This window comes from Dasypus novemcinctus, chromosome 22 (genome assembly GCF_030445035.2).
Source record: "Dasypus novemcinctus isolate mDasNov1 chromosome 22, mDasNov1.1.hap2, whole genome shotgun sequence".
Lineage (NCBI taxonomy): Eukaryota > Metazoa > Chordata > Mammalia > Cingulata > Dasypodidae > Dasypus > Dasypus novemcinctus.
The window spans coordinates 46,338,716-46,482,894 of NC_080694.1; the positions used below are offsets into that span (position 1 = coordinate 46,338,716).

A 144,179-nucleotide genomic window follows, 5' to 3' on the forward strand; every position below is an offset into this window, starting at 1 on the left:
TCTGCACTTATAATTAGGTTCCAGGCACCATTTCCTATAATGCCACTTGCTATGTTGTTTCATAGGTGAGATATCATAAAAATGATTAGTCATCACACATCTATGACTAAATTTCAGCCACCTCATGATGACCTGTCTGGGACATGCACAACAAGTTGTCTCCTTAATTACAAGGCCCAGAAGGGACCCAGGGCAGCAGATTTGTCAGGATGTCACCACCTCCAGCCCTGGTTACCTCCTCTCCTTGACTCACCACCTCCTAACACTGGGCTGGCTCAGGACAAGGATTCTGCTCTCTCTCACTGTCGACACCATTTTGTCCTTCTTTTTACTGCTGCTCTTTCCAGGTAAGAATACAGGTAGTAGTCAGGGATGAAGATGACTGCATGGCTCCAGGAGAATGACATCCAGGACCCCTTTGACGGTACCCTCCTATTTTTTTTTAAGTTTCAGATTTACAGAAAAATGACACCAAAAATATAAGGAATTCCCATATATTCCTCTACCAACACTCACACAGTTTCCCCTATTCTTAACATCTTACATTAGTGTGGTACATTTGTAACAGTTGATGAACCAATATTGAAGCCTTGCCTCTGACCAAAGTCTATAGTTTACATTATGGTTTCCACTTTGGGCTGTAGAGTTTTATAGGCTTTGGCAAAGGTATACCATCACGTGCCCATCATTGCAGTATCATGCAGATCAACTTCACTGCTCTAAAAATGCCCCGTGCTCCACCTTTTGGCCCTCCCCCTCCCTTCAGAACCCATCCTTCGGGAGGTTTGACTGACCCTACCTACAACTTGCTGCAGGAAGGAGTTCACATGGCAGGTCCAAATGGCTATCCTTGAAAAGGCCTGTGGGCGAGGTTGGCCCTCGGCTGGTGTCTGGAAACTTGAATTTTGGGAGGGTCCCCCTTACCTGATAAGAGTGGTTGTTTGTATAAACAGTATGGTTTATGTTGCCCATCTGCTTTCTTTCTGGGAGTCTGGAATTCTGGTAGGGGCCAGGCGGAGGCTGCCTATGGGACCAGCCTCGGATAAAGACCCTGAGCACCAAGTCTCCGTGGTAGATAGCATTTCACACATGTCACAACTCACTACTGAGGGGAGTCAGTGTGTCCTGAGTGACTCCAACGGGAGGGGACCCATGGAAGCTTGTACCTGTTTCCCCCCCCGGACTTTGCCCCATGCACCTTTTCCCTTTGCTGATTGTATTTGGCTTCCTTTCACGTAATAAATCATAGCCGTGAGTCCAGATCCTGCGAGTGCTCCCAGGGAATTACTGAACTTGAAGGTAGTCTTGGGAATCTCTGACACACAGAGAAATGAAAACTCATTGGCGGCGGACTTGGCCCAGTGGTTAGGGCGTCCGTCTACCACATGGGAGGTCCGCGGTTCAAACCCAGGGCCTCCTTGACCCATATGGAGCTGGCCCATGCGCAGTGCTGATGCGCGCAAGGAGTGCCCTGCCACGCAGGAGTGTCCCCTGCGCAAGGAGTGCGCCCCGTAAGGAGAGCCGCCCAAGCGCAAAAGAAAGTGCAGTCTGCCCAAGAATGGTGCCGCACACATGGAGAGCCGACACAACAAGATGATGCAACAAGAAAAGAAACACAGATTCCTGTGCCGCTGACAACAACAGAAGCAGACAAAGAAGACGCAGCAAACAGACACAGAAAACAGACAACCGGGGTTGGGGGGTGGAAAGGGGAGAGAAATAAATAAATAAATAAATCTTAAAAAAAAAAAAGAACACTCATCAACTATATTCTAACATCCATCATCGATAAACAATTTAAAATCCAGCTTTCCTCTAGAATGCAAGCTTCTGGAGATCAGGGGCTATTCATCACTGCTCATCACTCTCACATTAGCACCTGGTATAGTGCCTATCACATAAATAGTGATTAATTACTTTTCTGAAAAATCGATTGACACAAAGGATGGGAGGAGCTTGTTCTTAGCAGGTGAAGTGTGGGAAAGTGAGTGCTATGGGTTTAAGCCACATTTGATTCCGTTTTAGATCATGTAGATAAGCATTCCAGATTGTGGGAAAATATGTTAGGCTAAATATCTTATCACACATACCCACAGACCCAACCCATACCCAAATATTATGCAACACAATTTTACTCATTTATGTTTCCCCCTTAAATTTCGGAGACTTGTATATAATGAAGATACTTAAAATTTTATTTTCACTCCTTGGAAACAGGCAAATGCTGTCTCTGAATTACAGTGTGCAACTTTTAAATTTTGTCTGTATAACTTTACATATTTATCTCTGTAAACAGACGCCTTTATTCTTGCATGAATATGTCTAGATGGTTTCTTTCAGCCAGCTTTGTAGTTAAAAAAAAATTAAACTACCAAAACAATGATCTTGTATGAATATAATTTTATGGCTGTTGTAAACCTAGGTATTCCTTGTAGGAAGTTTCCCTTGGAAGAAATGGCACTACATAATTCTATTAAGTATATATCTACCTAAGTACAGTACCAATACTTTCTCTCTAGGAAATTGGTGAATCCATTTATAGAAGATGGGAAAAGATTCCCACCAATGCCCTAACAATAACCAGATCAAAGTAAATTGCAATCTGCAACAATACTTAGGGGCACCTGTTCAATAAGAGGAAGGGTGGAAATGAAAGCATATTTAATTTTGTCCACTAATGAAGAAAAGTTTACTGAAGTTATGGATTTAATCAACGAAAGCAATCAACAATATATATTTAGTGATTATGACAAGAAAATTATCATCATCATCATCTTGAAGTAATTACTGATACAGGTTTTGTTTATTTTATTAAACTTACATCACCCACCTCAGACTCCAGTGGAACTTGGGCATTCTGAATTCACTCCCTTAGGAAACTTTGCTACAGTAGCAATACAAAGAAAAATAAGAGTCAATCTTAGCTTTTGAGTTTCAAAACAGATTTTATATTTTTAATTAAAGAAATGTTCAAACATACAAAAATGGAGAAAATAGTATAATGAACCCCCATTTACTCATCTCCCCAGCTTCAACAATTATCAACAAATATTGTTTCATTCAGCTTCTCCACCTCCCTTGCCATGGAATTGTTTTGAAACAAATCCCAGATGTCTTATTTCATCCATAACTACTTCACTATTCTCTAAAAGGACTCTTAAAAAAACATAGACTATTATCATACCTTAAAATTAACAATAATTTTTCACTATAACCAAATACCCAATTAGTGTTCAAGTTTCCTCAATTACCTTGTAATGTTTCTAAAAAGTTTGTTCAAGTTCGGATACAAGCAAGGACCATATTTGATTGCTGTATCACTTAAGTCACTTTTAATTCTAAATTTTCTTCCTTGGGGATATTGCAGTTAGCAATAAAAAGAAAGATAAGAGTCAAGTCTCAGTTTTTGCGTTTCAAAACAGCCTTTTAAAGCCCCCATCAGGAATAGATGGTAGTTGAGAGAAAGAGTTGAGTCTTAAACTTTTGAATATCCTATTTTATTTTTAAGAATTCAGAGTATAAGAGTCATACCATAAACAGTAATTGGGAACGAATATTTGAACTTCCTTTTTTTCCTGCTTCAGAGGAACTGGACATGCCGGGGCGCCGGGAGAGGGGTCAGATGTGGGTTGCAGGGGTATTGAACTGGGTTGTGAATGCCTCGGAGAACCCAGACCACCCGGCCAAGCCCCCTGCCCGCCTCTGCCTCGACCGCCCGCGGAGGGGGTGCGCTGAAAGCGAACCCCTAAACACGTTTGGGGCTCAGAGGGCAGGAAGGACCCCTGGGGGCGCTTTCCAGGTGGGCCTGGCTGGGTTCTCCTCCCGCCAGTCGGCTGCGGCAGGAAAGGAGTGAAGGCAGAGCGGTTTCCTGTAGAGCGGCCTGGGGAGGCCGGCCAGACACCAGCGGGGCCGCGGCACGCTTTCACCCCGTGCTCCGTCTTCGCTCTCTAATAGTTGGTTTTTGCTTTGCCGTTCCTGACATCCCGCCATTTCACTCTCACAACTGCGCGGCGAGATTCCCCGGTCCTCGGAGGCGCAGGTCTCGCGCGCGCTCAGGCCTGTGGGCGGTGGGACTGGGAGCCACATCCGGGCCTTTTCCCGCCATCCTCTCCGCGGCGGAAGACGCCGCCGCTGCCTCGTGTGGCTCTCGCAGGCCGTTGAGTCGCGGGGCGCGCGGGCCGGCGGGCGAGCACCGAAGGAAACCCTCCCCCTGAGCCTCCGAGGGGGTGGGCTCGCCTGGCTCGTGCTCCTGGGTGCTGGGATTCCCATTTTTCCCGTGACATATGGCGCATGACCTTATTAACTGTGCACCACGCTGGGGCAGAGTCAAGCCTCATACTAAAGATTGGTAAGGTTTAATTCCTTCCTTTTTAAGGTAAAAATTTATTCAAGTCCTGTACTACTTTCCAACTTCCGGGACGCTACTTTATAGAATTGCCTTTCTCACCCCAGTCGAGGACTTTCTAACTTCAAAGAAGGGTACGTTTTAGAGGGTAGGAAAGAGACGCGGCTAAAAGAATTGTCACGATTAAAAATAACAAAGTGCCTTTCCACTGGGGTGGAATTTTTGTCATTGATTTGAGGGAGTTATGTCAAAGATGCACCAACGAAGAGCCTCAGCCAGTGGCAGGATGAGCGAGAAGGACCCCAAATCAAAGTAATCCCAAAGTACTGACCTTCCGTACCACCTGGCGCAGCTAAACAAGATTGGGTTGACATGCGTTTGTATGTTTGTATACCACTATTAATAACTGAATTGCACTTTTTTTTTTTGCACTCGTTTTTTGATGAAGCATTTATTACATGAACAAACTTTGAAACTTCAAATCTAAAATCAACATAAAGACAATATCCTTTTTTTTTTTTTTTTGGTATTATTTGGCTATTAACTTTGTGTTGTACGGTTCCATGGGTTTGTGTGTATGTGTATGGCAACTTATGTAGTTCAGTGGAAGTGGGAAAAGAGAGATGATAAAATGTGGAAATAGTCACTGATACCTTTTACCCAGGTCATTTGGTGGGTACAAAAATGTACTTTATTGGGTTATCACAGCCATTGTTGGTTATTTAAAATTCCAGATTTATTGTGTAGTTAACTAATGTATTTCCAAAATACCAACTTTCATTTTTTTGGAAAGTTCTTTAACTCTGAAAGCATTGTTTCATACTTGTGAAAATGTCTCGCTTATTTGCAATACGAGATAATGCTCAATCGCAAATTATTCAGTATAGCAAATGCCACTCTTGATTGGTGTCTTAGTCACTAAATAAAATTTTCTATTGGGAGAAGTTCACCTTCAGATGTATTCTGAATCCTTGTTTAAACTGTGAATTTCTTTCCTGTTTTTTCAGTGTATTTGTAATTGATGGTAAAAATAGAGTTAACTTTCAGGTGTTAAAAATTTTTCATGCTTAGAATTTTGGTTGCATCATATTTTGTTTGCAGTTGCCTTTTTTCATATGGCATTGCATGTCTTCCTGATATGCCTTTGGTCAGTGGTCTCTTACTCCACCTGACTGGACCCCTCCTAGCTATGCCCCATGCAGCCCCCTGCAGTGCGTTCACTGTTTCAGCTCTGTTTCACTCTTGGCTACAATGTAGGGTAGAAGGTTGATAGTGGTTAGTGTATCTGTGGCGTGCATGCCAGGGAAAAGTCAAAGAAAACCTTATAATTCTAAGTTCCTATTTTCCCAACCCTAGAGGAAATAAGTTAACCTTGACACATAGAGGAAGGGAAAATACTACAGTGGCAGTAATAATTTTCATGGTGCTGGTGGTAAGAAACTGACAGGGAAGCCAAATACAAATTATTATAACTTAGTCTTATTTTTCCTTGTAGCTAGTGGATCTGGTTTATGTATTGAAAATTCAGTGAAGCTTATTGATAGTCTCACTTTGTAGGAATGTTACAAAAACCAGCAATAAAACAGACATAAGGGGATTCCCATATGCCCTGCTCCCCACACCTCTCACATTTCCCCACATTAACAATGTCCTTCATTGGTTTGGTACATTCATTGCAATCGATGAACACATTTTGGAGCACTGCCACACAGCATGGATTAAAATTTACATTGTAGTTTACAATCTCTCCTACCCAATTCTGTAAATTATGGCAAGATAAAACATTTATGTAACCTAAGTATCTTTAAAAAAAAATAGATGTAATATGGTGACATTTTCAGGAATTGACCTGAGTGATATTGCAGTGGCAGATATAGGCCATGATATATCTTGTCAAAATTTACAAAAATCTGTGGGAGAGTTTAAACTATAATGTAAACTATAATCCACACTTAGTGGCATTGCCCCAAGATGTAGTCATCAGTTGTGACAAATGTACCATACTAATGAAGGATGCTGTTAAGGTGGGAAAGGGAAGGGTAGGGAGCAGGGCATATGGGAATTCCCTACATTTTTAATGTATCATTTATGTAACCTAAGTATCTTTAATAAAAAAAAGGACATAATGGTTGTAGAACCTGAGCAATACAAAAACAAGTCATCTACAGATAGTCTTGTTATGCTATAGACATTCAGGAGAACCAGTGATGTATCGTGCTATGGCGGTAATTCAGAAAGAGTATTTCCAGAGATACCTAATCTAGAGATTTATTTCCCAATAATAGATGAATATAAGAACTGACAAGGATGTCCCATATAATTTTATTGCATTACTAGAACATAAGTTTAAATGCTAAAACTATAACACAAAGCTTCAAAATCAATAATATGCTTTCAAATTAAGGAAATCCAGACTGAATGACTACTCATATCTAAAAGTCCCATATAGTGGCAAATTAATATTCCCATTATCTCTGTTTTTACATGACAGTAAGATAGGAAATAGAGGATGCTCAAATCCCACACAATTATAAATGTTTTAGCAAATAAAGTCAGGAGTTAGAATTATGAAATAACAATTTTTAAAAAATTATTTTTCGTATAGGCATCTGAATATAAAGGTACTCCTTTTATTTTAAGTGCATGGCTGTATAACAAAAGTACCACTGAGCAAATCTGATATTTGATTATGTCTAGTTTTTTGGTGATAAAAAAAAGAGGACAGCAGCTTTTCTTTTTCTGTCATTACCACTACCCTTATCATTATGAATACTCTTCTTACATATTCTTTTTGCTTTTTTCATATTTATCATTCAATGTTATGGTAAATAAAAACACAAACTTTTTTTTTTTTTTTTAGGTACTGGGTACTGGGGATTGAACCCAGGATCTAGTATGTGGGAAGCTGGAACTCAATCACTGAGCCACATTGGCCTCTCTGAGTTGGATTTTTTCATTGTTGTTTTTTTTCCAGGAGGTACAGGAAATTGAACCTGGGAGGCTGGCACCCAACCACTTGAGCCACATCTGCTCTCCACAAACACTTTTATTTATTTTGTTTCTCTCCTCTTACCCCCCCTTGTCTGCTTTCTGTGTCACTCCTGGGCAAGCTGTGCTTTTTTCACATGGGGCAGTTCTCTTTGCAGGGTGCACTTCTTGTACATGGGGCACCCCTACGTGGTGTGGCACAGGACTCCTTGCGTGTGACAGCCCTGCTTGTGGGCCAGCTCACCACACGGGTCAAGATCCCTGGGTATCGAACCCTAGACCCTCCATATGGTAGGTGGACACTCTTTCAGTTGAGCCTCGTCCGCTTCCCTCCACGCAACAGTTCCTTAAAGAAAAAATTTTAAGCACAAGTGTTGATTCATTATTATTGTATTGTTGTCTAAAGAGGTGGAGAATTTTATTTACTGGGAAATTCTCACAAGGGGTAAGAATGATATTGATAGAAGAAAAGCTTTTTAACCACATGAAAATTAGGATCTCACAGCTTTATTGAGTGATTCATTAATTGGGTGGCCTCCCATCCAGAAAGCAGAAGGGAGTTCCTTCAAGGGAATGTTTGAAGAGCTTAGATGGGGCAAGTGGGGAAGAAAGTGAGGAAATGTTCTGAATGCTTGAAGGTAGCTTTCCCATTTACTTAGGGGCTCTTATGAAGGGGGAGCAGATCTGTACTGGTTAATATGGCATATGTGCCCATTATAATAGGCTATCCCTATTGGACCAAGACCAGCTAATCACTAAGTGTTGTTGAATTTGCTGCTTTGTTCAGACTGCTTTCCCCTCTTGGAGAGTCCTGTCTGTGGTCAATTTTTATCTTTAAAAAAGTCCATGCCGTGGCTGGGAAAGGGGGCTGCTCCTGGCAACTCCCAAGGCAGGGGGCAGTTTTATTTTGATTTTACATTATTTGCCAAGGAACTTGCTAGGGAGTAAGGCTTGACCAGAAGGAAAAGAGATTCCAGGCGTGGAGAGAATGAAGAAGGAGAAGGGCTCTTTATTTTTTAAAAATTTTTAAAGATTTATTTTTTTTCTCTCCACCCCCTTGTTGTTTTTCACTTGCTGTGTCTATTTGTCATCTTTGTTTCTTTAGGAGGCACTGGGAGCTGAACCTGGGACCTCTGATGTGGAAGGGATGTACCTAATTGCTTGAGCCACCTCTGCTCCCTGCTTTTTGGTGTCTCTCATTATGATTTTCCTCCCTGTGTCTCTTATTGTGTCATCTTGTTGCATCAGCTCACTGTGCCTGCACATCGAGTCAGATTGCTGTCTTCTTTAGGAGGTATTGGGAACCTCTGCTCCCTGCTTTCTTGTATTTCTTGTTGTGTCAGCTTGCCTTGCCTGCCTGTCATGCCAGCTTGCTGTCTTCCTTAAGAGGCACCAGGATCTGAACCAGTGACATCCTGTGTGGTAGGCGGGAACCCAGTTGCCTCTGCCACATCCACTTCCTGAGAAGGGATCTTTAAAGGAAAGGTATCTGGCAGGTTTGCAAAGGAGAATGGAGGGTGGAAGGCAGCAGAGCAACTGTGGAATTTCAGGGAAATGGAAAGAAGAGGAAATGGGGCCTCTTTATTGATCTTGGAACTATAAAAGTAACATCTGGAATTATTTTAAATTACTTTTGGTTGTTGGGCTTTTGGCTTTGGATTTCTAACCCTCCTAAAACTGGATTATATGGGCTTCCAGGATATGATACCATTACAGTTGTAATCAGCAGTGGTATGATTATAGCAAATTGTATTTTTTAATTAACTGATTTGCTATAGTCAATTTCTTTTAAGAAAACTTGTACTATAGACAACATTCATGTTTTCCATATTTATCACTCAATCTTATGATAAATGAAATACACTTTTAAGTAACTATATTGCTCACTTAACTTTTTATTTTTATTTTTATTAATTTTTAAAGGTTTATTTATTTATTTAATTTCCCCCCCTCCCCTGGTTGTCTGTTCTTGGTGTCCATTTGCTGCGTCTTGTTTCTTTGTCTGCGTCTGTTGTCGTCAGCGGTACGGGAAGTGTGGGCGGCACCATTCCTGGGCAGGCTGCACTTTCTTTTCACGCTGGGCGGCATTCCTCACGGGCGCACTCCTTGCGTGTGGGGCTCCCCCACGCGGGGGACACCCTTGCGTGGCACGGCACTCCTTGCGCGCATCAGCACTGCGCATGGCCAGCTCCACACGGGTCAAGGAGGCCTGGGGTTTGAACCGCGGACCTCCCGTATGGTAGACGGACGCCCTAACCACTGGGCCAAAGTCCGTTTCCCAACTTTTTTTTTTTTTAAACAAAGGTGTTACTTCTTTGTTACCAGGTTGTGGAAGGAGGTGAGGAATTTTATTCACCAGGAAATTCTCATTTAAAGCTAGAATGAAACCAGATTGGTTATTTTGTGCCTTTAACTGACAATATTGTGCTTTTTAAATTAAGGAGCCTTCTTTAATTAACATAGTGATTTTGTTTTCTGCATTGAATTGGAAATGATCATTTCTCTGGATAGAGATGAGTTTTTCCTTTTTTTATCTGTATTCAAAACTTGTTCTTTTATAGTTATTGCTGCTATTTCTATTCTTGGTAACAGAGCTGCATTCCTTTAGTGGCTTGGTAATATCATTAGAAAAAGAATAGATTATGCTTTGCTTATGATTTTCTCCCTTTAATCAGCATACGTTTATAATAGGCTTCAGAGATATTTGTGCACTTTTTATTTCAGATGTATAATTTAAAGAACGATGTGGAATCTGAAATAATCACTGTGCTTTGGTAAAACAATCCATGTGGACATAAAGTAGTCACACAACTCTGTTTAATGTTGATGAATCTGGAAAACACATTTACTTTCAAATTTGTCTTGGTAAATGACATTTTGTTGTTCATCAGTGTAGATGTACATGAAATAGCAGCTGTCAGCATCAGGCATTAGCTCTGTATTAAAGAGGCATCTCTTCTAATGGACTTCAGAAATATCTGGAAACTATGGGAGGAAAAAGGAAGGAAGGTCCGATGATCGTCCGACTGCCTTGGACAACGCTGGTGGGAAAAGAGGGAGCTGTCCTGGAGATTCCCTCCTGGTCTTTTCCCGAGAAAGCAATAACACTGTCACAGTTCCCTGTGAAATTGGAAAAGACAGCCATACTTCAAAACTTTTTTTCTGTGCTCTCGAAGATGGTAACTGATGATATGCATAATATAAATTTATAAAAGTAAACTTTCACTTTAGCATCAGGGTTGAAAATGCAAGTTGTAGAGGCAGACTGCCTGAGTCTGAGGCTTGGTTCTATCACTTAGTAGTCCTGTGACTCTTGGCAAGTTAGTCATTCCTTCTGTGCATCAGTTTTCCCCATCTGCAAAATGGGGATAATAACAGCACTTACCTTGTGGTTCTGAGAACTAAGCGAAATTGTACAGGGAAGGCATGCAGAGCACACAGTAAGCATTCAATAAGTGCTATTACCATCATTGTTGTCAGTCATTGAAGTAAGGGGTTCCTTTATTATGTTTAATGTATTTTATTATGTGATATAATGGAAGAGATCACTGGACATGGAGCCAGAATAAATGGGTTTGGGTCCCAATTTTACTGTTAATCCTCTGTGATGCCTTTAGCAAGTAGCTTAACCTTTCTGGGCCTGAGTTTCCTCATCTATGAAATGGTATGAGATGATGTATAAATACTCTTTCAATGCAAATATTATTTGTCTCTTTTTATGGCTTCTGCTAAAACTTTCTATTACCTTTTTAAAAAAAACTACCCTAGTAGTGAACTCCTATTCTGGTAGTAGCTACACACACACACACCGTATTGTGAGATTTGCATCACATATCTCTGGCTGAGGTGGAACCATTGAAATTGTAGGATCTCTGTCAGGTCACAATGCAGAAAATGACTAGTATCATCTAGCTTACAATGCCCCACACACAACCAAACAAACCCAACATCTTACAGATAAGACCTTTGGCTATGAGTTCATAACATTTCAATTAAGACCATGGCCATTTTGATGTGGATTCACTTTGATACTGTCTTAAAATTAACACAATTAATTTTGAAAGCTAACATGAAAGATTTTTTTAAAAATTGCCATTATAGTTTGGGTAGCCCTGAAAGTTGAAACTCATTGAATTGAAGACTTGGGGGGTGGAACTAGGGAGGTGGGGATCGCAGGAAATAAGAGTGAAGGCACAGAGAGAGGTAGAGCAGGAAAGAGGGAATGCCAGCCTATGGGTGACTTAGGCAGGTGCTGGGGGCTCCATTCCACCAGGACCACTGAGTGGTGGGCCTGTGGCCCCCTAGATTGGTCTCTCTGCCAGAGGAGATCCTGCGCATTAGCCACCTGCAGCTCTGGTTCTCCCTGGTTGAGAGCCATCCCCAGAATGTATACTGCGGTCACCCCTCGGGCTGAAGTGTGGTTTGCTGGCCTGGCGGGGGAGCGGCCGCGGTAGGCCTAATTCTGCTGCCCCCATAATAGGGTGGTTGGTCGGGCCCACCGCCACCCCTGAAGGAAGCTCGGCATGGGCGCAGAGTGCCCTCGGGTCTCCCCTTCTCGGCAGCCATGCTTCCGTGGCCGCCCCTCCTCCCGGATGGCGCCACACGATGCCTGTGGGGCGGCACCCTTCTTCTTCTTTCTCCCTGCGCAGGCGCAGGGTGGAAAATTCCAATCTGCCCTTTTCCCCTCCCCTGACAGCAGCAACAGCCAGGCATGGGCGGAAAAATCCAGTCTGCCCTTTTCCCTCCCCCCGACAGCAGCAACAGCCAGGCATGGGCGGGAAACTCAAGTCTGCCCTCCACCCCAGCAACAGCAGCCACCAATCCCTAAACCCTGCCCCTTCCCCCAGCAACAGTGACAGCCAATCCCTAACCACCACCCCTCCCCCGCCCAGTACCGCCCAATTAACTTTTCTCCGGCAACCAATCAGAACAGGGCGTGGCTTCGACCAATCAGCCTTCCCCAGCCCCTATAAAACTGTTGCCTCTCCCTCAATAAAGTGGACTTATGTGTTTACCTTGTCTCCGCGGTAGTTCTTCTGCCGTGCGCCTTCCAGTCCTGAGAGCCCCCGACAAGGGCCTGGCCTCCCTTGTCCCCAGTTCGTCGCCTGCTTCTCTGGGCGACCCCCTCGTCGCCGGCTTCGCCGGGCGACCCCGTCAGCCGAACCGCGCAACCCCTGTGAGACCAACCCCTCGTCTGCTGCCGGACCGACCCCTCATCCCAAGTGGGACCGATCCCTCGTCCCAAGTGGGACCGACCCCTCGTCCCAAGCGGGACCGACCCCTCGTCCAGAGCTGGACCGACCCCTCGTCCGCAGCCAGACCCCACCTCTACCGACCGAGCAAGCCGCCGCAGTATACTGCCCTGTGCATCCAGCCAGTGCTTTTGTGAGGGCCAAGCGGAAATTCAGAGAAGGATTTGAGGCACAATGTGGAGGCTGGAGGTGAGACCTGAGTGGGCGCTGGGCCTGGCAGTCTGAACTAGCAAGAAATGTCTTCTACAGCTGTGGCCAAAGGCATAGGCGAGCCCAGGCGATGTGATGCAGGGCACTGAGAGAGGCTGCCACAATTTCCGTGAGATACCTTGCCCTGTTTGTGACCCACAGCTTTTCCTTGAGCCTCTCTCCATCATTGTGGCATGAGTGTGGGTGCTTGGGATGGCAGTGGGTGGGTGCTTGGGTGGAAGGTCAGCCATACCAGCATGTCTGTGGTAAAAACTAGTAAGAAGAAATCCCGTGTACAATTTTCATGCAGTTATTGATGTAGGGTTTGTGTAAGGCTCAGAGATGGGTTCAGGATCGGGCGGGGGGGTGGGTAAGTGCAGGGATGTTGGTTTCCACTATTACTAGACATTACAAACAGTGTCTTTTACTTTTGATGCAGTGCTTTGACTCGGTTGACAAATGGCTGGCTCAATTGGGCTTTCCTTCCATCCTCTGTGTCAAAATGGCCTGTTCTGAACAAGACTGTAAAATACATCGCTTCTTAAGCTAAAATAATTGAAATGTAAGCAAGTTTGGGATAATGTACTATTTATGCTAATGTTTATACTACAGACATACTAGGGGAGGCATATTTGGGTTATATATCATTCTTGCCACAACTATGAAAGGGGTAATCAATATTTTGATGCAAACACTTTGACAATGATGATTCATTGCAGCCTAAAAGGCCACTCATTTCTCAACTTTTAAAAATTACCAAATGACATGTGTAACAGATACTGTTACCTCTCCTGGCCTCTTCCCCACCCTTGATCCTCATCTGTTCCTTCATCCCTTCTAACTGGCCTAAGGATATGAGGATTCCAATTACTTGCAATCAATTCTCCAACAGCACCACTGGGTAGAGGAAGCCACGTAACAGTGGTTAAAGAAATGGGGCACATGATATATAGTGAATTAGAAAAATGCCTCACCATGTAGAAGTTAATTGGACTCACAGAAAATAGGCTCATTTTAACCATTTATTGTGCTTTCATGGACTCAACTGTGATCAGGGGAAAACAACACCCATTTAATTATAGTGCTATGATAGGTGTAAAGTAAAGCTGTACATTCCTGCTTTGCTACAGAAATTCTGCAAGAAGTAAAAATTACTGAAGAGCTACTCATGAGGAAGGGATGTGGGCAGTTAAAGTTGCTGGGTTTTGCTTTGATGAAATGCTTCTCGGAAGAAGTCCAATTCTCACCAGGGTGTACCCAGGCGCTGGGATAGGGAGGGAAGAGATGTAGGTGGGCTCAGGCGCCAGTCTGGAGCACCTGCTTGGGAGAGGGGCTTTGACCCGGACAGTGGTGAAAGCTGATGACATGCAAAATAACCAATTTTATAGCTGGATGAAACCTCAATTTACTCAATTGGATTGACATTATCTGAAGGGAGCGAAACACTTAATTACTAGCCTTCAGTTCTCTCCTAGTTAGGGGAAAAGGGGCCGAAGTTCCATCAGTGGTAAGTTATCAGTTATATAAAAATAACTCTGCTCTATGTGCATTCGATTGACCTTGAGGGTCCTGATTCCCAAGAATCCTGGCTAGGGGAGAAGCAGCACCACTGAGTGGACACTGATTAGAATCTACACACCTCCTGGAGAGCTCCTTGAAATCCTTCCTGTTTATGTGAGCGTGTGTGCATACATAAGTGTGTCTGAGCATGTGCATGTGCGTGATCGTGTGAGCATGTGTGTGCTGGCGTGTATGTATGAATGGATGGATGTGTGTGTGGGCATGTGTGTGTTGGGATTTGGGACCACTGGTCACTGCCTCCCTTCATGGCACCACCTGGCCCCCTAGCACTCAGGTCTCTGCCAACCTCCCTGTCCCCTCTGTGGCTTCCGTTGTCCAGTACCCCATGACCCGACCCTGGAGCCTTGCTCCTTAACTCCATGTGACCCAGTCCTGCTGCTGTCAGGGCCCCAGCCACTCAACTCCCATGCTCACTGTTGCCATTAATTTCATTTTAGGGATCTGCTGCTGGGAACCCTTCTAGTCCAACCCAGCTCCGGCCTTGCTTATCCATAAGAAGGCAGTGTTGTACTGTGTGTTTCCGTAACTCTGGGCTGCCTCAACTCATCTCCTCCTCCTGTATCCTTTCTTTTCTGCATGCTTAGGAAGCTGCTCCCCTCCCTCATCCTTGATCTTTTCCTTTCTTTTTGGAGTTTGATACAACTCAACTGTATCTTTTCAAACACTTCTGTTCCACAAAATAACATGAATAGTCTTCTTGACACAATAGTTATGTTTCTGCTTTATGAATTTTATTTTAATGATTGGTATAAATATTTCCCTTATTGTAACTTCAAATTTCGCTGCTTAAAACATGAAGTGATTTTTTCCCCCTGTAGAGCAATTCTTTTTGGCATTTATAAATCCCCCTTTGGTTACTTTTCTCTCCCTTCTACCCCCTATCATTATGGAGAATATGCTCAGCTTTTTGAAACAAAACTTAGTGGTTTTATAATTCTGCTAGTTCTTTTCTCTTCTAAATTGTTCTTTGAATTTTCTCCAAAATGCTAACATTTATATCCAATTAAAAGGTGTCAAAAACATGGCCACATTTCTTTCCCTAGCTTGGAGCTAACCTAACTTGCTTCATAATTGAACAATTTTCTTTAGCTTTGCCAGTTGAGCTGTAAAGGAGACAAAGAGTCAAATTTCAAACTCCAGGAAAGAAATTTTATAAGGAATATAGTGCATTTTAAAATTGAACTGCACAGTCCCACATACAACACAGTAGTTCTCAAGCTTTAAAATCAGCTGTGAGAGCTTATTAAAATGGTAGAAGTCTAGGTCCTCTTAATGCTAGATTAGAATCTTCAGGGAATAGGGCCTAGGCAAGCCTGAGAACCATGGCTACAGAATATAAATAACTGAAGATAAAGGGCCTGTTGCTATCAAGTGATAATCTTGAGATTAAGTTTGTAGCAAACTGAATTATTTTATTCATTTCAGTAAGGTAAAAAAGAAGGGGACTAAAAATTAGTGCTGATCTCAAGCCCCTGTATTTGTTTTTCCCCCTGCAAAAGAATGAAAGTGGACCCCTACCTCACACTGTATACAAACAGTAACTCAAAATGGATCAATGACTTAAACATAATAGCTAAAGTCTTAAAACTCTTAGAAGAAAATATAGTCATAAGTCTTCATAAGCGTGGATTTGGCAATGGATTCTTAGACATGACACCAAAAGCATGAGCAACAACAGAAAAAATAGATGAATTGGACTTCATCAAAATTAAAAACTTTTGTACATCAAATGAAAAGACAACCCATAGAATGGGAGAAATAGTCACAAATCATTTATCTCATAAGAGTTTAATATCCAGAATATATTAAGAACACTTACAACTCAACAACACAAACAACCCAATTACAAAATGGACACAGGTCTTGAATAGATACTTCTCCAAAGAATACACACACACACACACACACACACACACACAAATGGCCAATAAACACAAGATGCTCAACATCCTTAGTCATTAGGGAAATGCAAATCAAAACCACAATGTGATACCACTTTATACCCACTAGGATGTCTATTATTTAAAAAATGGAAACCCACAAGTGTTGGTGAGGACTTGGTTAATTGGAACACTTATGCATTCCTGGCAGGAATGTAAATGGTACAGCCACTGTGGAAAGAACACAGTTCAACAGTTTCTCAAAATGTTAAATGTCGTATTATCATATGACCCAGCAATTGCACTCCTACCCCAAAGAATTAAAAATGGACTCAAACAGATACTTGTTTACTGGTGTTCATAGCAGCGTTATTCATAATAGCCCAGTGTTCATCAAGAGATGAATGGATAAAATGTGGTCTATCCACACAATGGAATATCATTCATCTATAAAAAGGAATGAAGTTCTGATGCATGCTACAGCATGGATGAACTTCAAGACATCATGTTAAGTGCAATAAGCCAGATACAAAAGGACAAATAAACTCAACTAGGCAAATCCATATAGACAGAAAGTAGATTAGAGTTTACTAGGGGATGGGGAGAAGAGAATGGGTGGTTATTTAATTGGTATAGAATTTCTTTTTGAGTTGATGGAATAATTCTGGAAATAGATACTGGTGATGGCTGTACAACATTGTGAATGTAATTAGTGCTACTTAATTATACACTTAAAATGATTAAGTGGCACATTTTATCATTTACCACATTAAATTTTTTTAAAAAAGTGAATGAATGACCGCCCAATTCTCATCACTTCCAGGATACACAGTTCATCCTGTATGATTGCACCTACTACATTTCATAATTACTTGTTTGTCTGTATTTTCCAAGAGTGCAGGGACCATGTCTAGCATGTTCACCATTGTATTGCTAGTGCTTAGCATTGCACCTGATGTAGATGAAGTGATGAATAAGTATCTTTTTTCGGCGGATGAATGAAGTAGGTTACTGGTGATATAAAAAAGAGGTTCATGATAGATAGTGGGATTCCAGGGAGGGATGGAGGGCCTGTTTTGAGAGAGAAAAGCCTAGCTTTCTTGCCCCAAATTGGGGCAACCCAAAGCACCATGCCAGCTCCAGAGTTCCTGAAGGATGCACAGAGGCCTCTGTTGTAATAGCATTGTCAGCTACCTAATCCTGCCTTCCTCATTTCCTAAGAGTGTAGCTCCTGAGAGCACTCCCAAATAAACCTATGTCTCTGTCTCAGTCTGTTTCCAGAGAGCCTTTCTATGACCCCAAAAACACAGGACACGGTGATTATCTCCTTCATTTGTGTATCCTGCAAATTCTGATCTCTGCTTAGGCAATATTCAAATTAAGTGTGGTCAAACAACTTATTCTCTGAAGGTCAAAATCATTTATAAAGAAAGACATGATCATATTACTAGCTTGAGGGGTAACATTTGTACAATCCTTAGTAGTTCAAAACAAAACACATGGTGCAAAGAATATTGGATGAAGTTTCAACTGCCATGACTCGTTTTATAAACCCATTTTCTGTTTTGTTTTCTTTTTTTAGGTTTGCTTTGGAATCACTCCATTGCCAAAAATATGTGGCACTTATTTTAACTTTAGAGTTTCCTTTCCAACAAACTGGCCTACTTTGTTGACCCTTTAACTAACTGTAGACCTGCTCACCAAATGAAAATACTTTTAATTAAACATGTGCATTTCTGTTGGTATGTTTTTAGGTCTTGGGTTTTGAATCTCAGGTACGTTGGCATCTCTTTCAAGCCAAGAATTAAGTCTTGTAAATGGCACTGTAAATGGCAGAATGGCACAAGGTACTAATTAAGTGGTTTAATTAATGCAAAACCAACATTTCTGCCCCACCCTGTGAAAGTATGGGAAGAATGTAGTATTCAATAAGAATGAAAAAAAATTAAAATTATCACATTCCCAGCATCTAGTGTTTGAGTAGCCATGGAAGATTTGTTTGGGTAGTTGTATTAGTCGGCCAAAGGGGTGCTGATGCAAAGTACCAGAAATTGGTTGATTTTTATAAAGGGTATTTATTTGGAGTAGAAGATTACAGATACCAGGCCATAAAGCATAAATTACTTCCCTCACCAAAGTCTGTTTTCACATGTTGGAGCAGGATGGTGGCCAATGTCTGTGAGGGTTCAGGCTTCCTGGGTTCCTCTCTTCCAGGGTCTTGCTTCTCTCTGGGTTCAGGGTTCCCCTCTTCCCAGGGTTTGCTTCTTCCTGGGCTCTGTGTTCCTCTCTTCCTGGGACTTGCTTCTCTTTCCTCTGTGTGCTTATTTCCTGGGGCTACAGCTTAAAGGTTCAGCATCAAACTCCAACATCAAAACCCCCTAACTCTGTCCTTTGTTGTGCCTTTTATCTGTGAGTCCCCACCTCTAATGACGTGGCCCAATCAAAGCCCTAATCATAACTTAATAACACCCAGGTACAGACCAGATTACAAACATAATCCATTATCTATTTTTGGAATTCATAACCATATCAAACTGCTACAGTAGTCATGGAAGATTCTATTGCTCTAGCACCTGACTCCCTCCCACTACTTCTTTCCCTCCAGGTAATTATTTGGTTCTTAGAGGGCTTTCAGCTATTCTGTGATAAGGCATTAGCTAATAATAGCTGCTCCTATATGCACCATGCCAGGAATTTGTTTAGCCCCGCAGTCATTTAAATCATGAATTCAAAATGGAATGATAAGTCTGTGCTATATCAGACTTCAGCCAAATTTTACTACTAAAGGAAAAACTTGTGAAAACTCAGAAATGACTAGTGTGAAAGTCCTCTGAATCACACGATCAAAACCAGCTCCTGGTAGTAAAGCTACCCTGAAAGTACAGTGTGTCTTCTTCATTGAATTGTTATTGGATTAATTCACCTATTCATTCATCAGTTTTGCCAAGCCCTGTGTTAGGGACTGCATCTGGTACTGTGACCATACATCAATCAGACAAAGTGTCCTCCCTTTAGGACAGGATTTGCCAAACTTTCTGTAAGGGCCAGAGAGAAAATACTTTAGGTTTCGGGACCATACGTTCTCTGTTCCAACTATTGAACTCTGCCGTCGTAGTGTGAAAGCAGCCACAGACAATGTGTAAGTAATGAGTGTGGCTGTGTTCCAATAAAACATTATTCAAGCATGCTGAAATTTGAATTTCATATATTTGCTCCAGTCATGAAATATTTTGAAAATTTTCTCCATATTCTTGCTTAAATAAAGCCATTTCCTCTCCGTTTAGGGAAAACCAGGGAGCTTATTCTATTGCATGCAGGGAACCCTCACTGGGCTTGGCAACAAGGCGCAGCAGGAGTCAGGACAACAAGAGGCCTGGGTACAATCTAGTTCTACACTCCGTGTAGCGCAGGATGCTCATTATATCTCATCACGTAACCTCTATTTCATGTATCGAGTGGTGGTGGTTGTGGGGGGCGGCCCAGTACTTACTGAAGCTCTCTCTCTTGGTGTTTTATGAACTTGATGATTAGAATGTTTTTTGTTTTTTCACTGAGCTAAAATTTTACTTCCTGCTTTCCCTCTGCTTCTCTATGGCGCAATCCAAGGTTGTTTACATTCTCTTTTATATGAGAAACTTTCCAGTATTTGAAGACATCATTTGTGTAGAAGCTTAGTGCCTCTCTTCATCTTAAAAACTCCTGGGCTCCTCACCTGTTCCATTTCTGGAACATCTGCTATATGCTAATCACTGTTAGGCACCTGAAGACATCATTTCCTTTAACTCTCAGAACCACATGGAAAGTACTGTTAACTCATGGAACTGTACAAGATAGTAAAACCTCATGTAAAACAAGAATATGGGTGATATTGCATATATCAGACAGTTTTTACAAAATATAAATACAAATATACTAGAGAGAAAGAAAAAGAATGGTAGCAATGTACACAAGGTGAGGCATAGAGAGATTGAGAATGATGAGTTTTGTTTGTTTTTTGTTATTATTATTATTGGAATAAGGAGGTGCTCTGGAAGTGACTGGGGTGATGAATGCACAAGCATGTGATTACACTGAAAAAAAAAAAGTATTGTTACTGCCAGTTCATTGATTAGACTAGAATTTAAACATTCCCATGTGCTCACAATAGTTCACTGAAAAATCCACACATGATAGAGTGTAAACATGCAAGTGTTCTATTTTTCTCCAGTCCTTGTCTCCAGACTGCATTATGCTGACTTTCTCTTCCTTGGTGGCAGATTGCTTAAGTGATTCGTGGACAATCCTGTTATTTCTGGGCAGGTTCCACACCTAGGGGTAGGTACCCTTTAGGAATGCTCTGGGCTGAAACCAACAGATCTAACCAACAGCTTAAGCAATACAGACTCTAATGACCTCATGTGTGTTTTTTTTTTTAAGATTTATTCATTTATTTCTCCCCCCCACCCCCCGCCCCATGGTTGTCTGTTCTCCGTGTCTATTTGCTGCATTCTTTGTCCATTTCTGTTGTTGTCAGCGGCAAGGGAATCTGTGTTGCGTCATCTTGTTGCATCAGCTCTCCGTGTGTGCAGCGCTATTCCTGGGCAGGCTGCACTTTCTTTAGCGCTGGGCCACTCTCCTTACAGGGTGCACTCCTTGCGCGTGGGGCTCCCCTACGCGGTAGGGCCCTCCTTGCAGGGCACTCCTTGCGCGCATCAGCACTGGGCATGGGCCAGCTGCACACAGGTCGAGGAGGACCGGGGTTTGAACCGCGGACCTCCCATGTGGTAGACAGATGCCCTAACCACTGGGCCAAGTCCGCCGCCCTCATGTGTGTCTTGAGGTAGGGCATTACATGGTCTACTCTATCTCTTTCACTCTCTTAACATCCTGCGGGATACCTCTTCTCTCTCCCTCTTCTGGTTCTTATTGCCTTGGGAGTGAAGGGTTTGGGATGAGGGAGAGGGAAAAAGACAAGTGTCTCTTATTCAATGACTCATGGGTGTGGTTCCCCATTTGTTGATTGTCTCTGTTTTTCTGACTTTGAGGTCACCGCATGGTACAATCTAAACACTGGCTCTCTTGGGCTGCACATGTGGGGTGTTTCGGAGAGCTAGGGAGCCTCTCCACTGAGCAATTCTCTGATATTGGAGAATGGGCTCCAGCCTGATCTTCTGCATCCCTTTTTAGCTCCTACCACTACTTGATACTCCAGAGCTTCTTGCCACTTGGATTCTTTTGACTGCAGCCAGAAAATGGCTCAAGCCTGGCTTCTTTCCAGGGAATCTGTTGAACTATGAGAGTACTTCTGTGTTTGCTGTGCCAACTGGCGGAAGACAGGATGGTCCACTGCTGCTTCCTCTCTCCCCTTTGCCTTCTTGCTCCAGTCATTATTGCTATTATTTTAATATAAGGCTATTCGATTGGAGTTTTATTGAGAGTATTCAAGATTTGGAAATGGAGCATATCTCAGTGATAGGGAGATGGTTAACGAAAATGTGATTCAACTTTACAGGGAAATACTGTGTAGTCATTAAAGGTAAGGTGTTTTATTTTTTTAGGAGGCATACCAGGGATTGAACCCAGGACTGTGAATGTGGGACAAAGGTACTCAACCTCTGAGCTACATCCACTCCCCAACGAGAACTGTTTTTCTCATGTTTGTTTTGTTTTTAGGGGTACTGGGGATCGGACCCATGACCTTGTAAATGGGAAGCATGCGCTCAACCACTGAGCTATATCCATTCCAAGGTCATATTTTTCAGCCATTACAAATTCACAATATAAAAATAACAGGAAACATGATTAACAGTTTACAATATAATCCCAATTTTACTTAATATATATACGCACACATACACACATATGCACTAAAAAACCTAGAAGGAACACAACACAATGGTAATGAGAGAATCCTTTGAGTGACAAGATTATGGTGACTAATTTTCTTTATTAGAGTTTTCCCCCAATTTTTTGTAAACACAATATACTGCTTTTAGAAACAGGAAAAAAGATTTTAACCCTGTCTGAGTTTTCAGCAATTTTACCTTGAGTCTGGTAATTTTATGCCTTTAGGAATAAGGGCCATGATATAAGGAAGTGACTTTTCCATTGGAGATCAGTCATGGGCTTCTGGATGAACCGTAAAAATAAAAAATGATGAGGATGAAACTGTTATAAATTTAAAAAATTTAAAAACGATGAGGATGAGTAAAGAAATGTCTATCCAAGCATTTGACTAATTGCTATTGGGAGGGATCTACAGTTAGGATAAGTACCACTCTATGTTATTTATAATTGTGGCATATAATACTGATTAAGGCAACTCTATAGTAAATTAAAATGAATATAGTTCTCTTCCCATAGTCTGGCTCCAGTTACTCTCAATGAATCCTTTGGCATTTCTGGAAAAGTTTTGAGATTAAAAAATCCCTTCTGGTATTGCTGTTGATTCCAATGATTTTTTAATTTTTTTGGGGGGAGGTATTGGAGATTGAGCCTGGGACCTCATACATGGAAAGCATGCACTCAACCACTGAGCTACAGCTACTCCTCCAATGATTTTTTTAAATCAGCAAGTTCACTCCTCAAGCAGTTGTTGAATCCAGGAATGAGATGCTAATGGACTTTCTTGCAGACATGCTCAAACTCAGTGAGTGATTCCTTGGAGATTCTTCCACTTTGCATGGGGGTGATGAGGAAGAGGGAAGCTTCCTTTCCATTAAACTGCTCTCTCCAGTACTCCAGAGTGTCTCTCCCTCTCTCTTCTTGGAAAGGAGTTTTGGGTGGCCGCTGATGGTATCAGGGCCAGTTCTGAATTTCTTTTAACAGATCAGAGAGATATCTTAATTGTTAGCAGCTGCATTCAGAAAGTGGGGCTGTTTAACATCTTTGTCTTTCCCTTTGGGCCTGTCAATGAAGGATCACTAAGAAAAGACCTAAACACCCTGCTATACTTTTTATGTACTATACTACATAAACTCTTGATTACTCTTTTCTCCTCACATTATATATGTGTATTTTTTCTTTATTAGAGAAGTGGATTTACAGAACAATCGTGTATAAAATACAGTATTCCCATATATCATCCTGCTGCCAACACCTTGTACTGGTGTGGAACATTTGTTACAATCTCACATCATATTTTATTGGAGGCACTCTTCAAATATGTTGCTTCCCAGAGCAAGTGTCCCCCTAATGAGCTTTTATGACTGTCTAAAGCAGAGACTCTTCATTGAAGCTATATGAGGAACAAAGAAAATGGTAGGTTAGATAAAATATTTGAAGGGTCCAGTACAGTGCCTGGTTTATAGCTGGCAGTCTACAAATATTAATCATTGACTCTTTTGTACTTTCAAGTCGGGAGGATTTATTAGTAATTCATACCTGCTGAATTCCTTTCATCAATTGACAGAGGTTTGGAATTACTCTTCTCGATAATATTAGTAACAGTTCACTTTGGGGCACATATTTTGGGGAATACATTTGGCTGCAGGTGACATAATACCAACAAACGTACCTCAAGCAATAACGTACCTCAAGCAATAAGGCGTTTCATTGTGTCACTTGCCAAGAACTTTGGGAGTAGGCATTTCAAGGTTTCGGCAGCAGCTCAACAGTATCTTCAACAGCACAGGTTCCTGCTGTCTTTCTGATCTGCCACTGAAAGCATATTGTTTTCTTGTGCTAAGCTGTGGTGTCTCATGGTTGCCAGATAATATGGCAGCTCTAGATATTGTGGCTACATTTGAAGGAAGGACATAAGTAAAAGGCCAGGGGTGGGGGGTGGGGTGGGCAGGGTGGTGAAGGCAGCTTTTTTATTAGTGGTCCATTACCAAGGAGATAAAATATATTTCCTGTAATCCCTGTTCCTCCAAGATTTCTCTTACAAAATCTTTGGCCAGCACTGGATTATATAGCTTCCCTAATTGCAAGGGAAACTGGGAAAACAAATATTCGATGTTCTCATGCTTTCTAGTTTGATGAAGGTAAGGGACAAATGGGCTGGAAGGATTCTGAACTACAGAACCCACAAAAACATCTGTTGGGCAGAGAACAAAAATAATTTTACCTTTTTACTTTTCTGATTACATGTTTTGATTCAATTAAATTGCTGGAGAAATAAGGGTTTCTTAATTTTTAAAAAAGATTTATTTATATTTATTTCCCTCCCCCTCATTATTTTACACTCACTGTCTGCTCTCTGCATCCATTTTGCTGTGTGCTGTTCTGTATCTGCTTGTCTTCTCTTTAGGCAGCACCAGGAAACAATCCTGAGACCTTCTGGAGTGGGAGACAGGTGCTTAATCTCTAGTGTCACCTCAGCTCCCTGGTCTGCTGTCTCTTATTGTCTTTCCTCTGTGTCTCTTTTTGTTGCGTCATCTTGCTGTGCCAGCTCTCTGCATGGGCCAGCACTCCTGCATGAGCCAGCAGTCCGCACAGGCCAGCTCTCTGCTCAGGCCAGCTCACCATGTGGGCTAGCTTGCCTTCAAAGGGTTGCTTTTCAACTGTGGCTTAAGGTTTAATTTTGAGGAGTGAAATGTTTACTTGTATGGTATTTTCCACACATGCCACAAGCAAATCTTATATATTTTACCTTGATAAAAACAAAAAAATTGACCACAATGTGTCATTTGTTTACTTCCTGGTTCCTAAATATATACATAAAAGTCAACTTCCAGGCATGGTTAGATTAGATTTTTTTTTTTTTTTTGAGGTATCAGGGGCCAGGGTTTGAACCCATGATCTCATAAGCAGGAAGCTGGTGCACAACCCCTGAGCCAGATCAGCTTCCCGGAGTTGTTTTTATAGTTTGTCCTCCTTGTTGATTGTTTTTGTTTCTTCAGGAGGCACTGGGAACCCAACCTGGGACTTCCCATATTCAAGGTGGGCACTTAACCACTCGAGCCATATCTGCTCCCTAGATTAGATTTAAATGAGACAATGAGACAATCTAGAGATCCCATGTGCCTTTGTGTCTGGTCTCTCCATTCTCCTAAGTGCTGCCCATATCTGAACAATTCCTTGAGGTAAGAGAGGGTGCTGAGTTCAGGCTTCTTCCAGGAACGACAGAGTGCACTTTGGGGTAGACACACTCGCTGGGCCTGCATATTTTGGAAGAAGAGCTTCCCTGTTCATATATATATAGGGGGAATGGGCAAGTAACCTATTTTGAGCCCTTGCTACAAGGTAGTACAATAGTAATTTATTCCACCAAGAGGGAAAAAAAGCAGAGGCCCAGTGTGGCTAGGAAGAGTTCACTGTCTTGGTGAACACACCCATTTCCAAGGAGGCTTTAGAATGCAACACCTTGGCTTCTGCTTCCTGACAAAAGAGTGACCTCAGACAGGCTCCTGGTTGCTCCCCCGGCCCCAGCCCAACCCTGGAGCTGTCAGAGAAATTAAAGGAGAGCCTGTGAGTGTGAAAAAGGACCATGAGGAAGGGAGCCAAAGGGAGGTGGTGGGCTGATCGGGGAAGCCATGGGAGGGAGCAGGGGAGAGATTGAGCACAGCCTGCTCTATTGTCTTCCTGCTCTATTGCCCCCTTGTGGGACACACAGCAGTGTCTGTCCTGGGCTGTAGACATGGGGCAGGGGTACACTCAGGGAGGCAGTTCAGCCCACCGCAGTGGGGAGAGGTTAGCAACAGGCTAGCGACAGTTCCCAACAGGTGCAGGCTGAGCACTCCCTCCTCTCTTTTGTCCCTGCCACACCCTGAGTCAAAGGTGATGACTGTAAGGGGAAAAGTTACTTACCTTGGAGAGCAATGCCTGGGACAGAAGGCTAAATAGCTTACCTGAGGGGCAGGATCACACTTGGAGGGGTCAGCAAGTGTGTGTGTGTGTGTGGAGGGGCGAGGGTCCACAAGGGACACATTTCCAGCCCATGTGGGGAAGGCCCCTCACCCACCCCCACCGTGCCTGGCCATGAACCACCAGGGGAAATGAGCTCCCCGAAACCTTAGGAGCACACCCCAATGAACTAGGGACCACGTGCTTCGCAAGCTGTCCTTGTAGCACAGATCACCGGTGCCAGCCAAAGGAGCTATCATTTTCCAGGCTTTCTTGCAGTTGGGTTGAGCCGTGTCACTAGTACAAGCTGAGTGGCTGTGAGTGGAAGTGAGTTCTCCATGTTTTTTCCCTCTACTATGTTCGTGCCCTACAGTAAAGAACCCTAAGATGGTGGCATTGCCATGTGAAGTAGCCCAGGTCACAGGAAGGAAAGCAAGAAAGCGGCCTGGCTGTGAATGGGAAATAAAGCTGTTGTGCTAGCCACTGAGATTTCCCAGGCTATTCTTGCTGCAGTGTATCCTATTCTACACTATTATAGTACTATATAGGAACCAGAAATAATTAAATACTGTCGATCAAAAATTTAAAATACGCACAATAAAGACATTCAAAGAGATAAGAGGATATTTGTAATATGACACAGGGACAGGAAGTTATAAAGAGGAGTATACTGGAGATATTTAAAAAACAAAACTATAATGGTTAAAACATGAAACTCAAGAGATGGGATACATACTAGAAAGTATATAGTTGGACAAGAAATTGGTGAACTGCAATGTCAGATCAGGGAACATTCCCAAGAGGCAAATTACAGTGAGGATAGGAAATGAAAGGGGAAAATAAAGATTAAAATAAAATAAAATAAAACAAGTGAGGGGGCAATACAAATAATTGATGATAATGAACCAAGAATCGAGGACCATAAGCAACTCACTTCTGCATCTGAGTGGAAAAAAAGAGAAAAGAATAAGAGATCTGGTTTCTGTCCTGGTTCTGGTGCTACCTTGCCATGTAATGAAGCTAAATTTCACGTTCAACATACAGTTGTTTTACAGATGAAGAAACTGAAAAGGAGAGAAACTGAATAACTGACAAAAAGAAGATTCAGGAAGAGGCTGAATTGTGACTGTAACTGAGCTCACCTGATTCTGAGATTGTTGATCCTTCCTCCAACAATCACTTGTTGCTCCCGTATGATGCCACATTAAGCAATAAAAATATATCTCCTTTTGTGGGAATTCTACTTTTCATAAGTTATTTAATTTCTCAGTTAGCCTAATGAAGCAGTCTAATTTTATAAAGATTGAGTGAAGAGGTTAGTGACCTGCTGTAGTTATGCCAGGAAGTTAGTGGCAGAGGTAGAATTAGAACTTAATTTAAAAAAAAAAATGAAAGTAAGAGTTAAGTAAGGAAAACTTGTGAATAAATGCATAAGCTGGACTGTAATAAAGAATGTTGCTATCTTTACTATCCCATCAACAGCAGTGATTGCATTATTTTTCATTATAAATGTATTAAATGGTTAATAAGAAAATTGGAACATATGAAAATGTATAAAGAAGAAAAATAAGCACAAATGCCACCATCTGAGCATTACTCTTGGCTTTGGTGAATTTCTATTTTCTTTTCCATTGAGAGATTTTATTAAACACATTTGAATATATAATTTTATATCTTGCCATTTACCCTTAACATCGAAATACATGCATTTCATGTTATTTCACAATCTTTGTAGCACAAATTAAAGGGCTGCTTTATGTTTTACTAAGAATGGCAGTTTATTTAACTGTTCCTCTGTTCACCATTTGGGTTGTTTCCAATGCTTTGCTATTGCAATTGTGTTATAACAAACATCATCAATAAAGGATTTCTGTATATAAAAATTACTGGGCTAAAGAATATGAACTTTTCTAATGCCTGTGACATAGAATAATTCTCTAAAAGGATCAATTCAGTTTACATAAAAGCTATCATTAAAATTTTAAAATTTTTATTTAAATTTCACCTATTATATTTGTATTTAAAATAGAATAAAACGAGCATTTTAAAAATTAGATATAATATGTGATCATGTTAAACATTTTACATTATGCAGAGATGTATATGTTTCAAAGTGAAATTACCCCATAATGTTATTTCCCAGAGTAATTACTGCTTATAGTTTGTTATATTCTTCCAGATTTCTTGATATGTATATACTGACTGTTCTGCCCCTCACAAAAGTTATGTTCAGATCCCAGCCCCTGGTCCTGTGGGTGCGGACCCATTGGAAATAGGACATTTATTTATTTATCAATTGATTGATTGATTGATTGATTGAGGTACTGACCCAGGGATTGAACCGAGCACCTTGTATGTGGGAAGTGAGCACTCAACCACTAAGTGACATTGGCTCCCCTGAGTTAGTTTTTTCATTTGTCTCCTTGTTTGCTTTTGTTTTTTAGGAGGCACTGGAGTTCGAAGTCAGAACCTTCCATGTGGGAAGCAGGCACTCAACTGCTTGAGCCACATCTGCTCCCTTAGGATCTCTTGAAGATGATACTTCAGTTAAGGTGTGCCAAAACTGAATGAGGGTGGGCCTTAATCCAATATGGCCAAAGTCCTTATAAGCAAAGGAAATTAGATACGAAAGAAGAATCCATGGGGAACAACCAGAAGCTGGAGGTCAACAAAACCCAGAAGAGAAAGGAGAAGATGTCACCAGTGCATTGCCATTTGATGGAAAAGGCAAGGAACCACAAAGATTGCCAGTCAACCAGGAGATACAGACCCCCAGAGGAAGCAAACCTTGTAGCTTCTGAAATCCTGAGCCAATAAATTCCTGTTGTTAAGCCATCCCATTGTATGGTATATAGTTTTTGCAGGTGGGAAACTAAAACACTGGCATTTTTGCTGTTACTGTTAGTTTTAAAAAACATGTTCTGGTTTGAGTCTTTTGTGGTCCCTGAAAATTATGTTCTTAAGCTAATCCACCATTCCTGTGCTTGTAAACCTATTTTATGTGGGACCTTTTGGTTAGATTCAGTTAAGGGATCTTTTGATTACATTACTTTAGGGCCTTTGATTGGACTACTTCAGTGAGGCATGACTCAAGGTATGCCTTGGCTCTGTTATGGAAGTCTTATATAAATGGAGAACTGAAAGCAGAAACAGAGAAAGAGAGATGTCATTTTACTCTGCCATGTGAGCGAGGACTCCAGGAATTGCCAACAGCATCAGAAAGACAGAGAAATCCCTGAAAGCTGAGAGAGAGGCCAGAGGCTGGATTCAGCAGAGCAGTCTGAAGCTGAAGAGATGTATCCAGGGAATGATGAACCATATGCCTAATAGCCCACAGCTGAGCTTGAAGAAAATGTGAGCTTGGAGGAGAAAGCAGAGACTGGCCACCATTTTGCCTTGCCACATGGCAGAAGTCTGGGATCTGCCAGCAGCAGACCTTTGGTGAGACAGGATCTCTGATGATTTGGACATTTTCACAGCCTTGGAACTGTAAGATTTTACTCTCATAAATTCCTGTTATAAAAGCCAACTCATTTCTGTATTTTTGTATTGGCAGCCTTTGGCAAACTAAAACAACATGTGTAGTGTTTTGCATTTTGCTCCTTTTATTTTTGGGTATATATGTATATATGTATTTTTCATGGTAAACTTTATTACAGGTCCTAGGGAGAGAGGGTTGCCAGGATAGACAGAAAGTGTGATTAGTTGGGTGGCTCAACCAGCCAGTGTGGACACACAAGCAGAACAAGAGGTAACTGTGAGCCTGTGCCCTTTTGTGGTCCCAGATTGAAGGTTAGTAGAATTCCAGTGGGAGGCAAGGATCGGTTGGTTTAAAGCAAACATGCACCCAAAGGTAAAGGGACTGTGAGTAACGAGGTTGGTGGGGATGGTTAGCTTATCATTTAGGACTAGCTGTTAAGGTGTTTTGGGTTTTGGGTGAGGTGTGTGGATGATGTGGGTGGTGGCCTCATATATAGGTTTGAACTCTTGGGTAGTTTGTGACCAGGGCTGAAAAGACCTTCATTTACTGGACCTCAGTGTCAGTGTTGGAGTAAGTGGCTTAGCTGAAATGAGATAGAAGCCAAGGCAGCGCACAAAAGTTTTGGTAATTATGACACCTAGAAACGTACAACTTACCTAAACTGATTCAAGAAGAAAAGGAAGGAAAATGGATGTGGCTCAAGTAGGTGGAATCTCGTTTACCATATCGGAGGTCCAGGGTTTGATGCGTTGGGCTTCCTGGTGAAGGCAAGCTGGCTTGTGCCCCGAGCTTTCCCACACAGAGTGCCCGACCACATGGGAGTGCTGCCTTGCGCAGGAATGCTGCCCTGTGCAGGAATGTTAACAGATGCAGAGAGCTGGCGCAACAAGAGACAAAGAGGAGAGACAATAAGAAGACATAGCAGAACAGGGAGCTGAGGTGGCACAAGAGAATGATCGCCTCTCTGCTACTCTGGAAGGTCCCAGGATGGGTTCCTGGAGTTGCCTAATGAGAATACAAGCAGACACAGAAAGAAAACACAGTGAATGGACAGAGAGAGCAGACAACAGGGGGGTTGGGGAGAGAAATAAATATTAAAAAAAAAAAAAAGAAATGGAAGCTTTCAACAGACTTACAGAGAGTAAAGAGATTGAATCAGTACTCAAAAGCCTCCCAATAGAAGACCAGACAGTTTAATGGAGAGCTCTACAAAACAAAAAAGTAACACTGATCCTTCTCAAATGCTTCCAAAATATTTAATAGGAAGGAACTTTTCCTGACTCATTCTATGAGGTTAGAATTATTCTGATACCAACGCCAGATAAAGAAATCACAAGAAAACCACAAACCAATTCCCCTTACAAATGTAGATGGGCAAAATCTTTCATGAAAAGCTAGGAAATAGAACCCACCTGCATATTAAAAGGATTACAAACCAAGATCAAGTGTGATTTATCCCAGGACTGCAAGGGTGCTTCAACATAAGAATACCAATCAATGCAATAAACCACATTAAAAGACTGAAAAAAAAAATAAGGCATTTTACAAAATCCTAACACCCTTTCTTGATGCAAATATTCTGAAAAATAGTAATAGAAAGTACCTTCCACAGGAGTATAAAACGCATATACAAAAAACCCCACAGCTAACAATGATCAATGGTGAACAACCTGAGGTCAGGAACATGATAAAGATGCCCAGTTTCACCACTACTATTCAGAATTGTACTGGAAGTTCTAACTAGAGCAAGGAGGCAAGGAAAATATAAGGCATCCAAACTGGAAAGAAAGAAGTAAATCTAACCTTACTCACAGAGGGCATAATATAATCCTTCATACTGAAAATCCCAAAGAATCCCCCCCAAAAAACTATAACTAATAAACTCAGCAAAGTTGCAAGGTACAAGAAAGACATGCAAAAATCAGTTGTTCTGGCAAGGAAGATCCAAAAAAATTAAAAAAAATCAATTCCATTTACAATATTATCTAAAAGAAAAAAAAAAGGCTTAAGAATAAATTTAACCACAGAGGTGATGGGCTTGTACACTGAAAATTACAAAATAATGCTAAGAAACTGAAGAACACCTAAATAAATGGCAAGATATCCAAGACAATAATAAAACGTTTTGATACTCATGCCAAGGAAAAGGGGAGAAAGGCTGGTGCAGAGTAAACATGAGTTAAAAGTGACTTTGGAAACACAGATCCACAAAGCTCAGAAAATCTCACCCTGCCCAAACTTAATAACTGAAATGTGAAGATGAAGACAAAATCGTTGAAAAGAGTCAGAGAAAAATGACACATTTTATGAAGGAGAATAACAACGTGAAGGCCTCGGATTTCCCCTCAGAAAACAGAGGTCAGAGGAGAGTGAAGCAGCATCTTTCAAGTGCTGAAAGAAAAGAACCCTCAACCAAGAATACTATAGGCAGCAAAAGTTTCTTAAGGTTTGAATGCAAAATAAAGGAGAGGACTGGAAGACAAGAGAAGTTGTCACCTGACAACCTGCACTAGAAAGATGTCGAAGGAACTCATCAGCTGAATGGAAATGATCTAAGAGGGAAGCTCTCAACTTCAGGAATAAAGGACAGGGAGCAAAAATGGTTGAGTATCAAGGGAAATGTGATAACTTGTTTTTCAACTGTTAAATTGTTTAATACATGAATAAACTTTGCAAAACAATAGAATTTTTGGAAAAGTCAGACCCTCGGCTGGGCGGTGGGCACACGACCTGTGGAGGGAAGGCAGACGACCCTGTAACGAGGGGCATTAAATGATCCACATGGCTCTAAGGCGTCCGCGTTTCACTTGAATTGGTAAAATATTGACGCTATTAGAAAAGGAAATGGTTACTATAGTCTTGTTCTCAGAAGGCCAAAGTAAAATTCCAAATTCAAGATAAATCATATAGCCCCACTACTCCTCTATCTAGGAGGTACGAACAAAGCGGCTGGAAACATCCACCCACGGTTCCCGTGGGGAGGTGAGGGTCGCCCCCCTCGGTCGCCCGCCCGGGGGCGGCACTGCCGGGTCACGTGGCCCGCCTCTCCCAGCCTGCCTGGGCCGCCATCTTGCCGCTCCCCGGACTGCAGGGCTCGGGGGGCACCCGCGCTTCTGTTCCGAGCAGCTCTCCTCCCCCAGTGTCCCGGGGAAAGGGGCAGGTGTACTCAGTGGCCTGACTCCAAAGCTGCCACCTCGCGCGGGAACTGCGCAGCTGGAGCTCCGCGCCTCAGCAGCAACCGCGCTGCAGGCTGGCGGGCCCGGGCCTGTGCACTCCTCCGACCGCTGCGGGTCTGGCCAGGAGGAAGAGGGGCCGCTGCTCTAGCAATAAGCTCACTCCCTCATCCAAATACCTTCAACTTTCAGCGGGATATTCGGAAGCAGCAGAGGACCAGAGCCTTTGTTCACGCATCTCCTCAAGCTTCCTGGCGGCGCGCTCATTTCCCGCCCTTCCTCGGCGCATGCGCGTTTCCTCCTTGGGTAGATTTTAACTTCCTGTCCCCTTGGCACATGTAGATCAATCTCGTTCTTTTTAACAGCTGTATGGTATGAATGTAACACAATTTCTTTTTATTACTATTTTTTAAATTTTAAAAATTTTTTCTTTTTTTCCCATAATTTCTTTCTCTCATCTCCTTTGGTGGACATTTGGGTTAGTGCCAAGTTTTTATCACAATGTTGCAACAAAAGTTCTTGTATATACATGGCTGATTTTTAAGGAGCACTTTCGCTATAAAGTTCGACTTTGAAAATTCTCATTGCCAAGATCGTTTTCTCTCTGTGTTGAAACATACAACATTTAAACACCGTTTAAAATTTTAAATTTGAATCGAGTCATTTCCATTAAAAGCAGGTTAAAATCACAACAACCTTTTCTTTCTTATATGGGAATGGATCCTCTTGCTCCAGATGGGACATTAAGCTCCTTAAATTGAAATTCATAGCAAGGGGGCTCCGACGGCTCTTAACAGATGGAAGAACAATTTCATTTGAGGTCATGTAATTCAGCGATTATCATGGAATCCTTCAGATAGCGCCAGGTGGAAGGTGGACAGAGGAAGACACAGCAAAGGCAGGCGAAGGTGCTGGGAAGCTGTGGTTTCATTATAGTTGCTTCTTTGTGTGTATTTAATTGCTTGTATCAGTAAGATCAGAAGCTGAGGGCGAAGCACTATCGCATCGTCTGCTCTAAAGACTAACCTTTAGGTGGGGGATGGGTCTTGGAAATCAAACATTTGGATGTTACACCAGTTCATTGTATGGTATATTGTAGCAGGTAAGAAACACTACAACACTGACATTTTTTTTTTACTGTTATTGTTAGTTTTAAAAAACGTGTAGCATTTTCTCTTTTCATTTACGGGTATATTTTCTTGCTCCTGATGGGATATTAAGCTCCTTAAATTGAAATCCTTTCTTTTTCAACTCTTTTCTTGTTACGTGACCTTCGGAGGGTCGTTCTGTCTCTCTGAAGATCTCATTTTCACATATTTACCAGCCTCTGCCTGTAGGAGGAGGGTATGATACTAACATTCATTCAGTGGCTATTTATTGGGCGCTAGGTGCCAAGAATTCTTTCAAATGCCAGAGATGTAGCTGTAAACAGATTACATGAGAATCTTTTTTTTTCCCCTCAAAGGTGACATTGCCTTCCTCATCTGGAAGTAATCACTTGATCTACTTGAATTTAGTGAGCACATCTCACCCAAGTTCAGTTCAGTCTTCACGCATTATATCTTCTTGTACCATGGCTTACACCATGGAAAATTTACTGGCCGAATCAAATGCCTCTCATCTGAATTTACCCATTCAACAAGGTTCTGTTTCTCCTGCCCTTTATTACACCTCATTGCTGAAATAAGCACCCATCTTTTCCACACACACTGAAAACCATCTCCTTCCCTCCTTCCCTCCCTGCCTCGCTGCCTCCTTCCTTTCTTTCCTCCCCCCTCCCTCCTTCTACCTGTAACAGTGCCTAGAAAAAACCCCTAGAAACTAATTGGCACATAGAAGATGCAAATATATTTTTGTTGACTGGACTAAATATTTATTAATTGTCTCAATTTAAGGCACTGGGATAGCCAAGGATAAATAAAACATTATTTCTCCTTTTAAAGTTTTCACATCTAGTTAAGAGAAAAGCATATGAACGAATAGTGTGATACATGCTTTAAGAATTATGTGCACCGGGCATTCCACCTGCTTCTCCCCCTACAAAGTTGCCATTTCCCATTTCCCTGTTCTAGTCACCCACCCAGAACCTTTTTAAAAAAATAATAATAATTTTATTTCTTTCTCTCCCCTTCCCCTCCCCCAGTTGTCTGCTCTCTGTGTTCATTTGCTATGTATTCTTCTGTGTCCACTTGCATTCTTGTCAGGCGACACCGGGAATCTGTGTCTCTTTTTGTTATGTCATCTGGCTGCAACAGCTCTTGGTGTGTGTGGTTCCACTCCTGGGCGGGCTGCACTTTTTCTGCATGGGGAGGATCTCCTTGCGGGGTGCACTCCTTGCGCGTGGGGAACCCCTATGGGGGCGTGGCATGGCACTCCTTGTGCAAGGCAGCACTGCCTGTGGGTCAGCTCATCACACAGGTCAGGAGGCCCTGGGTTTGAACCCTGGACCCTCCATATGGTAGGTGGACGCTCTATCAGTTGAGTCACATCTACTTCCCAAGAACCTTTTAAATTTTCCTAAAATGGACAGACGTGATAAGTCAAAACTTCTTTTGTGTGTGTTTGTGAATTAGAGGCTATATTTTAGAGGCTATATATTAGAGGCTTGTCAAGGTTAAATTTGGAGGCAGCACTGATAAATGTTTTATACTTATTGGCAAAGTTGGTATATGTATTTCAGGATACAATTGTGCTTTTCTCATTAAAGCACATTTCCCCCTTTCAGTATGCAGAAGTTTCAAGCTGTGGAAATAAAGCACTGTTTCTAAATAATAAGGAAGATGATAAATCCATAGTGCTTGTGACAGATCAACCTTTTATGCTATAATAGGTTCCAATGAGTTTATTATTTTTTTTAACCCCCCCCCCCTTGCTTTTTGCTTGCTGTCTGCTCTCTGTGTCCATTCGCTGTATACGTTCTTCTGCGTTTTTACTTGTCTCCCTTTTTTTGTTGCGTCACCTTGCTGAGTCGACTCTCCCTGGGGTTTGCAGGCCAGGTGGCTCTCTGCAGCATGCAGGCGAGCCTGCCTTCACAAGGAGGCCCCAGGACACGAACCCAGGGCTCCCATATGGTAGACGGGAGTCCAACTGATTGAGCCACAGCCACTTCCCCATTGAGTTTAATTTTATTGAACAAAGGCAGTTTTTCTTATTAAAGAATGCCTTAAGCTAATTTCATCTGTTTTTTTTTTAACTTGCTCCCAGTTAGAAGCTGTGATAGGTTGTAAATATCAAAATCAATTTGTTTGTCAAACCAATAGCATAGTCCATGAATCATTATTCTCAGTCAGATTTGATGATACCCTAAATCTTCCCTCTTCTATGTATGCATATTGGGAAAAACAGTGAATAAACTAAAAGCATCATTGGAACTTTTCATAGAATCACATTTAAATGTGCAGTAAGGGATATGTGAATTTTGCACTTCCCTTTAGGTCATTTTTAATGTTCTACCCGTAGATGGCAGCAAGTGACCACTCAGCTAAGCAGCCAAGCCATCAAGTCAGTGCCTGCCAGGTCAATCTGCAGTAGAGCCAAGGTTAGGACAAGAAGACTGAAGACAAGAGATCACGTCTCTGGAGAAAGCTTCATTCAGTCATTTTTGGTGTGGCTCTTCAACTCGGGAGAACTGTGCTCTGTTTTGATTATACGTCTGAGGCTTAAGAGAAGAACTCCGACGCATCGATGGAATGGCCAAGGCCGCGCAGGGAGGGCACTAGCTTGGGTGTCCTCGGAATGCCTGGTGGCTTCTGCCTCAATTCCTTCCCCTCTGAGCTCCAGGAAATGGAAGTCCCCAAGATCGAATCACAGTGAATCCTAGAGGAGGAAAAAATGAGAAGTGAAGACCAAAATGAGAAATAGATACAGAAGACGCACACAGCGAGTGGATACAGACAGCAAAAACAGCAGGGCCCGGGAGGGGAGGAGGGCGCAGAGAGCAGTGGAATTAAACCAGTCGATCCATCCATCCATCCATCCATCCATCCATCCATCCATCCATCCATCCATCGATCTTTAAAAAATTAATCCTTGCGCCATCCCTGCCTTGAAGCCTGCTGAGCATGACTCACCCCACAGCATTAGAGAGTCAACCTGAAGATGACTTTAAATAAAGTAATTTAAGGCGGCATAAGCTGGTTAATAGGAATATGTATTTTGCCTTTTATTATGTGTTTATTATTTGTCTAGCTCCATGCCAAATAGTCAGTTATATCATCTCATCTATGCCTCACAAGAACTCTGTAAATTATATATTATGAATTCCATTTTACCAATGAGGAAGTGGATGTGAAATAACTTGTTCAAGGTCACAAATCTGGTTTACACTGAATGACTTGAGACATGGTGAGACTTTGGCTTTCTCAGCCATTAGGTACAGATTACTGCCCTCTGTATGATGAAAGATATAACCATTTCAAGCCCTTGAAGACTTGCAATGGGAGGGCCTACACACACGCAAAAGACGTCAAGGCAGCAGTGTGAGAAAACCCAGATTAAAATAATTGGGGCCTTTCGAGGACAGTGGAATAAGAGTTACTATAGGGTCTTTGGGTTGAAATGGAAGTTAAGTAAGGGCCTACTTGAATTCAAGCTGTAATACCCTACTCTTTATTAGGAGCACGGTGAGAGTCCTTGCCTTGCGATGGCCAGGTTGGAGTGAACTGGATACTTATAGTTTCATGGAAATCTAGGATCTGGATCTGCTCTCAGAGTGTGTCTGGTGGTATAAGGTCTCCCGAAGTATCTGTAATAGATATTTTTATAAGAATCCATAGCTTGCAAAGGGCCAATGAGCACATGAAAACATGCTTCACTGGGATGGCTCGACCAAAAAAAAGTCAGGTAGTAGCAAGTTGGTGAGGACGATAAGAAATTTAAATTCTCACACGGTGTAGCATGTGACAGTTTGAATTGGGTGGACCCCAAAAAGTCCTGTTTTAAATTCCTGTGCAGGTAAACCTCTCGTACATGGGCCTTTGATTAGATTCAGTTAAAGGACCTTCCTTTTGGTTATATATCTCCAGTAGGGCATGACCCTGGTCCTAATCCTCTTACTGGAGTCCTTTATAAACAAGAATAAAAAGCCACAGAGGCAGAAAAAAGCTGCAGAGATAGAGAGGAAACCAGAAGCTGGGAGAGAAGTCCCCAGAGCTGAGAAGGCCACTTTAGCCAGAAGCAGAAAGCAACAAGGCCAGGAAGAAAGGGGAGAGACACTTGGGTACTACCATTGGCCTGATCGCCCACAGCTGCAGCGGTGAGAAAGCATCTCTGCTGATGTCTTGATCTGGACATTTTCACAGCCTCAGAACTGTAAGCTTTTAACCTAATAAATCCCATTGTAAAAGCCAACTCATTTCTGGTATACTGCATGGGGAGCATTTAGCAAACTGAAACAAGTAAAATGAAGAAGCCACTTTGGAAAACAGTCTGGCAGTTCCTGAGATGATTAAACACAGAGTCATCATTTGATCTAGCAATTCCACTCCTGGGGATATACCCAAGAGAAATCAAAACAAGTGTCTACACAAAAACTTGAACTGAACTTGAATGTTTATAGCTGCATTATTCATAATCGTTAAAAGGTAGAAACAAGTCACATGTTCATCAAATGATGGGTGGGTATATTCATACAATGGAGTAATACATGTAATAAAGAGTAATGAAGTATGGAACAATCTATTCTGCTCTAGAAAGGAATGAAGTTCTGATACATGCTAGTACACGGATAAACCTTGAAGATATCATGCTGAGTAAAATATGCCAGAAACAAAATGACAAATATTGCATGATCTCACTTATATGAAATACCTAGACTAAGTAAGTTTGTAGAGACAGAGTGTAGATTACACATCACCAGGGCCTGGGGAGGTGGGGGAAATAGAGAATTATTGCTTAATGGGTACAGAGTTTCCATTTGAAGAAATGACAAATATTGGGTAAGGGAAGTTGGTGGTTATATCACAATATTATGATTGCAATTAATACCACTGAATTGTACATTTGAATTTGGTTAAAATCAGAAATTTTTAGTTATGTACGAATAAGAAGTTGAAGAAATGAAGTACTGATACATGCTACACCATGGATGACCCTTGAAAACAGCATGCTAAGTAAAAGAAGTCAGTCACAAAAGATCATGTATTATATGATTGCATTTATATGAAATGCTTAGAATAGGCAAATCTGTAGAGATAGACAGTAGATTAGTGATTGTCTAGGGCTAGTGGGGTGAAAGCATAGGTGGGTGTGTTTAAATAGTACAGGATTTCATTTTTGGGTGATGAAAATATTCTAAAATTGATTGGGGTGATGGTCGCACAACTCCGTAAATATACTAAAAACCATTGAATTGTACACTTTAAATGGATGAATTGCATGGTATGTGAATTATATCTCAGTAAAGCTGTTTATTGAAACAATAACCCATAGGCTGCTACAGCTACTCATTTAGAACACATTTGTCAGATACTGTTTAAGCATGCTAGATAGGTTAAGCCTTTTAATCTTCACAACCATGAGATAGGCACATTAATCCTTCCTGTTTTACAGAGAGGGATATCGAGACACAGAGTGATACAGGTGCTTTCCCAAAGGTTGCCTGGTTGTGAGAGGCTGTTTTCGAAGCTCTTGGGTAGAACCAAGATGACTCCAGAATCTCTACTCTTCATCACAGACCATACTCCTTGTTCGAGGTGGGGTCTTTGTGTGTGAGCGCCCAGTTAAAATCTCCCTGATTTTATAGATGGGAAATAAGGGAGAGTTTTTGGGTGGAGCTAGCGCCCAAGCCAGGTCTGATGCTTTTTGTCTGGGACCCTGTCTTTTGCATCCCATAATCTGGATGCTAAAAGTTTAGCAAGGACAAACTCAGAGTCATCACTGGACACAGGAGAGTTTTTTCTAAAAACTTATTATTAATTTTGAATCTGGAAAGAGAGATAGGTCAAAATGCATAGATTGGGGGGGATGTTTAAAAAGAAGAAACGGAGGAGCATGTGATAAAATTGGTTAGGGATTTGGGAGTTTATGAGATGTAAAATGAAATAATATGCGAGTGTGCCCATGAAATAGTGCCTATTTCATTCTTCATTATGTATTATCAGAAGATTTCAAGGGAACTGAATTTATAGAGGGATCTTGCCTCAAGTTAGAGTGGTTCTTTTTTTTCATATGAGAAACTATTTGGTATTCCATATTCCACTTCTTTTTCAGGGCTAAATCTAGTGAGGAAGTAGGTGGATAGCTGGCAATGGAGAAAGATGGGGAAATAGAAACAAACCTTTACATTCTATCAAAATGACTTAAAGTCACAGAGTATCAAAGAGAGCCTTCTGAATTAGCATATCATCAAATCTCCCATTGTCAGTTCTCCTTGTAGCTATCTTTCATGCATCACTCTGTTCTTTACCTACATCAGCCTTCTGCGACAGACCTCTGGCAGCCTCCTGGCTCCTCCTCTGGCTTTACAATATTGGCAGTTAGTTTGCCCCAGGGTCTTGCGAGTTTTCTTTGAGCCTGAGCTATCTTTCTGTGCCCCGCTCTTGAGCCATCCCGGGATGGCCTGATTGATCGCTCTGTTGCTTCCTACTGCCATCCCTTGAACAGCTCAAAATGGAGCACAGCTTCAAAGAACACTGATATTTTGGAAACTTACCTTTGATTTGTAACCTCGAAGGTTTCCCTGGGAGGAACTGATGTATCTCTGTGCAATGTTAGATTGCAACAAATTCAAATGACAGTGCAATGAAGGTGTGAATGCAAGACATGGGGGAGGAGCAAATCCATGCCGAGGTAGATACAGTAAATTTGAGGTGAGAAAGAACAACAACAAAAAAATGTGTAAAGATACAAAGAAGCATTCTGCAAAACAGTGATAAAAGATAAATGACAACCATAGACAGGCTGGCAGGAAGTGATAAAGGCTGGGTGAGTCGGTTTAAATGAAAACTCATGGTGATGGACAGATTGAGAGGCAGTTCCCTAAAGTCAGAATAAGCCTCCAGGTCCAATGATTGTACATAGGCCACTAATTAATTTAGCAATCAACATGAAAAGAATGAATAGTGGTTGCCTTTCTGCATAATTTAGGTAAATGTAAGAGGAATGTTTTCAGTTAACAGGGTATAAATGTATCCAGGACAACAAAACAAGCTACCACTTAATCAGATGGACAATTTGGTCTTTTAGATTCAGCCCTTTCTCATTACCCCTTTCAATGATAACAAGAATGGGTTTTTATCTTTATTTGACTGGGTTTGGATTAATCTACATGAAAAGTCCTTCCTTCACTCTTGTCGGTACTGATTTCTTGCCTGTATAGCACTGTGGCAGGCACAGTGAGTTGCCTGTCCAGCAACCATTTCCTCTTCTCTGTACTCTCAGAAGTTGGGTGTCTGCGGTATGGAAGGCCAGTCATTTTGCGATTAAAAGAGGGCTACTGCCAACATATTGGGCTAGCAGAGAAGAGAGCTAGAGCCCAGACTTTGCTGACATTATGAGATGTTGGAATTGCCTATCTCTCGACTTCTAGATTGGTGAATAAATACCTATTATTTGAACTGCTCAGCTATTTCCTTCCTTGAGGTTGAAAGCATCCTACCTGATACAAGGACTTTAATAATTTAACATTTTGCCACCACAAACGTGAGAAGAGCCAATACATTCATCTGGGATGAATGCAGTGAATTTGTCCCAGCGTCCCCTGAGGCTGAACTATCTTCCAGTTCCCTGGCATTTTAATCATTTTAATCATCTGATTTTGTGCGCACACGTTGCAGTTTTACAAATAAAGTCCCTGAAGAGAAAGCAAAACCAAATTAAAGTTTGCTTAAACAAATGGATCCTTTCGGAATAAAAGCTGATGAAACAAATATGTCTCTAGCGCTAGGGTGTTGAGGGCTGTTAAGCAGGGCAAAAGTCCAAGAAAGGAAAAAAAAATAAACCTCCAACAAAAGAAGCACACAGGAATACTCAGAGATCCAGGGATCAAGCTCAGATCGCAACCCCAAAGCTTTGCTCTTGTACCAGTAAGAGTGCCTCAGGGCAATGGGACAAGGTAGTTCCCAGGCCAAATTTTATAAACTGGCACCTCTTCCAAAATGGCCAAAACTTTCAGACAAACATCCACCACCTCCCACATAAAGCAGAAAGACAAAACGAACCTTCAATGTGCGCGCTCATTTGACAGGTGAACAAAAACGCAGGCCTGAGCCTTAGGCAAGTTGCGCTACAGGTGGGAGCTCTAGGTGGGATGGAATCTGTCACTAACGAATTCCACAGACTAAGTGCCAAAGGAGGGCGTGGCGCCATGCTAGAGGCCACGTGGGATTGAAGGAGAAGACGCAAAACTTTGTGGTGTACGAGTTTGTATTCTAGACCTCTGCAAATAGCACTCGAGTACCACGCGTAAGGTAGTAGGTCCCATGAAACAGGAGCAAGGGCACGTGCAGCGTGGGATCCTAAGGGAGAGGGATTGCATCCCACCCAAAGGTTGAGAGCTGGCTTCATGGAAGTGTTGGCATTGGAAGTAGCCTTGAAGGGTGCATAGTATTCGAATCTGGGGGGAGTGAGGGGAAAGGGTTCCCCAAGTGGACTAAACATACTGCTACCAAAGCAGATGGCATTATAGTTTAGCAGGGGCACCAAGATGGTGTAGTGGACATTACCATGTGGAAAATAAGGTAATGCCAGATCGCTGAGCTTGGTGAGGGTGTCAGTGTATAGGAGTGATGGGATGTTTCCAAGCAGGGCATGACATGTTCGAAGCTGTGCATTAAGAGGAGCCAACTAGCACCCATGAGGTTCAGGATAATATAGGCTGTGCATAAATTCAAACTTACTTGCCTAGAAAGCCAATTGAGAAGTATAAACTCGATAGCCTTTGAATATTCAGGGAGGATGCAAGCCAAATGTGTCAAGCCCACCTGGAAATTGGGGGGTTCTGCTACATACCTGGAATGTAGGGGACATGTGTTAACTCAAACCAACCTGGAATGTAGGGGACATGTGTTAACTCAAGCTTACCTGGAGGAAATAACCTATCTAATACTCAGATAAAACACTTGAAGAAACGAACAAAAAGTCCTTTTGCATACAAGCACCATTTGACTTCCCACTCTTATTTCCTCTGTATAAAAGGGACCCAAAAATTCTATTCAGGGCTCGGTTTTTATTAGGACAGGAGTCCACCGAGTCCGGCCGGTCGAAATAAACCATCTTCCCTCTCAGAGTTCTCGTGTGCTGGCCTTCCACACCGCGTACACCCAACTTCTCTGCTACTACAAGGTGGCGAGAGACTAAAGACCACATGACCTGTTAAGAAGCCGAGATGAAATTTTGGATAAAATATAGTCAAGTCCTTGCTAGGACTATGGACATGAAGGTGAGTAGAAGGGTGGATTGGGAAACTACAGATAGAACTGACAGAATGTGGCGAAAGCCTGGAAAGGGAGAGGAAGGGTCATCCGGGCTTTCATTTTAGAGTGGGAGTTTCTGAAAGGACAGAGTACCCCCCCACCCAGCCTGAAGGGTTTGTTTTCATTAAGCTCACACTGTTCTGCTGAGTGTTCTTGCGGTTAAAAGACGCTACCTGAAGGCCCTGGTGATTCTCAGCGCTCCATCCCAGCAGGCGGCTCTGGATGGTTCCTCGCTGCCTTTCCCCAACAAGCTGGCCCTGGTGAGGCTGACAATGGTCCCCGCTCTTGGTGACACTGGATATCCATCCCTGGGAACCTGGACGGGACCCAGCAGGCCTCTTAACTTCAAATGCCCTTCATTATTAATCACATTCAGCTTTAATATTTGCTCAGCCCTTTCAGATGTCGAAGAGCGCGAGAAGGAGTGTGTGGCATGTACTTAGTGTGTATGTGAGTGTGTGCGGCCGCTTAGAGATCAAGTCCCAGCTCCTCAGCTCCAAGGACAAGGCTCCCTGAGGCTGGCACAGGAGTAGCAGCCGTAATTATTGAGAGTTCCCAGGGGAGTCAAAACCTGGAGGGAGCACCGGCAGGTTCTGCAAGGTCCAGTTCATCAGTAAGGTACACTTTCAGGGCTAACTTTAAAAAAAAATTTTTTTTATCCCCCCCTTTGCAGCTTTTTGCTTGTTGTCTGTTCTCTGTCTCCATTCGCTATGTATTCTTCCGTGTCTGTATTTATTTTTATTTATTTCTACCCCCCTCGCCCTTGCAACTTGCTTGCTGCTTGCTCTCTGTGTCCGTTTGCTGTGTGCTCTTCTGTATTTTTGCTTGTCTCCCTTTTTGTTGCATCACCTTGCTGAGTCGGCTCTCCACAGGCTTGTGGGCCATGTGGCCCTCTGTGGTGCCTGGGCTGGAGGCTCTCTGCAGTGCGTGGGTGAGCCTGCCCTCACAAGGAGACCCCGGGATGTGAACCCAGGGCCTCCCATATGGTAGACGGGAGCCCAACTGATGGAGCCACAGCTGCTTCCCTCCAGGGCTAACTTTTAAAATTGTGGGCTTCCATCTTTCTAAAGAAGTTGGTCTTTTACTTAAACAGGTACATATCTGTGGCCTTTCTGCCCCATCTTGTTTTCTGCCCTGAGCTTGTAAGTACTCCTAGATACCTAGAAGGCAAGTCCATTGCCAAATTTTCTCCATTCTTCCTCCCAAATGCTTCTTCACTCTTTTCATCTCCACAGCTACCTCCACAGTTCAGCCCACCTCTCATCTGGCTAACAAACTATTACTATGGGGTTCCCTGCTTCTTTTCTTGCTCTCCATAAACCTCTCTTCGTAAAGTAGTGATCTTTATGAAATTGCTAATTGGGGGAGAAAAGCTCATGGTAAGGATGCATTTAAGAAACTTCAGTTTGGGAAGCGGATTTGGCTCACCTGATTGAGCATCTGCCTACCACATGGGAAGTCCAGAGTTCAAATCCAGGGCCTCCTGACCCATGTGGTGAGCTGGCCCATGTACAGTGCTGATGGGCACAAGGAGTGCCGTGCCACGCAGGGGTGTCTCTGCATAGGGGAGCCCCCTATGCAAGGATTGCACCCTGTATGGAGAGCCACCCAGCGTGAAAAAAGTGCAGCCTGCCCAGGAGTGGGGCCGCACACACAGAGAGCTGATGCAGCAAGATGACGTAACAAAAAGAAACACAGATTGTAGGTGCCACTGACAAGAATGCAAGCAGACACAGAAGAACACACAGCGAATGGACACAGAGAGTAGATAACGGGGGTGGGGTGGGAGGGGAGGGGAGAGAAATAAATAAAAAATAAATCTTTAAAAAAAAGAGAAAAGAAATTTCGGGTTCTTCAAACTCTCCCTTCCTTTTGGGATACACTGGTGGGAGAGTGTGAGGTGAAGTGTACTGATCAGAGGGTTTGGTTTTATGACTAGCATGGAGGCAGAAATATTGAGAATGACTGTTCCAGTGCCAGGTTTTGGAACTCAGCGTCAAGTCCCTCTTGTGCTCTGTGTGCCTTGATCTTGTGCTCAGTTCTGATAAACATCCTCCTCTTTCCCTGGCCCTGCCGCACAGATCCTTACTTCCTTTGCTGACTGCTTACCAGCTCTACCATTATTAGCTGTCGCCTGTTATCATGTTGACTAGCTATCTTATTCTACCTGCACCTGCATCTGTTGAAATTCTCTCTGCCCTCCTGGCCTAGGGTTGTCTATTGAGCAAATAAAATACAAGATGCCCAGATAAATTTGAATTTCAGATAGAGAATGAATAATATTTTTAGTATCCGTATGCCCCCAATATTGCTTGTCCTGTGTTTTATCTGGCCACCCTCCCTAACCCCCTTTGCCTCTAGTCCAGCCCAACCCAGGTTGCTGAGCTTGTTCCATAACCTAATCGAGGTGCACCTGGCTGCAAGTAACGAGGCCATGCCTGGCATTTCCTGTGATCTGCAAAGCAAGGCCCACTGTCTAGTTGCTGGAAACGGGGCCGGGCGTCTTCCCTTGACACGTGGCGTACCTCGTCTGTGAAGAACCTGCCTGGTTGCAACGCCCTTGGCTTGCCTTTGATGGGGGTGCATTCCTCACTGTTACCAATCCAAAGGTCCAGTCGCAAAGAGGGCATTTCAAGTAGTTTTATTAGTACGATGTGTGCAAATAGTTTCCCTTTGATACCTCTTAGAACCTCTTACTCAAAAGTATTATGGTGTCAGAGCCACGCTGAGCCTTTGATCAATGAGCTTTGCTGGACAATCTTATTCAAATGCATGAAATCCCTTACTGGAGAGAAGAAAAGCTCCCAATACCCTCATTTTATAGATGAGGAAACCAGAAACAAATCATTTGTGTGTAGCTGTGGCTGAGATCAATAAGGAAATGAACTATGAACTTAAGACAGCTAACACTGGGACTAGTTCAGATTCTGACACATTTTTGCAGCTGAGCTAAGTGGCATGTGGGGGAAACCCCGATGTGGAGGATCCCATAAAGAGATGCGAGCCTCTGATATAACGACAGAAGAAAGGAAGGCAACTAGCTTTCCACTAACTCTCTGGATGCATTTTTGAAGACAGCCCAAAGCTAATGTATTAAAAACAAAATTTATTCTACCTGATCATAGGACATCAAAAAATTTACCTTAAAATGAGCTGATCATATCAAACAAATTATGCTTTTGGCTGAAGACATTATATTGGATTATCTCCATAGGATACCTTGGCAGAGAACTGTGATATATTTGTTTAACACTCTGTTTTTATGCCATTTTCCCCACTGGCAAATAATATGTTCACTTTTTAAATGGGCTGCACAATAGACACAAGGGAATAATAAATGATGAATAAGACAGCACTTCTCAAACTCATTGACTTTTGGCTGTGTTCTCCAGGATTCTGGGAGGACATATTTTTCTAATTAACAGCATCCTTTCTCTCTTTGACACTGGTTTGCCAGATAGCTTGATGGTTTAATGTATCACCACCATCAATTATTGGCAATATGTATTTTTGTACAATTCTGGGTTTAATAGCAAGGACATTTAAAAATTTGTCTTCTCTTCATGGAATTGTGGAGGGAAGTTAGTCTCCACAGGGTCTATTGGCAATTGTGGTACTGCTTGGCATTGAGGAAGCTGGATGTCCTTTTCTTCTTTTAGTGCTTGATTCATTAGGGGAGATCATAGTTTTTACCAACCTATACGTCATACACAGAGCTTAATTCAAATTAGGTGCAATTCTTGTAATTTGGTTATATCTGTTACTTTGCAAAAGGATTCCTTATGATGAAGGAATTGAGGATAAGTGGGTACCACTAGCAGCTTTTGAAAGAAATATTATTTCATCTCCCCTCTCAGGCAAGAGGTTGTTTTGTCTGAGGAAACAACATAGCTGCTTTGAGCAAGGATGCCCGTGTTGCTTAAGAGCCGTCTATAAAGGAGTGCTTTTCTCTACTTGCAGAGATATGATAGTCAATATTTGCCCTTTTGAGCTGATTTGCCCAGTGCCTAAGGGGGGCAGTGGGAGGAGAGGAATAGGAGCTCTCAATTTTTAGCTTGTGTAGACTCAACTCTGTGTTTTTCTTTCTCAAGCCTTCTGAACGTTGAGGTTGGGTTTTCCATTCAAAAATTTAAAATATGCACAAAGAAAACTAATTTTAAGACAGAGACAACAAAATTCATTTTTTCACGTTTTGAATGGGTTGATATCACCTCATTAAGCACTTTCGGTATATGTCTAAAAGGCAGGGGTCAGAGGAGTTGTTGCTTAATGATGCTATAATGAGAAACATTGAAGCTTGCCTTTTTTCCCCTCTGTCTTTTCCAAACTTCATGGCTTACTGGGATAAAACATATTTGAATTCAAGCTCTCAAATAATTTAAAGCTATTTCTTAGGCTAGAGGCCTTTTCTTTTAGTTTTTGATTAATAAGTAAAAGTCTGGGAAACGGACTTTTGGCCCAGTGGTTAGGGCGTCCGTCTACCACATGGGAGGTCCGCGGTTCAAACCCCGGGCCTCCTTGACCCGTGTGGAGCTGGCCCATGCGCAGTGCTGATGCGCGCAAGGAGTGCCCTGCCACGCAGCGGTGTCCCCCGCGTAGGGGAGCCCAATGCGCAAGGAGTGCTCCCCGTAAGGAGAGCTGCCCAGCGCGAAAGAAAGTGCAGCCTGCCCAGGAGTGGCGCCGCCCACACTTCCCGTGCCGCTGACAACAGAAGCGGACAAAGAAACAAGACGTAGCAAATAGACACAGAGAACAGACAACCAGGGAGGGAAGGGAAATAAATAAATAAATAAATCTTTTAAAAAAATAAATAAATAAAAGAAGTAAAAGTCAATGAATATCCCTTTCACTTTTTTGATGCTATAGTGAATAGTGGTTAAGAGTCTAATAATTCTGCTACTCAATAGCTAATGTGACCTTGGACAGAGTGTGCAATAAATATTAGCTATTATGATTAGTATCATTTATAGTTGAGAAAAAATAGGGGTTTAAATGGATCACAAAATAACAATGATAATGATAATAAATGACAAATTCAAAATCGCAGTGCTGATGCGCGCAAGGAGTGCCGTGCCACGCAAGGGTGACCCCCGCGTAGGGGAGCCCCACGCGCAAGGAGTGCGCCCGTGAGGAAAGCCGCCCAACGTGAAAAGAAAGAGCAGCCTGCCCAGGAATGGCGCCGCCCACACTTCCCGTGCCGCTGACGACAACAGAAGCGGACAAAGAAACAAGACGCAGCAAATAGACACCAAGAACAGACAACCAGGGGAGGGGGGGAAATTAAATAAATAAATAAATCTTTAAAAAAAAAAACAAAAAAAAACTATACAACAGGAAGATTTTTATACAAAGACTTCCATAGGGTTTTCTGATTTACTTTACATATTAAGGATTTGTCTGGAATAAAGAGAATATAAGCTGCTTAAAGATATTTGATGCATTTTGTTAAGCCTGGAAATTTTAATATTTATCAAAATAGAATTATTATGAATTCAAATCTAGTCATTGAAATTTTTGACTTATTTTGCTAACTTAAAATGGATCAAGATATCTTTGTAGTTTTGATAATAATTTCATAACCAGTTTGGGGTGAAGAGGTTTAAATTTTGGTAACTCAGGCTGTTATAATCAGCCCATTTAAAGTATGATTAAAATTTCATTATATATAGACTAACCTGAACCAAAGGTTAATTGAGTAAGTGACAGTGCTGATCAAGTATAATAATGAAAGTAATAATGGCTAACAGTTATTATAAAACTATAAATAACAGTTACTTATTCAGCATTGTATATGATCGGACACTGTAATTAGAGTTTTACATGCGTTCATTTATTTCATCCTCACAACTCAATGAGATAAGTACCATTACTATCCCCTTTTGCAGACAAGGAGATTGAGAAACAGATGTATTCAATTTCTTGTTCAGGTCATGTAGCTGATAAATGGCAAAGCTGGAATTTAAACCCAGATAATCTGACTTCAGAATCTGGTTAAAATCTTTCTCAAATATACATGAGCTAATGTTTGTATATAATATTTTCTGTAATAATGTTTTAGTTTGCTAAAGGCTGCCAATGCAGTATACCAGAAATGAGTTGGCTTTTATAATGGGAATTTATTAGGCTGAAAGCTTACACTCCTGAGACTGTGAAAATATCCAGATCAAATCATCATCAGAGAGGCTGTCTCACCAAGGGCTGACTGCCGGCGCGCCTGGGCTCCTGCCACGTGGCAAGGCAGAATGGCAGCTGGTCTCTGCTTTCTCCTCCAGGCCACTTAGTCTCTGAGCTCAGCCGTGGGCAAGCAGGCATATGGCTTGTCTGTCCCTTCTCTTCCAGGCCTTGTCTCTTCAGCTTCAGGCTAAAGTGGCTTCTTCCCAGCCTGTGTTCTGTTGATTCCTAGCTTCCGGGTTCTTCTCTGTCTCTGCCACTTCTTTCTCTGTGTCTCTGTTTTCAGTCCTCCATTTATAAAGGACTCCAGTAAGAGGATTAGGACCCACCTTGGGTCCTACAATCTAATTAACGGCCCTTAACTGAAAAGTGATCTAATCAAAAGGTCCCTGAACTGAACCTAACCAAAAGGTCCCACATGTAATAGGCTCACATGCACAGGAATGGGTTAGCTTAAGAACATAGTTTTCTGGAGTCCACAAAAGACTCAAACCAGCACAAATAAGTAGAAATTATTTAACATAAATTGCCATATTATGACAGGGGCCATATTATGCATAGTTTATGAATTAGGAAGCATTGATGAGGTAATTCTTGATGAGATGGATTTCTTCATGATATTTTCTCATAAACACTAATTGTAAAATAGCTCTGTCCAATATACTACATATATAATCTAAAATTCTTTGATAACTATGTTAAAAAAGTGAAAAGAGGGAGCGGATGTAGCTCAGGTGGTTGAGTGCCTGCTTCCCATGCACAAAGTTTTGGTTTCAGTCCCCAGTATCTGTTAAAAATTTTTTTTACAAGTGAAAAGAAAAGGATGCAATAATATAATGATTATTTTACATAATAAAATAACATTAATTTTAATTATAAAATTATTTTACATATCAAAGGTACAAATAAATGTAGTAACAAGTAACCATTTATTTAAACAAATATATCAGAATATTATCATTTCAATATATACTCAATATACCAATTATTAATGAGATATTATACATTTTTTTTTTATTCCAAGTCTTCATAACCCAGTGTGTATTGTACACTTACTGAACATATTAGTTAGCATTAGTCCCATTTCAAATGCTCAATAGTTACAGCGGCTATTGGCTTCCAAACTGTAGAGTGCAGCTTTAGACCTTTTTAGGAAAGTAAATTCTTCATCTTAAAGAAGTATGTAGCTTATTTAAATAATAGAGAGAAAATAATAAAGGTGGATCACAAATCCATACACCAATTTCTCAGCTCTAGTACCTCCATTCCCAATTTAACTCATGGGACTAAAAGCTGACACTTAACCAGTTCAAATGATACCTCCTAGCAAGTAAGATGGCAAATTTTAGAATGTCTGGTTTCCTCACAATCTTTCCCAAAGAAGCTCAACTTCTTTGGGAAAAGAGAATGTCTAGAAGACAACCTCACAGAATAAGGCAGAACCAAGTCATTAAGCCATTCCCCAAGTGTGGACACGATGTGGCTTGTCCAAGTCTTTAACATCTGAGGTGAGGGACGGCCAGATCGTTGGTCCTTCTGCTCTGTATTCGGTTTTCAACCAGGCAGGAATGTGCAGGTCAATTAACATTTATTAAGGCTCTTTGTTTTTGATTCTTCTTTGAAAAATTACTAATAAATTCTCATTGTACAAAAACTCAAACAATACAAAATTATATATAGTAACAAGTAATAATCCCTTCAATTCTTACTCTAGTGTCAGAGATAACCAGTTAGCAATTAATTAGGTATGCATACTTCCAGACCTTTATCTGTTTATGTCTGTGTCTACACTGATATCTTATTTATTTATTTATTTTTAAAGATTTATTTATTTATTTAATCCCCCCCTCCCCTGGTTGTCTGTTCTTGGTGTCTATTTGCTGCGTCTTGTTTCTTTGTCCGCTTCTGTTGTCGTCAGCGGCACAGGAAGTGTGGGCGGCGCCATTCCTGGGCAGGCTGCTCTTTCTTTTCACGCTGGGCAGCTTTCTTCATGGGCGCACTCCTTGCGCGTGGGGTTCTCACGCGGGGGACACCCTTGCGTGGCAGGGCACTCCTTGCGCGCATCAGCGCTGCGCATGGCCAGCTCCACACGGGTCAAGGAGGCCCGGGGTTTGAACCGCGGACCTCCCATATGGTAGATGGATGCCCTAACCACTGGGCCAAAGTCCGTTTCCCTACACTGATATCTTATTTATCTATCTAGAAGTTTTTTGTACAGAAACGGGATAATGCCACACACATCATTCTGCATGCCCTTTTTCATTTAACAAGAAATCAACACCTTTCTATGCATATATGTATTTTTCCTTTATTCCCGCCCCCCCTGCCCCCCTTCGCGGCTTGCTTGTTGTCTGCTCTCTGTGTCCATTTGCTGCGTGCTCTTCTGTGTTTTTCACTTGTCTCCCCTTTTTTCCATCACCTTGCTGAGTCTGCTCTCCATGCGCCTGTGGGCCTGGTGGCACTCCAGCCTGCCTTCACCAGGAGGCCCTGGGATCTGACCCCAGGGCCTCCCATATGGCAGATGGGAGCCCAACTGATTGAGCCACAGCCGCTTCCCTATTATCTGTATTTTATTCTTTTTAATGGCTGCAAAGTATTCCACTGTATGAATTTATTTAACCACATCACTCTTGAGGGACAGGTAAGTTGTTTCAAACGCCCATCCTCTGACATCTCTCATTGCACACCTGTTTATTTTGGTATGACAGATTTCTAAAATTGAAATGGGTGGGTAAAAAGTATCTGCATTTTACATTTAAATTTTGACGGATACCGACAAACTGCTTAAGGGGTTGTCAGAAAGATCTTGTCTTTTGACTCCATGTGGAACTCCAATGTTCTCTTGACAGGAAATCGGCCACCCTTTCGGAGGCACAAACAGTCTTTAATCTCCTTCATAAAATGGATCTCATATTTTCATTGGTTAATATGACTTCTCAGGTAGATAGCAAACCCCAGAAACCATCAGCCACCCCAGGCTACCGTTCCTTCAGGGATTATAAATGCCAAGAAAGAATGCCATACTCCCTGGGGTCTAATCGCAGACCCTGTGGATTCCGGATCCAGTAGCCGATCTTTCAGGAAAACGCAGTGAGCGAGGATGACTCACTCACCCGTGGTAGCTGCCCTCCGGCTCGGGGCTTCAGAAGCACCAGCACCGAGGCTGGCACTTTTCCTTCCTTGTCCAAAGATCCCCTTAGGGGAGGGTGCCTCGCCCGGGCCGGGGTTGGCCCGGCCCTTCCCTTCTCCCGAGGGCCCGGCCTGCGGTGCCCGGCCGGCCCTTGGCACAGGGCCGCCCCGCGCTGGCTCCGGGCAGGCGCTCTGCTGGCAGCGCCAGCAGCCCAGCGCGGGCAGCAGCCGAGACTCACAAGCCGGCAGCCGAAAGTTGCGTTCCGGCCCGCGAGGCTGTCTCCTCGGCGTTCGCCCTCAGACAGCGAGCCCCTTCCCCCGCTCTCCTCCCGGCGCCCACAGCCAGACAGCGACACGATTCGGGTGGCGCGAGGCCAGACCCGGGGTGGAGACAGAGCTCGGGCAGGGGGCGGGGGGCGGGGGTCCGCGTTCCCCCGGGCGGCTCTGCGAAGGCTGCGGCCGCGGCCACGCGAGCGCCGGGTACCAGTTGCTCCTCACGTTGTCACTTTGCCTTGCTCCTTCTTCTCCCGCCGGCGAAGCTCCACGCGGAGGGTGCGGCGACAGAGAAGAAACGCGCGGCGGCCGGGCCTGGGCTGCCCCGGGTGGGATGGAAATGGGCACGGGCCCAGGGCTGGCTTCTCTCTTCACCCTGCCCGTCTGGCCGGGGCCAGATTTGGTGAGCAGGTCGGAGGGGGCTGTGCTGGGGCGGCCTCGTTGGAGGGTCCTTGTCCCCCGGCTGCACCCAGATGGCTGGGTAGAAGGGCGGCGGCGGCCCGGCGGGGTGCGGGACCCTCCGTGCTGCGATAGGGGTCCCCGCCCGGCCCGGGCCCGCCGGTTGCCATGGTGACGCAGGGTCGGCGGCTCGGCGCGGTGGAAACAAAGCCGCGCGCCCGCCCCGCACCCGAGCTCCTCCTCCGCGGGCGCCTCGCGCCCCTCCCAGGCGCCGCCGCCGCCGCCCCAGCGGCTCCCCGCCCCGCGCCCGCAGCCACCGCCGCCGCCGCCGCCGCCGCCGGGGCCAGGTGAGCGAGCGCGCCCGCCGCGGGGTCGGGCGGGGCGGGCACGGGGCGCTCCGGGCTGGGTCCGCGCGCCGGGGAGGCGGGCGCGGGGGGCCCGGGCTGCAGCCGAGTTCCCTGGGGAGCGCGTCGCGGTCGGGAAGCGGCCGCCCCGCCCGCGCGCCCCCCGAGACCCGCAAGCTCCCCAAGACCCGCGCGCGCCGCCGGGCCCGCTGCGCTCCGCGAGACCCGTGCGCGCTCCGCAACGCGTCCGGCTGCCCGAGACCCCCGCGCTCCCCGAGACCGCTGCCGCGCTCCCCGACACTTGCGCCCCGAGAGCCGCGCGCTCCCCGAGACCCGCTCGGGGTGGGCGGCCAGGCGGGAAACTTCGGGGCGCAGCGGCCCCCGCGCGCTCGCGGGCTGCCTCCTTCGGGTCTGACGGCGGATTCCGCGTCCTGGCACCAACTTGAGGGTCCCCGCGAGAGGGCTTCTCCCAGCCCCGCTTCTCCGAGCTTGTTAGAGGGGATTTTTCCGGGAGGCGGCGGGTGGTACCCCCTGCACGGTCGCTCCTTCCATCGCTCTCTCTTTCTTTTGGAGTGTCCACGAGGCTTTCAGGCAGCAAGGTATGCGAATATTTACCTTTCAACCTCCATTCCCCCCTACCCCCGCCAAAATGGGATGGAAAGGGCTGGGAGGGTAGTAAGGGGAACACACAAGCAATTTCAAAAAAAAAAAAAAAAAAAAAAAAAAATCCCTGCAAAGTAAGCGCATCTTACGTCCTGACTGCAGCGTTTTGAGGTGGCTTCTGAAGTTAGTCTGGATTCGGAACCGAACGCTCTTTAATTTTGGTTCATGGCGTTGCACCAGCTGTTCAGGCGCCCAGGGTTTCCACCCAGCAATTCCCCAAGTTTATGGCGGGACCCACACTTTGTAGATTAGGTTCTTGATGCCCGTGTCATGCTATGGTTTCTGGAAGGGGTTGTGTCCTTGCTTTAAGGAACTGGAAAACACCTTGTGTTTTGACTCGTAACGAAGCAAGGCAAGGCACCGTTGAGAGCAGGGAGCTGGGCGATGTTCGCACCGCTCGTGAGTGGGTGAGCAGGAGCTCCGTGAGGTTGCTCTCGGGGCGTGTAGGTTGTGGACAGGCCATGGCTCGAGTGGTGAGGAGTTCCCTTCCTTCCCAGTATTCCCGGGCCTTGCATTCATTTCGTGTTATTTAATTTGTTGCAGACACAAAGAATGAATAAAAAACGTGACTGTTGAGATTCGTATTTTAGATGCTTAAAAGTCATCTTGTATGTAACCTAATGCAAAAGGCAGAAAACAGTATTAGAAATAGAGCCGATCAATTCAGAAGGAAACAATATAATTATTATTACGATTTGTTTTAATTGTGGCGAGATGTCACACTGAAAATGGGAAAATGATTAAATTGTATACCTAACTTAGTAAAGTAATTTATAAGATGGACTAGGTCAACTTGGAGAACATTATATGGAATGCAAGGAGTTATGCTTTTGCAGGAAATGAAAATAAACCAGTGGCACGAGTCATTTTGAATTACAGTTCAGTTGATGAGAATTATGGGTGTTAATGCTACTTGAGGTCCTAGGCATAAAGTGATTTCTAATATTTCTCTTTCCTCTTTGGGGATTTCAACACCATTAGCCTACTGATTACTTATTTCTAAGTCTGATCGTGTTTGTTTGCAATTTGAAGTAATGCTACTTCATTAAAAGACTGTATTGGAAACTAAAGGATTTAAGTTGCACTAACAATATGCTTCCACAATTTTTTTTTTACCGGAATAATCAGTTATTTTACCTGAAAGAACAAGTCACAGATGCTCGGCTAAACACTCTCTCATGTCTGTGAATTTGGTGTAGATGTTTTGGAAAGATAACCAGGAGCAAAGATGAGTATTTTCTCATTTAAGCATGAAAGGCAATCAGAATATATGTGTTGGGCATATTTTACAGACACAGACTGTAGTTATATAGTTTGTAGTTTGTACAAAAAACAAACAACTTCTTGAATTCTTTCTAAGGTACCTAGAGTGCAGTTTTTATTCAGATCTTTGCTAGCAAATATAATATTCAAGTAAAGGACCCTGCACCTGCTTTTCTGCCAGAGGAGACTCCCGCAGTGAGTTCTGGCCTAAACATTTATGTCATGGCCCTTAGTTTGTGTCCCAAAGAATGGAGGTAGCCAGTGTTCATTCAGCACAATAAGGACTCCTGTTTTGACTTTGCTCTTGTGTCCCCTGGGACACAAGATTCAAGGTAGTTTGGCATCTTCAAAGCTATATCACTTTCTGCCAGGAAAAAAAAAATAAAGCCACTAGGCATCAGAGAGAAACAGTCTTTTATTGCTTGCACTGCTTTGTTGTGGTTTATTGACACATGCTCTGGAGCGGGGAACCAAGCCTGTGTCAGTGCGGTGAAAAACAGTCTCTTGGCATGTTTGTCTCTGTAACCAGCGTTCCGAGGTATGTACCCAACCAGGTGATGAAAGAAAAAAGACTGCGGTAGACGCACTGTCTCCTTAGAAAATGCAAATGCAAATGTGCTTCTGTTCCTGTCTTAGATTGGCCACCTGGCGGACATGGGGACAGCACTGCGTGTCCTAGTCCCAGCCGTGTGAGTCCTTTTCCTGCATTTCAGCACCTAAAAGTCTGAGTTTTAGGAAGTGAAAATGGCCCTAATTATTGGTATTAGTTGTAAAACATGGTCTGATAATGATACCCACAGCCATTGTTCTACCTAAAGAGTTCTGTAATTTAATTTACCCAGCATACCCAAAACTGTGTAAAAGGAGCCCTAAAATGCCCTGGCTGCAGTCAGGATTGTCTTTGGGTCACTGAGGGTCAGTTCCTGGTGCCCGGCACTGCTAGCAGGAGGCCGCTGACGCCTTTGTTGGCTGTTTCTGGGTCAGCATTCTCTTGCAAATTTAGTTGCCCTACGATAACGTGATTACCACTCGGGAATTTAGCATCCAGTACCATGTGTCGTAGCATTTGCAAGAGCATTTGTGAGGGTCGATGGTTTTTAAAATGATGTCCTCATTACCGAAATGCTTAGGTTTGGATTTGTGGCTGGGAGGATAATGTGGCCCTGAGACCTCAAGGAATAAGACAATAAATATGAGGGATTAATTGACCTGCTGTGCACAATGGGTATTGATCAGAGCTGCTGTGCTGAGAAAAGGCACGTGAGACCCGTGACCACCGCTGGCGGTGACTGGAAGTGGTGTTTAGTGACCGGATCACTTACTAGTGAGTTATGGAGGCTTAAAACTTTGGGGGCCATACGTTTCATTTTCGATGCCCTCAATAGAAATGACGCTATCTTAAACCACCTAGTAAACCACAAAGTGCTTGGGGGAAATGTATACATTTATACTGTCTGGCATGTGGTTGGAGTAATACAAACCTAGTTCAATGTTAATAATTGATTGCCTTATGTGTCAGTCTATTGCAGTACGACAGCATAGTTTTGGAAATCAGTCAACAAATGGCTACCAAGTGTTTACTTCCACATTGCTTGATGAAGGTCATTTGCACTTTTATGATTGAGGAATTGTGTTTTCTAAGGGTTATGATTCTTTTATTATAGCTTATTATGTTTGATGCCCAAATAGTCTCCTTTGGCCTAGTTTTCAGCCTTCCTTTTCTTAGGGGAAAAGTTACCAGTTAATTCCTTAATGATTTTTAAAGGATTTTTTTTTTCTTAAATCTCCCCAGAGCTTTTGAAAAAGTGTAATTTGGTTAATTGGTAATTCAACCTGGAAAAATACTAGAAGCTTAGGCAGTTGGTAGTGGTGTGTGTTTTAAAAAGACGTAACATGTTATCATTTTATATTTTAGGTTTTGGGCTTTTGCAGAGGTTGTATGGCAGATAGGAAAATGTGGGCTCCTGCTTCTTTACCTTGTCAGTTAACGGGAAAGCCGGAGGACCGGGAACAGGAGGCAGAGGCTTTCCAGGAGTTAAAAGGTGTTAAAAAGGGAGATTAGTGCATCCTAAGAGCCCCCAGAAGACGGAAGCACTAACGGGCCCTTTAGCGACTTGCAGCTCAGACTCTGGGAGCCATCAGGCAAGGCTGTCTACCGAGTAACCGTGTCCAGAGGCCACGCCTGCACGGCGGAGGCTGGCCCCGGTGGCTTCCCCCCACCGTCCTCCAGACTCGAGCAACGCCCTTGAACTGTGGCTTACATGCACCTGCACGTTGTAAACCGTGAATTAGGGCACAGGAATGAAGGTCTTCTGAATGGGCATCTTATGGCATCTAAATGGACAGATGATTTAGGGAATCAAGGCAGCAGTGGAACTATAAAGCCACGGTTCTCCGGCGGCGTGTTTGATGGACATTGTCAGCCACCTTCCCTCTCCTGTATCCATGACCATCCAAGGGGCACGTGGCGTTTTACATAATCTGATTACTCCGTCAGGTGTCAGGTGTAGTTATACTGAGAACAGATGTTTCCTCTGGCTCTTACGTTGTAAATGTGTGTTAGAAGGTTGCTGGGTCTCCCATGATGGTGATGGTTTTGATGATATTATCTCATAATCTGTAACAAATGTCCCACCGTGGTGTGGTGTGTTGGTGAAGGGGTGTTGTATGGGAAATCTACACATGTGTATGATTGTTTTGCAAGTTCACAACCTCTGTGACAAAAAATATATTAAAAAAAAACAGTGTAGGTTGGGGGAAAAAGACACCATAAAAGGACTGTAGTTGGTAGTAAGATTTTGACGATGCTCTTGTGTAGTTTGTAACGAGTGTTTCAGAACAATGCAAAGTGTTGGTGGAGAGGCAATGTATGAGACCCCTGTGTGATGTGAGGTATGTTTATTTTGTAACTTCACAATCTTTACTATACACCTATTGTTTATGCTTGTTCAGGTAAGAATGATATACTTCAATAAAAAATACATTAAAAAAAAAAAGGTTGCTGCGTGGTCTTGCCTGGTATGTTCTCCTGTCAAATATTGGTTCCTCAGACCCTGTTTAGTCTAACTGCAGTCATTTGAGTTCCATCTTTTTTCTGTCAATCAATCAGTCAATCAATCAATCAATCAATCAATCAATCAAACACTTAGTGCTTCCCATGAGCCAGGCTCTGTTCTAAGTGCTTCCCAAATAGCAACTCAGTCATCCTCACAGGGGAACTAGCATTATCTCCATTTTATGAATGAGGAAACTGATGTGATATCTCTCTGTTAGATTAATCTAAATGCATGCAAAATACGCCAGAAACCTGCCTTCTTTATGTCCAAGAGTGCAGCAAGCTTTACTTTTCTACTCACAGATACATGCAAATTGGAGAAATAATGGCGCTAATTATGCTTGGGCTTTGTTCCCCCTCACTTTTTCCTTTCTTATTGATAAAAAGAAATGAAACCTAAAGTCATAAAATAAGAGGCATTTATTTCTTCATCGCATGTTGTGATGTGTACCAATATTCTCTTTGGTACATGGAAACTAGAACAGATTTACAGTAAGACACTTTTTGAAGGTAGTTGTTCTTTCATTTGCTCCTTGTATTCATACACTAAAGGAACGCATATTTTCCATGCTGTTGGCCTTGCTGCATATGTGTGCGTATTTCTTTGAAATAGGTTTGTCTATTTGCATTGCCTTTGGGGGTATCATTATTCCGGACCTCACTTTTATTTCCGTGGCCACCTCCTACCTGTCTTTGAGGAATAAGCGGCACTTCTCTCTCCCCCAATAGGCCTCTGCGCATGCCTTCCCCCTTTGTGTAAAAGCTTATGGCATGTTTTTCCAAAGAGGAAATACAAATGGCCAAAAAGCGCATGAAAACACATTCCATATGATTAGCTGTTAGGGAAATGCAAGTCAAACATCAATGAGATTTCATCTCACACTGCAGAGAATGGCCATTATTAAAAAATAACAGAAAACAATGAGTGCTGGAGAGGATGTGGAGAAGGAGGAACACTCCTTTCCTTTCGGTGGGATTGTAAAACGGTGCAGCCCCTGTGGAAGACAGTTGGGCAGTTCCTCAGGAAGCTAAATATAGAACTGCAGAATGATCTGGCAGTTCCTCTCCTAGGAATATATCCAGGAGGGCTGAAAACTGTGGCACCAACAGACATCTGCACACTGAGGTTCACAGAGGTGTTATGCACAGTTGCCAACAGATGGAAACAACCCATCAACCAATGGAAGGATAAACAAAATGTGGTATATACGTATGATGGAATACTATGCTGCAGTAAGAGGAAATGAAATTGGGACACATGATAATATGGATGAATCTTGAAAACATTATGTTAGGTGAAATAAGCCAGACACGAAAGGACAAATATCATTGGTCTCACTAATATGAACTAAACATGGAGAAGAAACGCATAGAGTTAAAACCTAGAGTTTATGTTACTAGGAGATAAGAGGAGGGCTATGAAGGACTATTCATACTTAATGTATGTAGGAGTTTTAATTAACCTGACTGTAAATGTGTGGAAATGGATAGAGTTGAGGGTAACGCATTATAGTGAGTAGCAGCTGGTTTATAAATGGGATTGTGGCTGAACAGGATAGTCTAGGGATGTAAATGTCAACTGAAAGAAAGCTAGAGAATAATCTAGGGACTGAGAAATAGATTGAACCCAGAGGTGGGTAAGAATTGTAGTTAATAGTACAAATGCAAGAATGTCCATCTGTGAACTAGAATGGATGTACGTCACTATTACAGGGTGCTAAGAATGTGGAGAAGCATGGGAAAAATACAGTTAATGTAACCTATGGACTGTAGTTGACAGCAATACTGTAATATTCTTGTATCAAAGCCAAAGATATACTGTGTTAATAATGGGGGGGGGGGGAGTATGTGAAAAATTTACCAAATGTATGCTATGGGCCATAGCTAGTGGTAATAGTCTGATGATATTATCTTATAACCCGTAACAGATGTTCCACAATGGTGTGGTGTGTTGGTGAAGGGTTTTTTGTGTGGGAATTCTGCACATGTGCATGATTGTTTTGTAAGTTCACAACTTCTGTAATAAAAAAATATTTTAAAAAAAGTATTTAAAAAAACTAAGATGATTTGCATGAAAAGAAAACAATATGAAAACACCCAAAAAAAAGAATTTAGCATTATCATGTTGAAAATACATGTATTTGTTTGTTGTCTGTATGGTCTTCACAAAAAAACCCATCTTAAGATAAAATAAAACCAAAGAAAAAAAGAAAAAACAACAAAAAAACCCCCGTCTTTTACTCATTTTCAGTATCAATGACAAATTGGGCACATAAATAAATAATCATTAAACCGACCTTTGACACAAGTATGATTTTTTATTAAGGAAGTCATAGGTTTACAGAAAAATCATGCATAAAATACAGGGTCCCCTATATCACTCCTTTATTAACATCTTGTGTTGGTGTGGTACATTTGTTACAAATGATGAAAGCACATTTTTATAATTGTATTATTAACTATAGGTCCATGGAATTAACCTAGAGTATACTGTTTGATTTGCGCAGTTCCATGGATTTAAAAAAAATTTATTCTAGTAACATATATAAAACCTAAAATTTCCCCTTTTAACCTCATTCAAATATAAAATTCAATGCTGTTAATTACATTCACAATGTTGTGCTACCATCACCCCCATCCATTACCCAAACTTTCCCATCACCCCTATAGAAGCTCTATACATTTTAAGCTTCAAATCCCCATTCCTTACCCCTCCACCTCCCCTGGTAACCTGTATTCTAGATTCTGACTCTCTCTGCTTATTCTAATTTCCTGTCAGTGAGATCATACAATTTTTGTCCTTTTGTCTCTGGCTTATTTCACTCAACATGATGTCTTCAAGGTCATCCATGTTGTTCCATGTATCTGAACTTAATTCCTTTTCACAGCTGAATAATATTACATTGTGTATATATATATCACATGTTTATTCATTCATCAGTTAATGGACACTTGGGTTGCTTCCAATCTTTTGGCAGATGTGAATAATGCCATGGTGAACATTGGTGTGCAAATATCTGTTCAAGTCCTTACTTCAGTTCTTTTGGATATATACCTAGAAGTGGGATTGCCAGGTCATATGGTAATTCTATATTAACTTTCTGAGGAATAACTAAACTGTCTTCCACAGTGGCTGTACCATGTTGCATTCCTACCAGCAATTAAGGAGTGTTCCTATTTCTCCACATCCTCTCCAACACTTGTAACTTTTCATTTTTTAAATAGTAGCCATTCTAGTGGGTGTGAGATTGTGTCACATTGTGGTTTAGATTTGCATTTCCCTAATGGCTAATGATGTTGAGCATTTTTTCATATGATTTTTGGCTATTTATACATCTTCTTTGGAGAAATGTCGACTCAAGTCTTTTGCCTGTTTTAAAATTGGTTTGTTTGTCTTTTTGTTGTTGATTTGAAGGATTTCCTTATATATTCTGGATATTAAATACTTATTGGATATGTGCTTTCTAAATATTTTCTCCTATGTGTAGGGTGTTTTACTTTCATAATAAAGTCCTTTGAGGCGCAAAAAATTTTAATTTTGATGAGGTCTCTTTTTCTCTTTTTTCTTTTATTGCTTGTGCAACAAACTAGTAAAGAGCAATATTTTGTTGAGGATATTTGCATCTATATTCATAAGGGATATTGTTCTGTAGTTTTATTTTAGTATCTTTATCTGGCTTTGGTGTGAGGGTGATGTTGGCCTCACAGAATGAATTAGGTAGTGTTCCCTCCTCTTCAGTTTTTTGGAAGTGTTTGCGCAGGTTGGTTGTTAATTTTTATAATGTTTGGTAAAATTCTCCTGTGAAACCATCTGGTTCTGGGCTTTTCTTTGTTGGGAGGTTTATTACTGATTTAATCTCTTTACTAGTTATTAATCTTGTGAGATCTGTTTTTTTTTAGTCAGTATAGGTAGTTTGTGTGTTTCTAGGAATTTGTCCATTTCATCTAGGTTATCTGTTTTGTTGCCAGACAGTTGATCATAGTATCCTATTAAAATCCTTTTTATTTCAGTGGGGTTGGAAGTAATGTCCTCCTTTTCATTCCTTTTTCTTTTTTATTAAGTTTAAAAATTTATTTATTTTATAATCAGTTAACACAAGATTATAACTACAATAACAATAAATATTCTTTAATCAGCAGTTATATTCTCCTCCTTATTTTGTTCATTCTGCAATTTGTGATGATGTCCATTCTAACTGCTTCAGGCTGAGAATGGACGTAGATGTTATGGTGCAGAGGAATGCAGTTGTTTTGCTTGCAGATACTCCTTCCTTTTGGGCTGGGGCTGGTCCATCATAATTGTTTAGTTAATTGTCCAGGACAGGCCTGAAGAAATGAAGAGTAGGAGTTGGCCACGTATCTTCTAGGTTTCAGGGCTCAACTGGCATAGGAACAGCCCAAAAGCTTTTAAGTCTCTGGGAAATAGACTTAACAAGTAAGTTGAAAATAATAGGTTTAAATAAAAGAAATAGAAAAATCATGATTAGGGTATTTATAAATGAATATAACTGTTATATTGGTGAAATAGCTTTTCAAGTATTTCCAGATAGGGTCTTTCAAGGGGGTGTTGATTTCACGTGGCCATGTGGCTTGCCTATAGTGTTTGGATGTCCCTGTGACCCTCAGGAGCACTTTTCTTTGTGGCTCAGTTTACTGTGGCGTTTTGTGAATTCTGGCCGAGATCTGCATAAATATAACCTCCTAACTGACCTCCTGACTCACTTTGAAATCTCTTAGCCATAAAACTCTATTTTATTTAATATTTCCCCCTTTTGGTCAAGGTCTTTCTACAAATGCTTTGCTGATTAATCCTTGATAATAATCCCTCAGTGCCAGGAAAGTTTACCCCTGGGATTCATGTCCCACATTAGAGGAAAGCCAGTGAATTTATTTGCAATGTTTGGCTTAGAGAGAGGCCATATTTGAGTAACAAGGAGTTTTTCAGGAGGCAACTCTTAGGCATTAATTATAATTAGGCTTAGTTTCATTATTACAGAAATAAGATTCATAAGTGCAGTCATTAAGATTGAAATCTTGGTTTATTAGCCTGTTTCCCTTTCTTAGGCACGCCTTAAATATGCCAGAGCTTCTGGCTATCTCATTTGATAAAGTAGCTGGACATCCCCAGGAGGGAAATTTAATACTTTGTTAGCTATCTATCCAGAAAACATACTTATAGCAACAAGGATGCATTTATAGCCTATATAAGTATGTAGCTATATAACATTCAAGCTGTTTAAAACGTCCTGTCTGTCTAGACACTTGACCATGTAAAACAGTATAACTTACAGGAAAATCTGGTTGTTTCTGTAACATATAACATTTTTCTAATAATAAAATATGCAACATCCCTCCCCCCCATTGTTGACACTTAAGATTGGTGTGGTATCTATGTTATATTTGGTGTAAGAATGTTAAAATGTTACTGTAAACTATAGTCCGTATTTTCCTTTAGGTGCATTTCCCCCCACATACCACTCTATTATTAACTCCCTGTCCTGGTGATGTACTTTTCTTTTAGATCCTAAAAGAACATTCTTATATTTGTAATATTAATAACAATCCTACTCTACCACAGGGTTCACTGTGTTATACAACCCCATATTTTATCCTCTAGCTTTCCTTCTAGTAACTTATATAACCCAAAATCTTCCCCTTCAACCCCATTCACACACATACCTCAGCACTGTCATCTACATTCACAATATAGCACTGTTCACCCCCAAACCACTGCAATCAACCTAATTATAAAATCTACACATATTAAGCATCAGCTCCTCATTCTTACCCTCATTCTATCCCCTGGTAATCTATCTTTTAGATTCTACCTCTCTGAATTTGCTTATTATAATTAGTTCATATTAGTGAGATCATACAATATTGGTCCTTTTGTGCCTGGCTTATCTCATTCAACATAAGGTGCTCAAGGCCCTCCATGTTGTCACATGAGTCAGTACTTCATTCTTTCTTACAGCTGAGTAATATTCCATTGTATGTATATATGACAGTTTGTTTATCCATTCCTCTGTTGACGAGCATTTGGGTTGCTTCCATCTTTTGGCAATTGTGAATAATGCTGCTGTGAACATTGGTGTGCAAATATCTGTTTGTGTCCCTGCTTTCAGTTCTTCTGAATCCCTAGCAATGGGACTACTAGATCAAATGGCAATTCTATGTTTAGCTTCCTGAGGAACCACCACAGTATCTTCCACAGTGGCTGCACCATTCTACATTCCTACCAGCAGTGAATGAGGGCTCCTATTTCTTTACCTATCTTCTCCAGCACTTATTGTTTTCTGTTTTTTAAATGGTGCCCAGTCTAGTTGGTGTGAAATTGTATCTCATTGTGGTTTTGATTTGCATTTCCCTAATAGTTAGTGATGTTGAGCATCTTTTCATGTGCTTTTTAATAATTTGTATTTCTTCTTTGGAAAATGTTCAAGTTCTTTGCCCATTTTAAATTTAGGTTGTTTTTTTAATTGTTGAGTTGTAGGGTCTCTTTATATATACTGGCTATTAGACCTTTACCAGATATATGGCTTCCAAATTTTGTCTCCCATTCAGTAGGCTGCCTCTTCACTTTCTTGACAGACTCCTTTGCAACAAAAAAGTTTTTGATTTTGTGGAGGTCCCATTTATTCAACTTTTGTTGCTCATGCTTTGGGTGTGAAACCATTGCCTACCAGAAGATCCTGAAGATGCTTCCCTGCATTTTCTTCTAGTTTTATGGTTCTGTTTCTTATATTTAGGTATTTGATCCATCTTGAGTTGATTAAAAAAAAAAAGATTTATTTATTTCTCTTCTCCCCTCATTGTTTTGCACTTGTTATCTGCTTTCTATGTCCATTTGCTGTGTGTTCTTCTGTGTCTGCTTGTCTTCTCTTTAGATGGCACTGGGAACTGATCCTGGGAGTGGGAGAGAGGTGCTCAATCTCTTGCTCCACCTTAGCTCCTTGGTCTGCTGCTTCTCATATTGTTTCTCCTCTGTGTCTCTTCTTGTTGCATCATCTTTTTGTGCCAGCTCTTTGCACGGACCAGCACTCTGTATGGGCTAGCACTACTGTGCGATTTTGGAATCCTATCTTCTAATTTGCTAATTCTTTCCTCTGCCTGTTTATTTCTGCTGTTTTATAATTCTAGTGTACTTTTAATCTCTTCTGTTGTGCCTTTCATTACTGTAAGATCTGTTATTTTTCTGCGTATGTTTTCAATTTCTCTTGTATGCTCACCCAAGTGTCTTCTTTAATATATCTCTTCCCTCATCTCCTTGAATTGATTCAGGAGATTCGTATGGACATTTTCTGATTATTCCACTTTCTTGGTCTCCTCTGATTTACTAATTTGTTCCTTTGATTGGGCCATATCTTCTAGTTTCTTAGTATGGCCTGCAATTTTTTGCCAGTGTCTAGGCATCTCCTTATCTTGATGAGTTTACTCTGATCGTTAGCTTCTTTCTCTTGTCCAGGGTTTTAGTGTTGTTTGGTTTTCTGGTAAGGCTCTACTTTGATATTTGTCAAATCTTTAGACTTGCCTTCTTTAACTGATCAAAACTGAACCAGGGGCCAACGAAGGGGTGCAATTCCAAAGATCCAGATCCTCTGAGGCAGCCCCTCTCAACCTCCCAATCCAGCTCCTTCCTTCATGTTGTAACATAGTCCCCTGGCATCTGGAGTCCAAGGCCTCCATCTGGCTCCCCCACTGCACTCACGTGCACCTGCCTACTCCCAGTGAGGCCTCCCTCATGGGCCATCCCCCTGCTTCCACCTGTGCTTCCTCATGGGCTGCCTGTGCTACTCACCCACTGCTCCGCTCCTCCTAGCCCTGCAGGACTGCCCTTGCAGGCCTCCTGCATCGCTCTCCTGCTGAGTCCACCATGTCTGGCAGGGCTGTCCTCATGGGCTTCGTGTGCTTGTCTCCCCATTGCACCCCACAGTCTGCTGGGCAGGCCATGCAGTCTGCCCATGCTGCTCCCACCACTGCTCCCCCTGTGACTGGAGGGGCTGCCTACTCTGGCTACCCTTGCCTCTCTCCCACTACTTTCCCTGCCCAGATTTGCATTTCCCTGATGGCTCATGAGGTTAAGCATCTTTTCCTGTGCCTTTTTGGCCATTTGTATATTTTCTTTGGAGAAATACCTATTCAAGTATTTAGTCCATTTTTAAATTGGGTTGTTTTTCTTTTTGTAGTTGATGTGAAGGCTTTCTTTAAATATTCTGTATATTATACCCTTATCAGATATGTGATTTCTAAAATTTTCTTCCATTCTCTTTACTTTCGTGATAAAGTCCTTGAGGCACAAAAATGTTTAATTTTGGTGAGTCTCATTTATCTACTTTTCTTTTTGTTGCTCAGGCTTTTGGTGTAAAGTCTAAGAAATCATTGCCTAACACAAGGTCCTGAAAATGCTTCCGTATATTGTTGTTTTCTTCTAGAAGTTTTATAGTTCTGGTTCTTATATTTAGGTCTTTGATCCATTTTGAATTAATTTTCATGTGGTGCGAGGTAGGGGTGCACCTTCATTCTTTTTGCATATAGAGATCCAGTTTTCCCAGCAGTATTTGTTGAAGATACTATTCTTCCCAATTGAGTGGACTTGGCATCCTTGTGAAAAATAATTTGGCCATTGATGTAAGGATTAATTTCTTAATTCTCAGTTCAGTTCTATTGGTCTGTATGTCTGTATCCTTGTGCCAGTACCATGCTGTTTTGATTACTGTAGCTATGTCGTATGTTTTAAAATAGGAAGTGTGAGTCTACCAACTTCCTTCTTTTACAAGATGGTTTTGGCTGTTTGGAGCCCTGTACCCTTCCATATAAATTTGATGTTTGGCTTTTCTATCTCTGCAAAGAAGGCTGTTGGAATTTTGATAGGGATTGCATTGAATCTGTAATTTGCTTTGGATAGAAGTGACATCTTAACAATATTTAGCCTTTTTTTTAAAGATTTATTTTTTATTTATTTCTCTCCCCTTCCCTGCCTCCCCCCCCCGCCCCACAGTTGTCTGCTCTCTGTGTCCATTCGCTCTGTGTTCTTCTGTGTCTGCTTGTATCTTGTCAGCGGCACTGGGAATCTGTGTCTCTTTCTGTTGTGTCATCTTGCTGTGTCAGCCCTCCTTGTGTGCAGCGCCACTCCTGGGCAAGCTGCTCTTTTTTCACACTGGGCGGCTCTCCTTACGGGGCGCACTCCTTGTGCGTGGGGCTCTCCTACATGGGGGACACACCTGCGTGGCAGGGCACTCCTTGCGCGCATCAGCACTGCGCATGGGCCAGCTCATCACATGGGTCAGGAGGCCCTGGGTTTGAACCCTGGACCTCCGATGTGGTAGGCGGATGCTCTGTCTGTTGAACCAAATCCGCTTCCCTATTTAGCCTTCTAATCCATGACTGTGGAATGTCCTTCCACTTATTTACATGTTCTCGGATTTCTTTCGGTATTGTTTTGTAGTTTTCTGTGTACAATTCCTTTAGGTCTTTGGTTAAATTTATTCCTTGGTATTTGGTTCTTTTAGTTGCTATAGTAAATTAATTTTTTTCTTAATTTCTTTTCAGATTGCTCATTACTAGTGTATAGAAACACTACTGATTTTTCCATGCTGCTCATGTACTCCACTACTTTGATAAATTAGTTTACCAGCTCTAATAGCTTTGTTGTAGATTTTTTCAGGATATTCTGTATATAGTATGCCATCTGCAAATAAGGAAGGTTTCATTTGTTCCTTTCCAGTTTGGATGCCTGCCTCCCTCCCTTCCTTCCTGCCAATGGCTCTTGCTAGAACTTTCAGTACAATGTTGAATAACAATGGTGACAGTGGGCATCCTTGTCTTCTTCCTGACCCTCATCAGCATAAAAATTTAATATTACAAGCTACAATATTCTTCATCTTAAAACAAAACCAAACAAACTTTCCCTGGCCCCTATATTTTTATTCACCTTATGTACCATTTCTCTGCTCTTCTTAGTTACAGCAAAACTTCCCCCAGAAGTTGTCTGTAAGGCTCTTTCCTATTTCTCTCCTTCCATTCTTGAACCTGTTCCAGTAAGGCTTTCGTGCCCATCTCTCTGAAAGTGGTTCCTTGCCAAATCCAGGATCACTTCTCAATCTTCATGTTACCTCATGTATCAGTAACATTTGATAGTTAGTTCATCAGTCCCTTCTTGAAAGATTATCTTCACTTGGCGTATAAATTAGCTATTACTTTAATAACGCTACGTTATTACAAACCACTCTTAAACTCGGTATCTCACATTTAATCTTTTGCTCATGGGTCTCATAGGTGGGCTGTGTTTCAGTTGATCTATGATGGGCTTAGCGGCACTGCCCGCCTCTAGGCTGTGTGTTGGGGTCAGATCTGCACCCGGGGACTCAGGCTGAAAGAACTGCAGCTCCTCAGGGTACACTCTTGTACGGGTGCTTGGAGTACAAGAGTCAAGTCAGACCACGTAAGCAAACATAAGTCCTTTGCTTTCATCTTGCCCACGAGCATTCCCATTGGCCAAGAAAATTCACATAGCCAAGCCCTTCAGAAACAGGGCATGGAAGTCTACTCCATCCACAGTGGAATGGGAAGAGGGGGGACGTTTGCTCAACCATAAGCCAGTGCATCACACTTGACGCCCAGGACAGCTTGTTTTCTTGATTCTTTTTTTTTTTTGAAGGTATACTATAAGCTTACTTAAAAAAATTTTTTTTAAAGATTTATTTATTTATTTCTCTCTCCTTCCCTGCCCTCCCCCACCCTTACCAGTTCTCTGCTGTCTGTGTCCATTCACTGTGTGTTCTTCTGTGTCCGCTTGTATTCTTGTCAGTGGCACGGGGAATCTGTGTTTCTTTTTGTTGCGTCATCTTGCTGTGTCAGCTCTCCATGTGTGTGGCGCCACTCCTGGGCAGGCTGCACTTTTTCCCACTGGGCGGCTCTCCTTATGGGGGTGCACTCCTTGCGTGTGGGGCTCCCCCACGCGGGGGACACCCCTGCATGGCAGGGCACTCCTTGCACGCAACGGCACTGCACGTGGGCCAGCTCACCACACGGGTCAGGGGGCCCTGGGTTTGAACCCTGATCCTCCCATGTGGTAGGCCAGTTAAGCCAAATCTGCTTTCCTCTTTTGCTTTATTTATTTAATTTAATTTAATTTTTAAATTTGAAGCTAATAGATTACAAGGAATGTTACATTAAAAAACGTAAAAAAAAACAAAAAACATGAGGTTCCCATATAACCCACTCCCCACCCCCCCACCACATCATTTTTGTAAATTGTATTTTTTTGAAGATATATACATCACACAAAAAAGTTACAATAAAAAATAAAAGAGGTTCCTGTATACCTCCCTCCCCCCCACCCCACTCTTCCCACACCAACAACCTCCCTCATCATTGTGGCACACTCATCGCACTTGGTGAACACGTTTTGGGGCCCTGCTGCACTACACAGATAATAGTTTACTCTGTAGTTCACATTCTTCCCCAGTACATTCAGTGGGTTTTGGCAGGATATATAAAGTCCAGCATCTGACCCTGCAGTATCATTTAGAACTAGTCAAAGTCCCAAGAATGCCCCCACATCACCTCTCTTCTACCCTCGCCCTGCCCTCAGCAACTACTGTGGCCACTTTCTCCACCTCAATGCTAAAATTTCTTCTATTACTTGTCACAATAGTATTATAGTAGAATATCAGTAAGTCCACTCTAGTCCATATTTTATTCCTCCATTCTGTGGATTCTGGGATGGTCATGTTCCCTCCATCTCTAGATCAAGAGGGGGCTTAGATTCCACATGGATGATGGATGCAATTCCTCTGCTTGCAGTTGTAGACACTCTTGATTCCCTGGTGTGGTGGTTGACCATCCTCACCTCCTGCTAGCTGACCTGGGTAAGTCCAACGAACCAGAGGGTAGGAGTTGCCACTCTGCTGAGGCTCAGGGCCCAGCTGGCACATGGGCAGTGCAGAGACTCAAGTCCCCTGAGTATCTTTCTTGATTCTTTACTCATCTAACTGACTCCCCAGCTCAGTACCCTTTGTTGATTTTTCCATATATCTTCCAATATCGCAATGCCTTGGAGTCCAGTCTTTGGATAGTTTCTTTTCTTTGTCTACCCCCATTTCCTAGGAAATCTCATCTTATCTTGTGGCTTTATTATTTTATCTGTTGATGAACCTCAAATTCATATCTCCAATAAAAAAAATAAAAAAAATCTTCCCTTAATTTCACTCACATCTCCAAACTGACATTTCCATTTGGATGTCTAAACAGGTGTCTCAAAATCAGCATATTGAAAAACAGACTTCTGATTCCCTGTACCAATACCCACACCCAATTTGCTCCATCCCCAGTCTTCCCCGTCTTAGTAAATGACAACTGCATTCTTTCAGTTGATTAGGACATAACTTTGGAATCATCCTTGACTTCTCCTTCCCACCCCCCACAACCCCGCACACCTCAGATTGTATCCATTAGCAAGTCTGTTGACTGCTTCAAAATATATTCAAATTTGCTCATTTCTCATCTCCTTTCCCGCTACCTTGTAGTATAATCTACTACTGTTTCCTTTTGTTTTATGGTAGGTTCCTTCTAACTGGTCTCCCAACTTCTACCCTTGACATCCTACAGTCAGTTTTCTGTGTGTCCCCTAAAATAGTCCCTTTGAAATTGATACCAGATGTTGGCCCCCTTTTTAAAAGCTTCCAAAGTCAAGACAAAACCAAATAAAACCCCTGCTTCCTTCTCACTTAGATTAGAAGACGAAGCAGGTTCAGGGGCCTTCAAGGCCTTGCATGCTCTGCCTTGCTAAGTTCTTTTTTTTTTAGGTCCCAGAGGGCAGGGATTGAACCTGGGACCTCGTATGTGGGAAGCCGGTGCTCAACCACTGAGCCACATCAGCTCCCCTGAGTTGGTTTTTTCATTGTTTTTCTTGTTGTTTGTTTTTGATGTTTTTCAGGAGGCACTGGGAATTGAAACGGGGACCTTCCATTTGGGAGGTGGGTGCTCAACCGCTCGAGTCACGTCCGCTCCCCTTCGCTAGTTCTTTTTTTTTTTAAAGATTTATTTATTTCTCTCCCTCCCCCCCAGTTGTCTGTTCTCTGTGTCCATTTGCTGTGTGTTCTTGTTTTTGTTTTCTTCTGTTGTCAGCAGCACGGGAATCTGTATTTCTTTTTGTTGTGTCATCTTGCTGTGTCAGCTCTCCGTGTGTGCGGTGCCATTACTGGGCAGGCTGCACTTTCTTTAGTGCTGGGCGGCTCTATTTATGGGGTGCCTCCTTGTGCGTGGGCTCCCCTACACGGGGGCACCCCCACGTGGCAGGGCACTCCTTGTGCGCATCAGCACTGCTCATGGGCCAGCTCCACATGGGTCAAGGAGGCCCGGGATTTGAACCGCGAACCTCCCATGTGGTAGGCAGTCGCCCTATCCACTGGGCCAAGTCTGCTTTCCCCTTGCTAGATTCTTGATCTCATGGCCTGCCCTCCCCTTTGCTCCTTGGACTCCTGCTACTCTTTGTACCTACAGGCTTTCTCTGGCCTCTTGGCCTTGCACTGCTGTTTCTTTTGCTTGGATGGCTCTTTCTCCAAACATTTGTAGTACTTCCTCTCCCCTGCCCTGTTTCTTTCTACACTTACATGTTACCAAGTGGCCTTCCCTAAGCACTCTATAAAGACTTGTGATCTTTTTGTCTCCTGCCCTTTCTATCCCCCTTACCTGTTTACCACCTGGTAGATCATGTAAACAAACAAAAATATATTTGTCTTTTTCCTCTGTTGTATAAAATCCATGAAGATGGGGCTCTTTTTTCATTTTTTTATGTTTTGTTTTGTTTTATTTTTCCCCTCTCACTACTATATTCTCAGCCTCCAGAACAGTACCAGGGACATAGTAAATGCTCAATAAATATTTCTTTTTTTTTTTTTTTAATAAATATTTCTTGAATGAATAAAAGAAATTTACATTATACATGTTTCTAGTAGAGGGGAATTCGTTTTAGAAAACTTCCTGACTTTTATGAAAGAGCTTTAGATTTGCCTATGTGCTTGGTATTTTCAAATGGTTGTGTCTGTGGCTTATTAAATGATTCCAGAGAAGAGTACAGGAAATGCTACCCTCTATTCTGGTAAACAGATAAGAACATTTATTTGGTAAAACTTGAGACATCTATAATTACTGGGACATGAGCAGAGTCATGGGTGAGAGTTTTTAATCCAACTTTATATTTTTACTGTTCTTTTAAAGTCTTAAAAAATGTACTGTACAATTCCCTTTGTAGAAATGGATACAAATCATTTGAAGTTCATTTTCGAGCCTTTGCTAATGTGAGTTTGAATTAGGGTTGCTTATATTCAATCGTAGGGAGCTAAGATGTAAAGATAAAATCCTTAGAATCCTCTTCTCTATGAACTTGATTAGCAGTTTGTCTGTTATTCTACTACTAAAGATCATAACATAGGCTTCAGAAACATGGTGTCCCAAGAGCTGGATGCTGCAAGACAAATAAGTTTAATAGTTTTTTGGTTCATATGTGTTTTTAACTGAAGTAAATATATTTGGATAGGGGTGGGGAGTTGGAGAGTTGTGCTTTAGCAAACGTTTTCTCTCTTAATCATTGCTCTATGAATGGGACTATGGAAAATAGAAAATACATCTTCACTCCCAGTCCTTGAATTAAAAAAAAAATTACTCTTTTTCTCTTAATTTACTTTACTTGATTTATTTTATGGGTATGTATCTTCTATAAACTTTTTCTTTTTGAGTTTGTGTTCCTGCCTCCTGAGGAAGTGAACAGAATTTTCTGAAGGTTGTTCAATCAACTATTAGGTATTTAAACTTGGAAATGAAATCAACAGTGATTCGTTGTGAGGCTGCCTTCCTGGCTCAGCGTGCCTTGTAGGAAGCAGCAGTGCATGATGGAAGGGCTTGTGCTCCTGGTAGCGGGGCCTGGATCCCAGGCTTGGCTTTGCCACTTAGTAAAACCGCGTGCCCTGGCGTCCCTGGCGGACTTCACCTTCCTCATCGCAAAGTGGGATAATCGTCATATCTCTCCTACTGAATGAGTGATCTGGAGGGTTAAAGGATTAAGTGAGGAAAGGTATGTACTTATTATTATTTATTATTAGCTATCTCTACTATTTGTTTTAAGCTATGTGATGTGATTAGCTTGGGAAGATCATAATAGAGGTGAACAGTAGTGATTACCTTTTTATTTGGAAAGATGATCAAGCCAACTTGGACATAAACTTTTCCAGTAGTGGGAATTGATTGGCGTTGATGTAAAGGCTTTTGTTTTGTTTTTCTTTTAGCTGCTTCAGGAGCGATGGCCACTTCCCTGGAGTTAGAGCGCACCAGAATTAGAGCGCGTTATTCCTGCAAGCGTTACCAGGCTGTGGGTGGGAAGTGATTAGATTTGGCTCTCACCTCTGAGGATGGGGCTGAGATTCAATAATCAGTAGAATGTTGGGAACAAAAAAATCTGTGAATGTAAGGGAGGAAGTTCTTCCTGCCGACGAATGATGAGGACCTGAAATTTTAAAGAGCAGGGGAGACAACTCTTCCTGTTGTAGATCTCCCACGTGTCGTTCTGAAGGTGTCAGTCCTGTACTGAGTCCCATGCATTTTTCCGTTGTATAAGAGGTTCATCATTTACATAGTACATTTACATAGGCAAAATAAACGGCACCAAGAGTGATGCCCACTAAACGGCAAGGTGGATAGAATATAGCACCTCATGTGCAGGTCGTGAGGATCTGTGGGATTTGTGTGGATGTCAAGTGTACGGCACGAAAGCGCTGAAGACGTAGCATCTTCTGTTGCCTCTCCCGTGTGGCCCCTTGTTCAGCCTTCTTTCCCTGAGAGAGGTAGGTAGACTTATACCTGAAGGTGATTTTTAATCATTCCTTTAAAAAAAAAATCATGCCAGCATTTTACCTTGTTTTTTTCAAGTCACCAAGTGTGTTGTTTAGTTTTCAGCCTCAACGCTCTTTACACCTTTCCGTTGTGGAGTCCTATGTAATATAATTTAAAAACTGCGTTTTCAATCTACTTTCTTAAAAAAAAAAAGGCATTTAATAGTATAACATATTAATATGTCAGACGTACTCATTGGACCATCAATCATAGCTCAGTGAGCAGAATCAGGCATTCTTATTAAACTAAATTACTACAAATAAAAAAATTTTCATGCAGTTGTTTTTTTTTTGGTTGGAGCAATCTTTATTGAGAATTAGAAAAAAAAGAATAAATATGATTAAGTTGTAGGGCATTTATGTTAAGTATGTGGTAGTTCTCCTAGAAATATTATTATTATTATCTTTTTTAGTCTGTGAAAGTCTTTTTTTTAAATGTTACATTAAAAAAATATGAGGTCCCCATATACCTCCCACCCCCTCACCCCACTAGAAGTATTTTTAATTGAATAAATTTCCATCTTACTTTTATGCATGATACTGTTTTATTGTTTTGAAAGAATTCTGTAGTAAAATTTTTGAACATGAATCTCTCTTCTCTTAAACCTGGCAAAGGTGTTCATTTCGTTGTGTAGTACTTGCGTTTGTGGCCTTCGTGTAGCTAACAAGTTTTCCTAACAGCTTTCCCAGATGCACCTCTTTGTGTACACTGAGCTCCATCCCAGGGGCCTGTGCCTTGCTTCGTCCTGCCCCTGGGCCTTTGCAGAGGTGGTTCCTTCTGGATAGAGGCGCTTCCCTTCTCTTCACTCAGTAACTCCTGCTTGGTTTTCAAATTTCAGCTCTGTTGTTACTTCCTTAGGGAAACCTTCCCATCCCTTCATGACTAGGTCAGACGCCACTACTCATTCAGCAGATATCGACTAGTGGCCACTGTGGGCCAGGCCGAGATCTAAGCTCTGGGGATATAAATAGACAAGGTGCCTTCTCTGGTGGCTCTTGCCTTCTAGGGAGGAGCTACACAGAAACAAACCAAATCCAAATAAATAACGAAGCAAGAAAACTAGCAGAGTTACATAAAATTCAGGTAATTAAAATAGGGCAAGTGAGTAGGTGGCTGCCTTTTGTTTGGAGAGAAGGTAGAATTGAAGCTAAGAGCTGAGGGAGAGGGAAGCCTTCTAAGCCAAGATCAGGAGCAGAGCTTTGCAGGAAAAATGAGTATATGCAAAGGCCCTGGGGCAGAGAGGAGGCAGGAGAGTGGTTTAATATGACAGAGAGATGAGGGGGCAGAAGCTCAGGGGTTTGCACTATGGGGGAAGGGCCTGGGTTTTATTCTGTGTGCAGTGAAAAGCCACGGGGGTGCTTTTTGTGGAGGTGGGAGTTGGGGAGATGGGCTTGATGTGGTTTGCATTTTAGAAATAAACTGCCATGTAGAGGGGCAAGAGCGGTCGGAGAGAAACCCGTTCGGGGCCTGTTGCAGTAGTCCAGGTGAGAGAGGGTGTATTTATTACAGTTGTAATTTTACGTTTATTTACGTGATCTTCGGATTGATGTCCTTGGAGTGACAGTTTGAAGCTTTTGTGAATCCCAGAAAAGATTGTTTCTAGGAGCGAATCCATTCCCGGTGATGTGGGACCCTTTGATTGACTTGAATTCAGTTGGTTGGTCTCGGCCCTCTTGCTGGAGTCTTTTATAAAGGGAGAAACACTCAGAGACACACAGAGGAAAAAAGCCACCGAGAGAGAGAGCTGCCGTTTTACCCTGCCGTGTGAGAAAGGATTCCGGGATTGCCTGCAGGTGCAGAAGAACAGAGAAACCCCGAGGGGCCGAGAGAGAGGGCGTGGGCTGGGAGCAGCCGAGTAGCCAAAGCTGAAGCAACGAGGAGATGAGCCAGCCTCCTGATTGCCCGCTGCTGAGCTCCGAGAGAATGCATCTTTAGAGGACGCCACCATGCGTCTGATCGCCCACAGTGTGACGGGGTGGGCGCACGGGGGCCTCGGAAGTGGCCAGACAAGGACTGGGAATAATAAATGTCTAAGCCAAATGAAGGGCTCCCCAAGCAAGGGGCGGCTGTGGGATTAGTTGGGGTGGTGGGAGTAGGTAGAAGAGCTGGGGAGAGGGCACTTTGCATGCTGAAGCCTGGAGTCCATTCTAGAGGAGGTGGCTCCAGTTTGGAGAGTGGGTAGAGCTGGGGAGGGGGTGGAGCCAGGCGGGGGAGAGCGTGGTAAGCGGTGAGACCTCTGGGGGTCCGTAGAGGCCAGGAGGGGAAGACTTTAAAATATTTTATGCTGGAAGTCAATGATCAGATTTGAGTGTTCCCCAAACCTCCCTGGGTGCAGCGCGTAGACTTCAAAATCACAACATTCCTTTACCTAAGCCTTTTGTGTTATGTGTATCGTGGATAGCCAGAGGAAGCATTAATTTTATTTTTAGTAAAGTTTATAATTCAAGGATAACATACAAAAGTGTACAAGTCATCAGAGCAGATTATAGCTGAGTGCATTTTTGCAAAGTAAACCACCTGTGCAAACAATGCCCAGATCAAAAATTAGAAAATTACTATCAGCCCCCAAACCTTCCTTTTTCTTCTTCCAGCGTTACCTGACCCCCCCCCAAAAAAGTAACCACTAGTTGAAATTCTATAGAGTTGTGTGGTGTGTACTATTTTGGTGTGTATAGCATCTTTCACTAACTGTTATATTAGTGACATTCATCTATTCCATTGGATATGGTTGTAGTTTGTTTTTTCTTCCCTGTCATCTTGGGAATAGTGTTTCATTGTTGCAGATGCCACAATTTATTTATCCATTTATTGTTGATAGACATTTGGGTTATTTCCAACTTTCTCTGTTATAAATCGTGCTGTCATGAGCGTTCTTATGTGTGTTTATATGGGTATTTCTGTTGAGCATATATCTAGGAGTAGAATTGTGGGGTTATACATAGGTTACAACTATGGTTTAGGGTTTTTAAAAATTTTTTGTTTTTGAGGTACCAGGGCTGGGGATTGAACCCGAGACTTCATATGTGGGAAGCTGGTGCTCAACCACTGAGCCACATCAGCTCCCCTGAGTTGGGTTTTTCATTTGTTTGCTTGTTGCTTGTTTTTTTGTTTTTAGGAGGCACGGGGTAGCAAACCCCAGACGTCTCATGTGGGAAGCAGGTGCTCCCGTACTTGAGCCACGCCCATTCCCTATGATTTGGTTTTAATATTTACTGCTAAACAGTTGCCCAAAGTGTTTGTACGAGTTTACATTCCCAGCATCAGTTTGTGAAAATCCTAGTTGGTTCTCATTCTTGCTCACACTTGGTGTTGTCAGCATTTTACATACTAGCCATAGTGATTGATGAAAAGTGGTATCTCATTGTGGTTTTCATTTGTTTTGTTTTGTTTTGCCCCATAAATAATGTTGTTGAGCATGTTTCCTATGCTGTATTGGCCATTTGGCTAGCCTCTCCTGTGAAATGCCTGTTCACATGTTTTTTTTTTATTTCCCATCAAAAAAACAAAAAAACGGATTGTCTTTTTCTTATTGACTTTTAGGGAATTCTTATATATTCTAGATCCAAGTCCTTTGTCAGATATGTGTTGCAAAATCTTCCCCTACACTGTGGCTTGCTTTTTAATTTTCTTAGTTGTTTTTGATGAACAGACATTTTTTCTTTTAATGAATTCCAATTTAGCAATTTTTTCTTGAAGGGTTAGTACCTTTTGTGTCTTGTTTAAGAGATTTTTGCCTGCCTTAAGGTCATGAAGATATTCACCTCTGTTATCAAGGAGTCTTATTGTTTTATCTTTTACATTTAGATCTACAACCACCTTGGAGTTGAATTTTGAATACGATGTGAGGTGTAGGGCCAAGATGGTTTTTATCACTGTAAATATCTAGTTGACTTCTCATTATTTATTGAAAAGATCATCTTTTTTCCATTGAATTGCAGTGGCACCTTTTTCATAAATCAAGCAATCATGTGTTTGTGAATCTGTTTCTGGATTCTATTCTGTTCTAATGGGCTCTTTGTCTAAAGAAATGTCTTCAATTACTGTAATCTTGATATCAGGTAGTGATTAAGTTCTTCAGCTTTGCTGTTCTGCTTGTCCTTTTCCTCCTCCTCCTCTTTCTCCATTCCTACTGTTTGACATTGACATTTAAACTTTTTCTTGCATGTGGAAACCCTGTCAGTTTCCACAAAAGAACCTGCTTGGATTTTGGTTGAAGTTATGTGGAATTTTAGGTCAATTTGGGAGAGTTGATACCTTTACAATATTGAGTCTTCTAATCAATAAATATGCTATAGCTCTCCATCTCTTTAAACCTTTAATTTTTCTACATAATGTTTTGTAGTTCTCTCTGTATTGTTCTTTTTTTTTTTCTGTTTAAGATTTATTTTATTTATACCCCCTCCCCATTCTCCCCATTGTCTGCTCTCTGTGTCCATTCACTGTGTGTTCTTCTGTGTCTGCTTGTGTTCTTATGAGGCAGCTCCGGGAACCGATCCGGGGGCCTTCTGGAGTGGGAGGGGGTGATTACTCTCTTGCACCACCTCAGCTCCCTGTTCTGCTACATCTTCTTAGTTTTCTCCTCCATGTCTCTTGTTGTGTCATCTTGCTGTGCCAGCTCTCTGCATCAGCTGGCACTCCTGCATGGGGTGGCATTCCTGTGTGGGCCAGAACTCTGCATGGGCCAGCTCGCCACGTGGGCCAGCTTGCCCTCACCAGGAAGCCCTGGGCATCAAACTCTGGACCTCCTGTGTGGTAGACGGGAGCCCAATTGGTTGAGCCACATCCATTTCCCTCTCTGTAATGTTCTTGAGTATCTTTCATTAGATTGATTCCTTTTGTTGTTATTGCAAATTGCATATTAAAAAATCTCTTCTAATCTTTTGTTACTTGTATATGTAAATACAGTAGATTTTTGTATGTTGACCTTTATTCCAGGGATTTTGCTACAGTCACGTCTTAATTTTTAGTTTATCTGGAGAATCTGTGGGAGTTTGTGTTTATGATGGTCTTACCTGCCATGGATAAAGAGTTTTATTGTATCATCTCCTGTTCTTAGACCTTTGATTTTCCTTTTTGTTGCCTCATTGCTCTTTTAAGACCTTGGCTACAATTTTGAATACAAGTGGTGATTGCATGTGTTTGTTGCATTCCCAATTTCAGTAAGAAAGCATTCAATTTTAAAATTAAAAAATTTTTTAAAGTCTTATGTTTAAGAGTTTTGTTGAAACTTTTCTTTCAGATTAAGAAAATTCCCTTATTTCTAGTTTGTAGAAGTTTTAATCGTAAGTGTTGAGTTTTATCAGATCTTTTTTCTGCATCTTTTGAGATGATCACATGATTTGTTTCTCCTTTATTTACTGATGTTGTAAATCACAGTTTTAAAATATTAAAACAGTATGTCTCTGACAGACTTGGCCCAGTTAACGTCTGCTGCTAAGGTTTCCACTTCAGATGTGAGAAAAAGAAGGTCCTCACACTTTTTGTCCTTACGCTTTCTGTCTGGTTGTGGCAGCCAGCACTGAATGGGCGAATACAGGAAATTCTAAAAACATGGGGAAGGGGAAATAATCTTTTCGATTCAGAAATAAACTTGTAAACAGAAAAAAAAAGTTAAAACAACCCTCCATTCCTGTCATAAATCCAACTGATGTGCTATCATTTTTATATTTCATTGGATTCAAGTTTTGCTATTATTTTAAGAATTTGTCTTTGTTCAGAAGAGAGATTGGCTCTTATTTTAGTCTTTTGGTATTTTTTGAGACTTCCTTTATGACTTTAATATAGTCATTTTTAAACAACCCATGTTCATTTGCGTAGACTGTATAGTGCATTCTGTAGTTGCTGCGATGTTCTATACATGTTGGGTTAAATATATTAGTTTTATGGTTCAAGCTTTCTAACTACAGATTTTTTTCCTACTTATTCTGTCAACTGTTGAGAAAAATAAACTAGATCTTTCACTGTGATGATGATTTCTCTAGTTCTCCTTTTCTGTATTTTTCATATAAATATTTGAGAATATGTTATTAGATACATATATATAGTATTAGGATTTTCCAGAGAAATGGAACTGACTATATATGTTGTATATGTATATGTAAATACAGAGATGTATTGAAATCAGCTGATGTTACTGTGGGGACTGGCAAGTCTGGATTCCATAATGCAGGTTGCAAGTTGGGAATGCAGATGAAGGTTTTTTGTTTTTTGTTTTTTAATTTTTAATTTAATTTTATTAATTTTTCTCCCCTCCCCGCCCCAGCCCCGGTTGTCTGTTCTCTGTGTCTATTTGCTGCGTGTTCTTTTGTCTGCTTCTGTTGTTGTCAGCGGCACAGGAATCTGTGTTTCTTTTTGTTGCGTCATCTTGCTGTGTCAGCTCTCCATGTGTGCAGCACCATTTCTGGGCAGGCTGCACTTTCTTTTGCGCTGGGCAGCTCTCCTTACGGGGCACACTCCTTGAGCGTGGGGCTCCCCTACGCGGGGGACACCCCTGTGTGGCATGGCACTCCTTGTGCGCATCAGCACTGCGCATGGGCCAGCTGCACATGGTCAAGGAGGCCCGGGGTTTGAACCGTGGACCTCCCATGTGGTAGACGGACGCCCTAACCACTGGGCCAAGTCTGCTTCCCTGATGAAGGTTTTGATGAATTCCTCAGGAGAAGCTTGGTGGCTGAAGTGGAGATAGAAATTCTTCCTTCTGCTGAAATCATCAATTCTCCCCCCCCTTTTTTTAAACAAATCAATTTTATTGATACATGTATGTATTTTAAAGATTTATTTATTTATCCTTCCTCCCCCACCCACCCCCATTGTCTGCTCTCTGTGTCCATTCACTGTGCATTCTTATGTTTGCTTGCTTGTATTCTCTTTAGGTGACACCACGTACTGATCCTGGGACCTTCCAGAGTGAGAGAGGAGCTCAGTCTCTTGTGCCACCTCAGCTCCCTGGTCCTCGGTCAGCTGCATCTCTTATTGTCTCTCCTCTGTATCTCTTTTTGTTGCATCATCTTGCTGTACCAGCTCTCCTCTCGAGCCAGCTCACCATGTGGGCCAGCACTCCACATGGGCCAGCACTCCACATGGGCCAGCTCTCCGTGAGTGCCAGCTTGCCATGAGGGTCAGCTTGCCTTCACCAGGAGGCCTTGGATATCGAAGCTTGGACCTCCCATATGGTAGATGGGAGCCCAGTCGCTTAAGCTACACCCACTTCCCAGTTTTTTCCCTTTAAGGACGTGGGTTATTAACTTTTTTTGTTTGACGGACACCTTTGCTAGTCTGGTGAAATTTATTTATTGCATACATTCATAAGTGAAGGAAACACTAGATTTCAGTTGGAGGTCAGAGAAAATAAAGATAAGTTGATTTTTTTTTCAGTTCAAGCTCACAGAACCCCTGAAATCTTCAAAAACCCCTACTTTAAGGCCTCCGGTGATTGAATGAGACTTCTCTCATTGCTGAAGTCAGTCTCCTTTGTTGATTGTAGATGTAATCAACTGTTTATTGAGACTTGTTTTGTGACCTAACATATGGTATTATCCTGGAGAATAATCTGTGTGTGCTAGAGAATGCATATTCTGTAGCTGTTGGGTGAAGTGTTCTATATATGCCTATTAGGTAGGTTGGTTTATAGTATCATTCAAGTCTTCTATTTCCTTATTGATCTTCTGTCTGTATATTGTATCCATTATTGAAAGTGGTATGTTAACATTGCCTACTATTAATATAGAACCATCTATTTCTTCCTTCATATTTGCCATATTTGCCTTCTTTGTCCCTTGTAACAGTTTTGACTTAAAGTCTGTTTTATCCGATATTAGTATTGCTATCCCAGCTTTCTTTTGGTTTATTATTTGCTGTATATATATTTTTCCATCCTTTTACTTTCAACCTACATGTGTCTTTGAATTACAGTTAGTTTCCTGTAAACATTATACAGCCGAGTCTTACTTTATTATCCATTCTGCCAATCTCTGCATTTTGACTAGGGAATTTAATCTATTTATATTTAAAGTAACTACCGATAATGCAGGACTTTCTTCTGCTATTTTGCTCTTTGATCTTTATAAGTCTTATACCTTGTGTGTCCCTTGATTTTTCTGTGAATGCTTCTTCGTATTTGAGTTTTTGTAATATCCTATTTTGAGTCCCTTCTTATTTCTTTCTATATATTTCTTTTATTTTCTTTTTGTTACTGTTTTAATTGTATGGGCTACTCAAGCAAAAGCCATGAAATAGGTCAGGTTAAACAATGGGAATTTATTCACTTATGGTTTGAGGCTGGGAAAAAGTCCAAACCAAGGCATCGTCGAGGCATTGCTTTCCTCTCAGCAACGGTGGTGCTCTGGGGCTGCCTGCTGGCGAACCTCGGTCCTGAGCTTGTCACGTGGCAAAACATGTGTCAACCTCTCCTGGTCTCTCACTTCTCTTCTACCTTTTGTTGATGTTCAGCTTCTTGCTTCCTGTGACTTTTTTCTTTCTTTCTGAATTGCACTGCACTTATACAGGCCTCTAGTAACAGGGTCAAGACCCATCCTGATCGAGGTGAGCCACACCTTAGCTGTAGTAATCTCCTCAAAACTTCCTATCTACAATGGGTTCACACCCACAGGAATAGATTAGATTTCAGGACATTTTTCTGGGGGCCCATTCAACTTCAAACCACCACTACCTTGGGAGGTAAAATTTAACATTGGAAATCGATAATAACCACATTTTATTTATTCGGATTTAACTTCAATAGCAAACACATACACTATTCCTCTACCCCTCTGTCCTTCCACCTTTTTTTTTGTACTTTTTAGAAATTATTTCCTTATATATCGTATGTCCAAAGCCATGGATGTAATTATTTTTAATGTATTGGCATTTTGGAAACTGTAAGATGTAAAAAATGAAATTATATATGAAAAAATACAATGGTACTGGCATTTCTAATTGCCTACCTCGTTGCCTTTACTGGAGGTTTTTATTTCTTTATGCCGCTTCCATCCATTTTCTCGTGTCCTTTTCTTTCGATCTGAAGAATTCCCTTTAGCATTGTTTGTAGGGTTGGTCTAGCGTTGATGACCTCTCTCAGCCTTTGTTTATCTGGCAATGTCTTAATCTCTCCCTCTTTTTGAAAGAAAGTGTCATTGGATATTAAAATTTTTAATTGGCCATTGCTTTCTTTCAGCGCTTTAAATATTTCACCCCACTGCCTTCTTATCTCCATGGTTTCTGATGAGATATAGGCACTTCAGCTTATTGGGACTCCCTTGTACGTAGTATGTTGCTTTCCTCTTGCAGCTTTCAGAGCTCTTTGTCCTTTGCTTCAACAGTTTGACTACTATATGTGTCTGGACAGGGTTCTCTTCAGGTTTTTCCTGTTTGGGGTGTGTTGGGCTTCTTGAATGTGTATGTTAATGTCTTTCATTAAGTTTGGGAAGTTTCCTGCCATTATTTCGTTTAATATTCCTTCTGTGCTTTCTGTTTCTTCTCTGTCTGGGACTCCAAAAATATGTATATTGGGACTTTCGTTGGTGTCCCACAGGTCTTATAGACTCTGTTCAGCTTTTTCCATTCCTTTTTTCCTCTGCTCCTTAACCTGAGTCATTTCAGTTTTCTTGTCTTTGAATTTACTGATCCTTCTGCCAGCTTCAATCTGCTGTTGAAACCCTCCAGGGGAATTTTCAGTTCATTTATTGTGGTCTTCAATTCCAGTAGTTCTGTCTGGGTCCTTTTTGAAATTTTTATCTCTTTGTTGAGATTCTCATATTGTTCATTTGGTGTTTCCCTGATATCCTTTTGTTATTCCTCTGTGTTTTCCCTTTATCTCCTTTGTCCAGTAGTCCAAAGTCTGGTCTTCCTCATTGGTGGTTTCTGGATTTTAATTCTCTTCTTTTGAATGGACCATCATTTCCTGTTTCTTTGTACACTGTACGTTTTAATACATTAAAGTGTTAACTTTGGGGATTAGTCTCTGAGCTGTCTGTTAAGTTTGTGATTTGACAGATTTCCTGGAGTGTTAGGAGCTAACGAAAACAAACAAACCAGTGAGAAAAACACCTTTCACAGGCTTCAGCAAATTGGCTGGTGTCCTTCAGAGTTCAGCCAACTGTCAGAAGGATCAGCCTGCGGTGAGTGTGACGTGCAGGGTCTCCTCTGTCTTTCCTGGGCCTGTGTCTTGTCCTGGGTTTATCGTTCGCTAGTGGCAAAGAATTCTGTTCACAGGAATTGGAAGGGCCCCTACTCCCTATGAAGTCGACTTTCTCCCCCTCCCTTGTGCTCTTATGAATGACTTAAAACAGGTAATCTTTTGTCCCAGGCTGCTTTCACTCAGTTGTTCCCCTGCTTTAGCTGTTGGCGAGCTGCTTCTACCTGCAGGGCAAGCCCTGGGAGGGCGAGCCAGAGAAGAGTTCCCTGCTTCCGTCTTTGAGGCTGCTGCCCGATAGATTGGCGTGCGGGCACCCCGGTATGTGCTGAGGGTTCCTCTGCGCCCTCCAGACCAGAGCCAGGGACCCACAGTGGGTGCGCAGGCTGGCTCCACACTGCACTGGGAAGGGAATGGGGGCGTGGCCAGCCAGGGCTCCACCAGCTTCTCTTACCCTTTCTAAGCTGTGTTTTCTTGATTGGGCACTCCCCCAGGTACAGGAACCTTTACCTGTTTCCTGCAGATTTGAAGAAGACGGCTGGCTGTGCTGGGTTTTGTAAGTTGTTCGAAGAATCTGTGGAGAACAGCCTCCTGAGGCATTCGTGCCGCCATCTTGGTTGACGGGAAGCCCAGGTGTGCCTTTTTGAGAGCCGTCAGTTTGAGTTAATATAAACTCAAAAGTTGAGCCTGTAGCCTTAAACAATATGCTTCAAGATATTTCTCATAAATATTTATAGTATACATAAAAACACGGAAGGCAAAAGCCAGCGGCTTTGTGAGAAAATATGAAAGAAAACTCTGCCCTGTTCTTTGTCTTTTTCTGAAATTCTTCTTTGGAAGATTAGTAGATACAAAACAAGCCTTGACAGACCTTGATAGATCTATTTAATTACACATAGATGATACCAGTACTACCCTATAGAGTTGTTACAAGGATCAGAGGGAATAATACATGTGAAAAGTACTTTCTAAATTATGAAGTGCTTTGCAGTTTTATTCATCCAAGTAAGAAAGAATTTCCAGTAACATGATGTATATCAAAATCAAAGTCCTTGATAAGATTATAAAATGCTACACAATATAAGGCAGCAATAAATAGACCTATGCATCTGGTACCGGCTTCTAAGTCCATGGTTTCTTGAGGCAAATATAGAAATAGGGCTTTTTTTTTTGGTAACAGTAAAGGAGTTATATTAATGGACAAGTGGTTATTAAGTGTCAGTAGGACTTTCTACTCCCAGCATTTATCTCACTGAATTGTAACTGCTGCATTTTGCATGTAAACCTTTCCCTTTTTAGATTCTGAGCTAGGTATTTTGTGCCTGAAACCATGAGATATCCAGTAAATATTTGCTAAGTGAATAACCCAGGGCAAGAGGGGTCTTTTATACATGGAAATCTACATGAAACAGAAAGTGGGATGGAGATCAGATGTACCTATAAGAATTCCACATCCAAAACTGGCCAGGGGGGAAGTACCTCACGTTTGTTCAACCAGACATGTTACATCTGTTATTTTCACTTAATCCTTCCAACAAACCTGTGAGTACCATCTCCACATTACAGTCAGGAAACAGAATCTCACGTTTCAAGTGACATTCACAAGGTTTTTTATATATATATATATTTTTATATATATACACACACACACACACACACACACTAGCGAATGGAGGAGTTGGGAGTCAAATCCAGTTTTTTTGTTTTTTTTCTTACTTTAAAGAAATACTACTTACATATGTTTTAATATCGTTTTTTTTTTAAAGATTAATTTATTTATTTACCCCCCCCACCTTGCGGCTTGCTTGCTGTCTGCTCTCTGTGTCCATTCGCTGCGTGTTCTTCTGTGTCTGCTTGTCTCCCTTTGTTGCGTCATCTTGCTGTGCCAGCTCTCCACACAGCACAGGCCGTCAGCCCTCTGCACAGCGCAGGCCGTCAGCTCTCCGTGGGCGAGCCTGCCTTCACAAGGAAGCCCCGGGATGTGAACCCAGGGCCTCCCATATGGTAGACGGGAGCCCAGTCAATTGAGCCACAGCCGCTTCCCTTTAATATTGTTTTTATAGCAATTTACTTTTCCTAGAAGTAATTTACAGTATTCGTTAGCATTTATAGGCTGCTTCTTATGTGCCAGATCCTAAGAAGAAAATTTAGCAGGTTTAATAAACACTGAGGAGTGAGAATGAATGAGTGTCACTAGTGCTTGATTTGTAGGATGTAAATGCTCTGTTTTCACTTGATTTACGACTAACACCCTGATACACATGGAAAGGCTGCTCCAAATTATGGAAGCTGTAATGCTGGAGCAGGAAGGTCTTTAGCCATCAAGCCCAGAGTCCTAATTATTCCAATGAAAAAAGTTATGACCCAGACAGACTAAGTGATTTGCCAAGTGATTTGCCCAAGATAGCAGAACCTGGTCACTGGAGAGCTCATTTAGCCAAAACTTATATTGTGGACCAATTTGGGGATTTTCCGTTACATGTTAAAACAACGTATTCATCCGATCTTATAGTGCTGTCGTGTTGCCACTGTGTTCCTTTAGAAAATAACCATGAAAGTTGCAGTAGCTCACTTGGTTCCTGGTAGTCCAACCAGGAGATGTAGCAGAGCTGTCTGTTTCATACACTCTTGTCTGAATTTATCAAATCTTTTTTTTCTTAAAAGATTTTATTTATTTATTTACTACTTTCTCTCCCCTCATTGTTTGCGTTCTCAATTTACTCTCTATGTCCGTTCGTTGTGTGCTCTGTCTGCTCAGCTTCTTTTTTAGGATGCCCTGGGAACCAAACCCAGTACCTCCCATGTGGAAGAGAGGCACACAATCACATGAGCCACATCTATTCCCTGATTGTTGTGTCTCTTGTTGTGTCTCCTTGTTGTGTCAGCTTGTTGCATCAGTTCTCTGTCTTGTTTGTATTCTTTTTTTTTTTTTCTTCCCTATCTGGTTGTGTCATTGTCTTTTTGGTGCATCAATTTGTTGTGCGGGGGCCTGTGCCTCCCCGCACTATGTGGGGGTCTGCGCCTCTCTGTGCAGGTCTGGGACGCCTTTTTTCTTTTTACCAGGAGGTCCCAGCACTTGAACCCAGGTCCTCCATATGGTAAACGGGTAAAGCTGCTTCCGTGCTCTCATGCTTTAGGAGGCACTGAGAACTGAACCCAGGACCTCCCGTGTGGGAGGTGGGCACCCAACTGCTTAAACCACATCCGCTCTCCTCACCAAATCTCTTTTAAGAACCAGGAACTGAACCCAGGACCTTCCATGGAGGAGGGAGGCACCCAATCACTTGAGGGACACCTGCTCCCTGCTTGTTGTATGTCCTTGTTGTGTCAGCTCATTGCGTCAACTCACTGTCTTGCCTGCCTCTTTAAGAGGCACCGTGAACCAAACCCAGTACCTCCCATGTGGGAGGGGGGCACCCAAGTGCTTGAGCCACATCTGCTCCCCTCACCAAATCTCTTTTAAGTTACCCACCACAACATAGTTTAGGCAAATATAAATATACAATGACAACAACAACAACAAAATAACTTAGGTAAAACAAACAAAAATCTCTTAAAATTTTCTTGCCTAACAGCGGTCACTGCGGTGTCTTAAAATTTTCAAACATCAAAGTACACCACGTCTCTTCCTTAGGCCAGAACCTCTTGACTGATGTTGTTTAGGCTGTTACGCAGTTTTGTTTTGTTTTTCCCTGTTGTCTATTTCCCCCATGTGGGTATTTCCTCTCCTTTTAGCCTCCCTTTAGTTCTGGCTATTCTGGGGGACCCCTTCGTGTGGAGCCACGCGTGGCCCTTTGTTCCCTTTATCGCGAGTTACCGGCTAAGAGGTAGAACAAAGGGGTTGGCACTGCACTGGATATGCGTGTGGGCGATGGTTGGAGACCAGGGAAGAGCAAATCGACAGGAGAGCAGGGGAGGGGGGCGTTTGGGCTGGTCAGAGCAAGTGATCGCCCAGGGGTAGAGGCAGCCGCGGTGTGCAGGCAGGATGGCGTGCACTTTCATGGCACCAGCGGGCATCTCTGGGTTATAAGATGGGCAGCTCGGGGCCACGTGGGTAAAGGACATCCGTTCCTTAGGGAGAAGTCAGGATAGATTAACCATACCCTGAAAGAGCATTACGGGTGGGAGGGAGGCGCACAGGCCGGGCTGCCCCTTCTCTGCGTTCCCACGGCCCGTCTGACCCCTTCCCTGGCTGCTTTACGGGCACCTCTTGCATAGCCGGGTTAGTTACGGGTGTGCTCCACCTCTAGACTGAGCATTCCTCGAAGGGCAGTCGTTGCCAGCACCTCGCCCAGGGCCCGTGATAGTACCTGTTCAGTCGATATTTGGCTAATGGAGGCGCACACGTGGTAGATGGGCAAGGAGAGAAACCAGGCATCCGTGAACATACATATTGGAAAGCAGGGACAGAAAGCCCTGCTGAGGGACTTAATTTTTATCTTTTTATTATGGAAAAATGTAAACCTATTCAAAATAGAGAAAATGGCATCACGAACTCCCTTTTACTAGACACCCAGCTTCAACAAAGACCAACAAATGACCAGTTGCCCTTCCCCTATTATTTCATCTGTAAATACACCAATATGTCTTTAAAACAATAAGGAGACTTGCCTTAAAATAAATGTAACCAGAAAGCCATTATCAATCCAGAAAACAGCATAGTCTTTGCTCTCATCAAATACGTAATCAGCGTCTTGTACATTTTTTTTTTCAGTTGTTGTGTTAGAATCAGAACCCAAATGAGGCCTACATGGGTATTTAGTTGGTAAGTCTTAGTCCTCTTTCTAATCCATAGGTTCAATCTTCTTTATTTTTCTCCCTTTGTAATTTATTTATTGAATAAACCTGTAGAATTTTCCATAGTCTGAATTTTTACTAATTGTATTCCTGTGGTGTAGTTTAATTTGTTTTTCCGTCCCCTATATTTCTTATAGACTGGTAGTTAAAAACCTGAGGTTTGATCACATTTTCAGGTTTTTGGCAAGAAGACTTCCCAGGCAGTGGTATGTACTTCTGTTGCATCGCATTAGGAGGCACATAACCTCTTGTTTCTTTTTTTTGCCATGTTAAGATTAATTATTAAATACAGGTGCTATCAGCCCAATTCATCCATTAAAAATTCCCCATCAGCTTTTTACCTAGTGGTTGATAATTATTGTCCAGATCAATCCAGGGAGTAAATATAAGTATTTTCAGCTGTATGGACCACATGGTTTCTCTCACCATAGCCTTAGGCAATATGTGAATGAACGGGCAAGGCCGTGTTCCAACAAAACTTTATTTAGGGGGAAACGGACTTTGGCCCAGTGGTTAGGGCGTCCGTCTACCATATGGGAGGTCCGCGGTTCAAGCCCCGGGCCTCCTTGACCCGTGTGGAGCTGGCCCATGCGCAGCGCTGATGCGCGCAAGGAGTGCCGTGCTACACAGGGGTGTCCCCCGCGTAGGGGAGCCCCACGCGCAAGGAGTGCACCCAGAAGGAGAGCCGCCCAGCGCGAAGGAGGGAGCAGCCTGCCGAGGAATGGCGCCGCCCACACTTCCCGTGCCGCTGACGACAACAGAAGCGGACAAAGAAACAAGACGCAGCAAAAAGACACAGAAAACAGACAACCGGGGGAGGGGAGGGGAATTAAATAAATAAAAATAAATCTTTAAAAAAAAAAAAAAAAAAAAAAAAAACAAAAAAAACTTTATTTAGGAACCAAGGTTGGGAGGGCTCAGATTTGCCAGCGCCTAGATGAATTAATGTCAATAGGGATTACAAAATAATGATACAATGATTCTCTCGTTCTTTCTTAGTTTATTAATCAAAATGCTGTCTATAAAGAAGAATTTCACCTCATCAGTTACATGTTATCGTTTTATGTTTCCATGGTATATTTGTCACAGCTCAGGAACCAACACTGATACATCACTATGAACCAAACTTTACACTTAGTTTGGCTTTCACCCCTCTTCCCTGATGTGCTCTTTGCAGTCTCCCACCCAGGCACCTCATTACGTTTAGTCGTCACTGCTCTTTAGCTTCCTCTGGTGGATGACAGTTTCCTAGACAGTCCCTGCCTGTGACGGTCCTGGCAGCTTTGAGGAGTACTGCTCAGGTGTTTTGTGGAATGTCCTCCATTTAGGGTTGTCTGGTGTGTTTTTCATTCTCAGCCTGGGGTTATGGTTTTTAGAGGAAGAGCGGTGGGCGATGTGCTTTTCTCGCCTCATCCTAACAGGGCCACATGCTGGACCTCGGTTTTCTGTTTTATAAATGGCAGGAATGAACTGGATGAAGGTGTTTTCCATTTCTGAAAGTCTTTGTCAGCGGAGAAGTTAAATATCTTGATTCAGTGAAATACTGTGTGGCCAACACTGTGCAGCAAAATGAATAAGAATGTTTCCCTTAAAATAGAAAATCACAAATACCTTTAAGGCAAAGTCAACGGAAATTCTTTGACTTATTTTTCTTCCCCTTGGGAGGGCAGCATGTTTTGCATTCAGTAATAATGGCGTGCATTCAGCAACAATCTTATGGGTGACCAATTTGGAGAGAGAATAATTCCAGAATGGAGCCGCGGGGCCTCTGGCATCTGTGCCCCCGACTTCTCTGTGCACCCACCCTTCCAGCGAGGCCTTTCTGGAAGCTCTCTCTCTCTTATCTCTCTTGTGCTTGCTGTGTTCTGCTGTCCAGTGATCAGGGAGTGACAGAACTCTTCTTCACGCCTCTGGGGACTCGGAGGCTTCAGTGTCGCCTCATTGCTGTACTTGTCCTTACTTTTCTTCTGCTCTTTGGTCCTCTCTTCTCTTCTTCCCATATCACCTTTCTCTCACTCAGTGTATCACTGCCTCCCCTCCCCACCAAAACCCATTGCAGCCTTTCGGGTTCAGCCGGCCGGGTATCTTCTCCCAGAGTGCCAAACTCGATCTGCATTGCTGGGCTCAGCTAGATCCTTCACCCTGGTCACACGAAATCAAATGTGATCCACCCAAAAGGAGACAGAAGCACATGCAGGTAAGTCTGCCTCATGTTGGACTTAATCAGAACAGTAGGTGTGCTTGCCTTTATGGAGAGAGTATAGGGCTGACTCGTAAGGGAATGTTTTTCTTCTGTCACTTGAATCACATTTTAATTACGAGGCATGTTAGCTTTAAAAATGAAACAATTGGCGGCATTTACAAAAATAATTAGCCCTTCCAGTCACTGAAATAAACACTTACTGAATGTTATAGGCGGGGGACCCATATACATTATTGTCCGAATCACTTCCCTTTTGTGAGGAAAAGGCCTCTATCAATAATTAAGCCAGGGCAATGGGTATAAACTGAGGCTGAGCTGGGCAAAGTGGGGTGGATGGCCCCTTAATTACAGACAAAGCATGTCTAGACTCAGGGAGGTAGAGAAAAACATCTTCTCAATTTGTTTTGTATTTAGTTGGTGTTATGTCAGAATTTCTTGAAGGAGTATATCCTACTCTTTGGACTCAGATGGCCACGGTTCAAAACTTAACCAAGTCTACCCCTTACAGCTCTGTGGCATCAGACAGGTTGCTTAGTCTTCCCCCACCCCAGTGCCTTCGTTTATCAAATGGACCCAATAATAGCGCCAGGTTCCTGGACTGGTCTCAGAGTTTGGTCTTCAGCTGAGTGCCCTGTGATTATGATCACTCAGTACAAGTTAGCTGTCGCTGCTTTGTACTGCCTTCCCTCGCCTTTCCTTTTTTCTCTTCCCTCCTGAATTTTCTCCATTTCTCAGTCACCATCTACAGTTGTCAGAACTAAGTGGGGAGAAATCTTGGTCTACAGTCCAGGACCACAGGAAACGTCTCATTTCTTGATTTCCGTAGTTGCCGACTGCCCCGGCCTCTTTCCCTGGGTCCCTGTCCCCTTCCTGGTCTGTGCCTTCACTTTGGGGCAATCCCTCTGCACAGATTGTGTGACAGCTGTTAATGCCGGGGGCGGCCGAGCCCCACTGCACCACCCTCTTTCGGGTGACTGCATTGCAGCTCTCTTGCCGCGCTTGGCACCCGGGAACCTCGGTGGGTGGGGGCACCCAGCCTCCCTGGGGCACCAGGCAGCCGTTGCCATGCTGTCCTCTCCCCTGCCCAGATGCTGCCGGGAGCAGCGTGCAAGGCCTCTTTCCTCTGTCCAGCCTGGGGTCTCCTTCGCCCCCAACCCTGGTTTTCGCAGGGCATTGACTTTTTGGGGGGGCCCTGCTGCAATTCTCCATTGAGCAGAAGAGCCGGCGAGAAATAATTGAGCGAGAAATAATAGAGAGCTCAAGGAAAAATATTTTGCCCCCATCCTAGGTTCTCTTAGACTTGGACTCCCTGGATGCAGCCCCGATGGCTGGGGTCTGCATGAAGGACAGACATGGGGCACAAAGGACAGACGTTTGTCCCTCTCGGGGCCGGCCTCCTTGCTCCGTGCAGGATGGTTTCCATTTCTCCCCTGTGAAAGGAATCAGTGCAACTTTAAAATCCATGATATTATTTTCTCAGTTTTGTTAGTAGTAAGAAAAACATTTGATGTTTTTCGCATTTGGAGCTTCACGACTCTTTCCCCTCAGTTTTTTTTTTTTCCTTACTTTTATTTATTTATTTTTATTATTATTTTTTTATTGACTTTGTAATAATATTACATTAAAAAATATATATATATGAGGTCCCATTCAACCCCCCCACCCCCACCCCACCTCTCCCCCCCCCCCAGCAACACTCATTCCCATCATCATGACACATCCATTGCATTTGGTAACTACATCTTTGGGCATCTCTGCACCTCATGGTCAATGGTCCACATCATGGCCCATACTCTCCCTCATTCCATCCAGTGGGCCCTGGGAGGATTTACAATGTCCGGTGATTGCCCCTGAAGCACCATCCAGGGCAGCTCCATGTCCCCAAGACGCCTCCACCTCTCATCTCTTCCTGCCTTTCCCCATACCCATCAGCCACCATGTCCACTTTTCCCAATCCAATGCCACCTTTTCTATGTGGACATTGGATTGGTTGTGTCCATTGCACCTCTATGTCAAGAGGAGGCTCAGATTCCACATGGATGCTGGATGCAATCCTCCCACTTTCAGTTGTAATCACTCTAGGCTCCATGGTGTGGTGGTTGTCCTTCTTCAACTCCATCTTAGCTGAGTGTGGTGAGTCCAATGAATCAGATTATAGGTGCTGGAGTCTGTTGAGGCTCAGGACCTGGCTATCACATTGTCAGTCCAGAGATTCAAATCCCCTAAATATATCTTAAACCCCAACACTAACTGCACCTCCAGCACATTAGCATGAAAGTCTTATGAAGAGAGATCCCATCTGAGTCCAGATTCATCACACGTAAACACCATTTCCAAAGAGGGGCCATCTGACCTGGTAGTTAACCCCATCGGCCATGACCATAACTCCCATGGGTCTCTTTAGCCCTCAAAGGAACCAATACCTGGGGGTTGTATCTGCTTTATCTGTCTCTCAGACTCTGCTCAGTTGTGCATAAGGGCAATCCTTCTGACAGTCTCCAGACTCTTTTTTAGAGACTCGTAGCCATATAGACTCATTTCTCCTCTCCATTTCCCCCTTACATTAGGTCAAACAGCATTTTAAAGTCATGTTATTTTATGTAGACAGGGATATTCTGCTGATCCGCATTGAACCTTCCATATAAGGTCATTTTCCAGTTGCATCATCAGTTGGTAGTTGATAGTGGTCCCTCGGTGCCAGGGAGGCTCATCCCCAGGTGTCATGTCCCACGCTGGGGGGAAGGCATTGCATTTACATGCTGAGTTTGGCTTCGAGACTGGCCACATTTGAGTAACATGAAGGCTGACAGGAGGAAATTCCCAGGCACAATGCTGCTCTAGGCCTTGTTCTTATTTTAGGCTTATCAGCTCACAAGCAGAGTCATTAGCGTCAGGGGCTCACTGTTGAACCCTCACTCCCTCCCGGTCCCTGCCGCTGCACCTGGGAGACTGTTGCTGCTCCCCTAGGGACCACGACAGAACACCACTGGCCAGGAACCCAGTACCCCCCTGCTGTGGTTTTTAATTGTTGCCACTATGAGTATATCCAAACATTACCATGCACCCTGGACATATGTTCTGTACAGCTCCCTGTCAGCCATATATCACCTGTCAATGGTATCCTATACCAGTATCCCTCCATTGCCATTGTTGAACCACTCTGTGATCCAGAACTCCCTGAAATTTGAAGCCCAATATAATGTCACGGTCCCTTACTAGGAAATGGCATATAGCGATGGGTTTAAAGGTTAGATAAAGAATACGTGTTGACTTGGAAAAAATTCTACATCCTATCTTTTTTTTTTTTTTTCCCCCCTAATTATTGAGCTTCTCTTCACAGGAGCCCTAGACCACAGCAATGCATATATATAATATACAGCACTCCCATACATCCAACACAAAACCTTTTCCCTTCCACATCGATACTCTTACACCCTATTCACATCATATTTACTTAACGTGATGTACAGAGTCTGAGACAATAGCTTTCTAACAAGGTGACATCTGTGCTTACATTGTGGTGCATACTTTAGGATACACAGTTCTTTACATTCTTAGTTATCCTATGTTTTACATTATGGTTTACATTATCAGTCTGTCATCTCCTATATGTTATGGCGTAATATTACATGTTTTATATCCATCCTTGTGTACTCTCACGAAACTCCTCTCTTACCCCCCATTTACCTTGGTTCCACACATTTAACGTCCATTTTCCCTTCCACCTTGGTGCCCACAGTGACAGCCAACCTCCGTTTCCCGAGGAGCCACTTCCAGAGATAGATGGAATGGTGTTCAGGGCCTAACTTGCTCAACTGCCCCAATGCCCTGGGAGCCACCCTTTCTCTCGAGGGATACAGTTCCCTCTGTTTGATGGCATTAGTCCTCCCCAGGATGTGGGTCCACCCCCACTCTCACTACTTGGGTTTCTACCCCATGGTGTCACCCACTCTGGCAGAATGAGCGTTTAGACATTCCCCAGGAGCCCGTCCTGCATCAGACCCTCCCCTCCGAGTATTCTAAACAGGTAACCCTCTTTATTATATTTTGATATGATTTTCTCGGCATTTTACTCTCCACCAACACCTGACCCTCTCCTGTGTTAGTATGCTACCCCTCCCTCCCCCCACTTTTGGGCAATGTTACCCATCCGCCCCTCCCCAGCCACCCTCAAACCCGCAAAGCCCCAACCAGAGGCAACCCCTTACCCCCTTTTATCTCTTCTTTGTGTTCATACTTACCACCATCTCGTCATCCCCTCAGTTTTACACAGTTTTTATGTATGTGATTGATTTTATCGTGACTGGATTCCTTTTGTTGAGCAAAACTGATGTTTACATTTTCACGCTGCAGTAGTACTTAGCAGATCATCTGAAGTTTGACTTAAGACCCTTTGGTTTTTTCACTAGTGCCAAGCAGAATAAAATAGTGACAAGTTGCCCAAATTTAACATTGATGTATATATATCAAAATGCTCTCTCTTGGTTTGTCGCCCACATTTCACTTACATCAGCTGAGCATTCCAGTGTTCCTGTTTGTTTTTTTCTTTGTTAGTTTTGCTGTCCTAATTCGTCATCTGCATTTTCCTCTGCCTGTGCCAAACTCTCACCCATGTAGTCTTCTTCCACCTGGATGCTTGCGGTTACGTGTCCTTTTTTAGCTCTTTGAATTACTGGCCTATGGGCTGCTTTTGACCCTCTTGACTCATTGTCACCCGATCTCTCCTTGGATTTAGGGACAACTCCCCCCCACATCTTCCTGAATAACTTTTCTCTTTTGCCCCCAGCCCATAAGCTGTATTCCCTAAGTCTTGTTTTATATCCTCAGCATTTCTCACTCGGGTTCTCTATGCTTACTTCCTTGGAAAGCGCAAAGTTTCCCAATCTTATTTTCATGATTTCGGCATTTACCCACATGCAGATGACTTTTAGAATTCCTATCGCTAATTCTCAGCACTGGTGTTTTCCTATTTCTCTGTTTTCCATCAAGCATAAGATGTTTGACCTCGGACTTTTGTTTTTTACAAGTGAAAACAAAATTCAAGAGAAGAAGGTCATCATTTTCTTGAGGTATTTTATAATGTATTCCTGTCGTCATGAAGCCCTGGTTGCCTTTTTGATCAATGGAAAAATTTTGCAAATGGGTTTCACGCCTTCTTGAAGTTGTCTCCCAACAGCGGTATATTTTCAGAGGCACCAGCAACTAAGCTTTTTTTTTTTTTCTTCAGTCATACAAAGGGTAAGACCATTTTTCATAAAATTTAAGCTTCTCCAAACTCATCATTTTCTCAGCTGATGAGAAAGAAAGCATTGCTCTTCTGAGTTTACCTTTTGGGAATATTTGTGCTTACCATGTTTGTCCCAGAGCAAAATCGTTTAAGCTTAATACATGATAACATAAAACCATCTTCCCTAACAGTGTTCTTCTTTTCTTATTCAAATATCAAATATTCAAATATTCATATATTCAAATTTTTACTTCATTAACGAAACATTACTGATTTTACTTAATCCTAAAGTTTTTTTTCTCCTTATCTTTATCCTAATCTTCATTAGGGAATTGAGTATATGCCGGTCAATAAGATCACGTTATGTAACTGTGTGACACATCCATTAAGATTGACTGTGAAAGGCCTGTTGAGAAAAGCCACCCAGGGCAGATAAATTCAATAACATTTAATTTACAGTTCTTCTTATCCTTGCCAAAATTGGATTAGTTGTATATAAATGTGGTGGAATTTGGAAAGCATTTTTTTTTCTTTAAAAATATTTTGCCTAATATTAATTGACACATTTCATTAATTGGATTGGTAACTTTTTGCTGAGTCAGAGTAAAGTTAGACCTTGGAAGGTATAAGTATACCCCATTTCAGGATAGGCTGTAGCCATTTTTATAATGCGGTAGAAGAGATGATATACTTGTTAGAGTATGGGAAGTGAGCAAACACTTCACTGAGTGATGAAAAGGAAATGTATTTTGGATTGTGATTCTGTTTTTGTTTTAGAATCATTTATATGATCTCTCTAGCTTTGGCTGTGTTATTTACAATTTTGAGAAAGCCGTGAGTGTTGAGATGTAGTAGTGGTAACTATTTTGCTTAGCATATAAAGAAATACCTAGAGAAATTTTAAAGGCATTAGGGAAAAAACATACCTCTTCAGGCTCATGTCTGGCCACTTAAAGAGAAACAATCCTATGGGAATTTTATTCTATGAATTTTATTAATGGGTGTCTTTGATTAGCCTAAACCTGATGTTGCTTGTGGGCCAAAATTTATCAAAATTGGGAATTTTAAATGATGAAGATAAAGGATGTAATTCATTCATTTATTCAGCATATACATATCATATTTTATAACTAAAAGATTTCTTGGAAAGTCCATCTTATACAGTATTACTTTATGGAAATTGTAGGGTATTAGATTTATAATTTTAAAACTAAGTTATGAAAGATATAGCATTCAGGAAGCTTTATCAAGACAAAGCGCTGACTTCACCTGCCGTCTGTGGAGGTGGGAGAACTCTTGGAGGGGATCCAGGGTTCTCATTTCTTTGGCAGGTGTCTACTCCTGTCTGCCCTGTGCTAATTAGGCTAGGTGCCTGGGAGACAGGGCTAAAGAGCATGCCAATGGCTCTTGCATTCTTAGAGTTTACATTCTGGCTTTGGAAAGTGACATGAACAAATACATTAGTTAAATTGGGCTTGTGAAAGTTTGTTGAATGAAGTAAACAGGGTGCTGTAATAGAAAATAAAGGGCAAGGGGTTTTGAAAATATGGTCATGAGGGAGGGTCTCCCTGAAGGCATCAGATTGAAGTTGAAGTTAGAATATGAAGGGAGGAGCTTGGGGCCGAATATTTCATGTTGAGGAAACAGCCTGGAGCTGGACAGGGTTTGGTCTGTTCACAGAATAAAAAGACCAGTGTGGCAGGAAAGCAACATGGAGAGTGACTCACGAGGGATTTGGAGGAGAGGCAGGGCCCAGATGGCACAGCGCCTTGCCGTACGCAACTTGGATTTTAATCTCTCTATAATGAAAAGCTTTGGGAGAGTTTTGAGCAGAAGACAGAAATACTCCAGTTGACATGGTTAGAAGTTCACTCTTGGGTGTTGCAAAGAAAATAGTAGTGGGGCAAGATCAGAAGCAGGACGATCAATGGGCAGGTGTTTTTATAATGGGCAAGGTTAAAGGTTGTGTTAGGAAGTTGGTGATGGATATGGAATGAACTTGGGAGATTAGAGACATATTTCGAAGTTAGAATAGGCAGGAATTGCCCATGAGATATTGTGTAAACTCAAGGAGGACTCCCAGTTTTCAGCCTGAAGAAACTGAGAAAGTGGTGGGGCCATTTATTATGATGCAGAAAACTATAGAAGAAACAAGTTGGGTAGGGATGGGAGGCAAGGATTAAGACTTAAGTCTTTTTTTTTTTTAAGATTTATTTTTTATTTATTTCTCACCGCCCCCCCCCAGTTGTCTGCTCTCTGTGTCCATTCGCTGTGTGTTCTTCTGTGACCACTTCTATCCTAATCAGCGGCACCGGGAATCTATGTTTCTTTTTGTTGGGTCATCTTGCTGTGTCAGCTCTCCATCTGTGCGGCGCCATTCTTGGGCAGGGTGAACTTTCGTACTGGGTGGCTCTCCTTACGGGGCGCACTCCTTGCGTGTGGGGCTCCCCTACGCGGGGGATACCCCTGTGTGGCAGGGCACTCCTTGCGCGCATCAGCACTGTGCATGGGCCAGCCCCACATGGGTCAAGGAGGCCCGGGGTTTGAACCGCGGACCTCCCATGTGGTAGACAGACGCCCTAACCACTGGGCCAAGTCCACTTCCTAAGACTTAAGTCTTGGGCATGCTAAATCCGAAAGGTTTTTAAGATTTCAAGTAGAGATGCCAAGTAGGCGACTGGGGCTAAAGGATGAATATGGGCTGTGGTCACAAAACTGGGGAGAGTCATCATCGGGTGCTTTTTAAAGCTCTCGGAGTAGATGAGACCGTCCAAGGGAAAGAGTGCGAGGAGAGAAGGAACCATGTCTGAGACCAGGTGGAAGGAGAACTGGGAGAGTGTGACATCTGGAAGCTGTAAGAAGAGCCCGTGTCCGGATGCGGGGCGTGGCCACTGGGGAGGAGGCTCTTGGGAGCAGAAGCAAGGTGAGGGCAGGAAAGGACCACGTCCCTGGCAGGCAGCCTCTCCCTTCAGGAACCTTGTCTTTTTAAAAATTTTTTTATTTTTATTGATTTTGTAAAAATATTACATTAAAAAAACAATATGAGGTCCCATTCAACCCCACCACCCCCACCCCACTACTCCCTCCCCAGCAACACTCATTCCCATCATCATGATACATCCATTGCATTTGGTAAGTACATCTCTGGGCATCTCTGCACCTCATGGTCAGTGGTCCACATCATGGTCCATACTCTCCCACATTCCATCCAGTGGGCCCTGGGAGGATTTACAATGTCTGGTGATTGCCCCTGCAGCACCATCCAGGGCAGCTCCAAGTCCCTAAGACGCCTCCACATCTCCTCTCTTCCTGTCATTCCCCATACCCATATCAGCCACCATGTCCACTTAGGAACCTTGTCTTAGCTGTGGTTGCACCTCTAGCATCCAGCACGTAGCCTGGCAAGAGAGCGAGCGCTAAGTAAATGTTTACTGAATTAAGAAAGAAAAGAAAGAGTATTCCAAGAGGGCCACCTTGTGAGTCCAACAAGAATTAAAATCCAGCTGCTGCTCTTTTTGGAGTGAGTTCTGCCGCAGGTGCAGATGACTTCCCTATCACTCCCTAGTATATTGATAAAGGACAGTGATTTTCAGACATGGCTTCAGGTATGGAATATTTGTACTTTTTTGGCCAGTAAGTCTGCTGCCTCTGATTCCTAAAAGAAAATTGATTATATTGGTTTGAAAGAGGAGAAAGGATTTGAGTGGGTGTGATGGATTCATTTAATGAAATAGGCATCAAAATAATTAATCTTACTTCTACCTCAGTTTGAAATCATAGAAATGTTTTAAAAGGCCCATGTTAGTCGTTAGACATTTAATTTTTTCTTGATATCATTAGAGAGTTTTATGAAACTTCAACCAAGGGAAATTACGGAGGAAGGAATTAATAAGAAAGAGATTAATCTAATGGGAGAAGACGCAGTCACTTTTAATAATGTAATTTGCAGGCTGTCTTACTGTTAGCCCATGACCTTAAATTCTATCTTCCAAGTAAAGAGTAGGGTACTAAGCAAACAATCTAAACTTGTAAGACTTAATTATCTCTTAGTGTCTCATATAGATAGTAATAAGCAAGAAAATAATGAAATTTCCCTTTCAACCTATCAGGTAATGGAGATTATTACGATATTGCCAAACTGGTAGATAATGCTCCACTTGCTCCACTTCGTGTCTGCTCTAGCTGTAAGACCACAAATCTGTGTACTTTCTGATATGGTTCTCAATGCATATATTCTTCTGTCTACTACCAGTTTAGAATGTTCAAGTACTTTAAAGTATCGATGGATACATTATTTCTACCTTGGAAATAGTATCCCTCTAGAGCTTGTTGGGGCAAAGTATTTATACCCAAATGCTTTCATTTAATCTTGACAACTTGTGAGGTGCGTGTTATCCCTCTTCATTTTAGATCACATATATACACAAAATGTCAGAGCTGGGTCCCAATTCTAGGACTTCTGGCTCCAGACCTTGTGTGCTTCCCGTTTCACCAGTTGTCATTTAGCAGGGGCTCAGAGTCCACAGGAAGGCAGACGAGGAAGGCTATACGTAGGTTGAGAGTGCCTGTGGTTTTTTCTGTCGTTGCTGGTTTTTCATTGGTTTAGAATCACTGGATACAATGCATCATAAATAGAAGCCTCTTGTCCAAAATTAATAGCCTGGATTTCTGGATCATTAACTTGGCTGTATCCTAATAAATTAATTTACAATTTCCCACCAAATTGAATTGCTTGGTCTTGGGGGAGGAGCAAAGTGTTTTAATCTTGAAGGGAGATTTTCTGGAATTGGTCCTTGCACTGCCAAGCAAATGGTAGGGGTTATTGGTGCTGCAGGTTAAATTCTTTTAGAGCCAATGGTTGATCCTTCAAGAGTGAGTGAGCATGTGGCATCTGCTGAATGCTGTTCTTTTAGGGTTTTCTAAGTTGCATCCTTCTATTAAATCAAGAAGGATATTTTGAAATGAGAAAGCAGAGCAAAATCCTCAAATGTAAGACTGTCATGGTACACAAAAATCCAAATGTATACCAAGTTCAAAGGGAGAACTCTGATAATTGGGACTGAGGCCAGCATATTTTCAGTGATTGGTAATTATTAGCAGTAATGTGAGTCTTCAGTCTCTCTCTAATTGGAAGACAACTTCTGAATCTCTAGGTGGAAAAACTGGACTTTGTTGGGGGTAGATGCCACATGTATAGTTTACACTTAGTTACCATAAATACTAAGACAATATATTAGGATCATAATGTTCTGTGAATGAGAGAGTTAGCATTAGAGACATGGCAAGGAGTGTAATTTATCGATAGCGGAGCTTAAATCCAATGTTCTGCCTTGATTGTTACAAAGAAAAATCGTGCTCTGAAAGTCAGCATCTCTCATATGTTTATTTTTTGGAGATAGAGTTATTAGTCAAAAAAATTTAAGATGCCATAAAAACTGATAATCAAGGAATGAAAACATTTAAAGATTGATGCTCCACTTTGCAAAAAAAAAAAAAAACATTAGAGACAGAAGCAAGTCTTTAGCACCGTCTCCAAGGACAGGAGCCATAGATAATTAAAGTGACAATACTTTAACCTGCATCATTTTTCTTAATAGTAAGAGAGCTATTTAAAATATGTGGTCTCATCTTGTAGAGAGCAGTGTGTTTCATGTTTATTTTCCAGGATGAGAGGAGGATCCAGGAAATGAGAGTTGAAACTTGGCAGTCGTTGCTGTGTCATAAGGGGAAAAATATAACCCATCCTCTTAATGCCAAATTAAAATGGTTGATGGACTCTGTGAGCATGAGTCAAGCTAAATGAAATCTGTGTGCGAAATACTTTGGAGAATTCCATAGGCAACTAAAATCACCCTAAAACCTGTAAAATTAATTCATGTGGGCAGTGGAGTGATACACAAGATAGAACCTTAGGCAAAAAAAAAAAAAAAAGGGTCACAGTGACAGCTCTATTTTATTTTTGAACTCTTCTTTAGTTCTGACTTATGGAATCTTGGGAAAGACGCTTAACTTCTTTGTGCATTTATGCCTCTGTTAAGTGGGAATTATATTTGCCCTTCACTATTTTAGGGGCTATGCAATTTTTCTAAAACTTTTGAGCTTCTTAGAGAGAGTCTCTTAATAACCAGAAATTATTATAATAAAAATTGATAAAAATTTTATGCATAGGAAAATATACAGAAATGATATTTTGACTGAGAATTTTTAACCAAATAAAAATCCCAAGGACTGGAGGGTTAGTTGGCTTCATGGTAGAAAAGAAGGTTTTCTAGGTGGGAATGGTAACCATTGATAAACGAGGCTAATACTTTCTTTGGACAGAGATTGGCATTGATTGGTTTGGAAATAATTGGTTGAGCATGATGTATTGGTTATTGTTGCAAAACAAATCACCTTGAGCTCAGTGGCTGAAGACAACGACCATTTTATTTGTTCATGAGTCTGCTGATCAACGTTTTCTCCTGGGCTCCTTGGCCGTTCTTGGGGTCAGTTGTTACATGGCAGCACTGACTGTTGGTTCTGCTGGAGGGTGCACGATAGCCTCCCTCACATGATCGGTGCTGGGAGCTGGCTTTTGCCTGGGAGTCCATCTTTCTCATCTTCAAGGAGAACAGCCTGGGCTTCTTCCCAGGGTAGTCCAGGGTTTCAGGAGGATGAGAGCAGAAGCCATAATGTGTCCAGAGGTCAGGGCTCAGAACTCTCGCAGAGTCACTTCATTCATTCTGCTGGTGACAGCAGTTCTCAAGGCCACCCTAGAGCTAAGGAAAACAGATTCCTTGGCCATTGGTCTGAGGAGCAGCAAAGTCACATTGTACAGGGTGTTTTGTACAGAGCTGAAATCTGGAATAGAATAATTATGTTGTGAAATGCTGGAGAAGAAAACAAATTCACCAAGCTATCTCAATTTTCAAAAGTCTGTGAGAATGCCTTTTTTTGGTTATAATAAATTTTATTTTTAAAGACGTTTTAGATTTACAGAAAAATTACACCAAAAGTATAGGGAATTCCCAAATAATACCTTCCACCCCAGTTCCCAAAGAATACCCTCTACCCCGAACACAGTTTCCCTGATTATTAGCATCTTACATTAGTATGGAGCATTTGTTATTACTGATGAACCAATACTGAAGCTTTGCTAGTAACCAAAGTCTATAGTTTGCATTATGTCTTCCATGTTGTGTGCACGGTTTTATAGGCTTTAACAGATGTATAATGTCATGTATCCATCATTACAATATCATACAGAACAGTTTCACTGCCCTAAAAAGGTCCTGTTTTCCACTTCTTCATCCCTCCCCCTCCCCTCTGAACCCCTGACAACCACTATCTTTATATTAATGTTACAGGTCCTTCTGTTAACACAAGATAATAACTACAATATCAATAAATCTACTTTTATACATGGCTACACTCCCCCCTTATATTATTAGGTCATTCCTCCATCTTGAGGGGTTTGGGATGAGTCCACTCTGATTGCTTCAGGCTGAGAGGGAACTTGGATATTATGGGGCAGAGGAAAAGAACTGTTTTGCTTGCAGTTGTAGATATGCCTTACTTTTTGGGGTGGGACTTGTCCATCATCATCATTTTGTCGGTTGTCCAGGGCAAGCCCGAAGAACTGGGGGGTAGGAGTTGGGCACAACTCTGCTGGGATTCAGCGCTTAACCGGCATATGAATATTCCAAAGATTTGAGTCTCTGAGAGATTTATTTAAAGGGTATATTGAGAATTATAGGTTCAAATTAAAGGAGCAGAAGAATCATGAGTAAGGGGATTATCAGTGAGTATAACTATGTTATATTGGGGAAATAGATGATCATATATTCCCAAATAGGGGCTGCCAATGGGGTGTTGATTTCATGAGGATATATGTGTCTTGCCTCTGGTGTCTGGATGTCCCTAGAGCTCTTGGGAGCACTGTTGTTTGATCACTTTTTTTGAGGCATTTAGTGAAATTTGCCTGAGACATGTATAAGCCTAACCTCTGGAATGACCTCATGAATGTGAAACCCACATTCTCAGATTTCAAAGAGACTTTGAAATCTCTTAGGTGTAAAAACTCTTTTTTATTTAATGTTTCCCCTTTTAGTCAAGGTCTTTTTGCAAATGCATCGCTGATTAATGCTTGGTAGTAATCCCTTGGTGCCAGGGAGGCTCATCCCCTGGAGTCATGTGGCACGTTGGGGAGAAGATAGTGAGTTCAATTGTTGAGTTTAGCTTAGAGAGAGGCCACATCTGAGTAAAAAGGAGGTTTTCAGGAGGCAACTCTTAGGCATTAATTATAATTAGGCTAAGTTTCATTTTTACAGGAATAGGGTTCATAAGTACAAGCAGTAAGATGGATGGCTTGCCATATTGGCCTGTTTTCTTTTGTTAGGCACAACTTTTATATTCCAGAGATTTTTGCCATTTAATTTGAGAAAGTAGCAAGACTTCCCAAGGATGAAAGTTTACTATTTTGTTAGCTCTTGTATGGGCTTCTATCTATTGAGAAAACATAGCTGTGACAACACGGATGCATTCATATCCCATAAGAAGTATGCTTTAGGTGCATTTTACCCCCCATATCACTCCACTGTCAACACCCTGTACTAGTAATGCACCTTGGTTATAAATCCTGAAGGAACTTCTTATGTTTGTATTATCCACAATCCTTGACCACCTCAGAATTCACTGAGTTATACAGCCGCCTGTTTTATCCTCTGGTTTCCCTTCTAACCTCATGGATGGCCCAAACCATCCCCTTTCAGCCACATTGACACTCACACCTCAGCGCCGTTAATCGCGCTCATGTTGCTGTGCCACCATTACCTCCATCCATTCCCAAACGGTTAAAATCAATGCACTCTAAGTTCTGCACAGGTTAAGCATCAGCTCACCAGTCTCTACTCCCCTTCTATCTCCTGCTAGCCTGTCTTCTAGACTCTTCCTCCATGAGTCTGCCCACTGTCCTTGGTTATGAGAATGTTTTTGAAATGGAACAACATAAAGAATTCCCATCGAATTCCTTTATTGATATAACAGGTATGTGGGAATATAATGCTCTGAATTAAAATGTAGCACTTGAAAGCTGTCATTTAAGAAAGATAGCCAAGGGAAGAGCCAAAGGATTCTGTATCTTGGGTGCCAGCTATATGGATTCTTGGAGTCAGAAAGCAGGGCACTTTGCTAAAGAATAGGAAAATAAATGTGCAGAATGGGGGGGGGGGCGGTGTTGAAAAGTACATTTCCACGTCGTTGTGAACCTAGGAACGGAATAGCCTTTACGTAACAGTCACTGAACAGGCTTAGTTCTGCCAGTGTTCTCCCAGAGTAAACGAGTGTCACAAATTCCCACGTTTCCCATCTGGGTAAATATTCTAGAAAAACGCAATACCCAGGAATTACAGCTGGCGGGGACTCGGAGAGGCAGCGACCCCCTGTGGCTTTGTGCTCCCACCCCCAGCCTCTGGTGGCCCGTCGTTACCCCGAGCACGTCCGGACAGCAGTCCTGGGCGCTGTGGATGTGGCGGGCGCGGGATGGGCTGGGCTGTCATGGAAGAGGGGCCCGATGAGCTCCAAGGCGGAGAGTGGCACCTGCGGAGGAGGGGACTCCTGGGAGAATTGAAGTGCCCACCCCGTGCCCAATCGAGCACATGCGTGGGGCCCCCAGGGGCCCAAGGAGAAGCCGAGCACTTCTCCCAGGTGGCAGATCAGGGTGTGAGGAGGCCACGCAGAAAGTCTTCTCTTCCCTGCTTTCCACCACTCATGGAACTGCTCTCACCTGGGTCCTCCAACAGGCAGACCCGCACCCCAGGAGAAGGACAGGGAGACAGTGGCAGCTGGAGACAGAAAAGAAGCTGACAAGGACGGGGAGCGCAGGCGATGGGAGTGCAGCACAGGAAGACTCCTAGAGGTGAAATGTGAGTCCTTCCCCTTAGACAAGCCCGTTAGGGAGCTGAAGGCGGGGACAGCCACTCCCCAGACTTGAAGTAGTTGTCTGGTCGACCAAGTGGAAGACTCTGAAAGCACAGAAATGAGAAGCGACGGGAATCTCAAGAGAAAACGGAGCCAGGAAATCTGGCATGGGAGTAACAGGAGAACCAGAAGGAGAAAAGGGACAGATGGAAGAGAGGCTGTCGTTAAACGTAAGAAAAAAATGTTCCGTGCTTAGAAATCAGGTCGAGTGTGTAAAGTCAAATGGCTTATCACGTTCCTGGTAGGATTTATGAGAAAGGGCACCTACGTGAGTGTTGGGAAAGTTCTTGAACTCTTAAGAACAAAGAGCAAAACCTTAGAAGCTTCCAGACAGGGAGAACAAATGATCTACAATGAAGAAGTCTTGAACTGGCAACAGATTTCTCATCTGTGACACAGGAAGCTAGAGATAGTGGGGTGACTTCTGCGGACTGTGGGGAGAAGCAGAGGTCGGAAAATCCTCACAGGGCCACGCTTCCATGTTCCTGTCAGGCAAAAGAAATGTACTGTTAGGCAAGAATTCAGAAATGGCACCACCCATTTTCAAGAAAGGAGTAGCAAACAAAAAGTAACCAGGGGAAGCAGACGTGGCTCAACTGATAGAGTGTCCGCCTACCGTATGGAGGGTACAGGGTTCGATACCCAGGGCCTCCTGACCCATGTGATGAGCTGGCCCACACGCAGTGCTGCCGCACACAACGAGTCCCATACCATGCAGGGGTGCCCCATGCACAAGGAGTGCCTCCTGCAAGGAGAGCTGCCCCATTTGAAAAAAAAAGTGCAGCCTGCTTAGGAGTGGCGCTGCATACACAGAGAGCTGACACAGCAAGATGACACAACAAAAAGAGATGCAGTTTCCTGGTGCTGCCTGATAATGCAAGTGGACACAGAAGAACACACCGTGAATGAACACAGAGAGCCGACCACAGAAGGGAAGGGGAGAGAAATAAATAACATAAATCTTAAAAAAAAAAAAAAAAGTAACCAGATAAAAAGTTAATCAGAAACACAACCTTCAAGATGAGGGAAAATAATAGAAGAAATTGTTCTAGTTTAATCAATTAACTCAAGCGAAAAGGAAAGAATAAGTTTAAATACAAACTCTGCATTAAATGTGAATGAACCTTAATTTTCCCATTAAAAAATTGATGCTGTCAGACAGTCAAAAAAGCAAAACCCAATTTATGAGAAACACTTGAAAGAAAGCCATAGAAGTTGAAAATAAAAGGTTGGACCAAGGTCCCGCTCAAATTCCAGAGATACAAAACTAGCAATGTTAGGTTTCGATAGGGTGGCATTTAAGATTAAGTTCATTAATAGCTTGATAAGATAAGAAAAGACATTATATGACGACAAAAAGGGCACAATTTATGAAGAACTTATATAAACCTGTAAATATAAAATAGCCACTAGATCTGTAAAGCACGCCTGTTGGAAGTGGAAATAAAATTATGGTGAGACACTTTAATAACCTCTCACTTGTCTCAACCTGTCTTACCTTAACCTTGGACAGACATTAAAGAGAGAGAAACTGAACTGATAAAGTTAGATTTAATAGATATGCTAGAATCTTATATTACTTGAATAGAGAATATTCTTTATTGGATTACTTTAAAAAATTGATCAGGCATTTGGCCACAATGAAGACCTCAAGAAATTGAAAGGAAAAGTGATTTTTATAGTTCTTGTTCTCTCATCATAATCTAGTAATATTAGAAATACATATGGAAAGTAAGAGGAAAACTTTACAATTTGGAAATTTTAAAATATATTCTATATAATAATCTTTATCTCAAAGGAAAAATCAGAAACCAAATTACGAACAATCCAGAAGCAATAAAAGGACTATAGAGTGAAAGCTGTACGCAGGAAATTTTGGAACCTTGAGATGTTTTCATCTAATGTTGAGCTCACATTCTCGTGGGAATTATTATAATATTTTAACATTGTTGCCCATGAATTTATTAAGACAAGCAAAGTGAAATAAATATTGGAAAAGATAAGCTGAAACTATCTCTTTTTCCTAATTATAAGATTTGTAAAACTTGAAAATCCAAGAGACTCAAGTAAATTAGAATGAACAAGAGAATTTGGTAAGATGACTGGAGCCAAAATAAATACATAAATTTAAAAGCTTTTTTTTTCTATAACAGCAATACACCTTTAGAAATTAATGGGAAAAAATTCAATTAGTGAAAAAGCCATAAAAATACTCAAGAATAAGATTACGAGAAAGGCATAAAACATGAAAAAAATGATAATGTCCTATTGAAGACTATAAAACAAGATCTGAACAAATGGAGACATACCATGTTCTTTGATAGAAAGTCGTAGTATTGATGTGCACATTTGATGCTCTTCCAATTAGAATACCAATAGGTTTTTTTTCCCTTCAATTTGATAAAGTGTTTTTAACGTTTATATGGAAAGCTAAGTGCCAGGAATAACCAAGAAAAGAATTCCCCCCACCTCCTCCTCCCCAAATCACTAGACTGTCAGGTCCATGAGGAGTGGGCTTTTGTTTGCTGTTGCACCTTCAACACCTATAACTGTGTCTGGAATGTAGCAGACATTTAGTAAATAGATGAATGAATTGATAAAAGAGACTGCCGAGAGGAGGCTTAATTTACTAGATAGAGATTATGCTAAAAAGCATGATGTTCAGGTTACTGTGGTCTAGAGGGATCAGTGGAATTAGAATAGAAAACTTGAAATAGATTCCAGATTACATAAGATTTTAATATGTGTCAAAGATTATGTATCTGTTAGTGGGAGAAGAATGGATCCTTTAGCAAATGGATATTGGCACAGCTGACTGTTTATCAGGAAGAAAATAAAATTAGAATCCTATCTTATACCATATGTAAAAGTGAAAGAAAAAATGTTAAAGCAAAACAATTCTTGCAAGAAAATAACTACATGTACAGTCTTAGGGGCAGGGTAGACCCTCTTAACCAAGTTGTAAACCCAGAAACTACAAGAGAAAAGAGAAACATGACAGTATCAGAAGTAACATTTTGTATGACAAAAGATATTAAACAAAGCCAATAAATAGTAAATTGGGGGGAATGTGTTTGCAATTCAGAGGACAAAGTGCATTTACAAATTCACTAGAAATAGCCCAACAACCCAATAGAAAAAATAAGCAAAACATATGAAGATATCATTTACAGAAGAGCACATGCCAAAGGCCAACAAATAGAGAAGATACTTGAAGAACTAGTGATAAATGTTTGATTCAGGAATTCTACTCCTGGTTCTCTTATAAAAATAAAACCACCTGCCTGTAAGCTATGCATTACTTGCACTCTCCATTGCTGTTTGTGTTGGGGAAAAAATGAGACAAATGGTTGCCCACCAAGAGAGGAATAGTCTGGTATATTAGAATACTCCAAATGTGGAATATTATGCAGTCATTAAAAAGGAATTTAGGGGCTATATAAGTAAAATTGAGAGATGTTGATGAGTCCTTATTGAGTGAGAAAAGCAAGATGTAGAAAACTAGGTATAATATATTATTTTTTAAAAAACAATGAAAAAGAGTCATGTTTATGTGTATCTTTACATCCGTAAGTATATGGAGAAAAACAAAGAAGCAGCATACTGCTTCAGGGGGAGGAGAGGTGGCCTTCAGGGTTAAGAGTGGAGGGAGGTAAAGAGAACCAAGTATAAAAGAGCGTATATATGCACACACGGAAGCCACTAGTAAACAACATGTATGCTGACTTTTGTGTATTTGTGTGTGTTAATTTTTGTGGGTGTCTGTGCATGCCTACACAAAGACATTTTGAAAAATAAAACCTTCATTTGGGCTCTGGGTTGTTCTGTTCAATTATTTATTTACAATGTTATAGAAGTAAGTAGGAACCTAGATCTACCAAAACAATAAATTAGCAAAGTCAAATACAGCGTACTGACTGCACTAGGCCCTTGGGGTTGCAATGAAAAGAAATCCAACCAGAAATCTAGCACAAGCGAAAAGGAGATTGATTGCTTTACAGGAACCTTCACACACGATTAGATCTGGAACTCAGTTTAGCTCTCATCAGACTGCCTGCCTTTTGGCTTTTTTTCTCTCTTATTCCTTTTCTTGAAGCTGTTGGCAATTCCTTGATATGTATTTTTTGGTTTTGTGACCCCTGCCTTCTCTGAACCCTGGCATGAACCCTCTTCCCCTAGTATCAAATAAAAGCAGTTCTGGGAAAGGACTTGTGCTGACCTGGTTTGGGTCCCAAGCCCACTCAGAATGAGGGTGGAGTGTGGTTGTCTAGGCCTGGGTCACATGACCACACCTTGGGGCAGAGAGGTGAGGGCCTGCGGCCAGATTCACTTAATTTGAATGAATGGGACACACTTGCCGCGAGAGGGGGTGACAATTGGGAAGGGAGCAGTGGGATCCAAAGGAGAAAGAAAGGTCTTTGTTAGACGAAAACAAAGTTTGCACCTTCAGTATTAGGGGAATTAAGTAGTAGAGTAAGTGTGAAGTCAAATAATAAATAGTATACGTTATTGAGGGCAATGAAAATAATCATTTGTCCAATAGTCCAAGAGCTCAAATTGATTGAAGACTTACAGTAGGTAATTATGAATCTATTTATATATTACTACCCCAGGTGGTTTATAAGAGGGTTAAATTGTTACGTGATCAATAAGGAATACCCACTTCATATATCTGAATATTTATGCAGTTTTCTAAAAAGCAAGACGTTTTTATATATTTCTAAGGCAATTTTAATGTGACAAATTTGTTCACCTTCCCTGCTGAGACATATCTTTAGTGGTTTTCTCATCAAGGAATACTCCAGACTTGTTAATCTTAGAGAGTCCATCCATTTTAATACTGCACCTGGATATAAAGGTGATAAGTGACCATTTCAAAATTTTTAAAAATTTTTAATTTAATTTAATTTAATTTCTCTCCCCTTCCTCCCTGTTGTCTGCTTATTGTGTCCATTCTCTGTGTGTTCTTCTCTTCCTGCTTGCATTCTTGTCAGGCGGCACGGTAATCTGTGTCTCTTTTTGTTGTATCATCTTGCTGCGTCAGCTCTCCGTGTGTGCCATTCCTGGGCAGGCTGTGCTTTTAACACGTGGGGCAGCTCTCCTTATGAGGTGCACTCCTTGCGCGTGGGGCACCCCTTCGCGGGGGACACCCCTACGTGGCACGGCACTCCTTGTGCACATCAGCACTGCATGTGGGCCAGCTCCACATGGGTCAGGAGGCCCTGGGTAACGAATCCTGGTCTGTCCATATGGTAGGCAGACGCTCTATCCGTTGAGCCACAACCGCTTCCCCCATTTCAATTTTAGGAAAAAAAAATTAGTGGACTTCTTAGATCATTTAGGAAAAGAATTATAAGTTGATCCAAAATATCCATGGACAGAAAAATCTGGCCTATAAAAATAGCTAAAGTATTTAGCCACAGATTTTTTCTTTTTGTTTACTTTGTTAATGGGAATGAAGTGCAGAAGAGTGTACTAGTGCAGAAAAGTGTACTGTGTGATGGTATAACTCTAAGGGACGACTTCGAACAACCATGCAGGTCAAGAAATAGAGCATCGCTATGTTGCTAGCGCCACAGAAGCCACCTCCTGCCTTCCCCAGCCATGGCTCACTCCTCCTCCTCAAAGATGTCTAGGACCCTGACTTTTATGTTGATCTCCACCTTTTCTATGTAGTTTTATCACCTGAGTGTGCATCCCTAAGCACTCTAGCTTAGTTTTGCCTGTTTTTTTGAACTTTCTGTAGGTGGAATCAGACAGCTTGTGCTCTTTGGGGTCTGGCTTGTTTCACTGAATGTCAGGTTTGTGGTCCACAGCTTTGTCTTTTTTTAAGCCACCAAGTTTGTGTAATAGGACTTACAGCAGTAATAGGAAACTCGGTATAATCATTTTTATAAAATTCTGAAATAACTTGTTTCCAATACAGTAGAAAATTGCAAGGACAGTGCCAAAATTAGCTCCCCGCCTCCCCGAACCATTTGAGAGTAGTTGCCAAATGACACCCCTAACTACTCTCGGGTGTTTTTCCTACGAAGAGGACATTGGCACTTTTGAAGATTTCAGGCCAGGTAGCTCATAAAATATTCCTCCGTTTGGGTCCAGTGTTTCCGCGTGATTCGATTCACCTTTCCCATCTTCGGCAGGAACCTCACGGCAGCAGTGCTGCGGTTCTTATAGTTCGTGCCGTGCCTGAGAGTGTTCTGCTGTGACCCCTTTCCCCCCAGCTGGCTTCCTCAACACTTCCTCTTTCCCCGTTTGTAACTAATGAGTAATTCATGGGAGGTATGCGGAGATGGTGCTCCTTTAATTAATTAATCTACATGCCAGTGTGGAACCCTGGCTCCCGGTTTTATTCCACAGATTATAGCCCATTACTCTCATTACTCATTGGAGCACTCAGCTTGTCCCTTGCTTGGCCGGCGGCGTTCTAGTGGCTCTTGCTTCGGGACATGGCCCCCTGCTTCCTCGAGCATGCCTCTCCTGGTATGAGATGGGTCCACAACTCTCGACAGGAGTGAGGGAAATGGACTGGAAGGAACACTGTGAGAGCACTGGAGACACACCCTGACTAACCTCAACCTGGAAAGTTAGAGATTGTAAGTGCTCGTTCTCTGAGGGACCTCTGAGTCCTAAGAAGACAGAGGAAGCATTTGTGTGGAAGAGCTCCAGCAGGTGGTACCGCGCTTCCCGTGAGGAACAGTCACCATGTTGCTTTCTGCCGTTCCAGGAAGAACACTTGCGCTGGCTGCGTTTCCAGGGATGTGTGCCCGGGGACCAAGGCCGCCAGCCAGTCCCGCCCAGGGGGGCCCGCGCAGAGGCAGGGCTGCGGGGAGTGTTTGACGCTGATGGACAGGGTTTGCTGACGCTTCCCTTGGAGTTAAAGTATGTATCTTCTTGAACGCACATTTGAACGTTTAGTAATTTGTTTGCATGTTGCCAAGAAATCAGTCATATGAATTTTTGATAAATGTGAACATTATTATGATCACACAACCCTCATCTTAGCAGTTCCAAGGTCTGATAGAGTGTTTGTGAAGAAGGAAAGCTTTGTTTCCAGTAAAACTTAATATTGTTCGAGCAAATATTTTAGCTTCACAGAAAAAGAAGCTAGAAATTGGCATGGCCTGATCTAGAGGATTCCTGCTCCTCTTCTTTTAATGGTAGGAAGTTTGGTAGAGAAAGTATTAATGCCATCAGCTGATTGTCACATGCTGACGACATAATGTGTGTTCTTCTGTGTCTGCTTATATTCTTGTCTGTGGCACTGGAAATCTGTGTCTCTTTTTTGTTGCGTCATCCTGCTGCATCGGCTCTCCGTGTGTGCAGCGCCACTCCTGGGAAGGCTGTACTTTTTTCACACGGGGTGGCTCTCCTTATGGGTTGCACTCCTTGCGCGTGGGGCTCCACTATGTGGGGAACATCCCTGTATGGCACGGCACTCCTTGCACACATCAGCACTGCATGTGGGCCAGCTCATCACACGGGTCAGGAGACCCTGGGTTTGAACCCTCCATCTCCTGTGTGGTAGGTGGATGCTCTGTCACTTGAGCCACATCTGCTTTCCTAGTGTTTATTTATGTTTACTCTAGCTCTCAGTGTCTTTAGATGTCTTGCATTCAGGTATAGTTTTGCTTCGATAGCCTCACTGAATATTTTACTCTTGTCCCCTGACATCTCTGTATATTTGTTTACATACTTACTTTCCTTTCCTTTTCCACACTACTCTACATTTGTCTGATGTATGTGTACTTTCAATAGTGATGGAGGTAATCACTGCTGCTAATTCTGCTCTATCACCTTCAGTACTCGTGGATTTGGGGAGGTACATGAAAAGAGAATATGTTAGGTTTTGTTTTGTTTTTTAAAGATTTATTTTATTTATTTCTCCTCACCCCCTCATTGTTTGCATTTGCTGTGTCTGCTTTTTGTGTGCTGGTCTTCATAGGAGGCACTGGGAACCAAACCCAGCACCTCTGATGTGTGAGGGAGCCACCTCTGCTCCTTGCTTTGTGGTGTCTCTCATTATGTTTTCCTTGTGTCTCTTTTTTTTTTTTCAGATTTATTTAATTATTTATTTCTCTCCCCTTCCCCCTGCCCCAGTTGTCTGTTCTCTGTGTCTATTTGCTGCGTTGTCTTCTTTGTCCGCTTCTGTTGTTGTCAGCGGCACTGGAATCTGTGTTTCTTTTTGTTGCGTCATCTTGTTGTATCAGCTCTCTGTGTGTGCAGCAGCACTCCTGGGCAGGCTGCACTTTCTTTTGTGCTGGGCGGCTCTCCTTACGGGGTGCACTCCTTGCTCATGGGGCTCCCCTATGCGGGGGACACCCCTGCATGGCAGGGCACTCCTTGCGCGCATCAGCACTGCGCATGGGCCAACTCCACATGGGTCAAGGAGGCCCGGGGATTGAACCGCGGACCTCCCATGTGGTAGATGGATGCCCTAGCCACTGGGCCAAGTCCGCTGCCGTCCTTGTGTCTCTTGTTGTATCATCTTGTTGAGTCAGCTTGCTGGGCCAGCCTGTCATGTCAGCTTGCTGTCTTGCTTGTCTTCTTTTGGAGGCACCAGGAACTGAAGCTGGGACCTCCCGTGTGGTAGGCGGGAACTCAGTTGCTTGAGCCACATCTGCTTCTCCATGTTCAATTTAGGGTACATGGGAGGAAAGGGGATAGAAGAGCAGATGTTTGTGTGTGCACATCCTATTATATGTGATAGGTGTCTGATAGCAGTTTGGATAGACATGCATTCATATATAATTACTATTCATATATAATAAACTCTACTTTTTCTTAATCCTACCTACATTTTTTGGCTTATCATTGAGATTGTTGATTGATTTCCTTTTGCCATCAAGTATACATGTTGTCTCTGATACCCATTCTACATTCTTGTAGAATGTGAAGTCAATTAAAAAATATACCAGTAAAGGTGTAGCTAAAAAGGAAAATCATATGTATTTTTATTTTTAAAGATCTATTTATCTCCCCTCTTCCCCTTCCCCCTCCCCCATTGTCTGCTCTCTGTGTCCATTCACTGTGTGTTCTTCTGTGTCTGCTTGTCTTCTCGTTAGGCGGCTCCGGGAACTGATCCTGGGTACCTGGCAGAGTGAGAGAGAGGTGATCATTCTCTTGCACCACCTCAGCTCCCTGATCTGCTGTGTCTCTTATTGTCTCTCCTCTGTGTCTCTTTTTGTTGCGTCATCTTGCTGCACAGCATTCTGCACAGGTCGGCATTTGCATGGGCCAGCACTCCTGTACAGGTCAGCTTGCCACACGGGCCAGCTTGCCTTCACCAGGAGGCTCTGGGCATTGAAACCTGGACCTCCTATATGGTAGACAGGAGCCCAATTGCTTGAGCCACATCTGCTTCCCCATATGTATTCTTTTTTTTTTTTTTCCTTTATTTTAATTTAATTTAATTTAATTTAATTTTTTTAATTCATTTTTTAAAAATATTACATTCAAAAAATATGAGGTCCCATTCAATCCCACCGCTCCCACCCCACCACTACCCCCACAACAACACTCTCTCCCATCATCATGACACATCCATTGCATTTGGTAAGTACATCTCTGGGCATCGCTGCATCTCATGGTCAATGGTCCACATCATAGCCCATACTCTCCCACGTTCCATCCAGTGGGCCCTGGGGGGATCTACAATGTCCCGTAATTGTCCATGAAGCACCACACAGGACATCTCCAAGTCCCGAAAACGCCTCCACATCTCATCTCTCCCTCCCATTCCCCGCACCCAGCAGCCACCATGGCCACTTTTCCCACACCAATGCCACATTTTCTCTGTGGACCTTGGATTGGTTGTGTCCATTGCACCTCTATGTCAAGAGGAGGCTTAGATTCCACATGGATACTGGATGCAATCCTCCTGCTTTCAGTTGTAGGCACTCTAGGCTCCATGGTGTGGTGGTTGACCTTCTTCACCTCCATCTTAGCTGAGTGGGGTAAGTCCAATAAATCAGAGTGTAGGAGCTGAAGTCTGTTGAGGCTCAGGGCCTGGCTATCATATTGTCATTCTTAAGTCAGCTATTCATGATTTTTTCAGTTATCCAAGTTTAGTTACCTACTGCCTGTTCTCTGTTAAATGCAGTGAGGTCCATAGCAAATTTTAAATTCTAGCATAGTTATGGCAGCCTTCTGCTTATTACTTGGAGGTGGGCTCAGAAATGCAAATACCTTATGTATATATATTTATTCCACCCCCCCTCCTTTGTGGCTTTTGCTTACTGTCTGCTCTCCGTGTCTGTTCACTGTGTGTTCTTCTGTGTGTCTGTATTTATTTTTTATTTATCCCCCTCCTTGAGGCTTGCTTGTTGTTTGCTCTCTGTGTCGACTTGCTGTGCGCTCTTCTGTGTTTTGACTTGTCTCCCTTTTTTATTGCGTCACCTTGCTGAGTCGGCTCTCTGCAGCGTTTGCAGGCCGTCAGCTCTCCATGGTGCGGGCAGGCCCGCCTTCACCAGGAGGCCCCGGGACGTGAACCCAGGGCCTCCCGTATGGGAGACGGGAGCCCAGCTGATGGAGCCACAGCCGCTTCCCTACATTTTATATTTTAGTATGTTTCTAAGCAAAACACAGTTTAGACAAAAATGCTACCAAAAACATCAGATATATTAAAGTTAAATAAAAGCTCTTTGGGGGTTCTCCATATTGCTGCACCCTTCCATTTGTACTGTAATTGACCTGATTGTGCATAGGAATTCAACATTCAGCCACTGGGCCAAAGCCAGTATTAAGAGCTGTTGACTGTACTGTGTTTTCTGTGTAGTACAAAATAAGTTTTGTGAGAGTTTACACAAAACTCAGAATCTGTGAACTCTTGAGTAGTTCTTGGAAATAGAACTCTGTCAGAGCTATCTCTGTTTCTTCCCCTCTCTGGGGAATTAGATTTGGCTTGTGTATAATACTTCTGCTGGGTGCTGTATGCTTCAATTTCCTTTGAGTGAATGTACAAGCACGACAGTGGTTTTCGAGACTAGTATTGAAATCACAAGTTTGAAATTGAATACTCCAACAATAAAACTGCTTCTGATGGATTTCTTTACACTGAGAAGGTGAGAATGGCCTGCTGTATTTAAATATGCTCTCATCTTTATCAGTCTTTTCTGAAAAAATCATTTTTAAACATTTATCCTTAAGGCTTGCCTACTTTTGTGTTCCTAAGCACTGCTGGAGGTATTTTAGATAACTGGTATTTATACCAATGTTTCTCTGAATTACTTATTCTGTAGTGGATAGAATTTGATTGAAAATTTAATTATTTCTGGTACATGTCCCACTCTTTTCTAAGAAGCCATTCTTTGATACAAGTTTGAGAGAGATTTCTGATATCTCGCTGTGCTCAAGTGCTCTAGATTGCTCTTTACACTCATTCAAATCCTTAATTTCTTCTTTGCTCTCATGGACTGAAACGGCTGAGTGTAGAGATTACTCCCTTTTCTGTGAGCCGCAAATGTGTGACGTCTGAAACAATGAGGGGCATTCAACCTCTTGTTTCTCATCACTGGAGCCCAGAAACTTCCATGAAGCACCTCTCAGAAACACCTGTTTAGTGAACTCGTCTCTATATTGAATCTCTTTTTTCTTCTTTGCAGACCTTCACGTGGCCTTTTTCTATATGCATTTGCTACCGGGAGTTGAAAATGCCTGGAAGTCTGCTGGCTTCTTCCAGCATCTCAACAGCCGTTCTGCACCCTCGCCCTTGGGTGATGTGATGTTGGGTGGGCCAGCCTAACCCTCGTGGTCCCTTCACGCGACACGTCGGGCGGAAGACCGCCGCCCCGAAGATGGCCAGCCCGCCCCCTGAGGACCCCGCGGAGTCGCCGGTCTCAGACGAGCTCGAGTGCAAGATCTGCTATAACCGCTACAACCTGAAGCAGCGGAAGCCCAAAGTGCTCGAGTGCTGTCACCGGGTGTGCGCCAAATGCCTCTGCAAGATCCTCGACTTCGGCGACTCCCCGCACGGTGTCATCGTCTGCCCTTTCTGCCGGTTCGAGACCTGCCTCCCCGACGACGAAGTCAACAGCCTCCCCGACGACAACAACGTCCTGGTGACTCTGACCTGCGGCGGCAAAGCCAAGAGGTGCCTCCCCGGAAACCCCACTGAGCTGCTGCTGACCCCCAAGAGGCTCGCGTCGCTCGTCAGTCCTTCTCACGCTTCCTCCAACTGCCTGGTGATCACCATCATGGAAGTGCAGAGGGAGAGTGCCCCGGCGCTGAGCGCCACCCCCGTGGTGGAGTTCTACAGGCCCGCCAGCTTCGACTCTGTCACCACCGTGTCCCACAACTGGACCGTGTGGAACTGCACGTCCCTGATTTTCCAGACGTCCATCCGGGTGCTGGTGTGGCTGCTCGGGTTGCTGTACTTCAGCTCCTTGCCCCTGGGCATCTACCTGCTGGTGTCTAAGAAGGTCACGCTCGGGGTCGTCTTCGTCAGCCTCGTCCCGTCCAGCCTCGTCATCCTCATGGTGTATGGGTTTTGCCAGTGTGTTTGCCACGAGTTTCTCGACTGTATGGCGCCTCCTTCGTGACCGCCAGGCAGACCAAGAAACTGGGCACCCGTTGCCGCCTTCCAAGTTCTAGGGACCTTATCACTTGCCTTCTTTTATATTCCTTATGTTCCGTGTCCGTGACCTGAGCAGAACCATCGGCCATGTTTTTTGGTGGTCCGTCTTCCATCCAAATGTTGACTCGATGGGTTGTTCTGTGTTCTGGAAGGAAAAAACGTTCGCTTTCATTTGGGTGTTAGCAAAGAAACGGAAGTATGTGACAGAGCCCGTGCAGAGCTGGGACAGCTGGAGAGAGGGCAGGGTTTCACTCAGCGTGGCTAGCCAGACGCACGGGGGCCGTGGGGTGAAATGTTAGCATGTAGGAGAGATCTTTCTGGAAGGTCAGGAGTGAACTGGTATGTCTTCTCACAGTCATAGCTACATTATGCAGTGACGGTGGGCACAAGGGGAAAGCTGCTCCGAGACACACCTGTTTGAAAAGTGCGCCCTCCACCCCCCATTGCTGGAGCACCTGTGAATCATCTTCTGGTGTTTTCTCTCTAAGGTAACGCCACCCCAAGGCTTGCTGCTCGGTTGAGATACCTGTGCCCTCTGTACTTTCTTTTCCAAGAGGAACCTAGCTTCATTTCCCGGGGTGGTTTCAGCTAAACAGCCATTTTACCACATTGCTAAAGAGAATGAAGAACATCGAGGACCTTGCATCCAAGTAAACTTCATGACAGAATGCCGCCATTTGTCTTCGAGACATACTCTTTCCTCCCCAATTATTCTTCTTTCTCCTTAGCATTCTCTGAAATTCCCGTAGGCAGTTATTGTTAACGGAAAACTGTGATTCTTTCCTTAACACATTTAATTTCTTTAAGCAACACTGCTGAGCCAGCCCCACCCACCAGTCCTGAGAGAGCTTCCATTTAAAATAATTGCAATAAGTATATGAAGAAACCAGATTTGTAGAACAAATTTGGACTTTCTTTCTCTCCCATTGCATTGTAAATTCTGTTATGACTTACTCATTTAACCCTATAACTCTTTGGGGTGAATGAGGCAGTGGAAATCCAGAGGCATTTAACGCAGTGCTCTAGCTCACAGTTTGGAGGGCTGAGGACGTAAGTATTTTGCTCTTCTGTACAGGGTTTAGGTTACACACAAGACTGTATGGAATAGGTCAGGCCAAGGGGCGGGCAAGAAATACAAAAAGCTGATGCCCTGTTTGAAAAGACCCTTGAAGGCAGTAAAATGGGGATAGCGGAGTGAACTTAATGTCTTGCTATCCCTATTCTTTTAGAATCACTTTTAGAAGGGATTCAGGTGCTTGCACAATTTATTTCAAACAAAAGCGTAAGCTATATGAATTAACAAACTCCTTTTCATGATGTAGGGGAAGTTGAATATCTATATTTATGAGAAGAAGTTATACTTAGCAGATTTTGGGTTTGGGGCAAGAGGCAGGCTACAGAAATTAGGCACCCAGTTGGAAAAAGCTTTTATTATCTCTTTAACCCATTACTGATGATGAACATTGAAATATTTGTAACTTGTAGAAAGGGCATCATTAAGGCTACTTTAACTCGTTTGTGATGAAATATTTGTTGTACGGTATAGTTACAGTGGGCCAATTCCTTATTCAGGAAGAATGGACATTTCTAGAATAGTAGTTTGATTTTAATTGTACAACTACTAACTTTGGGGATATTTTTGACAGGAAAGGATACGTGGGATGTGGTGCACTGACTACAGGTCCCAGCTAAGACAGTAGTGATTTCACAAGCTCTAGTTTAGATGGCTTTGTGAATGCAACTTGAAGAAATCCATTTGTACTTAGAGTGAATATAATGTTTAGGAGGTGTTTTGTGGTTTGGGTTTATATATTTATAAGATTTTTAAAAAATGTTCATTTTGTCCAAAATGTAGCGTCAAATGCATTGGTGGATTATCATGTGATGAGGTTTCTAGAAACCTGGAGATGTATGCTCTGCAATTTGCTTATTTGTATAATGTCTGCAGTGCTAAATTTTTGTCTCTCTGTATTGACAGTCTTTTTTTTTTTTTAAAGTCGCCAGTAAGTTAATTTGCTTTTCAAGAGGTTTAAATGGATAACAACAAAACCTCTTTATGCTGATGACTGAAGAAAGGACAATGCTTTGATAGTTTATTCACTGTGATAATGCTTTGTTTGTCCATTAAATTATTATTTCCAAACTAGAAGTTTAATTTTTCCAACTTGTGACTGAGATTCAATTATTATTTTAGACCTCTGTTAACCTTAGATAACATACGCAAGCATATGAATTTTCAGAAGCAATGATTTAGCCTTTTGTCACACCCATGAAGACTGTAGATCTTTCAGACAAAGCTCATCTAACAGATTCCACTTCTAAAATGCCTTCATACTTGGAAAAAAAAAAAAGCAGGGGAGTAAAATGAGGGAAGACAAAACAAAAATATGGTCTATAAATACATTTCTTGGTTTTAAATCATTTGATTTATTTTCCAGAGTTTGCCTTGCTGCTCAATCCAAACAGAATCCACTGTAGGCTGGAAATCACTTACCTTATGTTATCTAGGCAAGTTAAAAAAATTTACCTATCTAAATACAACCATTCTTAGGTAAAGTAGAAACAGGGTGGGACTGCGTAGCTGTTACATGCTTATAAAAATTAGTAAATTGGCACCACATGTTAGTCAAGAGTAAGGGTTTCATTCACTTTCGAAATCGTCACATGAGCAAAGGAAGAATGAGGTTAAGGAAGCAGTCAGCTGGGCTGGTGAACTCGTGCCGCCTTCCCGGGAGCCCCCCTCAAGGAGCCTTTGCGGGGTGGGTGGTAAACAGATACCGGCTGGCTCCACTGTGGAGGGCTGCCCTAAAAAGGTACCACAAACTAGGTGGTTTAAAACAACGGAAATCCACTGTCTCCCATTCTGGAGCCTTCGAAGTCTGAAATCGAGCGGTGGGCAGACTGTGCCCTGTCCCACGCCTCGCTCCTGGCTTCCGGCGGTGGCAGGAGTCCTTCAGTTCTTCAGCTTGCGGCCTAGCACAGCCTGCCTCTTGGTCACGTGGCTGTCTTGGCTCCTTGCCCTTCTTAGGCCAGTCACATGGGAGAAAGGGTCTTCTCCACGCCAGTAGGACCTCATTTTAACTCGCCTGATTCCATTTTTAATGGTCCTGTTAGCAAATAAGGTTGCATTCTGAGGTACTAGGGTTGAGATTTCAACTTATCTTTGTGGGACACAATTCTACCTAAAATTCAAGGCTTCAAAGACGCCCCAGGGGGGAGTAGATGTGGCTCTAGCAGTTGGGTGCCTGCCTACCACATGGGAGGTCCTGGGTTCGGTTCCCAGTGCCTCCTGGAGAAGGGAAGCTGATGCGACAGGCTGGCACAGCAAGCTGACACAATGGGATGATGCAACAAAGAGACACAACGAGAAAAGACAATGAGAGACATAACAAATGGGGAGCAGAGGTGGCTTCAAGTGACTGGGTGCCTCCCTCCCTCCCACCTGGGAAATTCCGGGTTCGGTTCCTGGTGTCTCCTTAAAAAAAAAAAAAAGAAGATGAGCACACAACAAATGGATACAGAGAGCAGAGACAGGAAGCACAAACAACAAGGGGAGAAAATAAAAAAATCTTGAAAAAAAAAAAGACACCCCAGAGTTTGAAGATATTTTCTAATCTGTGAACCAAGACCTGGAAGCCACAGGCCTTCTCTTGTCCACAGGCACAATGGGAGAACAGTTATAAAAATGTGCTCTGGGAATACTGGGGCCCAGAAGAGGTGAAAACAAATTGGCCATGAGACAGTGTTAGGAAGGTAAACTACAATTCAACGTTTTTCTGCACTTTTTTGAGGTATGTTCTTTTTGTAACTCTTCCTGGTAAAAAAACAAATAGTTGCCTTGATAATTGTCATTCCCTCTAAAACTACATACTACTTTGCCTCAATCTGTATCAGATTTCTTTCTTGAATTCTTCATTTCCTATACATCTCTTTTCTTGCTATTCTAGCCATTAGTTCATTCCTCAAAGTGATCCTGTTTGGCCAGAAAAACATCTTGTTTATTGTCTGACCATCCCATCCAGACAGCAGCTTCTTCCATAAAGTTCACTGTATGCTCCCAGTTTTGATACTGTGCTGCCCCTTTTCCCTTTGCACTCCGTGTTTTTAGATTTTTTGAGTCCCTGAGTAGCAAATGGAATGTATACAGAGCGTCTGTCAGCTTCCACATTAAATCCCACAGACTTTACATAATGTCTTAAAACTTTTAATAAGCTTTATTCTTAAGTAAAATGTATGCTGTGTCATTCCAGACTTACTTTCCTTGAATTCTTGTCAGTACCATTCCAATGTGGGTGAGCCGATCATTAATTTTCTCTTGCTAATGAATGTATGCTGGGCCAGGCTCTGATAATTCTGAGAGCTGAGTTCACCTCTCCTGTTCCTTCTCAGTAGTTGAGAATAAGTTAATTAAACCTTTTACTGAGCCTTATCTGTAGAGAAAAAAGGTTATCTTCTTACATGGAATTTAAAATGAATTGAAACAACACTTTAGTGATGAAGATGTTATTTTTAATGCTAAATAACATCGTTAGTCTATAAATGAACATCTGTTTTTGTTATGTGCCGAGCCCAAACCTCCCCCACTCTTCTTTTTCCCCCCATCTTCTCTGATTTTTCTAATGCTGTTTATGGAAGAAGCTAGTGTTCCTCTCTGCCACCCTCCTCCTCACTGCACGCACACACGTCTTTATATCTTATGAAACAGATTTGTAAGACAACCAACTTAGTTGTCCACCAGCTGGTAATTATCCATGTAAGTACTATTTTCAAAACATTTTTGTGACCTGTAACAACTCTATTTATGACTTCTCATAGAACCACTCTTTCAGCTATTTGTCTAGAGGTAATTATTTCCTCTTTAACAGGATTCACCATTATTGAGCAGTGGAGATAATCCCTTGAGTAAAATATAGCTCTACAACTGACTGTTGACCTTATTTCCATTTGATGTGATTTTACAAGATATTCCAGGTAGAACTATATATTTTTAAAGTTGAATTTATTGTCATTACAAATGTTATTTTAGGTTGGAGTTTTTAAAAATCATAAAAATTATTTCCAGCCTATTATTTGATCAACTGATCACCAGCTAAAAGGGGAAATTTTCCCCTGCTAGAATGTGGAGGATGGAGTGGAAATGTAGTGTGGGAAAGCAAATAATTCTAAATTCTGTTCATGGAACTGGAGAGGAAGATGACACTGCTGTTTACTTAAACATCTTTCCCTATCAGCTTTATAGCCCGAATCGGGTCCTTGTCAGACTTCTTGATGCAACATCTCAAGTTCATTATTTTCACTCATGTTATTGACTATTGTACATAATATATAAATGTTCCTTGGCTCTTTGACATGATATCCATGCTTGTCCACATTTCGTTGAAAAGTATATAAAGACAGTCGTGGTGTTTAGAAAGAGATCTTATTAAAGAAGCAGTTCCAAAATATTCAGTGAAGACAATATCCAAGTAGATGTTCTATGAAGAGAGGAAATCCTGGGTGGGTAAGTTTAAGAAACTGGGTGCACCTTATCTTTCTCATAGAGACTCTTGTTGGAAATGAGCACAGTAAAGTGTCCGAGAAGTATTCCGTTAAATCAAGCTCTTTAGCTGTTTAATCCAGGGTCTCCCCAAACTTTTATAACCATGGAACACTTTTTATCAAAACATCTATTAATATTTTGTGGAGTTAATATTCTGTGGAGCACATTTTGTGAAATCTGCACTAGATAACTTATAAAACAATCATAGAATCTGGAAATCACTGAACCAATGAGTGACTTAAAAAAGACAGTCAAGAGGAAAGTGGTATTTAGGTGGTAGGTACAGTAGAATGGTAAAGTGCAAAGGGGAAGGAAGCAGGTTACCAGAAGCATAGGTTTAAGTGTTACTGATAATATCAGTTTGCTTCCAACTTACACACTTTACATTCTTTTTTTTTTCTTTTCTTAGATTTATTTATTTCTCCCCTCCCCTACTGCCTGTGCTCAATGTCTGCTCTCTCTGTCCATTCGCTGCGTGTTTTCCTGTGTCTGCTTGTCTTCTCTTCTCGGAGGCACCAGGAGCCGATTCCAGGACCTTCTGATGTGGGAGAGAGACACTCAACCGCTTGAGCCACCTCAGCTCCCTGGTTGGTTGTCGCTCTCATTGTCTTTTTTCTGTTTCTTTTTTGTTGTGTCATCTTGTTGTGTCAGTTCGTGGCATGGGCTAGCTCTCCACAGGGCTGGCCAGCTTTACCTTCATCAGGAGGCCCTGGGAACCGAGCCTGGGACCCCCCCACCCCACATGGTAGACAGGAGCCCAATTGCTTGAGCCACATCTGCTTCCCCACACCTTACATTCTTGTTAAAAGTTTTATGCAGTGACACGTTCAAGCTTTGCCTCTAACCCCTGGTCAGCATCAGTCTTCTACAAGTCATTACACATAGGGAAGGATCAAAATATATGAAGAAGAAGGTCTCAAGTAGAATAATTAACTACTGGTTATTTTTGAACCTATGAAACTTCCACAGTTAATTCTCAAAGAGTGGAACAACCCAATGTTCCAGATTTTTAAAAACATGCCAGATTTAAAGTTTTGTTCATTGAATGTTAGAGCTGCAAAGATTTGAGAGATCTCAGTCCAACTACATTGTTTTACAGACAATAACAACCAAGTTTTGAGTAACAAACTTCAAAAAATTATTGAAAGAGTCACATCACACCAGCAAAAGCCGGGAGCTAACAAATGTTGAAGTGCAACCCTACATTTTACTTACACTGCTCTGTCTCTTAGTCAGTGTCAGTCCATTTGTTTATTCTACATGGATTACTAGTTTTGGACAACAAAGTATACTAGACAGAAATTATTTTATCCTAGAAGTTATGTCTTGCTACAGAAATATACAATGAAGACATTAAATAATCAACTGAATTGTTCAACATCCTCCTTTTTTTTTTTCTGGAGAAATGAGGTCAAAGCATTTGAGTACTGAAAAATTATTCATAAACAGTGCAACTCACCAAAAAGACAAAAAAATCAATTAAAAATGGGCATAGGACTCTAACAGACATTTCTCTAAAGATATACAAATGTCCAATAAACATATGAAAAGATGCTCAACATCATTAGCCACTAGGGAAATGCAAATAAAAAAATACAATGAGACACCATCTCACACCCATTAAGATGGATATTTTTTAAAAAGTGGAAAATAAAAAATCTTGGTGAGGATATAGAGAAATTTGAACCCTCATGCATTGCTGCCAGTGGAAATGTAAAATGGTACGGATGCCATGGAAAATGCTTGGTAGTTCCTCAAAAAGTTAAACATGGCATTACAATATGACCTGGAAATTACACTTTTAGGTATATACCCCAAAGAATTGAAAACAGGGATTCAGACAGATGCTTATATACCAATAGCCGGAAGGTGGAAAGCACCCAAGTGTCCATCAACAGATGAATGGATATTCAAAATGTGATATATGTGTACAATGAAGTATTATGCAGTCATAAAAAGCCATGAAGTTCTGATATATGCTGCCACATGGATGAACATTGAGAAGAACATTCTGCTAAGTGAAATAAGCCAGACAGAAAAGGACTAATATTGTACAATTTGATTCTACTTGTATGAAATAGCTGGCAAAAGCAAATTCATAGCAACAGGAAGATTTCAGGTTATGAAGGGCGGGGAGACGGGGAAATGGGTTCAGAGTTTCTGTTTGGGGTGATGAAAATGTTTTGGTAATGGGTGGTGTTTGTGGTAGCACAACACTGAATGTAAATAATGTCACTGGAATTGTACACTTAAAAGTGGTTCAAATAGCATCCATATGTTACTCCAGTAAAAAGCATTTTTTTTAAAAAGAAAAAAGCTAAGTACTTTATCATGCACAAGCAGGCAGCTGTAGTCATTATGAAAGAAAGACGTGTTGGAGTGGGATGTTAGGATGTGTGGGATGAATTGCCAGGATCTGGAGACTCTTTCACTTCTGACTTTCCTTTCCATATCCACCACCCTACTTTGGACCCTTACTGGGACAGTTACAATGGTCTATGAGGCAGTTTTCCTGCATTCTGGACCGTGATGCTCTTTGCCACTCTGGCCTCCTCAGTGCCTGGAATCATACGTCCAAGAAGGTGGCTCCCTTAATGCCCCGGTCCCCAGCACGTGGACTCGACTCCTCCCGTCTCACCTCTCCGACCTCACCATCCATTTATACTCCTCAGTCTCTCACATTTGGGCTTTTATTCCCAGAACTGGCCTGAAACTGCTTTCTCAAAGGGATGGGTTGCTTTCTGTTTATTTTTAAAGTAAAGTTTATTTTTATCAACATTTTCCACATTCACGGTTTAAAAGGCTAAACTGTGCTAAAGGCATTTGATAGAAACCAGATGCCCCTGACCCAACCCTGTCTGTCCTTGAAGGGAACCACTTTCTACTCTTAAATCTTTTTTTCCTCTTTAATCCCATTTATCTGAAAACTGTACTTACATGACCATTTCTTGATTTTTTTTTTCAAATTTAGTCATTAGCTATTGGTTTTCCTTTTATGGAAAATGAGAGCTTAGTTGTCTTACTACTTGCTCTCCACCCTCCCCTTATACACACGCACACACACACATATACACATGCACACACGTTTCCACCCTTACATCTTTCTAATAGTTAACTCACAATTTTAAAAAAAATCAATATTCAGGGTTTAGATGATTGTGTCTGTGCAAATATTGTTGACGGTTGAGGTTACATGATGTTGTGAGTACATCTTCCTTTTTGTTTTCCCTGGAATTAATTGCCTCCTGTTTTCATTTTACTTAGGTACCTCTGCACCTGTACCTGAATTATCCCCAGAGTCACGGTACTGACAAATCTTTCCTTCCTGTCAAACGTGGTAGATGATCTACCAATTTACCGTCCTGGAGACAACCCTCCTGGAGAGTTCTGTCCTCTTCATCCCATCCAGATGAGTTGCTTTCTGCACAGCTGCCACCCAGGGATGTCCTTTCGTTCTGGGAATTCTCTGGTCCCTCTTTTTTGAACCCCATACCATCTTTTCCTTGGTTTCTTCTTTTTTATTTCTGATGATGCATATTCCCTAGGAACTTGCTGAAGAAAAAAGATGCCTAAGAGGTAAAGTTTTTAAGGCCTTATATGTCCAAAAATATATCTATTCCAACCTTAGATTTAATTGACGATTTGGATAGAAATGATTCTGCTCACTGAGTCATTACCTTTCAGCCCCCAGTTTGCTTTCTACTCTCCCAGTCTTTGTATGGGATTTTTTTTTTCCTTTTCATTTTGGAAAACTTCAGGGTTTTGTTTTATCTACAATGTTCTGCAACTTTTCAATGAAAAAATATTGACTATTTTTTCCTCCCTCCACTTATTGGGTGAGGCCCTTTCCACCTGAGAGTTCATGCTCTGCAGCTCTAGAATATTCCTGTATTACTTCTCACAAAATATCCTTTCCTCCATTTTCCCTCTTCCAGTTTCTGCAACTCCTGTTGGTCAGTTTTTGAACCTTCTGTATTGATCCTCTGCTTTTCTTATCCTTTCTCTATTTAATTTTTAGACAACTCTTTATGGTAGCATCATATTTATAACTCAAAACTTCCCATTTAAGCCCCTTTCGATGATACAGTTCAGTGGTATTAATTATATTCACAGTATTAGGCTACCATCACCAACATCCATTACCCCAAGTTTTTTTATCACCTCAAACAGAAACTCTGTACCCGTTAAACAATAACTTCCCATTCCCCTCACTTTCCTGCCCTGGTAACCTGTAATCTACTGTCTGTCTCTATGAATTTGCTTATTCTAGGTATTTCTTATAAATGAGATCATACAATATTTGTCTTTTTGTGTCTGGTTTATTTCACGCAACATGAGGTCTTTAAGTTTCATCCAGGTTGTAGTGGGCATCAGAACTTCATCCATTTTATGACTGAACGATATCCCATTGTTTATATATACACCACATTTTGTTTATTCATTCACCTGTTAATGACCTGGGATGCTTCTACCTTTAGACTATTGTGACTAAAGCTGCTGTGAACACTGGTCTACAAATATCTGTCCTGTTTCATTTTTTATCTAGTTCTCTTGAGATTTCCTCAGATTTTTCTAATAGCCCTTCTCTTTGATTTTATCATTTTTGCCATCATTCTGAATTTCTTAGTTCTCTGAATGTTTCTTTCTTTCTTTTTTAATGGAAAAACCCTGCCTGTCCTCTACAGGCAACCACTTTCTACTCTTAAATCTTTTTTTCCTCTTTAATTCCATTTATCTGCAAACTGTACTTATATGACCACTCTTCGTCCCATGAATGCAGTATCTTCTCTTACCCTAGAACACTGTCAGAATTTTTATGTGATCTTTTACTCCCCACATTGTCTATTTCCTGAGTTCATTTTTAAAACTTTATTTTTTTAATTAGAGGTGTAGGTTTACTGAAAAATACTGCAGAAAATACAGTCTCTCCTACCCATTATTAAAACCTTGAATTAATGTGGTATATTTGTTACATTTTATGAAAGAGTATTATTATAATTGTACTATTAGCTCTGGTCTGTGGTTTATGTTAAGTTTCACTGTTCATGTTATACAGGTCTTTGTTTTGTTTTAAAATTTTATTCTAGCAACATATTTGTAACCTAAAAGGTCTCCTCCTGACCGCCTTCAAATGCATATTTCAGGGCTGTTAATTACGTTCCCCGGGTTGCGCCACCATCACCACCGTCCCCTCGGGGTTCATTTCGGCGCTTTATTTTGGCCTCTCCCGTAGAACCGTTTCTTCACCATCTTATCCTTAACCGTCTTCTCAGCTCAGCGAGGAGCTAAGCAGCGGCTCGGGGACTCCCGGGGGCGCGGGGCGCTCGCGCACGGCATCCTGGGGCGGCTGCCTGTTTTCCCGGGCTTTCTCCTCGGCTCTCCCTGGGGCTTTCCTTCACGTCCGCGAGCTCCGCACCGAGGCGCGTCCGGGGCCCGCGTGCGGAAGCCGCGCGGGCGGGGAGGCCCGCAGCCTAATACCTCAGCTGGCGGGAGGCGCCTCGCCTCCGCCCGCAGGTGCCCCCGGCGTCTCTGAGGACGGAGCTGCTCTGATGCAACCCTTCCAGAAAGTTCGCCCCGCGCCTCCGCCGGGGCTGGGAGGAGCGGTTGCCAGGCGACCCTGACGAGACCCGAGGACCTGGGAGACCGCCTCCCCCTGGCGTCGGCCTCAGCCACCCTGCAGCCCCGGCGCCGGAGGTCCTCGGTGCCGTAGTTCTTAGAATTCGGGTCCTGTTGCACGAAGTCGCTGCTGCTTTGGGGCAGCCCTTCCTGTCCCTGCCGCCTGTTCTTACCGCCGGCCTAGAGGCAGCTTTCAGTAAAACGTGTGCTCGCACTATTTATTAGCCATAGTGGTTCAAAGCGAGCTTCCAAGGGTTCCAGAAGCTCTAGAATTGTTTCTTATATTGTGGTTGAAGTATATACACAACGCAATGATTGTTTTAAAAAATTTAAACAGCGTATGTACTGATTCAACCTGAAGCATGGATAGGTTCACTTAGAGTTGATAATGGCAGACGAGACACTTATTCACAGCAGCGTTTTAACCAGAGTCCTTTATCTACGGGGGTTAATGTCATTTCACTACATTAGGGCATGAAAAATGTGCAAGGGAGCCTGGCAGATTTTTAAAAAAAACTTATGCTAATGCATCTTATATTTAATGGAAACGTGGAAAAATGGTTGCTGGCTTAGAAATTATTTTAAAAAGAATTTGAATAGCCATGAGCAAAAATCATTTTCTTTTTTCAGTTGAAGCCTAATAAATGTACCAGGGTCCTAAGGGCATAAAATAACTCACTAGCAGAAAGGAGACACAGCAGTGGGAATGATTAATGATCTCATAATCTGAAAATCTCATCATCAAAGCCAGTATTTTTCTTTTCAAAGGTTTATTGTGGCCAAGTTATTCGTCAAAATCCATTTTGCAAGATGCCGACACTTTTCTAATATGAAATTCAGAAATAATTAAACATTTGTCACGCATCACTTGTTTTCAATTCTGCAGGTAAATGTGAGACCAGAGGTGCTTGTCTGTACAAGGATCTGACATTAGTACATCAGCCAATTACTGTGTAACATTGGGTTGCAAAATTATAACATGCTATACATTAAGCAGCAATAAAACTGAAGGGCTGTACTTTGTAGAGCTACAAAGTAGTTGCCTGCACTTAAAAAAAATATGAGATGAAAATCACATAACTTAAATGAACCATTTAAAAGTGAACAACTCAGTGGCATTTAGCACATTCACAATGTTGTGTTACCACCACCTCGATCGATTCCAAAACCTTTCCTTCCCTCCAAAATGAAACCCCATATTCATTAAGCAGTTGCTCCCCATTTTCCCCAGCCCCCAGCAACCATCAATCTGCTCTGTGTTTCTATGGATTTACTTATTCTGGGTATCTCATATAAATGGTATAACAGGTGACCCTTAGTCTCTGGCCCCTTGAACCGAGCATGAGGTTTTCAAGGTTCATCCATGTTGTAGCATGTACCATTACGTCATTCCTTTTTATGGCTCAATGATATTTCATTGTATGTAGTTAATGAAATGTTTATCCATTCCTCCACTGATGGACATTTGGGTTGTTTCTACCTTTTGACCTCTGGGAATAATGCTATTATGAACATTTGTGTAAGAATTTGCTTGAGCTCCTGTTCTCAGTTCTTTCGGGTTTATACCGAGGAGTGGAATTGTTGGCTACTCTTCATAAGTTATACCAAGCTTATCAATTTCAAGACACCTAAGGAATCCAAAGCCCTGCTCCTCTTCATGCAACATACATTTATGCAAGCCCTACAATGATAATCCTAAAATTGCCTGAGCCTTTACCCTATGCCAGACTCTGCTAACTGCCTTAGATAACATTATCTCAGTCAATTGCCACAGCAACCCTATTACCCTATCCTATTATCTAGGTGCTAAAATCAGTTTGCTACCAAATGGAAAATAAAAGTCTTTTTTTCCCAAACCCAGTTCTACTCCCTAGAGTTCTAACCCTTCCAACTGTTGTATTACTAGGCTAGGCTGTTGAAATGGGTGGGTTTTACAATGGGAATTTATTAGCTTACAAGCTTACAGTTCTGAGGCTGTGAAAATGTCCAAATCAAGGCACCATCAAGGCAATGCTTTCTTCTCGAAGACTGGCTGCCAGTGATCCTGACTTCTCTGTCACATGGCAAGGTGCATGGTGGCATCTGCTGAGCTCTTCCTTCTCTTCCAGTTTTCGTTGCTTTCAGCTTCTGGCTTCCGGCTTTCTCTCTCTCTTTGTCTGAATTACATTCTCTTATAAGCGACTCTTGCAAGAGGATTAAGACCCACCACTCCTTACTGAAGTAACTTAATCAAATGTTCCCACCTACAATGGGTCCACACTCGCAGGAATGGATTAAATTTAAGAACATAATTTTCTGGGTGTCCATCCAGCTTCAAATCATCACAACTGTTTTTATAATTTTTTTTTTGAGGTACTGGGGCCTTGTATGTGGCTTTCAACCACTGAGCTACACCAGCTCCCCATACTTTTTTTTTTTAAGGAGGGAGGTATCAGTGATTGAATCTGGGACCTTCTACATGGGAAGCAGGTGCTCAAACCACTGAGCTACACCTGCTCCCCTTTATAATTATTTTTAATGTAACTACTTGATTTTCGCCTATGAAAGAGAAGGTGTTTAACTTGCACTGCCTCCCACTTACTCTTCTTTCAAGTTTTATTAATGTTATTTGTAATTCTTCTATTCATTATGTTTATAACTTCAAAAAATATACTTAAACTCTAATCTCATTTTTCCATGATTGTTGGATGCTCCTTGTTCCCTAAACTCTGGTTCTGAGATCCAGCCCACTTTTAAAATTTGGGCTCACGACTCTGAGAGAGGCCTAATACAATGCTTACAAGAAGCATTTAGTAAACGTTTTTAGTAAACTTTTAATTTTAGGCTAGCACTAGATTTACAGAAAAATTCCAAAGACAGTAGGGAGAATTCACTACTATTTCCACCCAATTTCTCCTATTATTATCTAAAATCAGTATGGTACATTTGTTAGAATTAATAAACCTATGTTGATACACTGTTATTTGCGAAAGTCAGCACTTTATTCAGATTTCCTTAGTTTCCCCCTAATGTCCTTTTTCTCTCCCAGATCCCATCCAGGATTCCACATTTTATTTAGTAGTTGGATCTCCTTGGACTCCCGGTGGCTATGACAATTTCTGAGACTGCTCTTGTTTTTGATGACCTTGACAATTTTCAGAAGTACTGGTCAGGTATTTTGTAAATACTTTTATTGGAAAAAATATTTTTGCTCCATCTGCTTTAGACAATATCTGTTGCCTCTTCAATAATAAAATGTATGAGAAAATTTGCTATTCTACACTTCCCTTCATGTCTTTCTCCCCAAACACCCTGCCACCCTTTAACAGCTTTCAAGTAATTTATTCTTTTTACGTTGTCAAGGAGTAGAACATCTACCTTAATATAATAAAAATTTCTGGGATTCCAAGAGTTCCTTATTGTGTATTTCCCATTATAGGTGAGATCATAATGTTAGTAAAACTTTGAATTCTAAATTTCCACTTTACATTGTATCACATAGGTCATATTTCCTGTAGCATAAAGAATGTTTTTTTTAAAGCTTTAGTATTAAAAGCTGCAAAATGCCAACCTTCAAAATGTCACTGATCAAAGCGGGGGTTCTCTGCCTGATGTGCTCAAATGACTAATTCCTGAGACACCAGGGTTTCAGAGGGAGAAAGTTTACTGTCAATCATGAAGTAAGAAGATCAGATGGCCTATCAGCCTAAAATCTGTTTCCCCAAACTGCAGTCATTCTGAAAGTTTTAAAGAATCCAAAGACAGGCAGGTTTATGATAATGAGTATAATGCCTCAAGATGATGAATTAGAGATGATCTAACTATTCGAGCATGTGCAGATTGATTACCTAGTCATAGAATGTATGTAAGAAAATGGTGCTCTTAATAGGATGCTGGGCATGGTTTTTAGTTTTGTAATGAGCTATAGGTCATTTAAAGATTAAGGTTTACGTTTCTGTGCATGTCAGGCGGGTCAATGTTAGTTAGATCTAGCTTTGTCTAGTAAGATAGCTTAGAAATTGGGGTGGGTTAGTTCTGGGCTGATTCAAGTTCCTTCACTAGTAAACGTTAGGGGCTGTCTTTGTGATCAGAAGACTCCAAAGTTGTAAATGGGATAAAGGGTTCAAGTGGGGCCAGTCACGAGGATTTCATAATCACAAGATAAAGGTTAAATAGTTATACAATCATTTTCAAAGGTCAAGGCATCTGGCTTGCTGTTCAGTGAGTTTCAGTAATTTCAGGTATTTACTTTTGACAATTCTACCATATACTAGAAAGTAAAAAGGCATCTGTACAATGATTCGGTAATCATAATCATTTGTGAACTTTTAACTACACAGTTACAAAGGGCTTCCTCTTATCAGTATAATAAAATTTGAGGTTTTCAGCATGGCATTCAAAGGCTTCCACATTCTGCCTTCAATCTAATTTTTTTTGCCTTCTCTTTAATTACAATGATGCTATCATTTATTGAGTACCTATTATTTACAAGTGGGTAACACAAAAATGCTGCAAGGTAGGTATAATGATCTCCATTTTACAGATGCAAATACTAGGTGCAAAGAAGTCAAATAACTTGCCCAAAGTCACGTAGGTAGTACATGTCAGAGCCAGACTTGGATCCCAACTCGGATTCTGAACCTCAGGCTTTTTCACGAGACCTCAGTCTTTCTCTCCTTAATCAAGCTCTCTCTTCCAGTCAAAATTTTTGTCCTTTAAACATGCTCATAGCTCTTTCTGTCCTCAGAATAGTGTACCCATCTGTATCAATAATGGCATAATCAGCCATAGTATTTTTTTCTTTGTTTTTTTGTCTTCTTTTAAATGTTACAATAGTATTTTAAATAATAAAGACAGTTGTTATCAATATATCACATAACAGACACTCTGGATGTGGGCAATCCCAGATGGAGGGGCTCCACAACGTCACCAGTCTCCCAGATTTGTTCACCCTTGAGTTCTGCTCTCTTCATTGTTTGGAGATGTCTCCCCTACGGCTCACGAGCAGGCTGATCCAACTTTAAGAATCATATCCTCATGGGACAGGAATCCAAGGAGAAACAAAGGGAATGGGGACAAAAGGCAAGAAAATATTTCCCCAAACTTAAATAGAAAGAACTAGAATCTCGACCATGCCCAGAACCATCAACTGCAAAGAGATCAGGGTTGCTATGACTTGATTTATTACTCAGAAGTGGGCACATTGCTGTCAAAATAAAAATTAGGGTTCTGAAAGCACTGAGGAAGGGGTTAATAACCTTGGAAGGCAAACCTCAGAATGCCATACCATTCATCCTTTACCGCCCAGCTCAAACACCTCCTCTGTCCTGATGTTTTTCCCCTGCCCCCCATGCCATGTCAATCAGGCATGATCTCTTTTAACAGAATTTGCACATGAATTGTCTTGACATGTAATGAATCTTTGTTTTTTACTATATTGTATTTCTTTTTTGACGGCTCTTTTTAATTACTTTAATTTGCACTGTGACTATGCAGTTTTGCACAAGAATTTCATTCCTTAATTATTAACTTACAACCAAAATATCCCAATGCTTTCTTTTTTTTTAAGATTTATTTTTTATTTATTTCTCCTTCCCCTCCTCCCCCCACCATTGTCTGCTCTCTCTGTCCATTTGCTGTGTTCTTCTGTGTCCACTTGCATTCTTGTCAGGTAGCACTGGGAATCTGTGTCTCTTTTTTGTTGTGTCATCTTGCTGCATCAGCTCTCTGCATGTGCAGCACCATTCCTGGGCAGGCTGTGTGTTTTTTGCATGGGTGGCTCTCCTTGAGGGGCTCACTCCATGCGTGTGCGGCTCCCCTATGTGGGGGATGCCCCTGCGTGGCATGGCACTCCTTGCATGCATCAGCACTGTTCATGGGCCAGCTCACCACATGGGTCAGGAGGCCCTGGGTTTGAGCCCTGGACCTCCCATGTGGTAGGAAGACACTCCATCAGTTGAGCCAAATCCACTTCCCCTATCTTGTATTATAAGTTATCCTTTCAAGCCTATAGTGTCTCTTCAAAAATATATTACAGGAATCTTGTGAATAGAGACTGTATTAGTCAGGGTTCTCTAGGGAAACAGAATCAACAAGAGATATCTGTCAATAGTAAGAGATTTTATCAGAGTCTCTCATGCAATCATGGGGATGCACAAATCCAGGTTCCACAGGCAGGCTGCAACCAGGGGCTCCAATGAAAGTCCAGCGAAGGTCCTTGATGAGTTCTGGGAGATATTGGCTGTCTGAAGACAAGCTGGGAAATTCTCACTCAATGCTGGGATCACTTCCTTTTTTAAGGGATTCAACTGATTGTGTTAAGCGACACTCGTTGCTGATGGCTATCTCCCTGATTGATGTAATTATAACCAGCTAGCTATGATTTACCACTGCAGCAAAGTCAATGGTGACTAAAGTCCAAAAATGCCCTTGTATTACAGTTAGCCCAGTGTTTGCTTGACCAAACAACTGGGCACAATTACCTGGCCGACTTGACGCATTTGCCTAACCATCACAGAGACTATGTGTTATGCGTTGCTTATCTCTTGTGCATCTAGTATAGTGGACACACACTAAATCCTGGAGGCACAAAATGTGGTCTGCACAGCAAAGTCACCTCGTGGCTACCTACGTTTGGTCCTTTGTTGTGGTAGACTGAATTACATGCCCCTGTTCAGACATAATCTTAGCCCTCATTCCTGTGGGGGTGAGCCCACTGTACATAAGACTTCTTGAAGATGTTATTTTTCCTTAAGGTGTGGCCCTACTGAATTAGGGCCTTAAAAAGAGGACCTGGAAGTGAGAACCTGGAAAGGATGTTGCCATGTGATGGGAAGGAGAAATACCAGCCAAGGAAGCCCAAAGAAGCCCAAGGACCATCAGCAGTCAGCATCACACAGCAGATTTTTCAGGAGAAACAAGCCTTGCTGACATCTTGATTTTGCACTTCAGGCCTGAAAACCTTGACCCAGTAACTTCCCCTTGTTTAAGGCAGCCCATTGCATGGTATTTTTCATAGCAGCCTGGCAAACGTTGATCTTTTGGAAAATGGGCAGTTTTAAAAAGGGATAATATATACAGTTATTTTCTGTACTATGTGATACACAGAATGAGGTAATGGTAGAATTTGAAAAGAGAGCCCTAGCTTTCTGAGGCAGAAGTCTCACTCATGAACAATGCTGTTTAAAAGACTGTAGTTTTTGGAAGCGGCTGTGGCTCAATCGATTGGGCTCCCGTCTACTGTATGGGAGGCCCTAGGTTCACATCCCAGGGCCTCCTTGTGAAGGCAAGCTGGCCCGTGCCCGCAGAGAGCTAACGTCCTGTGCCTGTGGAGGCACACGGACTGCGGAGAGCTGACGGCCCATGCCCACAGAGAGCTAGGGCAGCAAGATGACACAACAAAGGGAGACAAACAGACACAGAAGAACATGGAGCAAATGAACACAGAGAACAGACAGCAAGCAAACTGCAAGGCGGGGAGGATAAATAAATAAATAAATAAATCTTAAAAAAAAAAGACCATAGCTTTGTAATATGTCTTCTTCCTTTCTCATTAAAAAAAAGAAAGCATTTCCCATTTATCTCTTTGATGGTGTTATTTGATGCATTGAGATCACGATTCTAGTTAAGGAGAAGCATTGAGAATCCAACAGATAAGTCGTTGGCTGAAGGGCAATGCTTTGGGTGTAAACATGCGATTGCAGCTTTTCAAAACTTGAATCATGTGCTTAACTATGAGGGGTCGACAGAGCAGCAGGATTATAGGTTGTTTCACAACATAGAAGAGAGAAGGCAGACTGGAGCATCAAGCGGGGGTGGTGTTAAGAATTGCAGCCCACTCCAAGGGCTGGAGGAACTTGCTTGCTTTTCATTTCTTACAAGATAATGCAGGAAAGTGACTAATTTTTACTTCCATGAAACACATCAGAATTGTATTCATCGATCCTAAGGAAAAGAATCAGTTATTCCTGCTATCAATCAGATACTGTACTAGGTAACGTGTATACTTCATTCTCATGTATTCTTCTAGCAGTCCAACAAAAGAGGCAATATTATCCTCATTGTACTGTTGGGAAAATTGATAGCTCAGTTGTCCAAGGTTGCAAGGCTAATTAGTGGCAGAACTGAGCTTCCCCACAGCTGGCAGATTCTGAATTATTTCTCCTGTTTCTCCTAAAACAGTAGCTGCATGTTAGAATCACCTGGAAGCTTTAAACACTCTTACTGCCCCACACATATCCCATACCAATTAAACCCGGTTTGGGACCCAGGCAACAACAGTAATTTTGAAACACCCCTCCTTGATTCCAATACGTATCCAAATCTGAGAACCACTGTTGGAAGAGAATGGTTTATACAAAAGAGCTACAGTTATAAGAATCAGGATTCACGCATTAACTTTTAAATTTATTGACATAAGTGATGCAGTGTGGGGCAGTAACTAAAACACTCACCTGGGGTTCTTCTTGTCATTGGGGAAGTCTTAATGAATGAAAAAAAATTCCATCACATGGAAAATTTCAGGGAATGGCATGACAAACAGCCATGTATCTACCTCCCAGCTGTATCCAATCTCATTTCAAAGTTGTGTGATATGAGTTTCTATTTTTGTTTTAAAGAATTAAAAATAGCACATAAGCAGTAGAAGCCTCCTGCTTTCTCCTTCCTGACCCCATGATCCTCTTTCTCTGAACATGTTTAATACTCTGTGTAGCTATCTATTAGAGTATACGTCTTTTTGAACTTTGTATAAATGCAACACATACCACACAACTTTCTGCAACTTGATTATTATTGTTGCTGCTTAATTGTGTTTTTGAGATTTATCTCTGTTGACACAAGCGGCTGTGTAGTATTCCACTGTACCACAAATTAGTTATCCACTCCGCTGGTTAGTGGGTATTTGAATTGTTTATAATGGTTTGCTTTTAAAAACAAACCTACGAAGCAATTCCTGATTACACATCTCCTTGCACCAATGTGCAGGAGTTCTGCTGGGAAATATACTGAGGAGGATTACTGGGCCGAAAGGCATATACATTCTCACTGTCACTAGATTTGGCCAAGTTGCTCCTCAATGTAGTTTTATTAATTTTCACATCAGCCAGTGTTATCAAATTAGTTTCTTTACATCCTTGCCAATCTTGGGGGCATGTAAGTATTTAATTTTTACCCAACTGATGGGCATGAAATGGTTTAAATTGCTTTAATTAGCATTTCCCCAATTATTTTCTTCTTTCAGCAGCTTTTTCCAATTTTTAGTGTCTCATTTTTTGCTCACTTTTTCTTTCAGGTCGTCTTTTTAATATGGATTTTAGGTGAGTTTTATGTATTCTGTACACTATTCTTTTGTCAGTTATATGTGTTGTAAATATCCTTTCAACTTGTGGCTTATCCTTTTGATCTTTGGTGTTTTTTTGGTGAACTGGAGACTTATAAATTTGATGCAGTCAAATAGTTTGATCTTTTTCATTTGTGGTTTCTAATTTTAAAATCCATTCTTAGAAGTCCTTCATCCTCTGAGGTCTAAAGATATTCACCTATATGTGTTTCTAAAAATTTTAGAGTTTTCACATCTAGGTGTTTAATCACTTGAAGTTAATTTTGGAGTTTATTTTGTCTTAGGAGAGGCTAGTGTTAAACTGAAGAAACTACTGACCCCTAAAAGGCAGAGTTTCGACACCAGGTTTGCATCTCATCGGCTTTGTGGGTCCTCTGAGGGTGTGCAGGTGCCTCTGCCCCTCACAGTCACACGGGGGGCTCGGGGTGACGCAGGCGGGTCTAATCGTGGCATCCAGGATCCCCGCAGCAGGGAGGGGATGTCCACGTCGTGCCCTGCCGCTTAAAGCTTCTGCTCGGAGGTGATGCTCTTCTGATCACATTCAGTGGCCACAGCAAGTCACATGGCCCCGTCTGGCTTCAGAGGGGAGAGAGAAGCGCCACCCCGGGGCCAGAAGAAGAGACCTGGAATATTCAGCAAACAGCACTCATGACTACTCTGTATGTTGAAGAACAACTTTAATTAATATTTGAATAACCCGTCGCCTCAACACCATTTTGAGAAGAGCCCACACTTCCATTGATCGATCCTGCCACCTCTGTCACGTATCATATTTTCACAAGGATGTTTGTTTCTTCCTAGTCTGCACCGTGGCCCTACTGGTTCAACTCTGTGATTTTCAGATACCACATGCTTCACGTGGCGACGGGTCTGACATCCTGCAGGGAAAGACCCCAGGCCTTTGTCGTCACCTTTGCAAATGTCTCAGCTTGTTCACCTTTGCTTTCCTGGTGCATTCCTAAATCCGTTTGTCAAGTTCTATGCCACTTGTCTTTGGATTTTGCCCATTGTTACCCAGCAAGCAAGTACTGAAACAGCAATAGAAAGGTCAGCCTCTGCAGTGACTCTGCAAAGAGAGTAATTGTCTTGCTTGCTGCCCCAGCTCGCTCCTTCAGTGCATTGGCTATTCTTTTTGTAGCTTAGTGTCCCGAGCGTAGGTTTTGTCCATCTCCAGCATCACTCATCCAACATTTGTTGAATGTACTTGAATGTGAATGCGGGAGACTAAGAAGTCCCGAAGCACCTGGAACAAAGGGGCTTAGAAGGGAATAGCACTGGTGTTTGAACAAACAGAATCTCAGCCCTGGATGGTGCAGGAAATCCGCGTGACAGAGTAGGGCCAGTTTCTCAGTGGGATTCTGGAAATGAGGCCTGTTGCTCCCTGTAGTAGTCAGGCAAAGAGGCACTGATGCAAAATACCAGAAATTGGTTGGTTTTCATAAAGGATATTTAATTGGGGTAGGAGCTTACAGATACCAGGCCATAAAGCATAAGTTACTTCCCTCGCCAAAGTCTATTTTCACATGTGGGAGCAAGATGGCTGCTGAAGTCTATGAGGGCTCAGGCTTCCTGGGTTCCTCCCTTCCAGGGTCTTGCTTCTCTCTGGGCTCAGGGTTCCTCTCTTCCTGGGGCTCCAGCTTAAGCCTTCAGCATCAAACTCCAACATTAGAAACCCTCAACTCTGTCCTTTGCCATGCCTTTTATCTGTGAGTTCCCTCCCACCAAGGGGCGGGGACTCAACGCCCTAATGATGTGGTCCAATCAAAGCCCTAATCAAACTCAATCGTGCCCAGGTACAGACCAGGTTACAAACATAATCCAATACCTATCTTTGGAATTCATAACTATGTCACCCCCTCCTCCTTAAACCTTGCTCTCGGCTCATAAGTCAGGGCTGTGCACCTCAACACAGCTGGCTCATGAGAATCACTCAGCTCCGTCACCGAGGCTGCCCCTCCCTGGGGGAATGGCCAGTGGCAATACAACAGATGCTTATTGAATTGGACTGAAGATGAGATGGCAGCAAACCAGTTCTCCATCCATTCTGAGTGTGGCCAGTTGGGAAAAAAGGAACAAATTTTAAAAAAGGGGTTTCTTGCAACCCCTTGACGACTCCCATGGGATTTTCCCAGAGCAGGCATGTCACTGTGAGACTCACACCTCTGTTCCTTTCTCTGTCCTTTTGGAGCAGGAAAGAAAGATGCTGTGCTTCTGGTTAATGGGCGGTGCGGCTTAGGGCTCGGTGCACCTGTTGGCATGGATTTGTTTCCTCTGGGTTCTGGTTTAAGCAGAGCCTCTGCAAGCTTTGGAGGAGGACTGCAGTGAACGCTCACTTTTTGGTTTCCATGAGCAGGGCCGGAAGCCAGAGGCTGTTTATTTCCATTCAGGTACCTAGTGTGGATGCCGTCCCTGGGGAAGGGACGGGACCTTGGTTATTGCTAAGGTGCAGACACACGTGCTTCCCTACACAACACCCTTTTATCGAGGTTTATATAAAAAAGAAAAGTGGCTGAACTTAACATTAGCCAGTGTTACTAATAATTACATTATAAAACATGATAATCCATGCATGAACTAATCAGAGCTATTCAGTAAAGGAAGGCGTTGCCTCAAGAAGGATGAGCTGCACATCGTTGGAAGCATCTGCTAGAGGCTGGCACGTGATTGCCTGTCCATAGGAGGCTGGATCAACACTGCACAGGATCTTCCCAACTCCCCATTCTATCAAGACATCAAAGTCTAGTTAAAATTCAGAACCACTTACCTTATTCCTTAGCTATTTTTAGTTATTGCTCCTCTAACCCTGGAAATCCTCCCATCAGGGCTTAAAGAGAATATTTCTTTTTACCCCAAATTCCTCTCAGAAGCCCTTTTGCTTTCCAGTGGTTCTTTAGATTCCTCAAGTCTTTGTTTACCTCTAATAAGAGATACCTTGACCTGATGTACCTAATAGAAGCATGATTTAGGCTTTTGGTCAGCAGTTTATTTGATTTTTTCAATAATCCTTCTTCTCTCTGATTATTTCAGCAAATGCCAGCCTGAAACTCTGAGCTGTCTTTCCCCAATATAAAGGGAGGATGTTAGCTGTTTGTTCTTTGAAACTTGAGTGTGGATGTGTGTGTAGGTGGCCCCCTAACTACCATCTCCAGTCAAGATTTTAAACAAACTCACACAGTCCTCAGCAACACCAGTACACAAATACCAGTAGTACTACCATACTTCCTTAATTAAAATACACTAAAACCTTGAAACAAAACCTTTTAAAATGAGATGAGTGATTTTTATCATACAAGGACAAAAGATGAAACAAATAACAAGGAAAAAAATCTTCTCACAGAGTTTCTGATAATAATGGGAATTTTAAAATAATGTTGATAGGAAAATAGTATACAAATTAATAAATGCAGTACAATTTCAACTGTAGGGGGAAGACAGAAAAAGGACGTAGAGCAACCTAATAATGATTATCAACAGAACTGTGTAATCATTTAATTTTCTACTTTATTCTTGTCAGATTTTCCAGATTTCCTTCAAATAGCCTGTTTCCCCCTGGTCCTTTATCTTTATTTTGCTAATGGAGTGCAAAGATGTAAATTGCCGCTCTGCAGAGGAAGTGGCTCTGTGTCATACCAGCTTTTCATGCTTGGTTCTCTGCCATTTGAAGACGGCCATTCAATATTGGTTGAATACAGGAGAAAGCTGGTTTCCCCTGGGGACTCTTCTATGTGAAACAATGTAGGATTGCCAATATTCTCATTTTCCATAGGCAGTTACATTCCCAACACATATCCTATGCTGATTGTGGTAATGAGGTTCTGCTCAGGAGCCCTGGTTCAGCTGAAAATGGAAGTTTAGTCTGAAGGTCAGAAATGGCTCCCTTAGCTGCTAATGGTGGAGGCCATTATGGCCCCGCTCTTCTCTTCTACATCATCTCAATAAAAGAAACTTGTGAATTTTTGTTGCAGGGAAACATGACTATCAATTTTTTTTTCTTTTTCTGAGTATTCCCAAGTTTTTCCTGATACCCAAGGACCGTAGATGTGGGAAGATACTAGCTTAGGGCAGAGCCAAGCTGGTGGAAAGCGATTTGAGAGAGCTGTGAGGAGTTAAGTGTAGATGTCTGAATTAGTAGCTGTCTTACTGGATTTCTATTGAGGGGCATGATGTAACTGAGCCTAGATCAGAATGTATTTTCTTTTCTTTTTCCTCAACTGGGGGTTGAACCATGGACCTCGTACTTGGGAAGCAGTTGCTCAACCAGGGAGCTACATCTGCTCCCCAGAATGTATTTTCTTATTTCAAATTCCAGGGTGCAAGCAAAAGTCGATGCACTTCTTCAACCTCTTGCAAATCTCCATAGCAACAGAGAGAGGCAGGCCTCCCAGGTAAGACTCACGAGGAGCCGCTGGGAGCTGTAAGGAGGATCCAGCAGCTGTGACTGTCCCCAGAAGAACTGCTGTGCTTGCCGTTAAAGATGAGCTTTGCGGTCGTTGTGTGTGTAGGTGCCATCAAAGACGAGCTTTATCAAATGCCAGTAAACAGAACATCTTCTTACGAAGATTTTCGT

General features: G+C 42.3%; 1 protein-coding gene across 6 annotated transcripts; it reads left to right on the plus strand.

The window, feature by feature from the left end:
• The first annotated feature begins 52,768 nt into the window (after positions 1–52,768).
• RNF182 (ring finger protein 182) lies at positions 52,769–121,281 on the plus strand. Of its 6 annotated transcripts, XM_058285248.1 has the most exons (4): positions 53,344–53,385; positions 81,124–81,206; positions 113,292–113,446; positions 118,168–121,281. In XM_058285248.1, the coding sequence occupies exon 4, from the start codon at positions 118,360–118,362 to the stop codon at positions 119,101–119,103; it is 744 nt and encodes a 247-aa protein (XP_058141231.1). In that variant the 5' UTR covers positions 53,344–53,385; positions 81,124–81,206; positions 113,292–113,446; positions 118,168–118,359; the 3' UTR covers positions 119,104–121,281. The 6 variants fall into 6 exon arrangements, with proteins under 6 accessions (XP_058141229.1, XP_058141228.1, XP_058141231.1 ...); XM_058285246.2 differs by lacking the exons at positions 53,344–53,385; positions 81,124–81,206 and adding an exon at positions 52,769–53,042; XM_058285245.2 differs by lacking the exon at positions 81,124–81,206 and having other exon boundaries at positions 53,217–53,385.
• Positions 121,282–144,179: the final 22,898 nt, after the last annotated feature.

Excerpts from the sequence above, each read along its gene's own strand:
- RNF182 (XM_058285246.2), top strand. The coding sequence starts at position 118,360 with ATGGCCAGCCCGCCCCCTGAGGACCCCGCGGAGTCGCCGGTCTCAGAC.